Source organism: Gordionus sp. m RMFG-2023, chromosome 2 (assembly GCF_954871325.1).
Source record: "Gordionus sp. m RMFG-2023 chromosome 2, tfGorSpeb1-WG-v2, whole genome shotgun sequence".
NCBI classification, from domain to species: Eukaryota; Metazoa; Nematomorpha; class Gordioida; order Chordodea; family Parachordodidae; genus Gordionus; species Gordionus sp. m RMFG-2023.
The window spans coordinates 59,978,645-60,122,823 of NC_088776.1; the positions used below are offsets into that span (position 1 = coordinate 59,978,645).

At 25.0% G+C, this 144,179-nt stretch overlaps 2 protein-coding genes and 4 long non-coding RNA genes across 8 annotated transcripts; 1 reads left to right on the forward strand and 5 right to left on the reverse strand.

The window, feature by feature from the left end:
• Positions 1–21,575: 21,575 nt before the first annotated feature.
• LOC135923354 (uncharacterized) lies at positions 21,576–45,140 on the reverse strand. Of its 3 annotated transcripts, XM_065458049.1 has the most exons (18): positions 44,977–45,140; positions 44,362–44,373; positions 36,515–36,640; positions 35,950–36,383; positions 34,996–35,070; positions 32,666–32,811; positions 29,475–29,685; positions 28,803–28,874; positions 28,070–28,114; positions 27,890–27,981; positions 27,810–27,844; positions 27,730–27,754; positions 23,618–23,667; positions 22,190–22,212; positions 22,076–22,141; positions 21,949–22,020; positions 21,852–21,901; positions 21,576–21,802 (listed from the first exon to the last, which is right to left on the reverse strand). In XM_065458049.1, the coding sequence occupies exons 1-18, from the start codon at positions 45,032–45,034 to the stop codon at positions 21,670–21,672; spliced, it is 1,725 nt and encodes a 574-aa protein (XP_065314121.1). In that variant the 5' UTR covers positions 45,035–45,140; the 3' UTR covers positions 21,576–21,669. The 3 variants fall into 3 exon arrangements, 2 of the variants coding, with proteins under 2 accessions (XP_065314121.1, XP_065314122.1); XM_065458050.1 differs by lacking the exon at positions 44,362–44,373 and having other exon boundaries at positions 44,977–45,139; XR_010571198.1 differs by lacking the exons at positions 21,576–21,802; positions 22,190–22,212 and having other exon boundaries at positions 44,977–45,139.
• Positions 44,068–73,530, forward strand: LOC135923355 (uncharacterized). The gene is made up of 4 exons (XR_010571199.1): positions 44,068–44,252; positions 67,257–67,349; positions 73,234–73,263; positions 73,308–73,530. It is a non-coding gene; the product is annotated as an uncharacterized LOC135923355 (long non-coding RNA).
• Positions 73,531–84,488: 10,958 nt separating this feature from the next.
• On the reverse strand, positions 84,489–85,874 carry LOC135925308 (uncharacterized). Its single transcript, XR_010571612.1, has 3 exons — positions 85,822–85,874; positions 85,322–85,408; positions 84,489–84,613 (listed from the first exon to the last, which is right to left on the reverse strand). It is a non-coding gene; the product is annotated as an uncharacterized LOC135925308 (long non-coding RNA).
• A 138-nt stretch (positions 85,875–86,012) lies between these two features.
• On the reverse strand, positions 86,013–88,684 carry LOC135925109 (uncharacterized). Its single transcript, XR_010571535.1, has 3 exons — positions 88,535–88,684; positions 86,333–86,461; positions 86,013–86,258 (listed from the first exon to the last, which is right to left on the reverse strand). It is a non-coding gene; the product is annotated as an uncharacterized LOC135925109 (long non-coding RNA).
• A 34,867-nt stretch (positions 88,685–123,551) lies between these two features.
• LOC135924946 (uncharacterized) lies at positions 123,552–124,792 on the reverse strand. The gene is made up of 6 exons (XR_010571457.1): positions 124,335–124,792; positions 124,223–124,288; positions 124,098–124,172; positions 123,996–124,042; positions 123,872–123,951; positions 123,552–123,646 (listed from the first exon to the last, which is right to left on the reverse strand). It is a non-coding gene; the product is annotated as an uncharacterized LOC135924946 (long non-coding RNA).
• Positions 124,793–128,285: 3,493 nt separating this feature from the next.
• LOC135924523 (uncharacterized) lies at positions 128,286–139,170 on the reverse strand. Its single transcript, XM_065459581.1, has 12 exons — positions 139,103–139,170; positions 138,397–138,408; positions 135,264–135,392; positions 134,687–135,120; positions 133,751–133,840; positions 131,910–132,055; positions 130,714–130,906; positions 129,434–129,505; positions 128,635–128,679; positions 128,455–128,549; positions 128,377–128,411; positions 128,286–128,308 (listed from the first exon to the last, which is right to left on the reverse strand). Exons 1-12 carry the CDS (start codon positions 139,158–139,160, stop codon positions 128,286–128,288), a joined length of 1,332 nt encoding a protein of 443 aa, XP_065315653.1. The 5' UTR covers positions 139,161–139,170.
• Between the last annotated feature and the right edge of the window lie 5,009 nt (positions 139,171–144,179).

The following is a 144,179-nucleotide window of genomic DNA, read 5'->3' on the forward strand; positions in this document are numbered from 1 at the left end:
CCTAGGTACAATGTAATCATTTAGATAATCTATAGAATCTGAGTTGGAACCCTCTAGCTTAGCGCTCTGACAAGCAAACCAGACCTGATGTGATGAACATAATCCCCTGGAACCAAGTTGTACTATTAACTTGGGATTTGTAGACCGTTTTCAATATTTTTTGTCAATTAAATCACGAGAGAAGAAAACACAAAGAAAAATAAATATAGCCACCTAAATAATCTTTTGATATTCCAGGTAGTTCAAGACACTTGTGAATCATTAAGACCTTAAGCCATGAAATTATTCAAAATAATAGGGCAAAGGTTACGTTTAATTTTTTTTAAAAGAGGGTTTTTACTTGCGACAAAGAATATCAATAGAAATTGGCTGATCCAAATGTATATCTATACATTGATCATTAAGTCCCATCGATTTAACCTAAATATTATTTTTTAAATAGTTTTCTCTTTAAATTTCTTTTTATAATATATGGTATGTATATTTTTAAATGTTTATAATCACAAATTTATCTTATTGTAGTCATTTTTAATATTAAATTTGATAAATAAAGATTTAAAATCCATATTGGAGGATATTTTTAATTTAAAATTTAGTCAGAAAACCTGCTTACAAATTACCCTTCCTACAAAATCTTGGTGACTTTGGATTCCCTCTCCTTCATCCCTATCAATCATATCATCTTCCATAAGTAACCTTGAACATCAAAATTTTATAAAAGCAGGCGAAGCTTTGTTATCATATTCTATTAGTAGCCGTGTACTCTGAATCTAATGAAACCAGTCGAAAATTTGTTAGTTCATCTTGCTATTCACTAGCTCATCAGTAAAACGTTATATTATCCTTACAACAAGCTCACAAAGGGATTAGGATGCAGCTATCGTGTCACGCTCCGTTGACTATTTACTTTCAAACAATTCCTATTAATGTTATAATCAGCTATAAATGTTTGAGTTGTGGAGCACAAATAGATGAAAAGTCACTTGATCATCTTCAGTGTCTTTTTTTAATAGCAAATACATAAGCCATAAAAAATTTGATAAAATAATTCAAAGCCGAGGTTCCTTCATATCGTGAGATACTTCATTTATCAATAATTCAAATCCTGATGAAATGTTTTAATTTCTCTGGGATATTGGGAAACATATGTATTGGAATGTTTCGTGAATAGTTATTTTTCACAAAAATATTAACATCTATTCGAAAACAGTATATTCATATCAATTGTATTATCAACAAAACTGTTCATTCGGAAACAGTCTAAATATCTAGTCAAACGAACGTCAAAAAAGTATAAAACAACAATTTAGAGGAATTTTTTGTACAAACAACAAATTAGCTTCTAAATTTTACTTTATAATTTTAAAATAAATAAAATATTTTTAATTTAAAAATAAAAACTAATTATTTATTAATATAATACTTCCTATTTAAACTCTGAAATTTTTTTTTAAATTTTGAAATTATATCACCTTACATGGGAGTCGGTTAATTCAACATGTTCGCAAACATTCAAATAATATATCCTGGAATCTGTCTGTATCAAGAAAATAATTTGAACATAAAAAAAAATGAGAATTTTTGCAAAATAAAGTTAAAACATCTATTTTGTTTAATTTGGTAATTTTACCCTATGCCCAAATCATTAAATTCAATAATGTCTTATAATGTAGCCTATTTATCGGATAGTAAAATCTTAATTGGGGATTTTAAAATTTAGGCATTTTTGGAAAAAAAATAACAAAATGAAAATTACTAAAAAATATTACTACAAATCTAACAATAATTTATTACAAGTTTTTTTTTATTATTACCATAGGAGTGGAGTGGTGGGATCTAGGATTTGCCGGTTCTCATTTAAAGGAATTTAAAAAATTTTTTTTTCTTTCGTCTATATTCCTTTTATCAGCTGCTTTTAAAAATTAAGCAATACTTATGATTTTTTAATCGCCAAAAATCATATAGAACCACATATACCAAATTAGAGGTCTGCAGTGAGTTATTTAATCAAAAAGCCCACCCACTAGTTGTTTTAAATTTTGTTTAACCCACTCGCCGGCCTATTGCCTAAAAAATTATTAATTTATTTTAATATATTTTCAATTAAACATATATAATATTCAATATTATGAAATAAAACTATTATTTTTAATAAATGGAAGTCTGTTCTGATTCATTTTGCCTTGAAAATAATTAAAAATTTACCCCCCTCATGTCTGCCCATTACATTACATTACAATTTAATTTAACCCACACACCACCGGCCCGATTTTAAAAATATTTTATAAAAAACCCGACCCCGCCTGTCAAAAATATGAACGGGCGTGGGCGGGCCAGTTAAAAATTTGCCCAATGCATACCTATACCGAGTACACAAATGCGGACAAGATGAATTGAAATCATGAGCAGGACATAGCATATGGTACTCATACAAAGGGAAGAAATACGAGATTTGTGAATTGCACTGGCTGTATAAATCCACAGCCAATTTTATTAGACTTAGATTAACTATAAAGAAATTCACTCAATACAATAAAAAGTGTCAATATAAAAACTTTTAAAAACAATTGTTTCTTTTGTAAAAACATTTTAACTTAGAGCTGTTTGTGGGATAATCCTATGCACTGATTTTTGCCAATTATCAGTTTCTTGGGATATTTGACTAATATATCTGTGGATTAGTGCTGTTAAACGGCTCGTTCTGAGCCGATTTAAAAAAATCTATCAATATTTTCCCAGAAAATTTATTACGCAAGTCTAAAAATTTAGCTCATAGAAGAAACAAAGGTTTAGGTATATATTATCGAAATCTCAAGGCTTAGGCTATATTTTTCTGGCTAAAATATTGAGTTAGCAGTTTATCGGCTCAAAACGACCCGTTTAACAACAGTACTGTGGATGTAAATTGTATTTTCTAAAATACAAGTGTTTCAACAGAATCAACATTTTCCTTAGAACGAATTAGAGTAGTCTACTGACTCCATATGTCTTGTTTGCTGATTTGGTAGCATCAATATCTGCAATCAATCGATTCAATGCTGCGATAGATCAGTTTCTGTTGGCCAATTCTTTCTATGACCTTTGTAGTAATGTTTTCTTTTCTTATAATTATAATTAATCTCAAGTCACCTTTACAGAAAACTATTTTTTTTATAAATTATCGACTATTTTAAATGTAAAGTTTAACAAAAAAAATCTTTTATAGGTTGAAAAGCTCAAATTTTCTTTGTCCGATGAGAGTGATGATTCATAATTTTAACCAACTTTAAATAAGCTTAACTAAGTTTTTTTTTACTACAAAGAAAGACTGTCTTCAATTTGAGATTGAACTAGAGTTATATGTTCAAAATTTTTAGGCTAAAAGTTGGCCTTGCCATATTAATGTGAGACATAATTAGGTGATTTAAACACTCTGGATATTTTTTCTCTAATAATAATTAAATAATTAAATTTTATATATAAGGGAGCATCAGTTACAAGAAAAAACAGAGAAGATGCATAGAAGTATTATTGGAAAATTGCGAAGAATCTAAAGAAATTTGGAAATTTAAAAAATTATTAGAAATTCTAAGTATGTTTTGCTATATATTCGATTATCCTTTATTTTTTTAAAGTCAGGAAAAATTTATTTTCTTTAAAAGAAATTGGTTTTATTAAGTAAAATTAAAATATGTATATATGATATATATATAATTTTATAAGACTTATACTTAATAAAATTTAGCCCAATACATTGGCCTTTATGACTTTTGTTTTGGGATGCTTTATTACATTATTTCATAAACCAAATTTGAGACTAATTATAATATAGTAGAAGCGAATGGTAAGAATATAATATAATATATATATGAAAAAAATTTTTTAATATATATTTAAATATAAAAGAGGTAAAGAATATTAAACCAAGCACATCTTTTGGAGATGATATTTATGTTGAATTAAAATCGCTACAAAAATATTTCGACTCCTGCAACTGCAAGGAATGGAGAGGAAAAAAGAAATGTTCGTTAAATATTTAAAAAATATAGGAAGTTTATTAGCATTTACGGAACTGCCTTCTAAAATAGAAATATTAATGCGGATAACGAGTATTTTACCCATTATGTAGATTAACAATACGATAATATGGAAAAGAAGGAGGTAAACGGTTTATTTTTGGGCGGAAATAAAACTCAAGAAAATAAAAGAGATTACAAAATTTATTAATCAAGTATTGTTATTATTACATTTCAATAAATGAATGCGATTTATTATATTCAAATTTGAGATAGACAGGACTTTTCTTATAATATATAGTGTTGTTAAAAAGGACAATTTTTTTTAACGCGAGTCTGGAGATTTTACTTATAGATGGAAAGTTTGAAAATCTATTATCAAAATTTTTAAGTTTGCACGATATTATTTTGGCTAAAATTTTAATTTAAATCAGAGAAATTCAGCCGTTTATCAACCCCATACTCATATATTTATTAAATTTTTTGAGGAGGTTATATCCAAAGTATATTGTATTTTAAATTAGGATCTTAACATTTTATTTTTATATTTAAAAATATTTAACAATAATGTAAATTTTTTGTGTTTCTTATTTAATTTTAATATAGGGAATAATATCGAATTAACATAAGGATGTAAAAAAAATGCGAAGAAAAAACAAAACACAATATATAAATATTATTTCGAAATTTTAAAACAGGTTAAAATAAAAAAAAAATTAAGAAAAAATTATAAGTTAATTATTTTTTATACAAAATGATAGAAAAATTGTAAAATATTTGTGATAATAAGAAATTTGTAATAAAATATTTGTAGATTATATTTAGAATGGTTAGAATAATTTTTCTTAAAACTATTTCTAGAGATGCATTGTAAAAGAAAAATAGTTTTATACAATTGCTTATTATATTATTATTATTTTAATAGGATAACAGAGGAATCAATGTACCATAACAAGGAGTCACGGTTAAATGATTGGAATGCTTAAAATGGTATGTTTAATATTAATTGCATTTTACAATTAATTTATTTCCAAATTCAATATTAAAAAATGATTACAATAAGATATTAATTATAAATTAAAGAATACAAATTTTAAACGTATTGTGCCATATGCAGCAAGGTGAAAAAGATTATTATTACGTATTCATATCAAATTTTTTTCCCTCAAAATATGACATGGGTAGCTCAAGTAAGAATATGAGGTTTGTGTGTATCACTTTTATCAAAAAAGTATTTTTAAAATATTTTTTTTTTTATTAAATATTAATATAATAATTGTCTCAGTGCTAATCTCTTTCGAGTCTTGTCAAAAATTTTAGAAATTTTCTTATTAATATGGTTTATTTTTATTTACTGTTTACTAGACAGTTTAAGCATTATATATTTGCTTAAGCTTTGGAATTTGTGCTTTCAAAAGTTGTAAAAAATTAATATTTTACTCCTTTATCGATCAAATAAAAACCAAAAATAACAAATAACATCAAAGATCGTAGAATAATATTATTCATATTTTGAATCGAGAAAAAGGTTAAAAACAATTTAAAATTCCCATGTTATATTGTTATCGTTAGCTTATAATTGGATTTTGCTGATATAAAATTATTGATGAATTAGTTATTTATTACTAATCATGCATTAGATTTATTTTGAAAGTTATTTTTAATTAATAGGCAAAGTGAATTTTAGCATCTCTAGACCTCTTTATTCCATTGTATTTGCATACAACCTTTCTTTATTTCGCTATTCTCTACCTCACTAATTATGTGACTTCATTATTTCCTTCCTTCTTCATATTGTATAATATATCTGATTATATAAGTTAGTAAAATTATTACTATTGTTAAATTAAGCCTTTAGATTTATCTCATGATAGTTGCTAAAAATTTATTTAAAAATAAAAAGAATTATTACCTGGACTTTATTTTATTTCTATATGAATATAATTATAAATAATATTTGAGCGGGGCGTCATTATCTAAATATCTATGTTTTAATGTCTTTGTAAAATTACATCAAATTTTTATGTTGTATAGGCAAGAAAAAATAAGACAATTTAGTAATCTCATAGTCGACGGAAGGTTACCACATAATTTAATCGTTCAAGCCTTTGCACGACTAATAGCATAAAAAACCAAATCGGGGAAATTATATATAAAATAATTTGCATATAAAAGATTCCTTATCTGATATTTAGCATTTGGGTTTAAAGATGAATGCCAACCAAGAAGTCATGAGGTCGTAAAAATCTGTCTTCAGATCATATTTAACAAGCTTGATATAGCAAATGCTATAAATCCAATCAAAACATATAACCCAGAGCTTATCCAAATATATTCAGAATTCTTTAATTACATACAATCTATCTGTGGGATACTATCAATATTAGGTTGACAAAAACGAACAATTTTATCAGCGCAAGAAGTCCTGAAGGGTGATTCTCTAGGTCTACTCATGTAATGTTTGGAAATAAATAAAATAATTAAGATTAATCTTGACCTTAACCTGAATGTTTGGTATCTGGATTATGCAATAATCTCAGTTCCTATAACAAAATAAATAATGTACCTCATTAAATTATAAAATATCTGAAATTTATTCAAGAATAAAATACTTTTTTTTCTTCTATAGTCTTATTTTATCTAAGATCAAAGACTAATCCCGTATCTTAGGTCATCAATAAGCTGCTCAGCAAGTATCCAAACATTTATAGAATAGATCCTTTACCATTAAACTTCAAAGCAAAAAATGAAAAATATTACTCCATAAATCATTAAGGATAATGTAAAATCCAACAATAGTTTATTACAGGTTTTATTTATTTTTAACATAGGGCGTAGCAGTGGCTTGGGGGAGGGTTTATAGATTTGTCTTGTTCTCATAAATATCGATTACGGTAAATGAAAAATTTAATTTTCGTCCAGCTGCTTTCAAAAATTAAGCAATACGTCATATATCCCAATCCCATAGCGGAGAGAATTAATTGCAATTCTTGGCTATATATTAAGAAATCATGAGCGATACAAATTTCTAGTAAATTAAAGTAAACTTTCTTATTTGAAAAATTTAGTTTTGAAAAAAAAAAAATTGAAAGAAATGGATTTTAATCCTATTCCAATTTTTTTTTGCAATCATAACTCAAATTTGGTTTTACTTCCTAGTTGGCAGAATTTGAAGAAACTTTCCGAAACAATGATTATTGATCCCTCTAACAATATTTTATTATGCATTTAAGATTTAACGGATATATTGGTACTACAAAATAATATCAGTTCAATTATAACACAGTGTTTATAAATAAATTTTATTATACATTTAGGATTTAACGGATATATTGGTACTACAAAAGAATATCCGTTCAATTTGTTACAGAATATTTATAAATAAATTTTAAAAATAAATCAGGGTGGTAATAAATTTTTTATCAGAATTTTACCTAAAAATGGACCTTCTAATAGGTACCATTTTTGTAATTTTGTACATAAGATATAAAAAAAAAATTTTTTCAAAATGATTATAAAGGTTGCAAAATATAATATTAAAATCAAATTTTTTTTCACAAATAATTAAATTTTTATCATTGAAATTTTTTCAAAGATTAGAATCCGATTCAAAATTATATTGCAACTGGTTCCAATATATCTTGAGTTGTAGTATGTTGTTAAGCAAGGAGGAAAAATGTAGAGATATCAAGGAAGAGAGGGTGGGAATGAGTATTTTTCAAAAATATAATATTTTTTACAAGATTCAAAAATATTTATTTTTTGACTGACTCAAATCTAGTGTTAAGATTAAGATCTGGCCCTAACAAAGTAGTAGGCCTGATTCTGATAAGATCAGATCAGGCAGGCGAAAGAAAATATTGTGATACACACTAATAATATTAGTAATTAAAATTTACATTACATTAATTATTTTATATTTCCTATAAATTGGGAAATTAAAGTTCATATTTTTAAAAATTTGTTTATTTAAATTTTATCTCATGTTTTTGCTATGGAGTTCATCTGGGTTTGTTTTAAGTAAAAAAAATTTAATTAATATTATTCAGAGTATCTAATAAATTTTTATGTTTGTAATAATTAAATATATAACAAAATATACAATTTGCTAATACAAGCATTATTAACACATATTTAAGATGAAAAAAAAATTAAAATATTAAAGAAAAAAAGAATAATATATAGTATATTTAAAAGATTTTTAAAGCCCGGTTGGCCTAGTCCGAAGGCATGGACCGCGGTTTGGGAAAATTAAAAATATATAACGAGTCGGGCCTGGCAATAAATTTAACGTAGGCGTACTTAAATAGTTTTAGGGCTGATGGGGCTGGAAAATTTATTTAAAAAACAGTAACAGGAAGGAACTCACTAAACTCTGTTTTCTTTATGCAAATTTTAATGGGCTAGAAAATAAAATTTGAAGAAAAATAATTGTATGAATTTTATAATTAAAATCTTTGGAAAAAAAGGATATCTATTATTAAAAAACGAAAATATAAATAATAAAGTGCATAACATCTATAGTGATGCAAAATGGCTCCATTTAATCCGATTTTTAAATATGGCTAGTTCGGTACTTATTCGGAAAAACATTAGGCAAACCTGAAGATTTTCCTAAAGGTGAAACAAAGATTTGGACATCTATTAGCGAAATATGCTTAGTCAATATTTTTTTGGTATAAATATTGAGTTAGCCGTTTTTAAAAATCGGCTCAATTGATATATAAATTTTTCTTTAAAAATTAAGCATTTATTTAAAGTTTTCTAGTACAAAACATGGGTTTAGATTATTTCTCTATTCATAAGAAATTCGGATCTAAATTAAATCTACGAAATCCATTTTTTGCAACTCGTTTCAAGACTTCATAAATTTTTAAAATCAATCTTCGTTCTTTTTCTAAGTATCCATAGTTTTTAAATAATATATTATGTCCAGCTTCAGGCCTGCCGGGTTAATATATGGCCTCAAAAAGTTTCACTTTAAAAAACTTTAACACAATAAAATAAAATATTTAAAAATTTCATCCATAATTTTGATTTTATTTTTTAAAAATATAATTTATTTTTTTTTAACTCAGTTCGTATAAATTTTAATAACTTTTTTTAATATTTATATCTCTTAGTTAACGCATATCTAGGAGAGTTGAATATATTCACTAAAAAAATAATAATAAATAAATAAAATATTAATTTAGTTGAAGGATATTATAAATATTGGTTCGTTTTATAAAAATATTTATTAACTAAATTTTCTCTAAATTGTTTTATTTAAAGTTCCCTAAATTTTGTCTTATTTTTTATATTTTATAAAATAAAAATCTATAATTAAAATCAATTTCAAAATGAAATTTTTTTTACTAATTTTCCCTATGCTTGTACTGATTTTCTGCGACTCACATGGTAAATTAAACAATTTTATATTTCCATTATTTAATAAATATATGATTTTATTTAACTTTTTTAAAGGGTAAAAGTTAATATTTAAAATATTGTATGACAAATATAAGAAAAGATACATTTCAATTATATGCATTTTTACTAAAAAAAATTTTTCAAAATAGAAATAAATTCTTAAATTTTTTCAGACCACTCCACCAACTTTATTAATTCATTAACTCTTTTAGTTGATGAAATAAATTCGTTAAAGCATTTTATCACAATTATTTCGACATCCACAGATAGTATATTCATTGCCTTCTTGCAAGAATTATGTTGTATATGGCATATACAGCCAATTGGTATTTGTTCATTATTATGCTGCCTTAATTAGGTAAATACACTTTGGGTTTTGGCAAAATTTGCAGAGGCATCATCAGCGCAGATAGCTGACATGCAATTCACTGATAAAACTCTGAATTAGCTATATTTACATTATGTGATTAGCTACATCGTTGGATTTTTCACTATCCGAGGAAAAATTTTTTAACAGTTTTATTGAAATGTTCATATTCTAGTTGAAATAGCGAAAAATCAAGGGAAATGTTTTAATATTTCCCTTATTAGATGCATCTGTTAGAATTGTATATGAATGCCCATCTTTCAAATCGTTTAGAATTGACCTCTAGCAAACAAGTCCAAGTAAGGTTTGCACTTACATTAAAGTCATCAAATATCATGGAAAAAAGATTCGACCACCATTATGATGATATAGCTCTGTGAATGTTGAACTACATGATTGAATGATAAATAAGATAGTAATTTACAAATAAGCAAATTAAAGAAAAGAATGCTAATTATACTAATTATTTATTAAACAGTAAACGTGTAACATTATAGTACCCTTTGAAAACCTGTAAAACATTATTAGACTCTTGTACCCCTATATATATGAAATATAACTAAATATAGACATTCTAATTAAATATTAACCTATATATTTATTAAAAATAATTGATAATTTTCGTATAAATTATAATTCATATTGTGTAATAATTAAAATTTCTTTAAACAAAATTAATTTTTAATATATGTTTTCAACTTACTGGACTATCAATTATTATATAGGGTCAAGTAAAATTAATTCTTAAGGAACCAAATACAAATTTGATCTTTGGAATTATATTAAATTAACTTTAACATTTTCAGTTAAATAAAATAATCGTTTGTCAAAATTAATGACACAACCAACAGAACTAAAATTAAACAAATAAACTAATTTTCTTTTTCTAAATTTTTTTAGAAGAAATAGGTAATTAATAGTAATTATAGATTTATGAATTTCATTGAAACTCGAAACTCCTGTGAGACATATATAAAAAAAATTACAGTTATTTTTTTAAACTTATTTTTTAAAATTTTAATTGAATTATAATAAAAGATACTGTGAAAATTTAATATTCTCAAGCTTATGTAAATTTTTGAATAATAGCTAATTTATTTATAATGTTTTTAACTTTTTAAATTAGTAATTTATTTAGAGTAAACTAATTGGAAAAAATATTCAAATGTGAAATGCGTCAATCAGTTGGATAGATTGTTTTAAAGCGTATTAGAAAATATATTTTTCAAAATTGGCATCACACACCAGGGTAAAATTATATAAAATTAATTTTAACTTCCAAATTGCTAAAATAAAAATAAATTTTTTATTTAAATGATTGAAATAATTAAAAATATTTTAAATATATAGCACCTTTAACTATATAATAAATTTAATTTTACTATTATAATCAGTCCCAGAATCAAGTGGTGGCGAAGTTATTATACGTAAAATAAACATTTAAACTTAATTGATTCATAATAGAGTACAAAGATATTTTTGTCAATGTTAGAAGAGTCTTATTCTTAAAAAAAAATAAACACGAATCTATTATAAATCTTAGGGAAATTTTGAAGTTTAAATATTTAAGTAATTTCTATTTTTGAATTACAATTAATATCAAAATAAATGAAATTAAGAAAATTTAATTTCAAATTCGGCCTAGTGTTGTTAAACGGCTCGTTTTGAGCCGATTTTTAAAAACGGCTAACTCAATATTTCATCCAGAAAAATATTACGCAAGCCTGATTTTGCTTATAGAAGGAACAAAGGTCTCGACATATATCAACGAAATCTCGAGGCTTAGATAATATTTTTCTGGCTAAAATATTGAGTTAGCCGTTTTATAAAATCGGCTCAAAATGACGTTTAACAACGCTAATTCGGCCCAAGCCAATTAAATTTTTTTTTTCAAAAAACTAGCTACTTCCAGGACCGTTAGAAAATTTTAATATTTGAATAAAATAGAATGAAAATATCCTAACTAACAAATTATTTGAATTAAATATAATATTAATTGTAGAATAATTAGTAGTTTAATAATATATAGGAGTGAAAATATTTTTATCCTCTATCGATAAATTTTTTGTTTTTCTTATAAAATAAATTTTAAATTTTTACCAAGCTTTTAATTTTTGTTATTCTTTTATCATATTTAAGTGCGAAATTTTGGCTAATAAATTCAAATTTTAGAATCATTTTTTAAAAAAAAAATAATTAACACTAAGATAAAATATATGGCTTTAAACAATTTAATTTTTTGAACTTCTTGAAGAAAAGAAAAGTCAAACGGATTAACTTCTTCACATTAATTAATAAGAAGCGACATATAAAACAATCTCCAACTTTATAATACATTTTAATGATACTTTTCTTAATTGTTGATAGCATTGTTAATCTCTACTGTATAACTAATAAATATTTCATATCGAATAATGTTATTTTGTATGTAAATTATATATATATTTACTTATAAATATCTTATGTTATATTTGTAAAATATTAATATGAGGAATATCATTATAACATAATTATGGTTTAGTACAGATTTTAAAAATATTCCTTTTATCCATTATATTACTCTAAAATTGGTTTTAAAAAAGAATAATGGTTTGACGGGTCACTATTTTTCGGAAAAAGACGAGATTAATATTATGCAGAAAAAATATCTTATCATAATTAATTTATATATTTTGACACAATATAAATATTTTATCAGGATATGTTGTTGAGCCCGTTTCCAAGATGGTTATAAAATTGCAATTTACATCATTACATTTATATATACGGTTGCATATTATATTTTCTAATAGCTCAGAAGTCTATGTATATAGGTATAAATTTTGCATAATTTTTTATTCAAAGTTGCTATAAGAATGTTCCTAAATCTATTTTCAATGTTTATTCTTATTTTATTATAGAATCCTAATATTTATTAAAAATTCAAAAATGCTTTATTTTAATAAAATATAACTTATCTAAAAGTAAAAAATTATTATCATCATAATTAATTGATATAAAAATATAATTTTCTTTATATTTTTTTGTATGTCATTTTTAGCAAATAAAAATAAGATGTTAAAATTAATTCTAATAAAAATTAAGTATAATAAATATATAAAGAAAAAAATATGATGTTAAATTGATAAATATAAAATTAAGTTAAAATTTCCAAAAAGGTTTAGAATATCGTTCGTCTCTAATTAGATTCTTAGATCTTTTGTATATTTTAATAACTTCGTAAATTTTACCATATATGATTAATTATTGTCAAAATTGATATTATTGAAGATAACTGAAATGCTCGGAAATAATCCTGTAAACTAGATAGGTAGGGTATTAAGTTATTTAATGCATTAAAATATTTGGCAAAAATGGATGAAGATTAATTTATCCCTACTTCTATTTATATTTAACATATCCCAATTTTCCTTCCCCCCTAACTCTTATATATCACAAGGGGAAAAGGATATTTTTTAGTAGGAAAATTGGTATGCGCTTCCATTTCTGCGCCCGGTAAATTAAATTCATTACCTTTTTAAATGGCCAGTTACTCAACTGATCTTCCTTAAATATGATACAATATATTTGTAAATATTCATAAAATATTTCCTTTTTAATATATGATTTAATTTATTCGAAGACAAGAGAAGAAGTATGTAAAAATATAATACACTAATTAAATGTTAACAAAATTTCTACTTTTGCAGGAATTTATGCAAGTGAGCTTAACAAATTATTATAAATTTTAAATAAACAAATTAATTTATTATTTTAAATGGTTTTTCTTTTTAAAAAATACATTTATTCGCATTGCACATGGTTTTACTAAGTATTTATAAATCAGCAATGTGCGATTATTTATTGAAGCTTCGCTACAAGGTTTTTTGTCTAATATAATTATTTCCAGAATCTATTTTAAATTGCATTTAATTAAAGTAAGTTATTTTAATTAAATGCTGAAATAATGAAAATGAAAGGATATTAAGGTCTAACTCCTTGGAATTTATAACAAAAAAAAAGATGGATTATAATGTTTCAAATTATAATGATAAATCAAAATAATATTAATTGCTATAATATATATTATATTAGGGAATCTTTCCAAAGAATTCGGGAAAATTAAATTTTATTAATAAAACTAATATTTTATTAAAGTTATAGTTGAGGCTTTTAATTTATTTTATAATTATAACCAAATTTTTAAGAATTCGCTTTTTAATTCTTTATTACTATTTTATGTGGCTTGTTTTGATCAAATTTAATCTAAAATATTTTGAAAAGTGTTCAATTATTAAGTGAAAGATTTAATCATGACCTTTTATAAATGCAATATAATATTTTTTTAAATGTTCCAGCTCTTATAAGAATAAATTAATTTTTATATTTATAATCGAAACCGTGTGATTACTATCGTATTCTTGCCTCGGTTGATTTTCACATTTTTGTATAAATTAATCTAGGAATATTTTTTAACACTTTCATGAAATAAATGATAAGGAAGAATATAGGCAAACGTTTCTTAATTTTTGTGGTTATATGGAGCATTTATATACCTATAATTTCTCAAATATTTCAAGGATCAGTCTTCTCCTATAAATAAAAGAATATGCAAGACATATATTTTTTTAATATTAATGAGTATTAATAGCACCTTTTAATTTAAATAATTTATTTTCTTTGTCAGTTTTAAATTTTTTACATTAAAATTTATTAAATTTTAATCAATAGATTTTTTTAAAAATTCATTATTACCATTAAAATTTCTTTTAAATATCAATATTATAATTATTCATGATATCAAAATAATTAGCTATTTATAAAAAAAGAAGAAAAGATAGCTAATTTATTACATTGTGGATGAATAATATGATATTTAATTTTTAATTATATTTTTAAATAAATTTATGGCTTTAAATAATTTAATGTAAATTGATAATTATATTTATTAACAAAAGCATTTATTAGTAAAATTTTTTAAAATATTAACTGTAATACATTGTATAACTGTCAAATACTCGTGTAGTGTCATTTTACCTAATATTTTATAACCAATTATATATAATAGAGGATTATAAACTACATATATACTCACATTTTATAAAAAAATCTTATACTTATTTGAACCTTGAAAATATTTAGAGGCATGGTAATTAAATTTAAATATGAATAAAACAGTTGATTAGTTATTTTGAACTCGGCTAATTGCAATATTAAATTTGTAATTGTCAATTAATAAATTATTATATATATTTATAAAATAATTTAAATAAGCTTCAACTGTTAATTCTAAATTAATATTTAATGAGTGTTATTGAAATTTTTTTTTAATACAGAATTTGATTGCTAGCTGACATAGTAAAAAAATAATTTATGTGTTAATCTAATCTAAGTATTCATTTATCAAAGATTTAGATAGTCTTATTAATTTTTAAATAATAAAATTAAATCTATATATTACTTAGAATTATAAAAGAAATCGTTCAGGGGACAATTAAAAAAATTTATTTTTAGTTCAAAGGGATATTAAGGAGCCATTAAAAAAAATTTTTGCTTTAGGGGGCTATTTAAATTTTTCAGGGGGCTCGAGCCCCTGAGCGCCTTTCCCTAGTGACGTTACTGGTCTCACTTCAGGGAGCATAACTATTCTAGAAGTGATTATTATAAAAAATATTAAAAAATAAATAGATTAAATATTATATAATAAAAAAGTTTATTAATGTCTTCTAATATATAATAAAATTTATAAACCAGTACGTTTGAGATTAATGTAAGTTTTTCTATAAATATAAATTAGCAATTTAATAGATAATTATTTATAAGGTTTTAGTATTTTAAATTTAAATTACATAAAACTAAGGGCTAAAATGGTAGCTTTAAAAGAGTCGAAATCTAGATCCTATTTAGGAATTTACCCTAAGACAATACATGCAAGGTATTATTGAACCCCTCTTCCTGCTATATGGTTTATACCAATTAATATTATGATAAAGTCATTCTATAGTAATCTCTATACTTAACACCAAAAGTTATTTACAAGGAAAAATTAATCTCATTAAGAGATTTTATAAGGGAGAGCAGGAGAATATTGGCAATTTCCAAATTCTCCAAATCAAAGATAATAAAAAGAATTGTAATGTATATAAATTTTTAAGAGTATTGTATGCGAGATATGCCAAGGCGTCAATTCCGCATTCAAATGAGGATTTAATAGAACTTATTTTTAACCTTGTAGTAGTAAATAAAATTTTATATAAATTTAATAACAGTTAAGAGGTTAATAAGTAGAAAGAAATTAAAATGTGGGGCATTTATTTATTATTTTAATGTCTTTCTTATTGGAAATTAGATGATTTAAGATTAGATATAAAGGTAAAATTATTTATTCTTAGATTTTGCTAATTTAATTTAATCTATAATATCTAGTCAAAAAGGGGCTTAGAGATTTTTTTAATTATTATAGAGAATATTTTATTTTTATATAGATTTGATATGATAAATAAATTTAGATAAGGGAAATATCAAAGTAGCCTAATTTTTAGAAAAATACAATGTCTTACACCATCACTTGGAAAGCAATAGGATTAAAAAAAAAATAAGTATTAACAAAAATAAATTATTACTAAGTTTAATAATCTTACTAGCTTAACAATTCTAATATGTAAATACCTTATAAAATATGTCAAATTTTATAAAATTTATTAAAATAAAATAAATTTATTCAATAAGCCAAGAATATATAACTTTTATTTATAATAAATGCATATAAACATTAAATATAATAAAAAAATTAATATAAATATAATATTATATTAAACATTTAAATTAATATTATGAGATGCCCTAGGTAAACTAACATAGACCTTGTTAAGAAATCTTCTACAAATAAACACTCTTTGGGTTTTATCCCAATATTTTTTTCTTAGAGGAGCCAATAGTCCCAATAAATATTGCTTCAATTTAAAATTGAAAGACTACCATCATCTTTGTAAGCTAAAAATTAGATAAGGTTTTTTATAAAAAATTTTAAAGATATATTTCATACTTTTGATAAATTTCCAATGTGGAATGAAAGACCTTGGTGTTAACCTTCATTAATATTTTAGAGCTCTACTTGAATAGTAGTAATTCCATTAGGAAATGCTAAACAATGGGAATATTATGCAGTTTAGAAACAGTACATCATATGAATTGAGACATTTGAAAGAAGCTTCCCGGCTATCAGCCAACGGAAAAGACAGGTTATATAATACAATGCTTTCTCTTACTATTAAAATACTTCTGTATAATATTTTCTCTGTAGACATGAAAGCATTTAAATAACTTTTCACATTCTAAATGGTTGTTTTTTATATTAAATATAAAGGTTGCTGGTGAGATATTGCACATGAATATCTTAGGACGTTTTTCTAAATATAATGTTAAGCGTTATTAATTATGAAATTTAATTTTAAGATGCTGGTTGTGATTATGAGCGACATTCTTAGGTTAAATTTCAAATTTTCAAAATATGATTTGAGAATGTTAAATTAATCATTTCAAATTTGTAAGCAATGTCTCATTTAAAATTTAATTGAAATTTTTATAATTTGATTTATTAATTGATCTTTAAATCCTTTATTTTTTAATATTATTATAATTTTTAAAATTTTATTTATTAATTATTTTTATGATATATCGTATTTAAACAACTATGGAGTTACATCATACGGAATTTTGCATAATAGGATTTATGTTTTGAATAAACTTTAATATATAATATAAAAAATTTATATTTAATTCTTTATTATTAATTTAATAATCGATATTAATAAGAAATAACATGTGAACTATGTCCATATAAAAATATCTTTTTTAAAGAAAAGAGTGTAATCTTTATCTGATGACGACTGCTGAATTTTTAAATTATTTAAAATTTCTCGTGATATTTCAAAGCTGATTATTTATTTAATCAAAAGGGCATTTGTTTATTGGATTTTTTGGTTAATAGTTTAATTAGGGATATAGCCTCTTTCCAAATGAACATGTTTATGTTATATTATTATAAAATATATTTTAATTGGCTAGATTTGAATTTTTTTGGTACACTATATCTAATCGATGGCATTTATTATTTGATGGGGCGAAAAATTCTATACAAGTAAGGACCCATAAACGTATTTCCCTATATTTAAGGGTATTAACGTATACCCATCAGGCTGCGAATTATTAATAATGTATGTATATCGTGGCTTGAGATGTGAAGAAATATCGGCTTTGAATAATGAAATTTTAATTATTTTATTAATTCTTTCGTGCCTTACATAATTGAATCTATTCATGAGTATATATATGCTAAGGTATAACGATAACAAAATTAATAATATATAAATAAATATATTACCTCCTCATATACTTACATATATATTTTCATTACATTAATATTAAAATATTATGATTGATAAATTTTAAGTTTGAAGTAATAATATACGAGATAAAATGTCTTTGCATTATAATTATATATCTCTTAATCAATATTTATAAACTTATCATAAGTTGACTGAAGAGAGACTTAGTATCGCACAGGGAGTTAATGAGATATAAATACAGGTTCAATTTTGAGACATATGTTACATCTTACCCATAATTAGCATCCCAATTCTCATAAGCTCATATATTAATATGAGCAATATTTAATTTAAATTTATTATTATATAAAATAAACCCATCGCCGGGGTGGCCTAATGGGTTAGATGTATGCTTGGAAACAGAAGGACGAAGAAGGACACGGGTTCAATCCTGGTAAGGAGCATAAAAACTTTCAAGTTTTTTTTCGATGATTGATGTATAAAGACATATGGTAGGAGCTTAGAGATGACCGGTCACCTACAGGCCTGGTGCTAAAAATACCTGTCCAATAAACAAAATGAAGGAAACAATGGAAATATTTATGAAAGCTAGGGAGTTCCAAGCGACGCGCAGGATGTAGAACTCCATGCTGTGAAAAGTAAAGTAAAGGTCAAAACAAAGAAGACAAGATTAGCAAGTTTGAATATTAGGACGCTTAAAGGTAAGACGAGAGAGTTGGCATCAATGTTGAACAAGAGAAAAGTTGATAAAGCGTGCATACAAAAGACGAAATGGAAAAAGGTCAGAAGACTTTAATGATTGGAGATGAATATAATGTGTACTAATGGAATTGTTAGCAATACGAACGGTGTCGGCAACTCCTCAGTAGTTGAAGTCAAGTCAACTAATGAAGATTAAACTCTGCATTGGTCAATCAAAACTACACATCCTATGCTAGCAAGGAAGAGGAGAAAGATGACCTTAGAACTATCCTTGATGAAGCTGTAATGTAAATCCTTTAGGATGTCCTAGTCATAATTGGTGGTGACTTAAATGCGTATGTGGGAAAAGCAAGATATAGCTACAAAAGGCATGTTGAGGTTTTGGATATGAGAAAGAAATGATGAAGGAGAGCACATACTGAAATTTGCGCAAGCCTTCGACCTTGCCTCAACACCTACGGAAAAAAGATAGTCATTTAATAACATACGAAAGTGGTACAAGGAAAGCTAATCTCTCGCAGAAGATTAAAAGATGTAATAGACTGCAAAGTCATCTCAGGAGAGGATATCGCCACGCAACACAAGCTAGTCACATCTCAAATAAATCCACTCATAATAAGACAAAACTGGAACCAAGCATCAAATGGGGTAAATTAAAAACAATGACAGATTCTGCAATCAATGCACACATTGAAACAATAGATTCCTCACAAAGCAGTGAAAAAATTTGGAGACCTTTTATCCAGATTAATAGACACTAGGCTTGGTGGCTAGGGCCAAATCTATGGCATACAATGACATGTATTAAGAACTACATACCAAAAAAGGGCAAAATAAAATATACAGATTAGCCAAACAGCGAGAAAAGAACTCTAGGTATATAAACGGAGCTCCGAAGGTAATCAAAAATAAAGATGGGAAATTGATAATAAAGGAAAAAGAAATAATGAATAGATTGAAAGAATATTCACAGGAGCTTCTCAACTTTAATCCCCACATACTACAACTAGACGAACACTCCCCATGTCACAAAAACAAAAAAGCTAAGGGTCCAGACGATATTCCAATAGAAAGCCTTAAAGCTCTAGCTTCTCTTCAAAAATCTGTACAATAAAATACTTGGAAATGAAGAGGCTCCCCAAAAATGAAGGCAGAGCTATTTAGTTCCTATCTTCAAAAATAAAGGGGATCCACACAATTGTTAAAATTATAGGGGCATAAAATTAATGCACACTGTCCAAAACTATACGAAAGAATAATAGAAAAAAGATTAAGAGACATAATCGAAATAGGAGACTCAGTTTGCCTTTATGCCTGGAAGTTCAACAACTGATGCTATCCACGCAATAGGCATGAGTGAAAAATACAGGGAAAAGAAAAAAAGATACACATGGTCTTTCTCGATCTAGAAAAGGCCTTCGAGAGAATCCTAAGAAAACTTATCTGGTGGGCGCTACGCCATAAAAAAGTTCCCGAAAAATATATAAGAATAATACAGGATATTATATGGGCCATACAACAATCCGTAGCACAACAGGTATTTCAGTAAGCTTCACAATAGCCGAAGGGGTTCATCAAGGGTCGGCTCTCAGCCCACTTCTCTTCATTACAATAATAGATGTATTATCACAGTCTATACCTCAAACAGTCTCGTGGAATATAATATTTGCAGATGATATTGTGATATTTGCCGAATCCAAGGATGAAATGAAAGAAAGATTGGTGAGTTGGATAAATATCCTAGAAAAGCACGGACTAAAAGTAAATAGAGAAAAGACGGAGTATATGGTGATAGGAGGAGATGAAACTGAAAGTATTGATATAAATGAATGGCAGATATCGGCAATTTCCACTATACAAACAAACGGCACAATAGAAAAAAGATAAAGAGTAAAATTAATATAGGGTGGTAAAAGCGGAGATTTTTATCTGGAGTGCTATTTGACAAAAGAATTCCACACAAATTAAAGGGAAAAATTTAGAGATCCATAGTACAACCAACTATTCTACACAGTTCGGAAACATGGCCAACCTAGGAATCAGACGAGAGAAGTCTACAAACTATGGAGATGAGAATGCTGAGATTGATTGCTGGCAAGAAAGGATAAAGTGCGCAGTACAAAAATCCTAAATAGTTTAAAGGTAGTGCCCATTAAGACTAAGTTAATCGTAAACAGACTTAGGTGTTATGGGCACACAATGAAAAGGCCTATGAACTACAAATGAAATAAGGTTGAGAGTTTGGAAGTGATGGGCAAACGAAAAAGAGGAAGGCCATAACTTTAATGGGGCCATAAAGTTAGAGCCAATATAAAGAAGTATAAATTAGATAAAAGAGATTGTATGAATAACATAAAGTGGAGAGAGATGTTGAAGGAACATACCACCAGAAAAAGTGAAAGCTAAAAAGAAAAAAAAATATATAAAATAAACCCATTGTTGTAGTTGTTGAAAAAAAGAAGAAATAAATTTAATATAATATACTAAATGTCATAAGAGGGAAGAAGGAGAGATCAGAAGATGCCAGCTGGGAAAGAACATAGAATATTGGGATTTGAACTATTTTTATGAATATGAAACATTTATAAATTATTTTGATGGGAACATAAATGTAAAACATGAAACAATGTGGTTTTCCCTAGTTGGTAATGTCATTGTTGGTATTTATTTAATTATTAGAAAAGGATTGTTTGGGATTGATAAGTTATATTTTTTAAAGGGAAGGGTTTAGAGTAAGGGGCATTCTTCTATACAACTAGAAATTATAAACAATTATTTTTTTAAACATATTTTTAATCAAATTTCTGTGTGATTATTATTGATAAATAAAGTTTTTGAAATAAATTGCCCATTTAAATATAGAAATTTATAATACCCTTGCCCTTTGAGAATATAATTCTGCTTGATTAGGTCTTTCACAATTATTCAAATTCATAGAGCTTTTTATACATTTATATTTTTTCGCAACAGCAAAAGATGCTGATAATACTTCGATTATTCTATCAAATCATAAAAATTAGTATTTTGCTAAAAAAAATGTCTCATTACTTTTTTGCTTCAATATTGAATGGGATAATAGTATTTTTCTTGCAAAAATGCTTTAAAAGATTTTTTTAAGAAGATATTTTTTATAAATATAAATTACTTCAATTAAAATTTTCGCTTTAGAAGGTTCAAGCCAAACTTTATTAGGATCAATATCTTGGGTACTTTCAAACTTAAAATTTAATAGATTTATTAATAAATTTTGATTAATTCAATATCAATTTTACCAAATAGGCTAAGTTAAGAGCGTTTGTAATGCGAGAATAATCTCGAACATCATCACTTTTCTTTGCCTAAATAGATGATTATATTCGATTTTTTTTATTCAAATATTTTTTAACCTCGTTACAATTGGGATAAAGAACTAAATAATGAATTTAAAAATGAAAATATATTAAAAATAAATAAGGCAAAATATTGAAATAAATACATTTAAGAATATAAAATTTAGAATTAAGGATCTTATAATAATCAAGGACCATCTGGGTTATGTATTATAAAAAATTAGTACAAGATGCTATTCAAAGAAATGTATGCTTCAAACATGTAATATTCTGACAAGCTTTCTTATAAATTTAAAGTTATACTATTCAAAAACATAGAGATATTTTAAATTATTGCTTAACTCATTTGTCAACATTTGAATATAATTAAATGCACCCATTTTTCGATACAATGCAGATATTCAAATCATTCTCAAAATTTTAATAAGTGTTAAAAAAAAGTTAACAGCTCATTATAGGAGGACAAATATTAAAAAAAATTGTTAATAATAGCGAGTTATTTACCGCACTGAAAAAGGTAGAAGAGTTAGTGGTCAATTCTTATTCAATAAATAAAATTCATGGGCTAGCATTATTAAAAATTAATTTCACTCCCAGCTGTTAAAATGAGTTAGAAATAATGGCTAAAAACTAAGCACTCTATGAGAAATTATAGAAATTTTTTATTATTTCTATTTATTTTTTTCATTTTTTTTTTGAATTATTTTTATGATTTTTATGCAATACTTTTTTTGGATACAATTCTACAAATTTTGTTTAAATCTTTTAAAAAAAAACTTGACAAAATAATTTGAGAGAAAAAAGTGACTTTGTGGGTAAAAACAACTGCAATAAAGTCTTTTGAAATTAATACAATTATTTTGGTTTAGACTATATATAGATATTTTATGCTTATAGACTAATGTTAAAAGAATTTTCGAAATATTATGAAATTTGATACTCGTAATTTTCATCAAAAGAAAAGAGTCAAAATTTTTAAGCAACTTATTTGATAAACTACAACTACTTTTTCATTAATAATTTTAAACTACTCTCATAGGTTTTGTAATAGTGATTAAACAGCAAAACTAGAAAAATAATTTTTTTTAAAACTCTTTACTCTTGTGGGGTAAAGGAAATCGGCATTATTAGATTATATAACACCTACTAAACTTGTATTCGGTCTAAAAGCAAATTTATAGAAATATTTAGAATCTTAAAGCGCTATAACTGTACAATACATGGATTAATCAAATTTTTTATAAATGGTAATTAGTTATAGATGATATTATAAATTATATTATAGGATTATTTTTATAAAACAATAATTTAAAAAGCAATTTTTTGTAATAATATTTTTCAAATAGAGTGGCAGTCCAATAATTGTGAACGTTGATATTTAATAATTTGTAAAGTATAATATTTTATCACCTTTATAAACTATTTGATATTTTTTAAAAATTTTTCCCATTTAAAAAAAAAATTTGTATATAAATTAAAATTTACTTAAGTCATTTAGCATTGTAATTGCTATCTCTATTATGAATATGATATTGCTAAAATATTTATGATAATAAATTTATTAATATATTATGATGACGACAATATGTGTAATTAGGCATAATCTATCAGTCGATCAAGGCAGTGAAGTATCTATAAATTTGATTACGGTGTAAAGGGGGTGGAGGCAAGAAATAGATTATATAATATTCTTAAAATTCTTAAAATTTGTTTCATTTATAGTTTTAATTTAATTTTTTAATACATATTTTTAAATTAAGCTATTATTGGATATTGATAAGAAAAAATGATAAATTACCATTTTTTAATTGAATTAAATTAAAACTAAAAGGAAATTTTTTGGAATACCAATTCCTCTTCCCTCTAACCCCTATCTAAATAGGCTACTGTATTCATATATATTCCTAAAAAATAGGGTTTTTTAACATAAATTTTATTGGAGTTCTTCCATTGCAGGTCTTTATCTATGTATTTATATACAAGCTTTAGATTTTCACTTTTGTTATAAAAATGCCTTTTCTTAAATAGGCGCTTAGCCATCGGGGGAGGTGAATAACTCACTACCCCATAACAATAATTTTTAAAAAATATATTAATTTGTGGCAAAGTATTATATTTTAAATAATTTATAAACTATTTTAATTTATAGTTTAAATTAATTTAAATATTTATTCCTTGTGTATTGATACCATCCTCCTGCAATAATTAAAGTAGATTTTCTTACATTTTTAAAAATCGTAAGGACTGAATGGATAAATTTATCTTCACTAATACTTATGATTAGTTAAAATTTCTAAAATTATGAAATGTTCAGATATGCGTTGAGAAATAATTTGCTAATTAAAATTATTTCTGAATTTTTTATAGTATACAAGAAGAAAAAAAATCCAAGAAGCATACTAGACAAAATGATTTATTCTATATCAAGCTTTAGAGCTTTTTTTTGATCTAGAAGAACTCATTTTAATGCCCTTTAAAAAATATAGGAATGACCTGAACCATAAACAACAATTTTATGCAATATTTTTCAAAAATATGATTTAGATTTAGTTGAGGTTACGATAATTCTCGAATATTATTATATTATAACTTAAAAATATAAGAGATCATATCGACCAAAAGTTTAATGAGAATAGGTATAAATTATTATAAAAATTTAAATAAATCAAATTTAACATAATAAATTATAATTTTTTATATTATAATTAAAACCAGTACCGTAACTAAGGGAGTGGGGGTGAGGCCCTCAAAAAAGATCTTTTGAAAATAATTTTAAAAAAAATATTCTGAAACCCCTGAGATTAAATCGAATAATATATTGTTCCTTTCATAATTTTTTATCTCGATCAAATTATATGAAATTATTCGCAAATTAGAAATATTTAAAATTATTCAAAAATATTTAAAATTATTTGTAACCTCTTTCTTGGTAAACATTTTATTTTATTTTGTTATTATACTCCTGTTTTGTCAATTCATTCAAAGACTAATTTAAAAATTAAAATTCTACGAAAATAATTTTTGTAAATATTTAATATTTAATTCAAATTTTTAAATGAATAGTTTTTTAACAATTGAACTAGTGCTTGCTCAACTTTTTGAAGAGGTACCAAATTCCTCTACAATTAGTAATGAAGAAGATTTTGACGGAACAAATGACGGAGTTTTGCCTTCAGATACAGCTGGTGAATTAGAGATTCATAATTCAATTGATAACGACATTCTAGAACCATCTTCTACAAGAAGCTATTCACTAATTTCTCGCAATTTAAAATAAGAAAAACAGATGCTTTATATACTACAAGCCCTTTTAATGGAGAAAAGGCAGATATAATAAAACTTGAAAATGATTTGCATTATAAAAGTCCATCAGGTTTCTTTAATTTTCAACGAGGACTTTTATACCCTAATTGTAGATCAAAGTAATATTTATGCAAAACAAATGAATGACCTAATATATTTATAAACATCTCATATATTAAGGGATTTATTGGAATTCTATAATTAACTGGTTATCATTCGCTCTCACAAGAAAAGATGGCCTATATTTCTAGCCAAAAATCCGGAAAACAATAACCCAATTACTATTTTGAAATTTGAAATATAATAATCAATTGGCAAACATTACTAAAATAGATATACATTATAGATTTTATAAAGTCATTATATTAATAAATTGAATAATAAATTTCAACAATTCGAAATTTTTAAACAAAAAATTTATCAAGAGTGAACAGATGATCCGAGGAAAACATTCTTTAAAAATGTTCATAAAAGATAAACCAATTAGAATCGGATATAAATCTTGTATATTGGCTTCTTCCGACAATTTATTCTCATATGATATATATCAAGGAAAAAGCCAAAATAATTATATATATGAATTAGGTGGAAATGTAAATATTAAATTATTAAAGCATTATGTAAAGCAAATTATCATAAATTTTGATAATATCTTTATTTCATTTAAACTTTTGTCATATATTTTACAATTGGAACTGGGATAATAGAATCCGGTATCACCCAGTTGAATCTATAAATGCTGTAGTAGAAAAAGAAAGAGGATATTATGATTATAGTTTCGAAAAATTAAATGAAATATTTATAGTTCTTTAGAATGATAATTCGGGACCGTTGCATCGACATGCCACACCATCTATTTGCTTTCTGATGTTTCTATGTATTAACAGAAAATATCTTCTAAAATAAAATCAGTCAAATATGATCACTGCTTATAACAAACATGATAAATATGTGGAAAATCTGGAAATTCGTGAATTGAAATGACAAAAAGAGATTGCTTAAATTTAGACGAGATGTTACTAACTAGTAACTACCTCGTTTCAACATCAGTAAAAATTGAAAAAAAAATAAAGCACACAGAGTGAAAACCCTACTGATTCATCTGGATATTATTTATATATCCAAAATTATAAATGGGAAAAGACTTAGATGCAGTTATTACCATACACAATCAAGATATATGTGCCAAATATGTCAAATTGCACTTCATATTAAATATTTCATGGATTTTTATAATATATAAACATTTTCTTTTTTATATTATAAATTACAAAAAAAAATAAATAATATTTTTGTTGTTTTTTATCTAATAGTATTATACATAAATTTTATCTTTTTTAAACCTCTTAATGGTTAATGATGCAGGTTTGAACCAGGCTCGATTTTCTATTTAAGATTATTCTTTTGGCTGTTTTTTTAGAATATCATATTTGAGCATTAATCAACATAATTTAAAAAATTGAGATTTTTATCCACTATAAAAATTTTAATCATTAATGGGTGGCTGATAGATGCATTATCCTATTATGCACATTGTCGATCTTTTTAACATATTCTATGATATTTATTCTAAAGAATATTATAATATAATGTAAACTAGTATTGCACTAGAATATATTGCAGCTGCCTTACACTAGGGTCTCAAAGACTCTCATTTTATATAAAATAAAATTATCCTTTCGAATAATTTCTATTATAAACTAGAAAATCATGGAATGCCACTTTAAATAAATAAAATAAGTATTTCTTTATATAATTTTCTGAATATATCCATGAAACGAAACTTTTTATTTTAAACTTGTCATTCAAGTTTTCCATTTTAGATAATACTTAACCCCTAGTATAAATTAAAAATTCCTAAACATTATATTAGGTGAAATTTTTTTGGTTATAATTTAAGGGCTAACCATCAGATAGTTAAATGAGTAACTTAATTAAATTTATGTCAAAGAATTTCTACAATTTCATTAAACTAAATTAATCCTTTGTACATATCTCCCATTTTTCCAACCTCTCTTCAACCCCTAGCTACTTACTCATGGTTGATTTCAAACTCGTTGCCTATCTAATAATTTATATTTTTTACTTCTTTATCTCCATTTTTATAAATAATCAAAAATGGTAACATTATATTACTCATGTGAATAAGTTTAAACAAAATAAATTTATAAAAATAATCTTAAAATGTTATTATTTTCATATTTATAAATGCAATTTCATGATACTGCAAATGCAGAAATGATATCCTATTGCAATACTAGTTTACATTAAATTATAATATGATATTTATTTACTTTTGTTCATTGGTTTCAACTAAATCTGATTAAGCGATAAAAATGAATAATAATAAAACCAATTATGAAAACTAATTAACCTGAATAGTGATGATTCAAAAATAATTCAAACCAGCTAAAAAAAATTTATAGAGATTATAACTCATATTCTAGATTATACATATTAGGTGCAGAATAAAATCCTTCATATCTTTTCAATTTAGTCAACATAACACTATTCTTAATATGGTCTTTTCCTAGTTTATAGAATGCCTTTTATATATATTGTGTATAATGTTTATAAAAAAAAATATAAAACATAAATAATTCAAAGAATACAAGCATAAAAAAAATATTTAACTTCTGGAAATTGTATCGAATCTAAACTAGTCAACTTTAAATCAGCCTAAAAATGATTATTAAAATGTATAGATACTATTAGGATGTATTGACATATTTAAAAAAAATGTATTATATACAACGTTAAGCACTCTAAATGAAATCTAAGGAGCAAATTGTTTTATTAACTTTTTTTAAAAAATATTTTATAAATTGGATTTAATTTTTTATTTTAATCCAAAACTAGATTTAAAAAGGGAAAAGCTTACAAAAATTTACGCTATAATTACAAAAAAAAATTTTTTAATTAAAATTTAATCGTGTTATAATTATGAGGAAACTCTTATTTGGAATGCTAAGCGTGTTAATATTTTATCAGAAAATATATATGCTTAAGAAAATTTTAAAAATATATATGAAGTTGTCTCATATTTTATTCCCCCTTTTTAAAGTGATGCCTTATTTTGCTCCTAAAATTATAAAAACTAAATAAACTTCCAAAATAAAAGAGAAAATTGCATGCCATTATTTTGGTATATTTGATTATCTACTTATTATGAAAACTATATGCTAGTTAGCAAATGCTTAATTATCATTTAGTCCCTGTAACGTCATAATTACGAGGTGATTTAGCATATGAAGGTACTCATTACAAGTTGATAATCATCATTAAGTCTTATCTGCTATTAAATTATAATCAACTTCTTCATTAAATAAGAAAATATTATTTATCATAAATATTATTGTTATTATACTTTGGTATCAATAAAAAGCATATTTTTTAACCATTGTTTTTGCTTTAGCATATCTTTCGCAATTGTCTTAAACTAAAATATAAAGATGTAAAAATAAATTATATATACATTGCTCAGACTTATTATATAAATCTTCTTTAGAATATAAGATTAGGGAAGACCAGAGAAGCTTGATAAAGTTTATTTGATAGATTTATGACATATTTTAGATTTGTGAGCTTAATGGTTATGATATGTAAAAAAACCCACTTCAAAATAAATTTAACTAAAATCCTCTATGAGTCAATTTCTTTTGACGCCACTTTACTCATATAATTAACTTTTAGGATCCATCATTTTAAATTTAAGATGATCGAAATTTTTTAAAAATTAATATTCTTTAAGTTACATTTTTACCATATATTTATTCTCCAGTCCTAGTATTTTTAATTCATAATCTTATGATCTTTTTATATAATATTACTATTGGGTTCCTTAAATTACTTTATTTTGAATATGCTTGGCAATATTAAATATGTTTCAAAGGGAAATTAAATATATGAAGAACAGTAAATTTAATATAATTTATTTGTATATTTTATAGAAAATTATATTTTGCATAACATTTAGGAAAAAAGATTGAGTATGGAAGTTAGCTTAATAAGATATGAATAAATATGTATAATCATGTACCGTATTTATCGTTTTATTGTTTAGCTTTATAAGGAATAAAGGATCCAAGATTCTATCATTAACTGATAATAAATTATTTAGACATTTCCTTTGAATATCATTAGAATCTAGGTGGGAATATCCGTTGAATAATTCTTTTTCTAATTTTACATCTTTTAGTAGCAAATTCAGTTTATGCACAGTTATTATCACAAAAAAATTATGAAGGTCTCTAAAATAGAAAAATTTTAAATGTGAATGGTAAAAACTAATAAAATTGTGTGTACAAATTCTAAGAAATTATTTTTGCATATCCTCAAATTATTATATATATTTTGTAAACATCAACTAGAGTATATTTAAAAAATTCAAATTATTTTTAAAATAATAATAATAAGAAGAAATGGAAATGTATCAACATAAATAAACATAGAAAGATATTTGGCCATATAATATTTTAAAAATATATTTTTCGAAATTATTTAGTTAATATTTTTAGTTATAATTTTAAGGGAAAAAACTTTTTATACAGTTTTTTAAATTTAATTTATAATAATAAATACTTAAAAACTATAGAAGTGAACATTTTAAGGCCGGTCCGGATTTGAAAAAAAAATTATTTTCAGGCTCGATCCGCTATTAAAAATGTTTTTCTATTAAAATTTTTATTCTCCTAAAAATAATTTTCGGGCCAGGAATTTTTAAAAAAAAAAATTTGTTATTTTGTATAAAATTATCTGTATTTTCTTACCGGTTGAATCCAGTGGCGTCGCTAGGGGGGAGGGCGCGCAGGTGCTCGAGCCCCCTGAAAAATTTGAATAGCCCTTTGAAGCAAAAAAAATTTTTTTTAATGGCTCCTTAACATCTCCTTGAGCTAAAAATAAATTTTTTAATTGCCCTTAATTTCTTTTATAATTCTATTGAGTAATATATAGATTTAATTTTATTTATTAATAAGACTATCTTAATTTTATTAAATGAATAGTATTTTAATTAGGTATGGGACTATTCCTGTATTGACCCCTTGGCCCCATCCAACCACGCCATCAACATCCTTGACCAGAAGGAACAACTTAAAATTTCTAAATACACAGAAATAATAAACGATCATTGCTTCATCCCAATCATATCAACCACTCTTGGCACCTTCGGCAAACTCGCCTTAGCATTTTTCAAAAAATTAGGATCACAAATCAGCAAACTCTCAGAAGAACCCCGAGAGGGTTTTTTTCTTCGTCGATTATCCATAGCGATTCACAAAGCTAATTATATCAGTTTCTATGGTAGCCTTCTAGCCAAAGAGCTATCATAGACAACGCTTAAGTCCCTTTTTCATTTTTGTTTCCCTGCGTCACACCATCTCCGTTCTTTTTTTTTAATAGTATTATTATATATTTTTCAAACATTTTTTAAATATATTAAATTTATATTCATATAATTAGATTATGTTTTATATATTTTATATAATCTATAATATATTTTGTATATTATTAGATTAGATTAGATTATTTCATATAAATTATACTATGTCAGCTTGCAATCAAATGTGTTAAAAATATAACAGTATCACTCACTAAATATTAATTTAGCTTTACCAGTTGAAGCTTAATTGACTTTAATTATTTAATATTATATAGCCCTAATAAATATAATCATTTATTAAATGAAAATTAATAATTAAATATTTTAGCCGAGTTCAAAATCACTAATCAACTATATTATTGATTTTTAAATTTAATTATCATGTCTCTTCCTAAAATTATTTTAAGGTCCAAATCCAAATAAGTATAAGAGATTTATTTATAAAAATAGACATATAGTTAATAATCCTCTATTATATATTTTTTACAAAATATTAGATAAAATGCCACTTATACAGACCTGAGTTATATAATATATTAGTTAATATTTTTAAAATTTTACTAATAAATGCTTTTGATAATAAATATAAGTAACAATTTAATTACAAATATTTAACTCCATCTATTTATTTAATATATTAAAATTAAACGTATTAATATTCATCTCACAATAGATGTAATAAATTAGATATCTTTTCTTCTCTTTTTTACGTGTTTTTAGAAAAGCTATATTTTTCTTCTTCGAAAAATAGATTGGTTAAATCTTTAATACAAATATATTTTTGATATTATTACAAACTACCATTATTTTAAGATATACTATACCAACTAGAGATGGTGACAATAATATATAAAATCTTAATTGCTTTCATGATATCACTCTGGTTCTTATTTTGTAGTTACAAAATGTTTCATTTCTAATATGGCATCCTTGCCGTGTAAATAACTCAAGGCCAATATATTTGCATAATTTCTTCTTAAGGTTTAATGTTTTATCAATTTATCTAACAGAATAAATTGTGATGGGTTACCCTCGTGAGTGTCATGGATAGAACTGCAAATTAACCAGCATCTACTATTTGTGTGGCTATGTAATTTAAGATTTTTACTAGAGTTGCTGAGAGCATATGATCGCATATTTTAGATAATAAAACATTGAAAATGGAAGATAATCTTTTAGAAATTTAATATCACACAATAATTTTCTCTTACTTATCTAGCTTCCATCATGTCATCTAAGAGGAAGCTCTAGCCATCATATAGTTTTATGATTTGGATTAATCGTTTATATTCTCTTCTTCAAGAATTGTAGATTTGGTAAGGTCTATCAATTTTTTCATATTAGACCATTCTATAAAACATTGTCTAAAATGGTAATAGGGAGTTATATTAATTTTATGACCTTTTGTCAATGTAAGTTGCTAAGAATTATATTATATTATGTAGTTTTAAATTATTTTTAGAAATGTCTTGTATTATTATTTTTATATGACATTCAGAATAATTATTTAGAGTTAGTAAATTATAAAAATAATATATTAATATAAAACCAGGCCGAAGACCCGCAAATTGGGAGTATGAGGGGCGGGCTAGCTAAGCCCCTGGTTTAATCGATAATTGAATGACCAGTAAGAAAATATTAAACACTTCATTATATTATTTTCCAACTAATTTATCAATGTAAATTTAAATTCATGTATTTAAAAATCGTCCCCCAAGGGATTTTAAAATTATTTAAAAATTTTGAGACTAGACAGGCTCGTATAAAATTTTCTAAATATTTTAAGCCTGGTCCTATAATAGGTGTCACTACATTTGACTGAATAAACGATATTTTTTAAAATTACTTACATAAGATCTTCAATGGAATTAGAGAATTTCTCAGTGAACTTGTTGAAGTTTTCAATAAATGACTTTTGAATCGTTATGTGCGTGTTTTTAGACAATATCATATTAGCGTCTTTGGCAAGATTTTCTATGAGTTGTGTAAGATTAGTCTATTCCATTAAATAATTTGTTTTAATAATAAAAGTGATCGGTCATTTAATCAACTATCCTTGCCCAACAAAAATCATATTCTGATAGTTCTGCATATTTAACTTCAGATGAAAAAAAGTAATATTTAAGAGACCAGAATTATATCATATATAAAAATTTGAGACGTTATAAGATTAACAGATGAGGTTAAATTTTCATAATATTTAAAGTTATTTTTTTGCTTATGTCTCTATAGTAAAAATTAGCATTTAAGAAAATGTCTTATGTTTATTTTACCAATATGAAATTTTAAATCATATGATGGAAGACCTTTTGGAAACACATATTTCGATTATGCCAAAATATTAAGTAGAGCATAATTAGTATATTTTACTGCTTTGATCTGTTTGAGATGGTTTAAATAAGAAAAAGGTTAAATAATAAAATAAAAGAAAAAGTTAATGCCAGAGCTTAGATATAAAAATATTTGAGATCATGTTTGAGTTAATATAAGTGTCTTATAAATAATTCTATCACCAATTTTGTCAAACACAAAATAGTAATCAAATTATATCCAAATATATTGCGAAGCGTGATATCAGCCAAGCTCCTGGAAGCTACAATTATAAAACTTATACTAAAAGGGCATATTTAGTAAATTTTACCATTTAGACCTGTTTGGTCGAAAAAGAAAAACCGATTATAAGAAAAAGAAAAATTTAGAGCTTCAGTAAGAAAACTATAATAGCTATTTAACTCAAAATAAATTCAATCCATCTGCTGAATCACAAGGAAAGTGTATCAAAATGGGTCCAAAGCTTAGGGCAAATATATAATGCTTAACTAGTGTACATTTGTTTCTAATATTTAGTAAACAGTAGTTAAAAAAATATCCGTTAGAATAAGAAAATTTATACCAAGACTCGAGATAAAATGAAAAATATGGAAAGAACTAAGAAAATTATTATATAAATATTTAATATAAGAAATATATAATAAAAAAAAACTACTTTTATGATAAAAGATACGCCACACACTCATATTCTAAAATAAGCTGCCCATTTCATATATTATTTTAAAAAAAGAGATTTTATATGAATACATAAATTATAATAATCTTTATCACCTTGCTATATGTAGCGCAAATGATTTATAATTCATATTCTTAAATTTATATTCTAATTATTTAAAAAAAAGGTTCATATTATCTTATAAAACATAAGTTTTAAATGTTAACAAAATGTAAAAATCAAGAATGGCAAAATATTTATTATAATAAATAATGTATAATATAAGGGAGGGGAGAAGAAACTAACCCTACATTCACAGTTAGGGCGAATTCGCGTCGAAGTATACAAAAATTTATATAAAATTATTATATTTCATATGCTTTGCAGCGAATTCGCGTTATCTATGAATATAGGGTAAGAGGGATCTTTTTCGGATTTTAATTTGAGTTTTTTTAAGAAGGAATTCGTTTTAACCGTCCTTATTAAAGTTTTTTATCCAATTGAAATTTTAGGGATTGGGAACCGGAGTTCGCTAAAAAATAATTAATTTAAGAGGGACCTATATTTATTAATTGTATTTTTTTAATTTCTTGGAGTTCCAATAGATTATAGATTCTATTAGCGGGAAATGAGGTGACACATTATACGTCCTAGTAAAGTCTTTTGCCACTGTGCCTAAATGTTAAAGACATGCCATCGGGACGCTTACCAAACTAAAAACCGAGGCACAAAATTAATAGAGATAACTGTGGAAATCAAAGATTTGCCGATCAACCTATTTTAAACGGTCATTGACTTTGAGGCAAAAGAAAATATGCTTAGAAAATAAATCAAATTGTTGGCAGTACAAATATCAAAAGACGGGATATGATATCATAGCCTATGACTTATGACAATTTGAAACTAATCGTTTGTGAATAACATTTTCTTTTTCCTATTCGGTATCGCGTCCAGGCATTCATGGTCGTTACAATTTTTTGCGTTTCTGAGTAGTTGAAGGTTAGTTTGATCGAGATACAAACAAAGTTTTTCAAATGCACATTGAAACATGGGAAATAGGAAACTAGTTAATGGTTGGAAGGATTATCCTAACCTTGGAGAACTGAAGAAAGCCAAGATTATAAACTCTTTTAATATTGAATTTTAAAAATACAATTTTAATTAATGGTAAAATGCAATTAATATATAATATACGATTTTAAGTGTTCCAGAAGCATTCACATAGAGTATCTGTTCGTCTGTGCTATTCTTGATTATATGACTTCGTAACTTTTAATTATCATTTTTTTAAAAAATATAGGTATAATAACTATTTGTATAATACTATTTTTCTTACAATGCAACGGGTAGAGGTTTTCAAAATTAAATATTATGGTGATTTAAGATAATATAATTGCTTTAAAGAGAAAAAATAAAAAAGAGGTATCAATATCAATTATAATTGACATTTTTTTGTGAAACAAAAGATATTTGTTTAATATTTATTTTTCGGATCGGGTCGGGCTTCGGACAGACCTCTAACGCTAGGAATAGATTTAATAAAAATTTATTAGAACAAATTTATATATAATCTACAAATATTTTACTTTAAATTTTTTCTTAATTTATTTTTATTTTACTCTATTTAGAAATTTCATAATAATATTTAAATTTTGTGTTTTGTTTTTTTTTCGCTCTTTTTTTCCCATTTTTTATGTTCATTTTAATCCTGTTAAATCGATAATATTCTTTTTAACAAAATTTAAAAAAAATACAAACTATTTAACATATTTGAGATTCCAATTTAAAATACAATATCTGAAGGAAAAAACGCAAAACATATATAACTTAATTTGGGATGTACAAGAACTCACTCCAAAAAATTTAATAAATATATGTGCATGAGTTTGTTAAACAGCTATATTTCGCCGATTTTAAATTAGAATTTTAGCCAAAATAATATCTCGCCTAGAGATTTTGTTAATAGATGTCCAAACCTTCCATCTCATAAATATTTTGGCTAAAATATTGGGTTATCCGTTTTTAATGATCGAGCAGTTTAATAACATTTCTTATGAATGACCTAAGTTTTAGGAAAGTCCTGTCTATCTCAATGAATGGAATATATTATAAATCACATTAAATTTATAAAAATATAGTAAAGAATACTTGATCATAATCCCTTGCAATCTTTTTCATATTCTCGCCTCTAGTTTCACTTCCGCCCAATTGAGTATATATCTTATTTAGGTCTTTAATTATTAGGTAGGAAGCATAAGATAAATATTCTAACCAGATTACCTCCTTCTTTCCCATAATATTTTCTTGGAAATAGATTGTAATTGGTAAAATACCCGTAACTGTGAATAGATTCTCTATTCGCTTTAATATTTCCATTTTGGTAAATTCAGAAGAGGACCCCGCTAATAATGTAAGGTTATTCTTTTTCAAATATTTTCTTAAAATTTCTTTTTTGCTCTCATCAGTTTCTTTCTCATAATCCTTGCAATAGCGGAAATAAATTCGTAGTCTTTCTAGCGGATTGCGAATTTTTTTCCCAAAAAGTCTGTTTAGTTTATTATTTTCCTCTACATTATTTGTATCTTAGAAAAAAAAAAATTTTTTTATTTATATATTTGAAAATACAAAATAAAACTAATTTCCTCTAAAGAAAATAAGTTTTTTTCAAACTTTTAAAAAAAGGAAACATAATTTATTATTGAATATAGCATACCTAGAATTTCTATTAATTTTTCATTTTTATATTCTTTCAATTCAAAATTTGTGCTTAATTCGCAATATTTCAGTAGCATATCTATGCATTTTATTTTGATTTTCTTGTTTGATGAACGGATGCTCCCTAAATATAAATTTTAATTAGTTAATATGTTAATTACTATTATAAAAAAACTAAAGTGTTTAAATCACCTAATTCTGTTCCACTCTAAAATGGCAAAGCCAACTCTTAACTTAAAAATTTTGAACATATATCTCTAAGTTTGACCTTAACTGGAAGACAGATGCTATCTTTTAATATAAAAAGTTAGTTAGGCCAATTTGGAGGGAGTTGGTTAAAGCTATGAATCAACACTCTGGTCCAATTTTTAAAGTTATTTTAATTTTATTTATTTTAGAGATTTACGAATTTACAAACTATAAAGAATAAATGACATTGTGAAGAAAATATTAAGCTATTGTTTTTTGTTTTGAAATGAAAATAAAACTTGAATTATTTAGAAAATTTTATTTTGTTAAAAGATAAATTATTCTGAATAAATGGTTAGGCCCCCTTACATTTAACACTGTCGGGATAGGAATATTTAATTTTTTAATATTTAAAAATTATTTCGAATCTCTCTGAACATGGGGATTCGTAAAATATTTTAAAAAAAAATTATATATTTATTCTAAACTATTATGCTTTTGATTAAAATTTAAATTCGAAATAATATTTTGTCTATATTATTGTTTTAATTTTAGTAAATAAAAATATATTAAATTTCGACTCTTATTTTTAGCCCCCTGTTTGAAAACAAATATTTTGTCTAACTTATTAAGCTACCTGTTAGCATCAATACATATATTTATAATGAAGAAATAAAATTACAAAACAATGTAATAAATTATAAATAGGAGAAGGGATTAAATAACCTTCACCCATTATAACCAAATATTATTTTAAATAATCTAATACCCTATCAATAACATTTAGACAATAATTAATGGAAATAAAAAGGAATAATTTGAGTAGCGATCAAAATATACAAAAGACATAATATTTTTAATCAAGGATGAAGGATATTCAAACCTTTATTTTTGACATCTTTTACTCAATATTATATTTATAAATTTAAACCTAATAATATTATCTTAATGTATTTATTATTTCATTATTATTAGAATTAATTTCTATCTATCTTATTTTTATTTGCTAAAGATGATATACAACTAAGTATATATATTTTGTTTATTTTATTTTTTATATAAATCAACTATGATGGATCCTAATTTATTTACTTTTAGATAATTTAATAAATTTAGTTATTTAGATCATATATTTAAATAATAATAAACATTAAAAATATATTTAGGAAAAAAAAATTTTCAAAATATTCTAATGCATACCTGCATCATAAAATTTCCGAACTAAAATTTAGAAAATATATAACGTCACTGTATATATAATTATAATTTTGGAAATTGCAATTTTAAACCCGGTCTCAAACACAAATTTTCATTAATATTCTTATTATGTCAAAAAATTTAAAAAAATATGATATGATTATTTTTGTGATGAATTATATATAAATGTTTATATTTTTACTGTTCTGAGGCGTTAATTTTATATTATATTCAATTGATTTTAAAAGTCTTATATTTTAATTGGTCTGAGGGGATATTTTTGTTGTAGTTTTGTACTATTATGATATATATTTTTACATATATTTTATAAAATGTCAATCAAAAAGAATATATTTTTATCAGTTATTTTCTCAAGAAGATATATTTAATTACTTTGTATTTTTTTTTGACTTTTAACTTTTTATAATTTTTTTGATATTGAAATTTTAATAAAAACCATATCTCACAAAATTTTGTCATATATAAAAATTGATATAATGTACCTTCACACACATTATTCATGACTGTTAGATAAAATAGAAAAAGAAGGTTATTTTTTAGACCATTTTATTGGCGAATAATATTTATTTTGCAAATTAGTTTTTAAAATAACATCTCTATCAACCTGGTTAATTCTATAATATCAAATTGAACCCAATTCTCCCAATTCAAAGATTCACCAATCAATACTACCACATTTCCAAGCTAATTCCCTACAATTATAATGACTTATGTATTGCTTGTTGAGAAATTAAAACGAAATATAAAATATGTACAAAAAGTGCATATTTTTATGAAAATATAAAAAAATCTTTCAACAGTTAAGAATTACTAAAATGTTTTATAAAAGTTTTAGGCATAGTTTTATACTTAGCCTCTGATTATTAAATATGAAGAAGTTAAAACGTTTATATTTTCTTTTCCCCTAGAAAGCTCATAATGTTTGAATTGTTTAAAGTTGAAGATAGAATTCTTTATCGGAGAGAACCATCCAACAAAAAACGTGCTACAGTTACGTCTTAATATTTTATCGTATTCTAAAAATAAAATGTTGCATTTTTAAAGTAATTAAATATCTCGCGTGAGCGACATCAAGCTCCAAAATTTTTAATCAGGGTTTGTAACACCAAAACTAAATTCCTAGTGATTGAGTTCAAGGCAACCGTTTTTAGAAGGGATTGCCTTTAAAATTTAGTGACCTGATGTTAATAGCAGTAAAAGAAGAATGGTCAACAAATTGCAAATTGATGTAAGTTTAATTAACGGTACGGCAATCAATTTTTGCTTTGTTAAAGTGCGAAGAATACTTTCAGATGCATTATGCCATAAGGAGGAAGCCTCATCTATTATATAGTCAAATAGATAAAGAAATTGTAGACCAAATCCTATAATTGGAAATGTGTAGTGGGTTATGAAACTTTAAGAGGTCATTAAAACAAAAATCGACAATTTTTTTCCATTATTTTCTACATTTTTTACTCGTGATTTTTAAACTTCCTAATATAATTAATTGGCAGAGATTACATCATAAAGAATTGGAATGTCGAAAATGTTTTTTTGTATTTGCTGTGAATTAGTGTTGTAAATTCAAAGTTAATCATAACTTTAAAAAAAATATATGGATTTTTTTTGAACAAAAACAGACTGTCCATTTATTCTAATTAAATTAACAAGAAGACACTTTTTTATTAAAGTCTGTTTCTAAAAAAGGATATCAACTAATTTCTAAATTTCAATTTTTCAATTTTAAAGGAAATAGGATTCGACTTAAAGACAAAAAAAATTTATATTTATAAAAAATTTTCCTATTCTCCCTTATTTATCCTCCATTTACAATGTAAAATTATAACATCAAAATAAAATTCTATGTATATATTTCTATCTTATTGTTAATTATTGGGTTAATGATGCTTGGTACTTTAAGGTACCATCTATCAAATTTGAATTTTGTTTATTTTCATTTGGATAGGCACTACCAAATATATTTATAATATATATTTGAAAAATCGTAAATTTTGGAAAGCCTCTATGGCCTAGTCGGTTAGAGTTCGCTTACTCATCCCATGGTTACGGGTTCGAATCCCGATAATAATTATGTTTTTTTTCTTATTCTAACTTGGTGGTTCCATCCTTGGGGGTATGATATATAGGAAGCCGGACTCGACCACGTGATTCCATATTAATATATTAAATAATAAGTCTTATTACATTTTAATAAATTTTGGTCGGTATTTAGCAAATTATATTGGTATTTAGAATATTTCCATACATTCACTTGGTAGTAAGCATCATTAACCTAATTATTGCATGTCTCAGTAAAATGTGATAAAAGAATAAAAAGAATTAAAAACTTTATAAAAATTTTTAAAATTATTTTATTTGAAAAATAAAAAAATATAATATAAAACTAAAATATCGATTTGGTGACGAGAATATTTCCTCTCCTACAGTGGCTTAGCCTTGATCCATGTGAGGGGGGGGGGGGTTTGAAATTTTTTTAGGGCTTCGCCCCCAAACCGCATTTTAAAAATTTGCTAATTTTGTGCTTTATTGGTGTCTAACCACTATAGTAGCCAGTATAAATGAAAAAAATATTAGTAAAAAAATTTGTCAAATATATGATTGCGACTGAAAGCATTATTCTGAAAATTTTATCAATGTTTAGTCAAATGCAAATTAATTCTATCCATTCGGTGTAGAAAGAAGAATAAAATCGCCCCACAAACCTCCCAATTTTTATGATCACTCAATATATCTTATTCTATGTTAAAAATAATTATTTTAATTAAATTTTGCATATAACAAAATTTTGCAGAGAATTTCATTATAGATTTTATTTATTATTTTTATACAATAAAATAAATTTCAAAATGTATATATTATATACAGATTATATTAAAAATTTATTCTAAATAACTATATTTAAAAAAAATAGAATTACAATAAAATGAGCAATTATTGTGCGGTATTTAAAAAAAAATCTAATTTAACAATTATAATATAATTAATACAAGTGAGTATAATAATAAAACCTATATAATTCTTATTAGAGATCAGTAAAAGTAGAAAATCGAGATCGGGCTGGGAAAATTCGGGCCGGGTTGGGTCGGACATTGGATTTTTTTTAAAATATATCTAAATATATCAATTTATGTTAAATTTTTTATGCTAAATAAAAATATTTGATTTTATTTATAAAAACAAGACGCCATATAACATATAACTCTTATTTTGATTAATTATAAAAATTAATTTTATATTTAAATAAATTAGGGCCAGGCAGACAAAACTTTTTTAAAAAAAATTTTGTTTCGGGCCGGCAAAATTTTTTAAAATAATTTCGGGAAGGGCCGGGCTTGAACAATTAGGCCCTGATGCAGATCACTAATTCTTAGTGCAAATGCAATATTTTTATTAAAAATTTAATATATAAATATTATGACTAAAAATTCATTATAATTACGTTATGAATATAAAAATTTGTTGACCAAGATCATATTATAATAATCGATTTGCTCCCTCCTTTAATAACAACTCATTCGTGCGTGCTGAAAACCTTAAAATTAATAAATACACTTCCCTAACTAATTGCAATCTCATACCAATTGTATCCGACACAACTGGTTTTTTGGCAATCATGCCCTAATCTTCTTCAAATCTCTTGGTAAAAAAATCCGCGCCATCACTGGTGACCCACAGGAAGGCTTCTATCTCAGACAGCGCATATCTATTGATATATGCAAATCTAACTGAATTACCATCCACGGCTCTCTTTCTTGACCTCCTCCCACCCAACATGCAATTTACTATACTAATTATTATTATTTTTTTTTTATTATACATTTTTTATATAGATTTTAATTTTCAAATAGTTTATATATTATTTTTAATATATTTTTTTAAATTTAATTATAAATTTATTAAATTTGATTTTGTTTAAACTTTTTTAAATGATTTATATTGCTAGATGCAGTGCATATATGGAATAGTCTTCATGTGATTACCTATTATGGATTATTTTCAAAAAGAATTTGTGTTTTTATTAAAATTATAAGTATTATATTTGAATTGAATTAAAATAATTTTAATATTATACTTAAAATTGTGAAAATTTTAAAAAAAAATAAACCAATTTTATTTAAATTGTATAAGGAGAGGTCTACTTTTCTCTGAGATTTAACTAATTCATCAAGAATCAAATTTTTATATAGAATAATCTCCTTATAAATATTTAATATTGCGAATGCATTTAAATGGCTTTCACCGGTGTTATTTCTAAAATAGGTTTTTAACCTTTTCAAAGTTGAAAAAGACCTATCATTGTGAAGTAGCTAAGAAACAAGCAATGTTTTAATATTAGGCAGGGAATCTAAAGTGCAATTATACATGGAAAGGTCCTGCGAAGCGCACTTTGGTCTCAAAGAATACTCTATTCTGTCAAAATTTTTATACCAAAATTCCACATCAGAAAATTTATCATACGATCCTGAGAATAAATCTCTGAGATTTTCTTAATATCCTTTCGCGTTTCAAGTGTACTTAGACTCAACAGGCAAAGAAAATAGCTGTTTAAAATAAAATTTTGATTAATAAATCTTTCCTTTTATAGAAATAAAAATGTATCAAAAAAGGGAATAAAAATATTTATCTTATGAAAATCCTCAATCGTAGATGCATCAATATTTAAGAGATTGGACTATCTAGAAACTACTCTAGGTTTAAAATTTTTAATCCCAAACAGCGATCATAATTTTCTCATTATATTTACCAAATTAAATGATTTTTCTATTATTTTAAAATTATAAAAAATTAATTAAAATTTTTAAAACTATTTAATTAGTATAAAATTTAATTAGCGTAACAATATAAATTTTATTATTAAATTTATAAATATCTAACTATGCGAGAAAATATATAATTTTTATTGTTAATTAATATTTTACATATAATTTTTAATATATAAAACCATATCATTTAAAATTAAAAATTCTTATTTGTTTTTTAAATTTATATCATTTTCATTTTCATATCGTATATTATTTTATTTATAAATTAAAACCATTTTTTAAATAAAATTATTTGCAATAAGAAAAAAATTTTTAAAAAAATTTTTCGGACCTTTTCTAAGCCACTACTATCCCTCCTACAAGTTATTAAACTACTCATTATTCTATGGCTAATAGTATATTTAATCCAAATAATTTGTAATTATAAATTTTTTATTCTTTCTATTTTATTAAAAAATATTTTTAATCCCTTAAATTTTCTAGCAGATCTGGGAGGAGCCTTGAAAAAGAAAATTTATTGACCTGGACCGAACTTGAGCTTATATTTTTTAAATTTTAAATTTAACTTATTTTAAGACTATTTAATAAGACAAATATAACAATATTAATTTCTTCTACTGCTGTATGTTGAAAGCACACTGGTTCTTTCAATCTAATCATCTGTTTTGTTTGTCCAAAACAGCTACTAACTTAAATAAATTTGTAATTTTATTCTAATAATAATATATTTCAATTTGCAAACAAATAGATTGCTTAATTACACTGAAGTATAGGTTTTCATATAAAATAACTTATTTCTTATTAATATTAGGCAATTACTTATTAGTATATTTCAGCAAAATTTTATATAAAATTATTTGAAGGACTAGGGAAAAATATTTAACTTATGGCGGGTTTGGGAATTCTTTTAATAAGGGTCGGGCCGGATCTAGGCCTACAAACAATTTTTAATGTGACCCTGGTCCTGAATTGATCAAGAAATCAAGGGTCTTGTAGATATCTGGTTCAAAGTTAGAATAAATTCACAAATATATAATTAATATATTCTTTTTTTATCAAAAATATTTTTATATTCGTAAATAAAATAAAATTTTATATTATTTGTTCTGTCGACTTGCCAATTTTGAAAAATAATTTCTTATTTAAGGGTACTATTTATTTAACAAATTATATGTAATTAATATTATTTACTTTTTTTATCCAAAATGTTTTTATTTTTTTGTAAAAAAAAGAAAATTTTTTTATTTTTTATTATGGTGTTTTGCCAATTTTGGAAAAAAATTTTTATTTAACGTTTATGAACTATCATCTATCCAATAAATTTGAATTAAAATTAATTTTATTCTATTCTATATAATAAATGACAAATGATCTTAAAAAGTTGAAAATAAACATTAATTTAAGATATATTCTGATTAAAAATTTTAATTATTGCATTATATTTTATAATTACAAGAAATAGAAATTATATCAAAAAATATTTAAGTTTGAGGAAACCTTATATATTAGTATTTTTATTCAATCGTATATAAAAAGGGGCAGAAACTATTCTAACATTGGCAGGTTAAAATTAAATAATTATTTGGTTTTACATGTTTTACAAATTTTTCTAAGTTTAGAATTGAATTCGTTTACTTTTATAAATTTATATTATAAAATTAATATTATTTACCTCTCCCAGTAGCTAAGATGATTTTATTTTTGTAAAAATAAAAAGATATAATATTTAAAAAATGTTGGTCTATGTGTTTTTATTCGTCATTGTGTTTATTTTTTTTAACTTGTAATCATTTTTTGAGGGCGTTTTTAAATTTTAAAAATCTGATTTTACAGGAATATATTTCAACTTATGCAAAATATTTATGTTTGGAATATTCTGATTAATTCTTGAACTAATAATAATTTACACTAACCATTCTATTGATGTTTATAATATTAAACGACTTTAAGTTTGACGTTTGAAATTAATCATAAAAATTGGAATTTATTTTATGGAACTTTTCTTTTAACCTATTTTTCGCTCATTAATTAACATTTCATAAATTTAATCATTCAATCTTATAAAAAATTTGATGAATTTATTATTACTCTGAAAAGAAAAAAAACCCTATTAAAATAAATTTATCTTCTCTTATATTTGTCATTAAATTTATCTTCTCATATATTTGTCATGTAAAGTTTTAAATATTAATTTAGCATCTAAATAAAAATAAAATAGAATTAAGATAAAAAATATTTATAATATAATAGAGATAAATAATTAAATTGTTATAATTATTATATTTACCATGTGATTCGCAGAAAATCAGAGCAAGCAGGAGGAAAATTATCAAAGATTTATTCATATTGAAATTGATTTTAAGTAAAGATTATTTTAATTTTTAATATAATAAATTAAAACAAATTTAGGAATTTTAAATAAACATAACTCGGGGAAATTTAAAAAAAAAATAATAAAAATTCTACGAATTGAGAATGAAAAATAAACACAATAATTTAATTTTTCATTTTGTAAATAAAATCAAAATTAATAAATTATTTTAATAAATAGATAATATTTTTAAATATTTCATTTTATTGTAATAAAGTTTAATAAAGTGAAACCTTTTAAAAATGACCATAATTTTACCCGGCATTTATTATTGGGAAACAAAACTGGAAGGTTCTAATTTTTATTTTAATAAAATGATAACTTCGATATCATTATTAAGATATAATTTTTCTTCGAAAAAACTATATTTAATATTTGGTATGTAAGGTTTATCTACCCATTTATGGAATGGTTGACTTTCGAAATGATGCTTTCAAATAATATATTATAATCAAGTATGTATAGTATAATAAAAAGTAAGCATTGAACAAAAAAATGACATTTTTGCCTATTAAATACGGGGGGGGGGGGGAGAATTATAATATTTCTATATGAAAAATTAATTTTTTCAACTCTAAATTTTCTAGGGGAAATGAGTCTATAATTGAAAATTTTTATAATTAAATATCTTAAGAAAAGAACGAGGTACCCGTGCGCCGACGAAATTATCGGCAGCTGGCGCAATTTCCAAAAAATTTTATCGACGGCCGGCGGCGCTCCGATTTTTAGCCGATGTCAAAAAAATCGGCGTAAATAGGCGCATTTTATGACATAAATATTTTTAATTGCTTATTATTAAAAAAAATACGTATATACACTACTCTACAGATATCTCGGCATTTTAATATTGATTTTATGTAAAAACATTTTATTTAAACTGAATATAATGTCAAATAAAATAATATTATAATTAACATATCAAATATAGGATAAAATAAAAAAAAAAATTATATAAAAACGGAGGTGGGACTACAAGTTTTCAAAAAACATGTATAATTATATTTAAAAATAATGATTTGTAGGTTTTGTCTTAAAAAATAATATTCTTTTGGTTCTGATGTAAGGGCTATTATCTTATCGCCAATATTTTTTAAGAATTTTAAGGTTCCGCTTGGCATGTGTCCAAAAGAAGATATAACGATCGGTGTAAAAATATAATTTGTGAATTTGGAATATTTCATTGTTTTTTTTTCTCGGCTATATCAACCGGATTCGAATTTAAATTTTTTGGGAAAGAAGATACGCATGTGAAGTCCCAAATTAAGGATTTCCCTAAAGATCAAGGCACGGAAGTTAAGTCATCTGGTCTTAAGCCATCATCTAATGATAAATTTGTAGGTTCCAGGATGTTTGGTATCCGGGCCCTGGTAAGAGAACGGCTAATAGCTAAATTAATTGCTGCATGCCTTTCATGCCTGCCTTGACTATATATACAATTTAGACCATGTCTCCCTTTGGAGTCAACTAATATTTTACATTTGATGCATGTATGTGGTTCAACAATGTTACATCCAAGTCGATGGCCTATGGCTACTCTTAATTGTTCATCTGATAAGAGGTTACCTAGGTTACGACTTGGTTATGCTTCCAACCATTCATAATCACTAGTAGAGTCAGCATTCTGTAATAGTTGAATATACTCCAAAGGGGGGTTTGATGAGATTATTTAAAAAAAATTTTTAATTAAAGGTTTGAAAATAGATTGGTGTGTTAAGATTGTGGGTAAAACAGCTTATGGTGGAGCTAAAGATACCCAAGCTGTCAAGGCTGAGTTTATAAGGTTATTCTTAGAAGAGATAAAAGAAGATATCATGGCTTTATTCATAAAACGCGATGCCAAAAATGAGGAAAAAGATATAAGATTTAAAGGATTTAAATCTAAACCACCCATTTTCGAGGGTAATTGTGAGAAACCCCAATTAAAATCTTCCAGTTTAATATTTAAAATGTTTTCTAATAATCTTCGAAAAAATTCATGAACACGATTAATAATTTCATTATTTAAAAATAGGAAGAAGATCTAAAAATATGTAAAATCTTTGGTAAAAATAAATATTTTAAAAGAAAAAAGCTCTGGTGTGAAAGAATTTCGTTTAAAATAGTTTCAAGTCCTAATAAGCCTTCGAAAAATTTTTCCACGAACACCTCACAGTTGGAAAAACTGCTTAAAGGTGAACCTAGAAGATTAATTTCGCTTTTTTTAACGATTTTAAACCCTTGGATTTCGAGAGTATTAGAATTTAAAAAGCATATTTTAGATTTAGCTTTATTTAGAGTAAGGCCTATGTTTAGAGAATTCTTCTTTATATATTCTATCACTGCAAGAATATTTTTAGAAGGTCAGCAAATGGTACCATCATCTAGATACCATATGTTTAAATCTAGATTAAAAAAGGATTTTAGACAATGAACTAGGTTATGTATACCAAAACTAAAGATCAGAGGGCCCAAAGGGTTTCCTTGTTGAATACCTTCGTCAGATGGAATTGTATATTCCCCGAATTTGAGAGGGGTTCTACAGCCATAATATTGTTCAATAAATCTTGCATAAACTGGGAATTTATCATAAAAAATATTCAAAATACTTTTCAGGATAAAGAATAAAAAGCATTTTTAAAATCAAGCTTACAGACGACGGCGTCTGGAGGAGGATCTTCGATATATATGCGAGGAGAGTGAGCGGCTATTTCGCATCCCCCTTTAGTACCAAAGCCTAATTGATATGTTTGGAACATTTTTGAAGCATCAGGTTTGATGCGCTCAACGATTATCTTAGCTAATGCAATTGGCCGAATCCACCATCAGGTTTAGAAAAGGCAATTAATCTTGCCTCAAAAAGAATTTGGTGAACTTGACTAGGTAAATCATTGTTCAATATATTTTCACTAAGTATTACCAATGAATTTACAAATGAATCTTGATGAGGATTTTTAGGGTTAATTAAAAATTGGAATAAGAGGGGCGAAAACCGTTAATTCCCCCTGAAGAGTTTTTATAAAATAAAACTGTTTTAATTAGTTCTTCCTTGCCTATTTCGATTAAATTAGATTTTATAGGGATGGGAAGATCTTCAGGAAAAGTCTGAGGGTGCAATTCTTTTAATAAAGTGAAAGTATGTTCATCAAATGGAGCTAATTTATCATTAGATGAAGCCAATTTAAGAGCTCCACATACGTCCCCTTGGTCTATTTTTTTTGATATGATTTTGCATTTATGGGCAAAATCAGATGTAGCCCTTACATCAGGAACGTAATTTTCCATTTCTAAGTCATATAAATGGTATTTTATATTTTATATATTCATGCAAAATAGTTTTTTTATTTTTATCTGTAGGTTTAATTAAGACTTTAAAAGGAAAGGTTAAAAGATTCTCCCAAGCCTTAAGGGAATTTAAATTTGAATTAACTTCCATAATAAGTGTTGTTAAAAAATTAGAAATTAAAGACCTTGATATAAGGGGTAGGTGGATTAAGGTGGCTTTTCCCACTTTAAAAAATTATCATAAAAGACAGGATTAAAATTTTGATTTACAATGGGGGTTGTTTCAATTTTGTTGTACAAAATTTCATTTGAAGGGGTTTACTAGAGTTTATACATGGTTTTGACCTGGGCCCATGTTTATAACAAATAGCTTGGGTCAAAGTTATATTTCTATGCCAGGCATTACAAATGCTTGACATACCCATTTAGAAGAAATAAAAAAGGAGAAGAGGGAAGAGGGTATATATGAATGAATGACTTATTTCTATAATTCTAAAATTGTTATTTAAAAAAAAAAATTAAAAATTTGATTTTGGGTTAAATAATTGAATAATGTTTATATAAAAACTTATATTTAGAAAAATATATAATACAAACTAACTTAAAGTCTATATTTATTGAATAATATGTATTAAAATCTGGGGTTTAGATGGTTGTGGATTTTTGGAATGTTTAAAAATAATTAAAAAAAATAATAATAATAATGATCAAGTAGATAAATTAACTTAAACTATATATGATTGAGATAAGTAATTCCATAATTGATTGAATCCAAGAAATCTTGGTGGTTAGTTAGTGTTGAGCAAGCCACAATAATGTTCTTGTAGTAATGATTGTTGTAGGAATATCTATCTGATATGTTTTTATTGATTTGGGTATATTAAGTTTGTCTGAATGGTAGGTTTTGGAAGTATCATTGTGGTATTTGGTTTGTTTTTATTGCTTTGGGTAGATTAAGATTTGTTGGAATGGTAGGCTTTGGTAGTATCAGTTGAATTTAAAACAATATATGATTGAGATAAATATTTTCATCACTGATTGAGTCAAAGAAATCTTGGTGGTCAGCTTTTAGTGTTGAGCAAGCCACAATAATGTTCTTGTACTAATGATTGTTGTCAGGAATTTCTATCCTGTCTAATTTGTTCTTCTTTTTGTTTTTGCTTATCAATTGTAGCTTGAATATTTTTGTAATGTGCCAGTACCTTTTTTGCACAGCTTCAGGAATTTTAGAATATGATGTTTTGAATATTATTGTAATTAGAATTTGATAAGTAATTAAAATTTGATGTTTTGAATATCATTGTAATACTTAGTATATGATGTTTTGAATATCATTGTAATAATTAAAATTTGATGTTTTGAATATCATTGTTTTATTATTGATGTATATAGAACTTACGAAATTTGATAACATATATCAAAGAGATAACCTTTTAGAGGTTGTGTGGGTAAATTACGACAAGTAATACAAAGATATTTCTTTTCATAATATTTATATTTTCATGAATAAATTTTATATAAATTTTTTAAATAAAAGAAGTAACCTGTTTTATTCAATTTTAAATATAAAATCATTATTGTAAATATATAAATACAATATACTTTTAAAAAAAATTAATGGGCTGAAATAATTAATATAACATTATTAGGTTTTTGCTAATATTTATATCATAAACTTTCTTGAATAGAGATGATATTGATTTAATAGAAAACTATAAATCCAAAATCGATTTAGTAATTTTAGAATTATCATGTATAAAAATTATTTTATTTAAATTTTCGGGATATAATGATGATCCCCTTGAATTTAACGTCGATCCAGCGGTAGAGAAAACTCTTTCACTAGGTGTGCTAGTCACCCGAATGCAAAGAATTTTTTGACCAGCTTGGAAATTTTGAAGTTCACTCTTCTTCTCTCCAAAAATTTAGAACGTCCATATCTTGTAAATATTGTTTTCCAAGAAAACTGTGGCATTGTTCTAAGTCACCTAACTTGGAATCATAATATATATTTGTTGAATGTTTATTTGCCAATTTTGTCAAATAACTTAAATTTAATAATTCATCTTGGTCTCCTCATTAGCTATATTTACTACCTGATTACCATTATTCTCTATAAGTTTTAGATGTTTTTTTATAAAAGCTGAGCAATTTTGCTCTATTAAATGCTTTGACACAATTGTCAATTTTTGAAATCTTGGATCTAAAAGAGAAGTCATTACCTAGATATTTTTATATAAAAAATGAAAGAATTTACCTATATATTATTAATTGCAGATTACACACCGAAAATCGTAACGCAAGTTTTTTTAGCATATTTTCCTTAAGTGAAATTATTACAGAACTATCACACACATTTACTACTAAATGTGTTTCAATTTCACTTCTAAAAAGTAACGCCAAGTTTAAAGTAGGCCCTTTTTGTACTAAAAGAAATTAGACAGTTTCTTTAAATTTTGAAAGAAATGCTAATAGTTCTTCTACCAGATCAGATTCATAGTTTGATAATTTGAGAAAGTGCTTCCCAATTCATTTCAAAATATTATTAATTAAATTCTTATGCTTTCTAGGATAATTAATATACTATGCCAACGTGTTGGGACATTTAATTTTAAGGTTTTCATATGCGTGAAATTATTGTTATTATTATCATTGAAATTGCCAATTTTAAGGTTACGTATCCGGGTATGGATCAATGCTGTCGAGATCTAACATATCTGATGTTAAATCTATTGTATTTAAACATTTTTTTGATCTTCCTCGAATTCAAATTCAACCTCTGCACTTTTATATCTTAGAGCAGTAATAATTTCTCTAATTCTTTTGCAAAAAAAATTCCTGTGGATTTTTTATTATCCAGATTTAGGATACTAAAATTATTTATAGAATTATTAAATGTAGATGCATCCATTTTATAAATATGTAAAATTATGGTAACTTTTGGAATTTTAGATTTTCGATTGATTGAATTCTATAATGAGGTCAAATAATTATGATTTTAAAATAGTAGAAAATAAAACATCAAAATCCTGATTGACATTTAAAAAATTTCAACAGTGATGTTGACCAATAGAATAAAAAGGTATGATGAAAGAAATTTCTGCGCCGGCCGTGCGCCGCCCATATGAAAATCTTTCTTAAACGGCGGCGTTTTCGGCGTAACCAAAAAATGACCAGCCGGGGCACAGGTCTAGGTATATGATAAAAAGCAAATTCCTCTTAAAAACATTTTGGGGAAATATTCATTTTCAAAAATTTTTTAAAAACTTTGGCAATTTACTTAGAATGATTATAATATATTTACATTGTATATTATTATTTAATTATTTTGTTTTGATTTTTAAAGTTATAAATTAATTTGAAATAAATGGAATATGGATTGTTCCAGATATCATTTGAACATTTATATTATCAAAGGATTATTTAGCATAATTAAATAGAGCGCTTAACAAGTGGGATCTTGGAACAGACAAAATTTTCAAGGTTTACTTGTTTTTTTAAAAAAAAATATAAATATATAATCTTTCAAATCCTTGCAAGGGATCAAAATATTAATTTATTTTGTAAATCAGCCAGCCAACGACAATTTTTAAGAAAAAAAACAGCTTTTTAATTTTTTAGACCTAATACGAATTTCAAAATTTACCTATCCAAGCCTGAAGATGTCTTGATCCTAGTTGCAAAAAAAAAATATTTTCGGAGTTTAAATTAATTGAGATCCGAATTTCATACGAATTCGGATAAATTTGTCCAAAATCCAGTTTAAATAAAAAAAAATAATTATTTATTATGCTCAATTTTGCCAAGGAAAATTTTTATTTAATAATAAAAAATGTCTTCACTTGAGTAGATTTTTAATAGCGGCAAACTCAATATTTTTGTAAAAAAAATTATTGTTAGTTGCTAGCTAATAGATGTTCAATTCTTTGTTACATCTGAGCGAAATCCTCAGGTTTGCGTAGTATTTTTTCTGAATAAAATACTGAGTTACCAGTTTTTAAGATTAAAATGAGTTATTTTACATTATTATATAAAATGAATATAAACTGTTTAAAAATATTTCTTATAGATACCTTATTTAGATATAACCTTAATCGATTTTATTAACAAATAGTCATCTTAGAAATGTTATCTCCACTCAATTAATTATCTTTTCTTTTTTTATAGTAATAGATCTAATTTTTTTCCCCACATATTTTAATTATTAAAATTCATTTTTTTTCGTGACATTTTTTTTTCTTCAATTTTAATTTTCTCACCCATTAAAATTTACTAAAAAAAACTGAGATTGGCTAGATCTTGCCCGATATTTTTTTGCACAAATATTCAGATCTGTTCAAGCCCTAAAAATAATTATGAACGAACTACATGGTTCCCTTTTGACGGGCCGAGCCGGGTTTAAAGATCTCTTTTTTTACTATACTCTTTTCCTTTCTTTAATATTTTATGTTTTTTTTTTGATTCGAGAAATAATAAATTTATTTCATCAAATATCTGTAAAATTTTTAAGAGGAATTTTTAATGCTTGTATTAGCAATATTTTTAGAAATAAAATTTAAACAAAAAATATGTTAATCTTTATATTTTGTATATAATTTATTAAATTTATACAAATACAAAAAATTTATCATATACTCTTTAAGGCTGCCTCCAAAATTATAAAAAAAAAATAAATAAATAAATTATTTTAAAAAATAATATTAAAAAAATTAAATTCATAAATATTCCCACAGCTGATTTCGCGTTAAAAAAAAGAAAGATGGTGAATACAAACTAGACATTTTTAACATTTATTTTAATTTTATTTTTAACATTTTTTTTTAAAAATATTTATATAATAATTTAGACAATATTAAACTACTATTAGTTTAATTATTTAGAAAAGTAATACATATTAAATTTGTTAATAGTTTTAATATAATTAAACAAATTAAACTGATAATTGATGTATAATTTACTAATATAGAAATAATATTTAATTATATATATATATATAACAATTATAAATAAAATATTTAAATATAATATAACAATTATAAATTTTTATTTATATATATTATAGTAAGAATATTTAAATATATCATAATCCTTTAATATAAATGATTTCAGTAAATAATAGAATAGATAATCTTGCATCTATCATGTTTTGTCAGGTATAAAAGAAAGGTTATTACAAACTGTCAGATGACAGGCATAAAGATTTAATATGACGTAATATAATATAAATTTTATTTATTTTTATCTAAGATCGATTTTAAAAACTTATAGGGGAAAATAGCTTAGCTCCCTACCTATTTTTTCTCTCCCTTTCCTCATACTATACTGTGTGTGTCCGCATTAGACTACAAATATTTTAATTATCATCTTCATATGGCCATTTATGCCACATCAAAAAAGACACCAATTATTGATGATTTTTAAGAAAAAATATTATTGAAAATCTTTTAGACGCATTTTTTAAATCTAAAAATAATGGTATTAAAATTTTTAATGATTTTCTTATATAATATATTAAATTTAATATTGCATTGCCCTCGAGTGCTAGGGTTGATTATTTTGAAGGCTATGTCTCCTACCTACGCCGGCCATGTGACACTGATTATAGGTACTACCAGATGATTTTCCAAAAGTGGATTAAGATAATAATTTGAGATTTGGATGAAAATGATTTTTCAATAATCTAAACTTATTCTCCCCATGTGAAAGGTCTAATAATTAACTAATCAATTGTTTTAAGTTAAAAAAGTGAAATTGATTATTTGAATAAAATAATGATTATTTTTAGATTCTACATTTCTTTTATCAATTATTTCCTTCCATATATTTATTTAGATAGACATGATACAAAAAATATGAATAATAAAGTTTTATTTTAAAATATAATTTTCAAAAATTCTGAATTTAAATGACAATAAAATTTAAAAAGCTACAAATATCCTTTAATAAAATATAATATTTAATTAGTAATTATAGGACATTCAGATTCTATTCTAACAATATTGTTAATATTATTTGTCGAACTATAACATAATGAAAAAAACTACATTTTAGCATATACTATGCAAACAAATTTATGATGAATATATAGATATTTATTTGAATATAATAAATTACATTTTTTGGGGGGAAAGAATAAAATTATATGGTGTAGTAAAGAAGTAATCTGGTCTAATATTTTATTATATTGTTTATTAAAAGAAACTATTTAATTTAAGAAACTATTTAAATTAATTCTTTTTTTAAATCAAAATTTATTATATCTATTATTTCTTTTTAGTATCTATATATATAAAGTTTTTTAACATATTAAACAATCAACGTTAATATATTTTAAAAATAAACAATATTCAAATAAAACTAAAATTAACTATTCAAATTTTAATTTATTTAAATATATAATCAATCAACATTCCCCCTCTTCTACAAAGAACTAAGCTTCTTCTAAGCAGTCATCGAGAGCTTGTTGTCCCAGAAGTTTTTTCCCGTTTCGATTGTACTCGGTTTCATCTTGGTTAGCGCATAAGTCTCAAATGTTCTCGTAGGCTTGATTCTATCACGTAGGTTTGATAAAATCGTTTATTAGAGTTGCGTGAGTTTGTACGTTTTTTTTAGGCTTGATATCCTTATCGTATGTTGTTCACATTTCTCAAAATTGTTATTATCATTAATCCAGTTGAATATTGGAATTTGGAATAAATCGGAATATGTAATTTGGAATAGTTGATCAAATCAAATGCACGAATAAAATTTTGAATTTCGGAAAAATATGTAATAAGGAATGATAATTTATGGAATAAGGAATAAAATTTTAATCCAGAATAAGGAATGATAAATCATAACGATTATTATATTAATCATAGCGTTTTATACTTTTAGCGTTTTATATTTTTAGCGTTTTATTTTTAGCGTTTTATATTTAAATTTTAAGCACGTAATCTTTTAAGTAATCAGGTTTATTTTTAATTCTTATTGGTCTAGTAATTGGTATCTTAATCTCATTCTTCGTGTCCACACTTCCCCCCTTAGAGGAATTTTTAGGGTCACTTTCATAATATTTTAAACTGTTGTAACATTCTCTTTTCCTTAACTGATCAAGATGCCTACTTACTATCCCTTTATCAGTATAAACTTGAAACATGGTGTTACTCTCTTTAAGCTTGATGCTGCCTTTGCACCACGTATCATCACCCTGTTTCTTATACCAAACATAGTCTCCTCTATTAAAAGTTCGATTTCGTGGTAACGACATGAAGACTTCACCAACTTTATCCTCCAAAGGTTTTAATAAATCCCACTTTATTCTAATGTCGCGGTTAAACATTCTCTTGGACGGTGTAACTCCCGTAGTGTCATTCGGCGTGTTTCTATAGTTGAACAAAAATCTGTCCAGCGCAGTTTCTAAGTCAATCTTTATGTTTCTTTTCATATGAGCTTTAAATGTTCTCACCATACGTTCAGCTTGTCCATTAGATTGCTGATGGTAGGCCGACGTAAGTACATGTTTTATACCATAATTGCTACAAAATTTTTCAAAATCTTTGCTCGTGAAATTGGTACCATTATCTGTAACAATGGTTTCAGGTATACCAAATAGTGAAATAGTTTTATAAATTTCCTTTAACGTGAATTCAGTCGTAATACTCTTTACCGGAACTATAACCGGAAATTTACTATAAGCATCAACGATTATCAACCAATTCTTTGTAAAAAACGGACCCGCATAATCTATGTGTATCCTTTCAAATGGTTTAGTTGCTGCTACCCATGGATTTTGTATTTTCTTTGGATTGTCATGATAAATATTACAATCATCGCAACTTTTGACTTCCAAATCAATGTCGTTGACCATACCAGACCACCACATACGATCTTTGGCTAATGATTTAAATTTACCTGCTCCCAAATGACCTTCGTGTAACGCCTTCAGTATGTTCTTTCTCAGACTTGACGGAATTATTATTTTGTGGCTTTTGTACAGACAATCTTTAATGATACTTAGTTCTTGTTCAATATTTTCATAAATTTTATTTTGGATAGGCACATTATTTCTTATGTCATTCATAACTTGAGATAATTTAAAATCTTTGGATGTTTCATCACGTATTCGGTCAAAACTAAGAGGTATATCGCCAAAGTCATTTATAATCGCGATATCATCAATAACGTCATCATCAATTACTTGTGGTAGTCTTGAGAGGCAATCGGGAACAACATTGTATTTACCAGCTTTATATCTGATGTTAAAGTCGTAACCCCCCAAAATTATACTCCACTTCTGTAACCTTAATGACATGGTGCTATTATCTTTGAGCCCTTTGGTGAAAATATGGATTAGCGGCTTATGATCCGTTATAATAGTGAACTTAGTCCCTATCAAGTATTCTTGAAATCTCTTGATAGCAAACATAATGGCCAAAGCTTCACGCTCAATATTGGTATAGTTTGTTTCGGATTTTGCTAAAGTTCTTGATGCAAAAGCTATCGGTTTTTCTTTGCCATCTTTTTCAGTGTGAAACAAAACAGCTCCTAAACCTCTTTTAGATGCATCAGTCGTAATTCCGATAGGTAGTTCAGGATTAAAGTACGTCAAAGCTGGAGGAAGACTAATCAATGTCTTTAGATCATCAAAACTTTTGGAGTGTTCTAAATTCCACTCCCATTTTTCTTTGTTAACAATCTTGTATAAAGGATCAGCTATTTCAGCGAAGTTGTTCAAAAATTTTCTGTAGTACCCGGCCATACCTAGAAACGTTGACAATTCCGCGGCTGATTTTGGTTCCGGCATTTTAACGATCGCCTCGATCTTATCATGGTTGGCGTGGATCCCATTGGCGTCGATGTCGTGTCCTAAGAACCTTAGACTTTTTTTGAAAAATAAGCTTTTTGCAAAATTAGGCACTAAGCCATGAGATAGTATTCTTTCAAAAACCTTCTTTATGTTGTTGAAATGAACTTCGTCACTACTTCCCGTTATTAGTAGATCATCGATATAAAATACGACATCTTTCATGTCACTGAAAATTTGATCCATAATTTGTTGAAAAATCGCAGATGAAGTCTTTAACCCAAAAGGAAGTCTGGTAAACCGGTAGTACCCCCTGTGTGTAGATATAGTTAATATGTCTCTGCAGGTTTCATCGATGGGAATTTGTAGGAACGCATCCTTGAAATCTATCTTGGTAAACTTCTTTCCTTCCTTGAGCTTAGCGATAATCATTTATTCTTGGAAGTGGGTATCTGAAATCCTCAAGGGCTGGGTTGACAGTGTCTTTGAAGTCGGCGCAAACCCTAAAGCTCCCATTATCCTTGTAGACAGCGGTTATTGGACTTGCCCATCGGACATCTGTTACCGGCTCAATGATTCCATCTCCTATCCATCTCATAATTTCTCTAGTAACAGCGTCTATCTTTGAATAAGGTAATCGTCTAGGTGGTATGATTTTCGGTTTGGCGTCATTACGTAGATATATCTTGACATTCCCTTTGTTGATCGGTTTTTTAGTCAGTTTAGATTCGCAATCTTTTATTAATTTCTTTATTTCATCTTCATAGTTGGTATCAATGTTTGCTATAAATTTGTTCAAAATATTACTAAAGGCATTAATCCACATACGTCCCAATAACGCATTTTTATTAGATTTAACGATCACGGCTTGCAAGTGTTTGGTGATACCTTCGTAAGTTACTTTAACTTGAGTGACGCCAATAATTTTGATTAAGTTTCCATCATAAGCTGTGAGTTGTAGAGTGGACTTTTTAAGATCTTTAATACCTCTTTGTTTAGCCATATCATGAGGTATAATTGTAAACTTGGATCCCGTATCAACCTGCATAGTAACAGCAGCATCATTTACTTTTAAAGTAGTCATGAACGCATAATCATTAAGTTTAAACTCAGTTAAATTATTGATATTAAAATCACTACCATTATTATTTTGTGTAGGGTTATTTTTTTCTTCAACAATCTCTTCAATGTTCATGTTACAATTGATGTTACTTTGATTCATGTCATTATATTGTAATGGTTTTCTTTGATTAATATTTTGATTATAATTTTTCCACGTATTATTTTCTCCATTATTGTTGTTATTATAGGATTGATATTGATAACCATATCGATTATTATATTGACTCTGATTTCTTTGATTGTTGTAAGACCAGGAATTGTTTCTCCCATTATAATTATTGTTTTGCCAAGTACCTCTACCATAATTGTTTGAATTGTTATTGTATTGCCAGGCATTGTTTCTATTATAATTGTTTGCATTATTGTTGTTGTGCCACATGGAGTTTCTTCCGTAATAGTTTGAATTGTTATTCGAAGATTGGTTATTACGAAAATATTTAGAGTTACCCTCACTGTCTCGAAAAATATTGTTTTGATAGTTTCGGCTAGCACTATCATTAGGCCTAAAATCAATATAATTCCTCTTCTTAAAATCAAAATTTTCCCTACGAGTGTTACGACCATTATAATTAAAATTATTTTCTTTAAAATTATTATGTTCATAATCATTAGAATTATTCTCATTATTACTAAAAGTACTTTTGCATGGTATTTTATCCATGTTTAAATTGTAAAATTTTTTATTTTTATCCAATTTTTTATCATTGTCTACATAATTTGTATCGCTAACGTCCGGTTTAATATTGCTGCCATCTAACTCCACTCCTAATTTTATCATCTTATCTAAACCTTCGTGCTTATGTTTATTTAACTTCCTTCTGATATTATCATTTAAAGAACAAGTTATTAATTTCTCAATCATTCTTGTATCGTTATCAAAATCGCATTTTTTATGAAGTTTTGAAATTCTAAAATAAAAAGTATGGAAGGACTCCTCGGCACCTTGTACCGCTAAGTTAAAGTTCTTTATATTTACATTAATGTCCTCACTTGGAATTAACAGTTTCAATTTACCAAAAACAATATTAAAATTTTTTAACTGTGCTTTAGAACATATCGACGTAACTTGGTCTACAATCTCAATTGGTAAGCTGCATAGTAGTGTCCTAACTTTAGATGAGTCTGACTCAATATGTCCTTCAAAGTATGTTTCTATTAAGTTAAGATAAGTCTCAGATAATTTTCCTGATAACTTGGGAAATTTAGGAACATATTGAGTGTGTGTAAGAGTTAATTTTTCGTCCATGATAAAATTTTATTTAAGTAAAGTAAACTTTCAATATTTAAAATCGTAAAAGCAAAACATTATAGTTCATTAGAATCAAATTTAAGTTGTCTAAAAATTTTAATATTAATCAAGAGAATATGGTCCACCAAGTTTCAATAGTTTATCTATAAAAAATTCTAATTCAAATTCGTAAAGAAGATTTAATCCACTAAGTTTCAAAATAATTTGTCTGTGAAAAATTTAATACTAATTCGTGACTAAGTTTTTAGAAGGAAAATTAAAAAAATTTTATTGATATTCTATAGGTTAAACATTGCGTAAATTTATATTTAATAACGTAATATAAGGAAAATTTCTTTATCCTATAAATATAGTATGTCAAATATGTAAAGCGTAAAGATATTTAAATTTTAATATTTAAATTTTAATATCTTGTGATTTCACAAGATATGAAAATGAAATTATTGTCATCAAAAATATAGGGCTTCCCATTTAGAGACATATAAGCATCAATCATCTTTCGTAAGGATTTGAAATAAAAAACAATTTCATTCGTTCTATTATCACGGACATAAGAAAATTCTTTACATACTCCCATTTCTTTCAACATTTTATCAATAATAATGCATTGAGGTATATTATATTTTAAAACAAAACATCATAACGTAAAAATTGAAAGATTTTGATGAAAAAATATTTTTTATCATATAACTCTTTTATTTATATATATATATATACTATTTTATTTTTTTTATTTTTTTTTTACCTTTTTATAATTTTGTAAATTTGGATAAAATTTTGACTATCGAAAAGAAAAGTCAAAAAATTTTATTTGTCCTTTATCATCTCCCATATCGAACGACGAATTTAATAAGTAATTCCTTTACCTTTTATTTTTACAAAAGAATTCAAGGTAAGGATATTTTAAACTTTTATTATTTTACTTTGTTTTATTATATTTTTTTTAAAAAAGAGAAAGAAAAACGAAAAACGTACCACCGTAACCGGGCACCATAAAAGAAACTATTTAATTTAAGAAACTATTTAAATTAATTCTTTTTTTAAATCAAAATTTATTATATCTATTATTTCTTTTTAGTATCTATATATATAAAGTTTTTTAACATATTAAACAATCAACGTTAATATATTTTAAAAATAAACAATATTCAAATAAAACTAAAATTAACTATTCAAATTTTAATTTATTTAAATATATAATCAATCAAAATATATTATATTTGCCAATTGGATATGATTATATATATATATTTACGATTAATATAATAGGTGTTGTTTAACTTCCTAATGTATTATGTACACACTTATCCATTATCGTATAATTATAATCGCCATCTTCTAATTATGTTGTTGTATCATATGAATATTGTATAGAAGTATAGAAATAAATAAATGAAAATAATGGTTCTACTTTCGCAAAATTGACGACGAGGAGGATAATATTCTAATTAAAACAAGTAAGAAAATAGTTATTAATTTTATAAATTATGCCTCAGGCCAAAAATACTAGTATAATTGATAAATTAGAAAAATATCAAATTAATTCTTCAATACAACGTTGGTTCCAATTTTGGGACGCAACGTTAAGACTTAAGAACTGGATACCGACCGATCAAGAAAATAAGGACCTGTTCATGGTGAGTTTTGGCGCTGAAGGCATTGACATTCTCGAACAATATTTATTTCCTGAAACCATTCTAACGACTAAATTTAATAAGATAAGGAGTGTCTCGCTACATATTTTTGAGAAGAATAAAACCATTTTCGGTAGTAGATTAGACTTCATAAGGTTAATTAGAAAGAGAATGAACCAATTGGAGAATTTGCTAATAGAATCAAAATAACTGCGAAAGCGTGTTGTTTTACGCCGTCAGAAGTTGACGGCTAGTTAAGAGATCAATTAGTCGCGGGTATAAATCTACCAGGTCTTGAAATTGAACTTAGGACTAAATATCCTCTAGCATTGGATGCGAACAAAAAGCCCCTGACGTTCCAGTTCGTGCTAAATATGGCCACGGCAACAGAAAATGCTCAAAACGAAATGACTTTCAAGAAAGACTTGGTAAATAGTGTCAGACCGCAAGATGGCAAACATAAAATGCCTAATTCACAAGAGTGTGTTAAGAGAGATAATAATTATAGGAAGCCTAATAACAGGTTTTACGATAATAAATGTAAGAATTGTGCCGGCTGGCATGAAAGATATTTATGCCCAGCTAAAGACAAAACATGTTTTAAATGCCAGAGAACCGGACATTTAGCAGCATGTTGCCTTAGTAAGCCTGTATATCGCAATTTAAACTTAGTGAAACCACATTTTCACTCAAGTGATTCAATTAATAATCTCTGGACAAGGGTAAATAAAAGGGCTAAGATCACAGACAAAATAAATGGACTTAGTGTCACTTTTGATTATGATACAGGAGCACAAGCCTCGATTATAGGATTGAATATTTGGGAGAAAATTGGCAAACCATTAACATCTTCCACATACCCATTAGCAGCCTATGGATAAGCCTTTGGATCTTATGGGTGAAGCCATGGTTCGTGTGCAAGTGGGAAAGGAAATTCGCAATTATCAGTTATTATAATAAAGTCAAATGATTTACCTCTGTTTGGGTGCCATGGATTTTAGCATTTTGGTTTGAGTGTAAGCATACAACAGGTTCCCAAAACGAATAGAGAAACAATAACATCAAGTTGCCACCAAACCAACGATGCCCCGATGGGCCTCTCGAATACAATCGCTGCCCCCGCGGGCCAAAGCTTCGATGGGCCGTTCGAATACAATCGATGCTCACACGGATCGAGGATGTCACTAACGGAAGACTCAATGGGGCATTTGTTAGCTAAACAGTTTAAAGCTCTTTTTGACGGCAAACCGGGGTTGATACGTAATTACGCGGTGCGACTTAAATTAAAAGATACGGCTGTTCCAAAATCGTTTCCAGCTCGTCGAGTGCCATTTCCGTTACGCAGAGCGGTTGAACTAGAACTGGGTCGCCTTGTGGCTGCTGAGATTTTGGAGCCCATCGATTCCTCTATAACTAGGGTGCCATGGGCAACCCCAACAGTAAATGTCAGAAAAAACAATGGCGAGATTCGTATTTGCGCAGATTTCAAGGTGAGTCTAAATCCCCATCTATTATATGATCATCACGTTATTCCTGCACTTGATGACTTATTGGTTAAGATTCAGGGGGGGAACCGTTTTACGGTGATAGATTTAAAGGACGCGTATCTACAAATGGCCGTTGAGCCATCCCAAGAATATTTGGTCATCTCAACACATAAAGGATATTTTCGATACCGAAGGATGCCGTTTGGGCTTTCGTGTGCACCCTATTTTCCAGCGTTACATGGACAATGTTTTGAAAGATTGCCCGATGACTGAAGTGTATTTGGACGATGTAATTATCTCCGGCGAAAATGACGCCGAACACCTGGCTAATTTAAAAATAGTACTCGAAAGGCTGCAGGAAGCCGGCCTCAAAGCTAAATTTGAAAAGGTCCAATTTCTACGGAAATCTGTTTCATTTTTAGGTATAGTTATCGACCAAAATGGGGTACATCCAAGCGAAGAGAAAGTTAAAGCAATCCAGGCCGCACCTAACCCCAAGAATGTTCATCAGTTACGTTCATTTCTTGGGCTTGTCACATATCATGAACGGTTCATTCCCAATCTTCATAGTGAAGCAGCTGTGTTACATCGATTGACTAGTGTAAAAGTACCATGGTGTTGGACTAATGTAGAGCAGGAGGCTTTCGATAAGGTTAAGACATTGTTATCAGCGGAAGAAACCTTAACGCCGTATAATGCTAAATTACCGTTGATTATGGAGTGTGACGCGTCAGATACAGGACTGGGGGCTGTTTTACTTCATAAGGTTTCACAAAACGGGGAAAAACCCATAGCATTCGCGTCTCGGACGTTGTTACAGTCGGAGAAACATTATGCGCCTATCGATAAAGAAGCGAGGGCATTGTTATTTGGAATAGAAAAATTCCACAATTTTATCTACGGTCGAAAATTTAAACTTCGGACAGACCATAAACCCTTGGAACGGTTGTTCGGGGAAAAGAGGGATCTGCCAAAGATATCGAACAATCGTCTGACACGTTGGGCCTGGAAGATGGCCGCTTACGACTTTAGCGTGGAATATAGATCTGGTCGGGAGAATGTTATAGCAGACGCCTTATCTAGGCTACCGCTCCACGATAAAATACCTAATCGGGATACCAAGCATGCATTGGCAATTCGGAACGTAAACTTAGAGGATATGCAGGTCTCAGAGGGAAACCTGCGCAAGTATTCAACTAAAGATTCAATATTAAAGCGAGTGGCACAACATATTGAGCAAGGGTGGAGAGGTTTTAATCGGAAAGAAGAACCGGAGTTAGTAATTTTTCACACCCAACGAGAGGAATTAACAGTAGACAGGGGAATAGTTGAACGAAATGGTAGATTGATAATCCCTACGAAACTTAGGAATTCAGTGTTAGAAACACTACATCGGGGACATCCGGGAATGAACGCGATGAAATCTATTTTCCGGTTGTATTGTTGGTGGCCGAAGTGCGAAGAGGACATAGAACAGTGTATAAAGCTGTGTGTTGGATGTCAGAAAAATCGACCAAACGTAATGGAATTACCACTATACTCATGGAATTGTACTAAAGAGCCATGGGAGCGTATACATCTAGATTTTGCGGGACCGGTTGACTCTTTATATTGGCTAGTGGGAGTAGATTCATACTCAAAATGGGTTGAGGTAGACCTAATGAAAAACACATTGGCGAAGGAGATGATAACGAGATTAAAGAAGTGGTTTGCTACCTTTGGGGTACCTAAAAGCATTGTAACGGATAATGGACCTCAATTTATTTCAATAGAATTTAAGCGATTTTGTGAAGAAAACAACATTTGCCACATTCGCTCAACGCCGTACCACCCGAAGACAAATGGGCAGGCGGAACGAACCATTCGAACTTTAAAAGGGAGGTATTATGCCAGTCGAGAATCAATTAATGACCCACAAGAGGCGATGACTCAAACGGTAGCAGCGTATGGCTGGGAGAACATAGTTCGACGGGTAGGTCACCAGCGAAGATTATGTTCGGTCGTCAAATAAGAAGTAATCTCGACTGGGCTAGACCAGAGGTGGGAAAGGAGATTGATAAAGCCAAGGATAAACAAAATCAAGAACGTGATACACATTCCAATTTTAGGGAATTTGATGTTGGCCAGCATGTATGGGTAAGGAATGAAACCACTAAGGGTTGGAGAGAAGGAGTGATTCAGGATAGAAATGGATTATATTCCTATGTAGTCAAGACCCCAGATCGTGTAATACGGAAACATGCTGACCAATTAAGAGACCGTTTGATAGCAGATACGACGGAGCACGTGATCGCTGACAGCGATCAGAGAGAGTGTGCGGCCCCAAGGCGAGATCGGATACATAAGCCCCCGAAACGAATGATTGAAGAGATTTAGACATCTCTCAATTAACGTATGAGGAAATGTAGTAAAGAAGTAATCTAGTCTAATATTTTATTATATTGTATATTATATTTGCCAATTGGATATGATTATATATATATATTTACGATTAATATAATAGGTGTTGTTTATGTACACACTTATCCATTATCTTATAATTATAATCGCCATCTTCTAATTATGTTGTTGTATCATATGAATATTGTATAGAAGTATAGAAATAAATAAATGAAAATAATGGTTCTACTTTCTCAAAATATGGCTGTTTCATTTAAATATGAGAAATAAATGTTATGATATTGGTAAAATTAAATAGCTACCAGCTGCAATGAAGACATCGATTACAATTCTTCATCTATAAAACTTTCATCCAAAAATGGTAAAACAAAAAGATCATCCTCTCGATCTTCTTGTGCATGATTTATTAAATAAGGCACAATCTCTTCATTTCTTCCCAATGATATTAAGAAAAATATATTAAAATATTTTGATAAACTATTTATAATAAAATTTAAATGAAAATATATTAATAAAATTTTGATTAACTATAATAAAATTTAAAAGATAATATATTAACAAAATTTTGATTATCTATTTATAATAAAATGTAAAAGAATATATATTAACAAAATTTTGATTAACTGTTTATAATAAAATTTAAAAGAAAATATATTAACAAAATTTTGATTAACTATTTATAATAAAATTTAAAAGATAATATATTAAAATTTTTAATTAACTATTTATAATAAAATTTAAAATATAATATTATAATAAAATTTAAAATATAATATTATAATAAAATTTAAAAGATAATATTTCATATTATTTTGTAAAATACTTCCTCTTCTTGCAGTCAAATATTTGCAAATATCGAAAATAATAAATAAAATCCTTAAAACCAATTATCTTTGCCTTTAAGGTTCAGAAAAATATTTGCTAATACTAATATAGAAGCTTGCTAATACTAAGTTGAGAATATTGCTTTGTACATTATTTTACAATTTTCTAGAAAAATTATGTTAAATATTTTAATTAAAACAATTACCTTTGCCTTCAAAGTTCAGAAAAATATTTGCTAATATTAATATAGAATCTTGCTAATATTAAGTTAAGAATATTGGTAATATTGTACTTTATTTTACAATTATGTAAAATATTTTAATTAAAACCAATTACCTTTGCCTTTAAGGTTCAGATATTTGCTAATACTAATATAGAATCTTGATAATACTAAGTTGAGAATATTGCTAATATTGTTCTTTATTTTACAATTTTCTAGAAAAATATATATGTAAACAATAATTATGTAATATATTTTAATTAAAACAATTACCTTTGCCTTTAAGGTTCAGAAAAATATTTGATAATAGAATCTCGCTAATACTAAGTTGAGAATATTGCTAATATTGTCTTATTTTACAATTTTCTAGAAAAATATATTAATTAAATTTTAAAAAAAAATTTGCCATTTAACGCTAAATAGTTTGATGACAAAACAAAGATAATCAGACCGATACCAAATTTATTTATTTTTAAAATTTTTATAATAAAATTTTAATTAAAATAATGTTATCATATACAAAGTTTAATAAGTAAAATATAAAATAAATACAATTAAATATTTACATATCTTTGAAATGTGTCTCTTATATTATTAGAGTTATAATTTGAGCGATGGTATTGATCATTAAAATCTGGTAAAGGACATTCTTCATTTCAATATTTTGAATGCCCTCTATATCTATTATTACATTATGTAAAAGGCAATCTGCCTTAACAATTTGAATTGTATTAACTAAGTTAGTTTCAGATAAATTATGAAGATGCCAAAATTTGGCAGTTAAAATCCTAAAGCATCACTGAACTGAGACTCTAACACAAGATAATTTATTACTATAATTTATTTTTTGGGCATCTAAATGGTTTTTATAAGGTTTCGTTATAAAGTCTAATAAAGGGTATTTCTATGTTCAGTCGTATCTTGAAATATTATATAATAAATAACTAATAATTGAATCATATCAAGCATTTTAAATATTTTATTTTAATTTTTAACGAAAATGTGTCCTAAGTGTTTTTTTTATTAATTTTGCGAAAATTTTAAAATTTTAACGATGTTTTAAAAACATTTTGGACGCATCTTAAAAACAAACCCAGGTGAACTTCATAACCAAAAATTAAATTAAATTTTTAATTAAATTTTTTAAAAATATTATATCAAGTTTAGCAATAAACAAATTTTCATTTATATGAATTATTTTCTACCATTAAAGGTGCTTTGACCTGCTTGATTTGACCATAATAGAATCGGGCGTATTACATGGTCAGGGTCAGATCTTGATCTTAACAACAGATTTCAATCGGTGGTAAGTTTTTGAAAGGAAAATTATTTATTTTTGATGCTTTTATAAAATATTAAATAAAACCAATTCCGATTCCCCCTTCCCTATCTTGATATCTCTTCGTTTTTCCTTCTTTTAAAAAATTCTTACCATTTTAACTGAAGCCAATATTAAATAATTGGATCGGATGCTAAAGAATTCGTACGGATTCTGATCTTTGAAAAAAACTCATAAAAATTAAAATATTAGTGAGGAATAATTAATTTTACTATTATATTTGACATCCTTTATAATCAGTTTGAAAAAAATTTTTTTTTTACATCTTGTGCACAAAATTAACAATATAGTTACTAATAGAAGTATTTTTAAAAAAAGATTTTGTCATTTTTTAGGTAAAAATTCTTTTTTTCTAAAGATGGTTTTTTTAAAACTTTGATTATAAAATCTAAATTTGCCTGAACGACAGCGTTTACATGACAGGATTTCCACTGGATGCAAAACCCCCTTCAAAAACATTTGCCTACCCCTCTACAAAATTCCCGGCGTCTTTGCCGGCGGTGTTTCCTTATTATTATTTTTGCCTTTTTAATTTATTGATACTCTTTTCAGAGAATTTATATAGGATAACTTAAAATCTACCTCTACTACCAACTATCGATATTTTGTGAATATAAAGAATTTATTTTTAGATAATAAATTCAATTAAAACCTCCATTATTTACAATGAATTAATTCTTATGACATTATCTAAAAATTACATTTAAAAGGATAGAGTTTTATTTGGAAAACAATGTGTATGATAGTTTGCAATATATAGATTTGGTCGATGAATTGTAATAATATTTCTATAATTAAAGTATTAATTTTTACAGCAACAAATTTTGTCCTATTTTATCTCAAAATTTAATAGATAAACCCCCCCCCCCCCAAAAAAAAAAAATCTTTTATCCTACCCCCATTAAAGCAGCCTGCCTCCTACCCCCCTCAAAAAATAGGATGCTAACTGTTCCTACCCCTCCCGCTCATGTAGACGCTGCTGAACGATAGTATTCTCATTTTATTTTTACTAGTTATTTATACCTGAGTTCCTAGGTCACCTAAACTATTATATTTTTAAGATTTTAGTTTCCTTAACAAATACTGTAGATAGAAATAATTTGACATAAAATTGTGCCAAACCTAAAATTTATTTTGTTTTATTTGGGCAAACGAATTAACCTTGATAAAATATGTATATGATAACGTCGTGTTTAAGTCAATGTTATAAAAATTTAAAGAATTTTTTGATAAGATGTTATACCCTATAAATTTCAAATTTTTGCCTTAGAACTTTGAAGTATTTATAATTTATAGATAAAAATCAATAGAAATAGGATAATTTTACTCTAAATATCTTTGAAATAACCGGTAAAATTTAATTTATAAATTTATAAAAGGCTCGCTCAAATATGATTTAAGATTTAGAAAAATACATTAATGGTAACAGCTAGCATAAAAATTTAAAATAAAACCGAAACGAATAGATTCGGTTCGGGTCGGTTCGATCCTTAAAAACCGGTTTGAACACTTGTATTTAAACCTACATTCGAATTATGTATAGGGAAAATATATTTTTTATTTTATCATTAATTTAAAAAACACATGTATAAAACCTTCATTTATTAATTATTTAATTCATAAATATAGAAATAAATATCAATGATTAATTTTAATATGAAAAATATTTCACTTTTTTATACTTAAATTTTTTTTTATTAAGCCGTACAATTAATATATTTTCAAAATTCGTTTCACTCAAATTACATCTATAAGGAGACAGTATAAATTTAATTGTGAAAAACATCTTTCTACACTAACTTGGGTAGTCGGCACTGCCAATATGATATCAGATTTGATATGTCATTTATAATAATATTTTGGATTTCATTTTTCTCTATGCATTTTAATTTATAAACTTAAAATATTTAAAAAAAGTTGTAAAATGACAATACATTAGTGTTTATAAAAATTAGAACCGACACTTATCAATCAAATGTGATTGATGATAATCTTTAAAATAATTCGAAAATAATTGAAATTTTTTCAGTATGCTAATAATAACTATATATTATTTTATAAGAATAAAATCATGAGGCTCGAACCGGTTCAGAGGCATTTTATCGGTTCGGTTCAGGTCCAGCTAGAAATTTTTTAGCGGTTTAGATTCGGTTCAGGATCGATAAAAAATACCGGTTTTTAGCGGTTTAACGGTTTGATTTAAGTTCGGTTTGGATCCCTGGAATAAATATATTTTTTAAACAGTGGGATAAAAATAAGAGTCAAAATTTGATAATTTTTTTTTTAAAATAATAATGAAGTCAAATTGTTATTTTTTGAATTTAAATTTTAGTCAAAAACATAATAATTAAGATTAAATATATAATATTTTTATATAAAAAATTTATAACGAATTCCCATGTTCAAAGAGATTCGAAATAATTTTTAAATTATTTAACAAAAAAAAGATTCCGAGTGATAAATATTCCAATCAAGACAGCAGTAAATGTAACGAGACCTAACCATTTTTCAAAATAATTTTTTCATTTCTTTTATTAACCGAAGAAAAATGTCTAATAATTCAAGTTTTATTTTCAATTTCTAAACAAAACAACAAATGCTACAAAATTTTTCTGTACTTTATTTTCTTCTTCCAGGGTCATTTTTCTTATGTATTTGTAAATTTGTGAATCTCCAAAATAAATAATAAAATAATCTCTATTAGACCAGAATGTTTATTTATAGAATAACCAACTTCATATCGGTTTAACTAAGAATTTATACTAAAAAATAATATCCGTCTGTATAAGTAAACTTAGAGCCATATGTTCGAAATTTTTAGAGTTGGCTTTGCCATTCTGGGGGACATAATTAGTGATTCTAACACGTTGAATATCAAACAAGAAAAACAGGATAAAATTTATAAATGTATTATTTAATTGCAAATTTAGCTCACATCTTGAATTGAAAAAAAAAATTGTAAATATGGAAAATTAATAGAAATTCTAGGTATGCTATGTTATATATTATTATATTACCCTTCTATTTACTTTTAAATAAATTGCCTATATTTTGTATTTTCTACTATATATATAATTTTTATTTTCTAAGATATAAATAATGTGAAGGAAAATTATAATGTATTGAGACTTTTTGGAAAAAAAACTAGGTTGCGCTAGATAGACTCGGAAATTTTTTCCGCTCCTGCAAGGATTATGAGAAAAAAAATAAGGAAAAGCTTTGGCTACCCCTCTGAATTTATACTAAAATAAAAATATTAAAGAGAATAGCTAATTTATTAAAAGTTACGGATATTTTTTACAATTACTTCTATTTAGAAGAAAATAATATGGGAAAGAAGAAGGTCATGAGATTCGATTTTTCATCTTATTATTCCTAACTATTATGAACTTTAAAAATCAGCCAAAATATTTTACGCAAGATTTTTGTCCCTCTATTTCTTTAGATCCCCTGTCCCCAATCCCTAAAATTTTAAATCAGTGGGATAGAAAAATTCCAATAAGGATGGGGTTTAAAAAGTAGTACCTTTCCCTCAAACAAATAACTTAAATTGAAATCCTAAAAGGGAATTATCTTTGAAACACTCCTTAATCCCTCTTAGTTTATTTAATATATATGGTAAAATTTTCATTAATTAAAGTACTCTTAAGTATTAATTATATTTTTCTATCATTTTTTTACCGTTAAAAAACGATAATATTTTTTTGTAAAATACTCAAGCGGGATTATTTATTTTTCATAAAATAATTTTTTAAATTAATGAATAAAAAGATATTATAACTCCTGTCAGATTTTCGCAATGGGCTACATTAGTTTTGGCTAAATGCTAGTTAGTGCTGATTTTAGAATTATAGTAAATCCTCAGTTAGAAAAATTTTAATATCCCCTACCAAGGATCACTAACATTATTGCTAAGGTTAAAAATGAATTTATTTTCGAATTTAGATTTTTCTTCAGTTTATTACACCTGTTTCTAAAGGAACTTTAAAATTTCTTACGGTGTCTACTAACAAAGGTCTGTATAAAAATCATATAAATTATATGCCAATTTTGAAAAACGATAAACCTGGAATAATAATTCATGAGTCTCAACCAGGATTATAACTGATCCCTATCTTTAGGGTTTAGTTATTATACTAATTTGTTCAATTTTTTCATTGATTGGCTGTATGCCTTTACTACATATTAACCCAAATACTTAATGTTATCTTTACCAAATTCATCTTCTTAATAATTCCTATTAAACCAAATACTACCATTCTTTCAAAAACCTTTTTTATTTGTTAAAGTGATCCTCAGGTATCTTTACCAAAAAAATTATCTAAATAACCCTAGACCCTTTTTAAGTCAGAAAATATTTCATCCATAGTTTTTTGGAAATACGCAGTTGAAACTGTGAGCAGAATATTTCACTTTCTAAAAAAGATATTGTTGTTTTCTGGAATTGGACATAATATTCGGGAAGAAAAAGAATAAGGTATATTTAAAGAATCCCATAATATATTTTAATAAATTCATGAACCAAGTTTATTTTATTAAAGTATCAAATTTATTTTTCACTGAAAATGAAAATAAAATTCGTTGTTTAAATAAAAAAATTTGTAACTTGTATAATGTCATTAACAATTAAAATTTGTATAGTTCAATGTCATTAACAAAATAAATGAAAAACAATTTAAAATTTGAATGTCATTACCAAAACAAAAAAAACAAATAGTTTAAAGGAGAATAAAAAAAAACAATTACAACTACTTAACAGTTAAAAAGTAAAACAAAAGCAAGGTATTCCTAAAGTTTTTTAAATTTATTTTTCATGAATTTATAATAACAAGTTCTTTGACACCTCTAACCCTCACTTTTAAAAAGGGTCTAGGTCCTGTTCAGGATTCGGCAAAAATGTGGGGCAGGGTTCACATCCCAATTGGTTAAGGAAAGGTCAAAGACTTTCTCAAACCTCAATATATGCTATCTTCCTTATTTAATTTCTAGATTCAAAATTATGGTAACTTTTCAAGACTTTCCTTATTATTCATGTACATTTAAATCTACATTAATATGTGCAATAAGGAATTACAACGTAGTCATCAACTAGCATATCTTAAAAATTTTATTTATCTGACTTTGCAAGCATATACTGAGACGATGTTTAGCTAGTAATGATTGATAGATGCAGAGTTTTTTTATCATCAACCAGAGATTTTCCTAACTTTTGCTACAGTCGAGATAGTAACGTGGCAATATACCCAGATCCCTGTAGTAGAGTACAGCTTATAATTTTATCCAAATATTTGTGTCTTTAGATCTTTCCATTACCTTTTTTTATACATGCTATATTATTTTTTTTTGCCCTACAATGAATAACAATTCTTTAGTCTTACTTTTAAAAGTATAAATGTCAAAACAATTTAAATATTTCAAAAGTTGTTAAAATTTAATCTGGAAATTTAAATAATTTTCTTAGATTTCTAAATTTTTCTAAATAGTGAATAAATAATCTAAGACACATATATAGGAAAAAGTTAAATAAACAGTTTGATTTATTTATTTAAACAATTTATTATTTATGATGTAAAAATAAATTTTACTCCTATTTTTATTAAAAATAGAGAATTAATTATCATCCTAAAGAAAAAAAGTATCAAAAAATTTAGATTTTTTGATTTCGATACACAAAATGTAACGGATCAAGACAAAAATATATTAAGATTTTAAGAGTTACTTCCACAATTCAATTAAGATAAAACTAAATTTAACAATGTTTATTTATTTATAAAATATTATTATTTTATTTCTACATAATTTAATTTAATTCTAAATATATTATTTTATATATTCTTTATATTATTTATAGGAGCTGTAGTATCCTGCACAACCGATTAATGTAAATAATATATTATAGTAATAATCTTTATTGTTTCTTTTTAGGCGTAGAAGTACTAGGGGGGACTTGCGATTCTTCTTGTAATGTTTTTTAGGTCAATTGAAAAGAAATTGGTTAAAAATTTCAATGCCAATAATATTATTTACAAGAAAAAAGGCAAAGTTTAAATAAGCAAATGATATTTTTTTTAAAAATGCTATAATATTATTAGAAATTTATATTTGAATTATATTTTTTATTATATAAAGCTAAAAAATATTAATAATGATAATTATAACTATGAATAATTTATTTTACTATTTTAGAAGGTAATTAATGTTAGCGTTTCGTTATATAAATTTCTGGTTTAGTATTAATTTTGAAGTCTCTGTATTTAATTAATTTGCGAATCATTGGACATAAAAGTAATCAATAATCATAGGCGCATAAAGAGTAATCACAATATATAATCTCTAAAATTAACAAAAGAATGTTCTTTATATAATATACAATAAAAAAACAAATAATAATCTATTATTAAGTTATGGAAAATCAAAAAATAAAAAGTTATTCGTTTAATATCGAATTTAACTTAAGTGACAAAATAGTAAAAAATGTAAATTTTACCGGTAAATTAAAACTATAATATGAAATTATTTTTTAAGTTAAGAAATAAAAGTTTTTTTTGTTATTGCCATTAGGTATAAAATAAATATCATCAAAATTAAATGAAAACTTAAAATTAATATATCTATTTCCACCCTCCAAAACAACCCTGCCTAGGTTATTCTTGGGCATTAAAAACTTTCTATGTTCTTGATTTTGTGCGCAATTAAAAATCGTCGCTTAGCCGTTTGCCTGTTGTCCATTTTGTTTAATATTAACGTTATGTCATCAGCTTGATCATCACGTTTTGATTCCTCGTAGTTATCTTTCGAATTGTCATTATCAAGTCCTTTAATAAGCTGCTGTCATACTCAATAAATCATCAGTTTATTATCATTGTGGTTATTATCATAGTCATGTTTTTATAATTTATTGGAATAATAATTAATTAAATTGAACTAATATTAGATTTAATATTAAGAATGTTGGAATAACATTTCATAAAGATATATATATATGAATTTGTTGTATATCTATCTTAACTTTTTTTATATTTATTTGGCGCGTGTTAATAATTAATCTTATATTATTTTTATAATTGCACTGTAACTAAACAACTATGGTGCTACATATTATCCATAAAAGGATTTAAGTTAAAATTTTTATAAATTTAATAATCGATATATAGAAAAAATAACATGTAAACTATGTATATGACATATTTAAAAATAAAATTTAAAATAAAAATAAAAATACTTTATTTTTTTAAAAAAAAGAGTATTACCCCCCTTTGGACGGCCAAAATTTTTTAAATAATTTGAAATTTTACGTAATATTTCAAAGCTGATTTTTTGTTTAATCAAAAGGACCCTCAATATTTTTATAATGGCTTTTTGACTAATATTGATTAGATTTAGTCCCAATTGAATAGATTGTTGAAACAAATTTATTGTATGAATATTTTTGGGATTTACCTTTTTTTCACAATACCTAGTAGATGGTAATTATTATTTTATGGGGCGAAAATTTAACAAATGCCCACAAGGCTGCGAATAATTAATAATGGATATATTTCGTGGTTAGTGATGTGAAGGAACATCGAATTTGAATAATGAATCTTAAATTATTTTATTGATTCTTTCTTGCCTTACATATTTGTATCGGTTGATGAGTATATATATACTAAGTAATAACTATAACAAGATTAAAAATAAATAAATAATATATTATAATATTATAAATATATCCAATTTACTTTATAAATGATAAATTTTAAGTTTGAAATAATAAAATGCGAGATATAATGTGTTAGTATTCGAAATTATATCTCTGAAGCAATATTTATAAACTAATCATACAGCAAACGGGTTTTCATGAAATACATATACAGGCTTAAGTTTGGGGCATATGTTAAATCTGCCCCATCCTTGGCCTTCCAATTTTCATATGCTCATGTGTTAGTATAAGGAATAATTTCATTTAAATTTTTTATGATATAAAATAAACCCATCCCTAAAAATTATAAGCAATCATTTTTTAAATATCAAATTCCTGTGCGATTCCATAGCATTGATTTATAAATAAAGTTTTTGAAATTAATTACCAATTAAAAAAATTATAATACCCTTTTCCTTTAAGATCAGTAATTTTGTTTAATTCGGTGTTTTACATTTTTCCAAATTTATTGAGCTTGGTTTACAATTATATATGTCAGCAACAGCTTTAGTTGTAGCGAGTACTTCAAGTATTCTATCAAACGTAAAAATTATTTATTTTTTTAAAAAAGATTTCATTACTTTCTTGGCTCAATATTGAAAGGGATAATAGTATCATTATTGCAATAATGCTTTAAAAGATGTATATTTTTTTTAATTAGATTTTTATAATAAATATATTGTACTTCAATTATATGTTTCACATTAGAAGATTTAATGTTAACTTTTTTAAGATCGATATATTGGGAGTTATCTTCACACTTATAATTTAATAATTTATTAATAGATTTCGATTAATTGAATATCACTTTTACCAAATAGACTAAGTTAAAAGCATTCATGATGAGAGAATAAACTCGAACATCGTAATCTTTCTTTTCCTATGTAAATTAATATATTAGATTTTATTATTCAATTATATTTTAACCTCCTCACAATCAGGATAAAGAACTAAATAATGAATTTAAGAAAGAAAATATTTTAAACATAAATAAGCAAATCTTTAAAATAAATACATTTGAAAATTATAAAAATTATGATTAACGATTTAATAATTAAAATAAAGTGCAACAAGTAATATCTGTCTTAAATTTGAAAAAAAATAATCATAAATTAGGACAAGATGCTAAATAATAATTTTAAATGTTAAATTCCAACATGAAATATTCTGACAAACTTGCTAATAAATTCAAAGTTATACTTTTCAAAAACTAAGAGTTTTTAATCCTTAATTCGTTTCTAGACATTTGAATATAATTATAATCACAATTTGATGGCCATGTTAAATATCCAAATATATTTATTTATTATCTCGAAGGTCTAGAGAGCAAAATTTAGACATACGATATATTATAATTATTAATATAAAGATGTTATTTCCATATTATTATTTAAAGAGGTATAAACACCCAAATTTAATTTAGATGTTGAAAAATTAAGAACCCCTCTATAAGCCTTAGGAGGATAAATGCTAAAATATATTGCTAATAATATTTGCGAGCTATTTTGAGCATTGAAATTAGTTGAAGAGCTAAAAAGCAACTATTATTTAATTATTTATTCATGGGTTATTATTAAAATTTGACCTCACTCCTATGTATTAAAATGTAAAAGATGATTTAATCTTATTGGTAATTTTTAAAGATTTCTACAATTTTAAATAATATTGTATTTGTGTTATATGTTACTTAAGTCACGAAGCAATGCTACTGCTATATCTGTTTTCAATTTGATATTGCTAAAAAATTTATGATATTAAATTTAGCTAAATATTATGACGACAATATGTATAATTTAGCAATCTAACAGTCTATCAGAAAGATCTATGATTTTAATGGGGTAGTGGAGGAGGAAGGGAGGCAAGAAATAGATTACATAATATTCTTAACATTATTTTTACATTTTTTTAAAATTTGTTTTCATTGTGGTTTAAAATATTTTTTAATACATATTTTTTTTTAAATTTAGCAAATTATTAAATATTGGTAAAAAAAAATTCTATTTTTATTGAATAAAATTATTTAAATATAACTAAAATAAAATTTTCAAAATAAAAATTCTTCTTTCCCCTAGCCTTCTCTAGGCTAGGAAATCCATGTATAATACTAAATTTTTTATTAAAAAATACACAAGTATTTACCAAATTAGCTAGAATTTTAGGATAGTTATTCATATGGATGTAATATAAAGGAGAGAGCATCGAAATTATAAAATCTTGAGATTCGCAATCCTCGATTTACACCTAAGCTAGCATTCCTTCCAATATTAGTGTGGATTCAATTGAGGATTACTATAAAACAATTGTTATCATCCATTCATTTTAAAGCAATCATCTATTTGTAATTTAATAAATGGCTCAATCCGATTTGCAAAAGGATATTGTAAAATTATATGTAATTTTATTCAGATAATATAAATTTATCTTATGGTATGAGAGATTATTATCCTACAAAAACCCGATGGAAACATTGCATACTTTGAAATATATTTTGTTTTTCTCAAATTCATTTCTATACATTTTTACAATAATACCAATTACAAAAAAAATGAGAAAATTTTTTTTTAAATGGAGAATAAAATCTTAACGCAGAAGACATTACTAAATCACTTGAAATAAACTAGCTCTGTTTAATATACATAGAGATTTATTTCCCGATAGAAAACAAACCAATGAAAATTTTGTGAAATCACATTAAAGATTAAATTTCCATTTATGAATGATATTTTTTATTAATATTTTAAATCATGATATAATGTAATTCTTGTGATTTAACTGCTTATATGGCGATATTCTTAACTTTTAATAGTGCTATATGTGGTATATGTTAACGTCAATGTGTTTTTTCGAACAATATACGTGATATAAATTTAAAAAAATTGTAATCTTGTCAGAGGTGTTATTCGGGATTTGATTAATTATCCTAAAATTTTGGACAATTTTGTTTAAGTCACTTTACGCACATTGTCGATCTCTGTAATATATTCTATAATATTTATTGTTAAGGTATCTTATAATGAAGTGTAATGTCCTATTGCATTAGAAATTATTGTAGCTTTTACACTCGGGTTTAGCAAAGTGTCATTTTATATAAAATTTATCTTTTTTTAGAATTTTTAAACTAGGAAATCATGAAATGCACTTTAAATAAATATAAGTATTTCGTTATATAATTTTTTGAAAAATGTTTTACATTATAATTTTTTTTTTTAACAAGATAATATATTTTTATTGAGTAATAAATAATAATTTGTTTTAAAAATAAAATTAAGTAAAAAGTGATACAATTTATATAAGTCAATTTAAAAAATAATCACATATGTTAGTATATCTTTTAAGGATAAATAATAATATGTTTAAATAATATAAATAAATATATAGTAAATTAATATAATAAATTGAGCATATGATTTAAAAGAATTATGAGTTATCATAGTTTGCCCTTCAGTTTTTCTTCTTCCATCTGAATATTCCTCTCTTGTTCTTAATTGCTTTTCTCATCGCCGATTCTGTGATTAGGGTTTGGTTCTTTTGTTGACTTCCATCTGAATATCCCTCTCTTGTTCTTAATTGCTCTTCTCTGTGATTAGGGGGTATCAGTCATTGAGAATATGAAGCTGAGGTAATTGGATTTTATTATATTGAGGGCTAATCTTTGGCGTAGGTAGTAACCCTCGTTGGGATCTTCGGTCCTAGAAGAGATCCGTTTCCCCAGCTCTTTAAAGAAGGCCAGGGCATGAGAGCCGAACGACGTTAGAGTCGTGGCGATTAGTGGTAGAAATGTGTAATTGGCCGGAAGCGATGGCGAATACTTAGCGAGTTTATTCGTCTCGGCGTCTACTAGAGCATCTCTATTTATATTGGAAGGGGCAAGGGGATCGATGCATGAGAAATCCCAGGTTAGGAATTCCCCCCTCTTCCAGGGGATTATGGTAGAGCCATCGGGACGCTTACCATCAGAATTGTAGAGTTCAGTAGGTTCGAGGGTTGATGGGATGCCGGCAGATTTTAGGGCTTTGGCAATAGTATCATTGCATTTTGAATGTCTAATGAATCTGCCTCTACAGCGCTTGCAGTGTAAAGAGTGACGCCCTTTGGAGTTGACCGGCGTTTGACAAAGGATGCAGTGATAGGGTATTACCATATCACAATTAAGTCTTAGACCGATGGCGTGACGTAGCTCATCATTGCTTATGAACTGGTCAAGGTTTCGCGATGGAACTTCGAGAAATTCCTATCCGATGACTACGGAAATGGAGAAGAGTAGAGAATGGTCCTCGGGTTGGCTCCTCGATTTAAGGTATGCAACGGAGTTGCCAACTAGAGGCTTATCCCAGTCCTTCTGCAGTGCCGATGAGGGAGGATCGACTAATGAAAGATATTTCCATAGTTCAATTGCCTGGGGAAGTAAAGGGTCGGGATGTTTTGTGGCGTGTATGATGGGCTCGCAGGACAGGCGAGAGGATATGAACGCACTAACAGAGAGTAGGGAAGGCGATCGTATGCCAATGCCGCCGGATTTGGTTGGCAAGGTAGCTTGTAGCCAAGATAGGTCTCCGAATTTGAGATTGAGTATATCCTCTGTGAGGTGTTTAATCTCTAGCTCGTATGCAGCGAGGTTGACGTCGTATTGGAAGATACGTGACGAACGGAGTGTATATAGAATTTTTGGGATTAGGAGGTAGTTCTTTAATAGAAAGACGCTTGGTGGGCTGGGAGGCGAGATAGTGTACCACGCATAAGGGATATCTCTAGTAGAGTGTCGGCGAAGAACTTGACAAAGGACTCGTCTTAACCCACTGGAGATCCGAGATGTGTTAAGAAGTTCAATGGTGTATGATTGAACATAGGATCATAGTTAAGGTCGATGATTCCAAGAGGACAATATTCGCTCTTGTCTTGATTGATTCGCAGTCCCAAACTGCTCTCGCTGGATTTTATTATTTCGACCGCCTTCATAACCTCGCTGGGTGAGCCGCCTAGTATACCATCGTCGATATACCAGTTATGAAGGTTTAGTTTACATTGGTCATTTATGCCTTGTATTAAGCTATTAATGCCCAGACAGAATAAAAAGGAGCCTAGAGGGTCAACTTGTTGTATACCACTACTAGAAGGAATCAATCTATCCCCAAATTGAAGATGCGATGGACTAGCATAACAATCGAAGATGAATTGCGAGTATTCTGGGTAAAGGGTAAGGATGGGATTAAGAAACGCTGTACGTTTTAGAGAGTTAAAGGCGTTTAAAATTTATCTTAATTAGGATATCGTCACTGGGGTCTGTTTGTAGATACATTCTGGTCATGTGTAGGGATACCTCACATCCCCCTTTTACGTTGACTCCTAATTGATTAGGGCACAGGTGATTGGATACTGTGAACAATATTCTGCTCACTACTAGCTTTGCGGTTAATTGGCGCCAAGTGGTTCCAATAGCGATAGGGCGAATATCTTTATTAGGTTTATGGAGGGCGATGAGTTTAGCTCCATAAAGGAGTGGAATAATGGCGGGTGGTACTCCAGCAAGCATACGGTTGATGAGTTGAGTAATTTTTTCCAAAACGTCGCATTGTTGTGTGATGTAAGGTGCGGTTAGATCCTGTAGGAATATTGGGCGAAACCCATCAACTCCCGGTGAAGAATCGCTTTTGAAGGAGAGAATAGCCTTTCTAACCTCGCTTGAGGTAAAAGTGGTTGCAATTAGAGGTGGTTCGGGGTAAGACGGTATTTCGTCCTTAAGATCGTGTGGGTGGTGTATTTAGGAGAAGAGCTTGATAAGTTGTTTGATCGTAGGGAGCTAGCTTATTGTGAGATGTTGTCAGTCGTATGGCGGATTTAACATTCAGGTTATCCAGCTTTTTAGATATAAGCTTGGCCTTGGTGAGTAGGTCATTTTTGTGATTTTTATTTTTATCAGTGTCATCACCTTTAAAAGATGTGGAAAAGTGATTGATGGGTAAGGGGTAGATAGTAGCATCCTTGATTTGCTGTCAGAGATTTTTTGCTGGCAGGATCAGGAACTTGCAAGGTAGTAAAGGCAAATGATAGGGTGTCTAGCCAGTGTTTTATGGAAGAATAATTATTTATCAAGGAAGTCAAGTTCTTTGAGAGGTGTTTGGCAACTTGAAGTCTTGCTCCCTTAGGTATTCGTGAAATCACAAATGGTTTTGATGTGACTAAAAATAATTATACATCTGTGGAGACAGTTGGATTGAAAGTGAGAGCATTTCCGGCGGTTGAGGTGGGGACTATTGGGCTATTAGGCACATTAGTCAACGTGGGAATGGTAACTATAGGTTGTGCGAGGGCAAGGGCAGAAAAGGCATTTAGGGTTCGAGGGATAGTTGGTGATAAGAAGGAAAGCCCAGATTGAGGACATTTTATCTTCTGGTCATCCGATAGTAAAATGACTAACTTTATTAAAAAAAATATTTGAGGAGTATTGACTTAGTTTTACTAAATCATACAATTAAAATATAAGAATTTTTTATACATATCTTTTGTTTTTCTATCCTCTCTTCAGCCTCTAGGTAATTGCTCAAGAAAGTGGATATTAAACTTGTTGCCTATCAAATAATTTATATTATACTTCTTGCTTTCATTTTTATAAATAATCAAAAATGGTCAACTTATTTTACTACTATGCATTAACAAAATCATTTTATAAAAATGATTTTAAAAGGGGGTATTTTCATAATGATACTCTGAGTGTAAATCTCATAGCTATACAGTATTACACTAATTATAATATTAAAATCATGATATTTTTTTACTTTTCATTGGTTAAAACTAAAAAATGAATAATAATAATATAAACATATTATGTAAACTTGAACTAACCTGAATCGTGATTCAAAATAAAATCAATCTTCCTAAAAAAAATATAAAGATTATTACACATATTCTAGTTTATACATGTTAGGAATAGAATACAATTCTTCATATCTTTTCCATTTAGATAATATAACCATATTATCAATATGGGATCTTCCTAGTTTATAGATTACCTTTTAAATTGTGTATAATGTTAATATAAAAAAATTAAATAAGATAAAATATGATTAACTCAAAGAATATACATATACAAAAAATATTTAACTTCTGGAAATTGTCGTAAGGAATTTAAATTAGGTAACATCAAATCAGCCTAAAAACGATGTATATAAATATATTTAGGATTTGTTGATATATTATTGTAAATTATATTATACATAAAGCTAAACATTCTAAATAAAATCTAAGTTGTTTAATTTTTATAACCAGATTTAAAAAGGGAAAAGCTTAGAAAAATTTATAGATATAATTACAAAAATATATTTATTAAAATTATCACATTATAATATTGAGGGAAACTCTTATTTGAAATAGCGAAGTGTGTTAATATTGTATCAGAAAATATTTAAAAAAATATATATCAATTAGTTTTTTATTTAAATTTGTAATATTTAACTTTTGAAACAGATACCAATTTTTATTATAATATTATAAAAACTTATAGTTAATTAACCAAAAAATTTATAAAAAAGTGGGTAAAAATTGCCTATATTTATAATGACAACTATAAACTAGTTAACAAATGCTTTATTATAAGTATTTAGTCCCTAGAAGGAGGTCAATACAAGTAGAATATTATTATTAGAAGTCTTATCTACTAAAAAAAGATAACCGACCTACTAAATACATATAATATTATTTGTCATAAATATTATTGTATACTTCGGTATTAATAAAAGGCATATTTTTTAAAGATTGTTTTAACTTTAGCATATCTTGAACAGTTGTGTTAATCTAAAATATAAATTTAAAATAAATTAATTATACATTGCTTAGACTTATTTCAAAAATTTTATTTTGGATATAAAATTAAGGAAGACCGGGGAGGTTATAAAGTTTATTATATACTTTTACAACATATTTTTATTTTTATGCTTAATGGTTAGAATAATTTATTATGGAAAATCGCAGTAAAAAATTATAACTAAAATTTTCTGATTCAATTACTTTCGACGCCACTTTACTCGATGAATGCAAACATTTATTTCCTATTAACTCTCATTAATCTTAAATATCATAAACTTGTAGAGACCAAGATTTTTAATTTACTCTAATTTAAAATTTTTTTTAAATTCATATTCTTTAGCCTCATTCTATTTTTAAAAAATATTTATTGTCTCGTCCTTTTTTAATTAATAATCTTCTGATTTTATTTAATATCATTTTACTTCTCTTTAAAATTACATTATTTAGAATATAGCTTTAGAAATATTAATTATGTTCCAAAGGAAAATTAAAAATATAAGCAGTAAATGAATGTTGATAGAATTATAGGTTTGTAGATTAATTTATAATTTTAAATATCTTTAATTTGTTCAAATAAAGAGATCCTTGTAATTTATTTAATAATAGTTAAACATATACAAAACTTCTAAATAAATATAAAAACTTTTACAATTATAGTTACGGATACACTTCGCTGGCGAAGAATTTAAAAATTAAGGGTCTCAATAAGACTTAAATGGATATATATTTAACTTAATTTTTTTTAAATCTCTTAGGAATAAATTTACTACACCCACTACCAAAGAATTTGAAAATGGTAAAATAAGAACATTAATATCATAATACAAAAACAAAAAATTATGTTTAACTTTCAATAAAATAGGAATAAATATGTTTAAAAATGGTTACCTTATCTATCATTCCATTGTTCATCTTTATAAATATTAAAGGATCCATAATTCTATTATCAAATGATAATAATTTTTTTAGACATTTCTTTTGAATATCATCAGAATCTATTTGGGAATATTCTTTGAATAAGACATTTTCCAATTTTACATCTTTTAGTAACAAATTCAATTTTTTGACAGTTACTAGTAGAAAAAAATCATGAAGATCTCTAATAAAAACATTTTAAATATAAATGATAAAAACTAATAAAACTTCGTTTACTAATTCTAAGAAATTATTTAATTTGCATATCCTCAAATTATTAAATAATTTTTGTAAGCATGAGTTATAGTTATATTTACAAAAGTCATAGTATTTTTAGAATTACAATAATAAGAAGAAATGAACTCCCATAATTAAACATAAAAAGATATTTGGCCATATAATATTGAAAAAAAATATTAGCTGTGTTTTGTTAACTTTAAATGTAAATGTGAGAGGACAAGTAAATCTATTTTTAACGATTTATTATATTATTTATAAACTAATTTTATTAATGTAAATTTAAATTCAAAATCGTCTTCTAAGGGTATTATAAATTATTTAAAAATTTTGAGATTAGAGGGGCCCGCCTAGATTTTTAACATCACACTCTGCACTGGGTTCACTATAACAGGAGTCACTGTATTTTATTGAATAATGATATTATACAAATTAAACTACACATTATTTACATAAGATCTTCATTGGAATTAGTGAATTTCTCAGTGAATTTGTTGAAGTTTTCAAAAAATGACTTTTGGATTATTATGTGCGTGTTTTTAGGTAATGTCATATTAGCATTTTTGGCAAGATGTTGAATGAGTAGTGTAAGATTAGTCTGATCCGTTAAATATAAAGTTTATTTCAATAAAAAAAAGATTAGTCAATAATTAATCAAACTATCTTTAAAAAATGATTATAATTTTATTTAACCTCCTAGCAAAATTAATATGTTTTACATATCAAAGTTAATTTTTTGATATGAAAGATAGGTCTTAAATTAAAATAATTTCTACAAGAAGAATGTCATTTGATGCATTCCTTCCCAGATCCGGTAACATTTGGACACATAGACATTCAAAAAAGATCAAAAGACCAAATAATCCATTTTTTGTACAATTTAAATTTATAGACAAATATATAAGGGAAGACCGGGGATATGTTACTCCGTGTTGGATATATTCTTCTCAAATAATTTTAATAGTAAAATTGATTATTTGAAATTTAAATAAATCTATTATACGTAACTTTAATACTGTTAAGAATGTTTTGCAGAAATAGGCCCATAAAAAGTTTCGAATCCAAAATTAAAAACACGTCATTTACTTAAGAAATATATTTAAAAAATGCTTTTATGATATAAAAATACGTCACACACTAGCATTCTTAATATGAGCTCCTGTCATATTTTTTTTAAAAAAAAGAGATTTTAAATGAGTATATATCATAATCTAATGCACCTTGGTGAAGAGTAAGCCAAGATTGTTAAAAATTTGAAATTAAAATTTTGATTATTAGTAAAATTCCAAATAACATTTAATATTACAATTTTAAGTATTCCAGAAGCAGTCTTATAGGGTATATTTTCGTATGCGTTATCCTTGATGTTGTGACGTAACGTTTCATCAATTATCTTTTTAAATAATAATAATTTAGGCATAAGTATTTGTAAGACACTATTCTTTTATAATTCAGAGCTATGCAACGGTTGGCAGAGTAATATTTTCGTAGCCCGAGCCTGACCCGTCCACATATTTTTTAAATCCGATTCTAACCCGACCAAAATTTTTTTATAATTTGGGTTTAAAATGAATCATTTTTTATTTAAAAAATATATATACAGATAATTTGCAGAAGATAAAAAATATTTATAAAAAAGGAACAAATATATTAAAATTAAAAAAAAAACTAATAAAGAAAATTAAAAGGGAGAATGCTAAGTGAATGATTCGGGCAAAGAATTTTTTAATTAATAAATCAATGATGTTGTGTAAGTTTATGAAAAGGATTTCTATCACATTCATTTATTAAAATTTAATAAAATACTTTATGAATATCTATTGCAATCTTTTCTAAATTTTTGCCTCTAGTTTTATTTCCGCCTAGTTGAACATATATCGTATTTATGTCTTTAATTAATAGGTAGGAAGCAAAAGAAGAAAAATCTAAAAAGGTGACCTCCTTCTTTCTCATAATATTCTTTCTGAAATGAACAGTAATTAGTAAAATACCCGAAAATCTGAATAAATTGGCTATTCGCTGTAATATGTCTGCTTTAGTTAATTGAGGAAAGGTCGCCAACGATAATAATGTAAGGTTATTATATTTTAAATATTTCCCAAAAATTCTTTTTTTGCTCTTCTCAGTTTTTTTCTCATAACCCTTGCAGGAGCGGAAAAAATTTCTGAGTTTTCTTAGCGCAGTACTAGTTTTTTTTGTAAAAAGTATGTTTGATTGATTATTTATCTTCCCATTATGTATATCTTTATAAAAAATTAAAAAATATTTGAAAATACAAAATAAAATTAAAGAATAATCAATATAGAGCATAGCGTACCTAGAATTTCTATTAATTTTTCATATTTACAATTTTTTTGCAATTCATAATGTGCTCTGAATTCGCAATTTTCCAATAAAACATCTATGCATCTTGTCAGGTTTTCCTTGTTTATCGAACTGGCGCTCCCTTGAATATAAATTTTAAGTATTAAATTATTATTATAAAAAAAATCCAAAGTGTTTATAAGGCAAATAATTATGTCTCACTCCATTTTAATTTACTAATAAATATGATCGGAATGAGCGTATCAACTGAAGTAAATTGCTAGAAAATAAAAATATTTAACTTTATACCATATAATAGGAAAAATTGGGATGGAGTATTCATTCTTCCAATAATAATATCTAGCTAAAAAAATTAAAATGATATTTTTTTGAGAAAATCAAGAAGTTTTATTTCTTTATTAGGACCTCTTATAAGGGTAAACTATAAATATCAATGGGAAATTGCATTTTTGCAAAATCATGGAAACGTCTTTAAAAAATAATCCTCATATAATATTATTATTTTATCAAAAAATATAAAAGAATTATGATAAGATTAATTTCTGCATAATATCAATTTTAAATATCATTTTCCGAAATTATTAAGTATATATAATATTAATTAAATAAATTTTGATTGAAATCTATAATGATTGCATAATATTAATTGTAATTTATAAAAAAAATAGCTATTACTTAAATATTTAATCTTTAGTAAAAAAAAAATTTCTCAGAGATTAATATTAAATTTTATCATGTTTATTATTTAAAAAAACAATTATCTTCATAAACAGGGTTGTCAAATCAAATTTTCAAACTTCTAGATAGTGAAATATAAAAATGCGATAGAAATATAAAAATTGTTAAAACGGCCGGGATTGTACTTTATATAAATATTAACAAAGTTGGTAATACTTAATATTTTATACTTAGTTTTAATTTATACTTCTTTGTCTTGGAGTTACTTTATTTATATTATATAAAAGAAAAACGTGATACGTGATAATTAATCTTCTAGCAATGTTATATACAAATAAAAATGTTAAAATATGAATGAATTATGTTGATTTATTACTGGATAAAAATAAAACATGATTAAGTTAAGGATATAAAGAAATTTACAAACTAGGCATGTTTTTATTTAAAATTTATTTTAAAAATATAAATCAATTATAAATTATATTTTTCTATATAGAAACGTTAAGATGCTAAAAAGAATTATTCGAAAGATATTTAAAAATTGTCATAGATTTCCAATTGCAATAGTATTGCGGGTGTGAGATGTTTGCGTGTAAACTTAAAATTCGGGAGTCTCAAGCTGATGGTAAAAAAACCTGGTAACCCTCTTCATACATAGATAAAAATCTTTTTATACTCCCTAATAAATCAATTGAGTTTTAATATTTATTCGTTTCTAATACTGAATGTAATAGTAAAAATTAATATAATTTATTATAGAGTTACAACCTATTAGTTATTGTATTATTTTTTTTCCTTGACAGGCCAATTTTGGAAAATAATTTTATCTAATATAAAAATTTTATTAAAACCCCCCAACGGATTAAAGCATTTCAAATTTGAATTTTTTTTCCAATTTGTTTGCTCTAAATAATTTAATAATACAAAAAGTAAATAAAAACATAACATTAATTTAACAAAATTAGCAATTATTTAAAAACTATACAAGTTTGAGGAAATTTTTTAAACATATTAATATTAAATTCTGATAGCTTATCTTTTGATTTAACTCAATTAAATATATTAAAAAATAAGTTTACAAAAAATTTTCAAATAATTTTATTTATCTTTTCAAATGTCTCAGATTAAATAAATTTTAATTATTGAACAACATGAATAATAATTTGTATAAAAAAATATCAATTATTTAAAAAATATTTAAGTTTGAGGAAAATTTCTTATACATTAATATTTTATATATATAAAGGGGATAAGATTTTTTAAATAATGTTTTATACGCTTTTCAAAGTTCAGAGTGGAATTCCTTTAATATTACAAGTTTTTTTGTGATGTGATTATTATCTTATTTATCATTCAATCTTTCAAAAAATATAAGGAATTTATTTTTATTTTATAAACCTAGTAAATATGTCATACAAAGTTTTAAATATTTTTTAGCTTCTAAATGAAAAAATTAATATTAAAACATATATTTAAACATAATAGAAATATTTAATTTATTAACTTATTTTTTTACCATGGGACTTGTGGAAATTTAGAACAAGCAGGATAAGATTTAGTAAAATTTTATTCATTTTAATTGATATTAAGTAAAGATCAATTTTGATTTTTAATATAATAAATCAAACAAAATTTAGGAACTTTAAATATAAATATTTAGATAAAAATTATTTAATGATTGATAAAACGAGCTAGTATTTATAAAATCCTTGAAGTAAATTAATATAACTTTTTAATCTATTGTAATTAAATATTAATTTTACAAATTCGTTATTAAATATTAGAAATAAAAAAATAATTATAAAAAATTATACAAATTGAGAAGAAAAAACAAATAATTAACCTTGATTTGTAAATATAAAAAATTAATGGATTTAAAAAATAATGGATAATATTTTTAAATATTTTATATTATTGTATTAAAGTTTTATAAAGTCAAACCTTTTAAAATTGGCCATATAATCATCCGGTATATAAAATTGGGAAACAAAACTAGAAGGTTCTAAGAAACTGGGTTGTTTAAAAACTATAGGTACTATTATTTTAATAAAATGATAACCTGGATATCATTATTTGATAATATTTTCTTCTTATAAACTATATATTTTTTTGTATGTAAAGCTTATATAACGATATAAGGAATGATTTCCTTTGAAATGATACTTTTAAATAATATATTATTAAAGTATAGTATAATAAAAAAAAATCAGCTTTAAAAAATATAAGAAACATTTTGCTGTTCAAATAAAAGGGGGAGGGGGGTAAGATTATAATTTCACTCTCTGAAAATTTTATTTTCCCAACTATGTCTTAATTTTCTAGGGAAAATGAGTATAATTAAAAAGAAAATTTTAATATTTAAATATGATCTATATAAATTTAATTATATTTCTAAAATAATTGAGGATAATTTATATATTATCAATAAATTATCAAGCTATATTACATAGCACTTATAAGCGTGGGATCTAGGAATAAACTAAATATCTTCGTCTTCTTCGAAGTTTCTAATAATGATTTTTTTTATATTGTATTAAGGTATTTTTTAAGATTAATATATAATTTTTCAGAGCCTGTAAGATATCAAAATAATTTTCTTAAAAATGTATTTGATCGGTTCTGCTTTTATTTTTTCAGATCTGATACGCATTTCCCTATTTTACTAACTGGACTTGTAGGTTGATTTTCAAAAATCAATTCCCAAGTATCAAAAAAAAAATTGGTTTGTAGTTTTAAATTCATATGGATATAAATTACTTATGTGATTGGAGGAATGATCTAAACCCAGGTTCTGTCCAAAACTAATTAAACTTTAAATAAAAAAGATAATTTTAAGCTGAATTTTTACCCATTTTGCTAAACAACTATTAAATTTAATAAGAAGTTCTTTTATTTTAATATATTATATACTAATAGAATCACGTAGTCCCTTCAAATATTCTATATGTCGGACCATCTAGCAAGAACCAGCAAATTAATTTGATAAAAACACCGTTCCTTGCTACATTCAAACCAAGAATTAATAAGTGGGTGTTGTATGAACTTACCTAGGCCCCAGAAACACAATTCATTTGTATATAAGGATAAAATTATGACCTTATTTAATAATCTTAATAAAACAGATTAAAAAAAATTTTAAACTCAACAATATGCATCAAAATCCTTTTTCCTGGTCTTTTTATGTTTGAAATATATTTTCTTATTCTTTTCGTTTTTACGACTATTATAATGAATAGAGTATAAGCTAATCACAAAAAAAACTCATTTATTATAATATAAAAATATACGTGATAATTATTTTTTGAGATCTCTTTTATATTCTTGCCTCTAATTTTCTTTCCGCCCAATTGAAAATAAAATTTTTTAATCCATTCAATTGATGTTACATAATAGCAACTTGTATGCAGAGAAAAATTTACAGGCTGGCATTAGTATACCTAGATCTTACCCTCAACTATTAAAATATATTAAAAGAAATGGCTAAACAGTCCTAAATAATATAAAAATTTTAAATATTATATTTCTAATCATTATTTACTGAGTATAAATGTATAAAATTATGGAAGGCAACTGAAGGAAGAAGATAATCAAACGTTAATTTTTTAAAATGTTTATTTTCTTTAAATTTTTTTATTATCAAAATATTATATATCTTTTTTATTACAATTCGTCGAACATACATACATTTATTTTATTTGTCGATTTATATATGTATAAAAAGTTAACCTTTAAAAATATATCGTGTTTTTTAATTTAATATTCTAAAGTACATAAATTTTTAAACAACTTATTTTAAGGTAAAACATTTTTTGCAAAAATTAAATTATTTTCAAGTAAGAAAAAAATCATAATAATTTGAGTAAAAAATAACCTTTAAATAAAAAATTATTTTAATTTTATTTAACAAAGTGTTTCATTTATTTTTGAATTATTTCATGACATTTCTTTATCAATTAATGTGTTTTTAATTTTAGATCATTTATAGAACACATTTTAAAAATTTATAAAAGTATAATTTTACGGGAAATATATTCCAGCAGAATATATTATAAGTAAAATTTTATATTAAAAATTTAAAAATCTTACTCAAAAATTAATCTAAAGTTTATAAAATAAAATATTGACGAAAAAAAAACACATTGTCGCTAGCATATATACAAATAACTTATTATTTATTATTTTTGTAATTTTTAATAATATATTCATTTTAAGTTATATTATATTTAAGTTAAGATTTACCCATGTTATAAATCATTGCAAATGCTGTTTCTATTTTCATTCGGTATTTCTAAAAAATATATGATACTAAATTTAGGTATATATTATGATATCGACAATAATTATAATTAGACAATGATCTAGGATTTTGAAAGGAAGGGGGGAGGGGGAAGATGAATCACATAAGATTTAACATTATAATATTAAAACTTTATTTACATATAAGTTAAAATTTGGTTTAAAAAAAAATTTTGTGAATATTTTTCGGAGGTGAAACCATTTGTCTTCCCAATTTCCGTTAAACATATTACTAAATCCAGGTATCAACATAATGAATTATCCAAAATTTATTGGATCTGGCCCCCTAGGAAATATTTAGCCTCCTCTAAAGAGATATTGCAGATTTTCTATATTTTGTTAACGTTATTTTAAATTGGAAATTTTAATATGAGCAGTAAATTAATATTAAATGATTTTCCTTCATTTAGCTGATCTATTAGTATAATTTAAATTTTTTTTGCAAAGAGTTTTGGCCAACATTTTTAAGTTTTTTATTTAAAGTAGACTTAGGGATTTTGGCCTGGATTACAGGTCTATTGCAAATATACTATCAATTTTTGTCGTTTCATAAGAAAAATTATCATTGATATATTATCAATAATATTATTATTTTGTACAATAAAAATCATTTTATATTCTTTTTAATTATGTAATTCAGGGGAGGGATGAAATTTAAAAATTTCACAAATTTTGCTACTCTTTTTTCGAGGAGAGTAATACATAATTTCAGAGGATGGGGAGATAATTAGAGTCACTATATCTGATTGAAAAATAATATTATGCATTGACTTAAGTTACTTTTAGAAGATCTTCAGTGGACTTAGAGAAATTCGCTGTGAAATTGTTGAATAGATTAACAAAAACTGCTCTTGGATAGTTACATTCATGTTTCCAGGCAATACTATATCAGCGTCTTTGGCTAGATTTTGGATGAGTTATTTAAGTCTAGTTTATTCCTTTAAATATAAAAATTTTGATCGGTGAATTAATCTATTATCTTTGCAAAATTATTAAAATTATCTCAAAATTTAAAAAAATAATTAGTATGATATAAATATCAGAAATATTTAAATGTGGGGTAGGGGTTTATAAATACTGTATAGATAGTTTTGTCCTATGATTAATATCTTTGATGTATTCATTTTATCCAAAGGTATAGTATCATTGGGAAGCGTAGTATTACAAAAAAATTTATAAACAAATATATAAGGGGAGACCGAGGATATGTTATTCCGAGGCAGGTAATATCTTCTCACATAATTTTAAAACTAGTAAAATTTATTATTTTTAAAATTTTAACCGTAAATATATTATAAGATGTTTCAATAGTTCTAAAAATAGTTTTCACAGAAATATCTAAATTAAGTTATAACTTAAAAATTTTTTATTATTATTAAATTTTTTTTTTATAAAAGTACTCCATTCTTAATGATAAAGTAATCACAATTTTATCATGTACAAAAAGTAAAAATTTATAGTAATTTAATATCTTGAGATTTAATTTTAATTTACTTTTTAAAGTCCAACATTTTTTTAATGAGAAAAATTTTTTTGTTTATATTTTATTTTCTAGTCTATTTATAAAAGAAATAATGATTACATAAGGCATCTGCTAGTAATATAATAAATATTGTAGATTCCATGTGTAATACACAGATAATAGAAGATGCAATGTATATCATAAAAACTAGAAGCTATAGAACCAGTGGCGTAGCTAGGAATTTTCCTTAGAGGGGGTCCATACATAAATTTATTAGATTATTCTCAATGACTTTATATTAATACTATCCAGAAAAATTTCAATAGTAAAATAATATCCTTCCACGAACATCAGAACCAGAAAAATATAAATATTATTGGTATTTCTTTGATATAAAGTCACCACGTATAAGTCTTTTGAACGTATATTCTAAAAATAAATTTTTGCTCTGGGAGGGGTCCACACCCGAAAACCACCCCCGTAGCTACGCCACTGTATAGAACGTATATAATTTGTACAAAATCGGAACATAAAAATTAGTTAAGTTTAAACGTAATTAAATATAAGCAAAAGTATATAGCGTGAGAATTAATAAAATACGATTGAAATTATGATATATTTATATTGTATTCTTAAATTAAATTATTAAGCATTCTTAGTGGTTATAAAATAACACGCAAGTAAATGACAACAAATTAGCCAGGGCTATAAAGGGTTAAATGTGATGACCTGGAGCCGTTTTGATGGGAGGGTATTATTAGCCATTTGTAAATAGAGATCTTTTTAATAAAATCAATCTCTATATTTATAAGAAAACTAGAAGTCACTACTTTGTTTAGAGTCATGAATGATAAAATAAAGATGGTTGACTTATTTTTTTTAACATATGACAGTTTTAATTATATCAAGTTCTGCTGGATGATATATATAAGATTAATGAACTTGATATATTTACATATTAGACAATGTATTTTTATTTATTTATTTAGGGATTTTATTTTTAAAATTAAATGTTTTATTTTGAAATTTAGTTCTTCTAATTAAATTATAAAAAAGTTATAAAATACAAAATTGGAGGTTCACAATTATTAAATGTATTTAAGTCTCAAAAAATAGACAATTGTCTTAAGATAAAAAATTCTTTTGCTTTCCAATGTGTGTATTTGTATTATATTGGCCAAAGTCTTTAAAAAAGGAGGTGTTATAAAATATACCATGTTTTGTATATATTTATTTATTGCTTCTGCTTGAAAAAGGGTGTTGCCTTTGATATTTATGGGTTGAGTGCAGGTATAATCCCAGGTGATAGATTTATCCAAAGCCCTTGGGATAGTTGTGAGGTCATCAAATTTAAGATCATTATCTGATGAAAGGTTGCTAGGTTCTAAAATATTGGAATTTCTATGCCACTGCTAGAAAGTAATTATTGATAAATATTCTGATAAATAATAAACCTATATGACGAAGTCGACAAAAGTTGTCACCAAAAAGGGGTATTATTATAATAATTCTCTTTATTTATATTAAAAAAACAGCATGATATATAAATCTGTAATTTTTTGTGTGATTTTAGAAATAAAAATAAAAGTTGAAAAATTTTTAGAAAAAAATAAAGGTTTCGAAAATATATAAATTGCATAAAAAAATATTATAAGTAAGAAAAGAAAGAGTTGAAAGATTTTTATATAGAATAGTTAATAAAACATTTCGATTTAAAGTGTTGATAAATAAAAAAGTTATGAAATGTGACAGAATAATAGGTATCCTGGATTTTCAAAATTCTTAAATTTTATATTAATAAAAAAAAGTAAAAGAATTATTTTTTTCTATATATTAATTTCTACTGTAAGACATATATGCAAATAAAATATTTTTAAACATTTTGTATAATTTGCTTCATCTATTTTTTATAGCACTCAAATTTTTATGGACAATATAATCCCGGTCTCCCTTACCAACCCAAGTTTATATCTATGTTTAGATGGAATCAAGAAATTGACAAACCATTTTTAAAATATATTTCATGGAGTCCTCATCCCTAATGAAGGCAAACAAGTCCTCGTAATTTTTTCTAAGGGTGGAGGAAATTGAATATATATGATTTATCTGGATATTTTTTTTTAAATGATGAGAATGACATTTAATTTTAATTTTTTTTGTCTCTTTGCTTTTTTTCCAAGATATTCAAACAACCCATTTTGCTAAACAACTATCAAATTTAATGAGAACTTCTTTTATTTTAATATATACTAATAGAATCACGTAGTCGCTTCAAATATTCTATATGTCGGACCATCTAGCAAGAACTAGCTAATTAATTTGATTAAAAAAAACGGTCCTTGCTACATTCAAACCCAGAATCAATAAGTGGGTGTTGTATGCATTTACCTAGGCCCCAGAAACTATTCGATACAACAATTCATTTGTATATTATAAGGATAAAATTTTGACCCTATTTAATAATCTTAATGAAAACTAATTTAAAACGTTCAACACTATCCATCACAACCTTTATTCCTGGTCTTTTTATGTTTAAAATTTTTTCTTCTTCTTTTTTTCGTTTTTTACGACTATCACAATAAAGTGAGTATAAGCTAATCACAAAAAAAAAACTCATTTATTATAATATAAAAATATACATGATAATTTAAGTTATTTTGAAAAATATATTTATTGGTATATCTTTCCTACGTTTAATTAATTCCGTTTTTCGCTTCGATATTTATTCTTTATTAAATATAAATGTATTGGTCTCCAACGCCAAGAATGTGTGGTTATTTTATTTTAAATATTTGACAAACATTCCTTTTTTGGCGTTCTTATTTTTTTTTGTTATACTCAACACAGGTCTCGAAAAAAATTTTGGGGTTTTTTTTTTAACACATGCCTAATATTTTAGTTTGAAAGTCTATTGGACCACTCTTTGTCTCTATTTCATAAAATAAGAAAAATAATTCATTTACATATTTGAAAATACAGTACATATTGTGCCATTAAAGAAAATATTCTTTAACAGAAGTATAATAGAATTTAATATTACCTAAAACTTTGAATATTTTTTCATATTTCCAATTTCCTTTCAATTCAAGATTATTGCTAAAATTGCCATTTTTAAGCAATACATCTCCCGGTTTTTTGAACCTAATTTTAATTTATAACATTCATTTGCTGTTCATATTTTTAATTTCCTGTTAAAAACAGTTCGCAAAATACAGCTAAAATTGTTCAAAATAACGTAAATTTTAAAAATTCAGGGCTGGACTGGATAATGATCAAAAAATAAAAATTGTTGTTCGATATTTATGAGAATGTATTTCTCCCATCAATTTATAATTAAAAGAATAATCTGACATCTTAAATATAACCTTTTGCTTATACTATTTTTTCCCGTCAGTTAAATAATAATTTTAGGATACGTTTTATGTAAAACAATATCATCAGTTTTCAAATTTTAATCCCAAAAATTTTATTTTAGAGACCTCCACGATTATTTTATAGTTATGTACGAACTTGATTTGGCACCATTATTCTTACCAGAGACTCAAAATATAGAAAAAAAATTCTTTCAAAGTATATTCCTACATAGATTCTGATAATAATCATAAGTAACATCTCAATATTTTACTAAAATTTGATCGGAGAATTTTAGATTCTTTACTTCTTTCAAAGCCAAATGATGAATTACTAGATTAAGGTAACCATTTTTATATATAGTTAATAATATCATCATACAAAACTTTTTTAGCTTATGCAAAATTAAACAATCGTTTTATATTAATTTTCAGAGAATGGGGAGATAATTGGAGTTACTATATTTGATTCAATAATAATATTATGCAAATTGACTTAAAATTACTTAAATAAAGATTTTCAATGCACTCAATGAAATTATATATGAAATTTTTGACTAGTTTAACTTATAATATATTCATGTTTTCAGGCAATACTATTCTAGCGTCTTTGGCTAGATGTGTGATGAGTTGTGTACGATTTATCTATACCACTGGTCTAGTAATTCATCATTTGGCTTTGATAGAAGATAAGAATCTAACATTCTCTATCAAATGTTAGTATAATATACAGACATTTCCTTTGATTATTACAGAATCTAAGTGGGAATATCCTTTGAATAACTTCTTTTCTATATTTTGATCCTCATGTAGGAATGATGGTGCCAAGTGAGTACATTACTATGAAATAATCATGGAGGTCTCTAAAATAAAATTTGTGGGATTAAAATATGAAAACTGATAATATTGTTTTACATAAAACGTATCCTAAAATTATTATTTAACTGAAGGGAAAAATGAGTATAAGCAAAAAGTTATATTCATGATGTTAGATTATTCTTAGAATCATTAATAGAAGAAATATATTCTCATAAATATCGAACAACAATTTTTATTTTTTGATCATTATCCGGTCCAGCCCAGAATTTTTAAAATTTACGTTATTTTGAACAATTTTAGATGTATTTTGCTTGCTAACTGTTTTTAACAGGAAATTAAAAATATGAGCAGTAAATGAATATTATAAATTAAAACTAGGTTCAAAAAATGGGAAAAAAAAGAAATAATACATAGATAGTATTGCTTAAAAATGGCGAATTTAGCACAAATCTTGAATTGAAAGAAAATTGGAAATTCGAAAAAATAATCAAAGTTCTAGTTATTATTAAATTCTATTTTACTTCTGTTAAAAAAAATATTTTCTCTCTCTAAAGAAATCCTCTAAGCTCTCTACTGCTATATACTAATTAATTTAGCAATAACAAACTTTTTAGAAAACTAAATACTCAACATAAGTGACGTTTTTATATTTACTTATCTGTTTTATTTTACCGAATGTAATAGGTTTGGTCTCTAATAAAATTAATGTAGTGGGTTTAGTTTCTAATAAAATAATGTATATCTAATAATCTTCTTTTATACTTAGATTAACGTTAGCCTATATCAGACCTTGCAATGAACCTCTTAGTAATACATTTAGAAAACATCGAAACATTTGAACTATACATATGTAGGGGAGACTGGGGCTAATCGAATTCTGTAAAATCGGCATTAACTCCTATGTATTTTTAGACATTATAAAGAATAATATATGAATCGATACTCCATAAAGGTTGTTTATAAATATTTTTTAAAAATTATATTTTAGATTTTGAAAATTAAAATCTTGCCCAACAAGCTCTAATAAAGAAGTTAGGTTAACTACTTCAAGAGACTTCTTAAACTAGTAGTTTATATAGCCTATAATAAATTGAAATGCATTTTTATTTTTTAATAATGATACGAATAGAATAGTTTTACTAATTTATTATTCAAAATATCATAATACTTACAAATTAAAGCTAATTATATATAAAAATTCAAAATTAATTTTGCCTTAATTCAATAAACATTTTGGGCATAATAATGAACTTAAGGAGAGATTATGATTTTTATCAAAAATCCTAAATAATGGTCCTACATAGCCATGAAATTTTCCTTCCAAGATTTTGAAATATTTTTTTTCATATTAACTGCCATAATTGATGTGTATGGTTTAGGAAGCCCTGCCGGCTCTAAATTAACTTATCATGATTGAAATAATATCTCGACAAAATAGATATTTATATAACTTTCTCAAATTATATAAGAGGATTAAACAGCATCCAAAATTTTTGTTGAACCAGCGCCACGAAAAGATAACTCCTGTAAGCTAAGAAATAAAATCAAATTTAATATTGATTTAAGATAATATCTATAGTAAATTAGAAATATTTATTATTGAATATTTTTACATATAAATATATATATGTAAGTTATGATGTAATATTTTATGAACTATTATATTCCTTAATTATATATGTTTTGCAATGATTTTAAATGTATGTAGGATATAATATCGGGTGATGGTTACCTTCCTAACATTCAGATAAGTATTATCCATTTTTTATATTGTTTGTTTCCTAAGGTTTTATGTGAATACGAATAAATGATGTTATGAAATGAATATATGGATTTATTAAAATATTAATTTGTCGGCTTACCTAAATTGTTGTTATCTCAGTATCTCTATTTATATTAAGATGTTAATCATGCCATATTGTTATTAATTTAAATGAGCTTTTGAACTATCATGTTTTACTAGTGTTGAATTTTTTTGTCTCAAATTCATCACTTGGATGAGGAATAAGTGAATGGATATTTTATTTTTCTAAATATTTTGTTATATTTTCTAGATTTGATTGTTAATTGTGAAATATTGATAAACAATAATTTTTTCAATCTTTTATTTTTAAAGTTGAATTTATTAATTATCAATTTTTTATAATAATTTACGCATATTATTTAATTAGTGGGCACGGTTACTAGCATTTATATTTTTACTAAAGCATATTAATTAATAGATAAAATAAAAATAAAATAGTAATTTATGTATTCGAATCTTCCTATCCTTTTTTCCAGAATTTCAACAAGGTTCACTATAATTGTATATAGGCATTATAGTATTTTTCTTATTTTCACTCTTCAAAGTTAAAAAATATGTTGACATAACTTGATTTATTAGTAGTAGAAAGAATTATTATTTTATTGTAGTATATAAGATGGTTTAAAACGTGTAAGTCTGTAAAAAAAATTAATAAACGCCATAAGTCATCATAGTAAGCTCAATCACATTATATCGCTACATAAAATTGCATTTCTTGGAGGATCTCATCCCATCTAATAGGGTTAAAAAAATTTGATACTAAGCTCATCAATTATTGTTGGGCAGGATGCAGTTGCCTTTGTATGCAAGATACAAAGTCCCTTACTTAAATGGCTAAGGAGGTGAAAGAGAGAAAAAATTACGTACCCGATAATAAAATATTAATTATGAGAGAGTATTGATTGATTTTAAGTTAAGTTAAATTTGTTTACCATGAAAGGGTAAAGTATGCTTAGCCAAAACTGGAGAATTTTGATGAGTTGAGATGATTAGATTTAATTTTTAGATGTCTTTAAATCTGGTTTATATCCTTCGTCAGGTTCAAGCTTACAATGTCTTTGAATGTTTAGTTGAGACGGTCTGATTTAAATTTTCCATAATTTTTCCCTTTATGGTTCTACAGCCAAATAATAACCTTGTGTATTTAATTTTGTTTAAAGTTCCATATAGTTAGGCAAATAATAATTGTATTTGTCTTTTTTAAAGGATTGTCTCGATAGATGTGTTTAGAACCAAAGACTTGTATTTGAGATTCGTCTCGAATAGAAGGTACCCTTAAGACGTAGACAGCGGTTAGTAAATACCTGTATCTTCTTGATCTGTGATTTATTTATATCACAAATCTCTATGACATAGAGGGGAACGGTTTTATAATTTTAACAAAATAAATGTTAATCTTTCTTCATAGGTAGTGAAGCCATAGATTAGTGTGGTGGAGAGTAGATAAGAGTTGTAAAATAAAATAGAAAAAGTGCTACTAGTTTGAGAGGAAGGCAAAATTAAATTTTCCTAATAATTGTAAATAAATTTCGAAATAAATATAATATTATATTTTATAAAAAATAACGTTTATAAGAGAATGATTTTATAAAGAATTTATTCTATAGAAAAACTTTTATAAATTTCTCAAATGTGAGTATTTTTAATTTATTTTTTTTGGAAAATAAATTAAATATAACTCATTAAAGAATATAAAAAAAATAAAGTAAAAGGGTTAAGATTTTCGAAACTAAAAATTCTTATTTGAATATTACCTTTTATTTGCCGTTTCGTCTCGAGTTATTTTATAACTAATTTCCTTAAATCTAGATAAAGCTTCAATAAAAAGCTATAGTTTGCAGTAAAAGTTTTCATAGAAAAATAAATAATGGTGTCAATTTAAGAATAGATACAATGCTGAGATTTTGCTAAAATTTAATTTAATCTGAATTATCTAATCAATAAGAGGCTTGGAGAATTTTTTAATTGCAATGTAGATTATTGTACTTATACATTGATTTAAAATGAATAAATTTAGAAAAGAAAAAATTAAAGCCTAAATTTAAAAAAATAAACAAAAAATTAATAATTACTAAGTTAAGTAATACTCCTACTCGCTTAACTATTCTAATGTGTAAATTTTTGATTTAATATACCAAATTTATCAAGTTTTCTGGAATAAAAAAAATAAATTCAAAATTATTTTATAAACTAAAATTATATAATATTTATTTATAATAAATACGTATAAACATTGTATATAATATAAGAATGAAAAATTAATATAATATTAATATAATTGATCAATATAAAATTAAATTAATGAAATGTCCTTTGGTAATTTAACAAGGAGCATGTAATGTAATCTTAATGAATTCAACCCACTCTTTGTGCTCTTTCTCGGAATTGTTTTTTTTTGAGAGCGGAAACAATAGTCTCAAAGAATATAGCTCCTACTATTTATAAGAATTAAGAGACTATTTTTATCTTAGAGAACTAAAAATTAAATAAGGTTTTGTAAAATTTTTAATATAATATATTTCATACTTTTGATAAATTTCCAGATAGTATGTGGATGGGAACTTAAATAAAATGAAAAACTTTGCCAACCTTCTACTGCATTTTAGTGTTTGGACCTTGCATCATATTGGAATCCTAGAAATTCTATAAGGAAATGCTAAACAATGGGGATTTCATCTCCATTGCTATCATTTTATGTATCCATATTGCCTCAAAGTATTTCATAACTAAACAACTATGGTGCTACACTATCAATAGAAACTTTGCATAAAAGGAATTATGTTAATAATAATCTATAATATATATGTATATATACAATATATATTCAATTCTTTTTTATTAATTTAATAATTGATATTAATAAGAAATAACAGGTAAACTATTTATATGATAAAATTTCGAAATAAAATTTAAAATCCAAATGAAAATTATTTTTTTAAAAATAAAAAAAGATTGCCATCCTCTTATGGTGTTGACCATGAATCTTTAAATAATTTAAAATTTTACGTAATATTTCAAAGCTGATTTTTTTGTTTAATCATAAGGAGCCTTAAGATTGTTATTTAATGGCTTCTTTGGTTAAATAAGGGACTAAGCCTCTTTCCCAAATAAAAGGTTTGTTGATAACACTATGGGTAAAAAATATTGTTTTCAACTAGATATGAATATGGTTATACATTTAAGGTACCGATACATGTGTTTGCCTATATTTCAGGTAATTAATATGCCCGTGGATACGAATTATTAATAACTCATGTATCTCGTGACTCAAGGTCTGAAGGAACATCGGCTTTGAACAATCTTGGATTATTTTATTTATTCTTTAGTGCCTTACATTTTTAAATCTATTTATGAGTATATATATAATATTATGTAAAAAATTTTAAATATAATTTCCAATTTACTACAGAAATGATATATTTTAAGTTTTAAATAATAATATATAAGATAAAATATGTTTTCATTCGTAATTATATCTTAGAATAGAATCAGACTAAAGTAAAGGGATTTCATAGACATAAATTTAGGCTGAAGCTTAGGGTATATGTTAAATCTGCCCCAAATTTGGCCTCTCGATTTTCATATGCAGATGTATTAATAAAGGAAAAATTTTATTAAAATTTATTATGACATATAATAAACCTATGCCTAAAATTATAATAAATCATTTTTTTAAACATATTTTAAATCAAATTTTTGTGCGATTATATAGTAATAATTGATAAACAAAATTTTTGAAATTAATTCCAAACAAAATGTAAAAAATTATAATACAATTGCCCTTTAATATTAGTAATTTTGTATAATTTGGTGTTTCACAATTTTTCCATAGAGCTTGATTTACATAAACATTAAGAAATTACTCTGTAACTGCCAAAATCTAAAAAGAATGTCAGAGAATAATTATTTTATGAGAAATAATAAAAACCTAATTTTAAATTAAATATTTTATATGAAAATTTAAGAATATCTATTTTATTTATTCAAATTATATAGATCCTATACAAAAGTATAATATAATTTTCAGAAATTATTTTTATTTTCCAAAGGTTTTGTTAGATAATCCATCATTTGTTATAATTAATTGTTTTGTCAGCAGATATTAATGATCAGAAAAATATTAAATTATATAGCATACTTAGAGTAGTAGTTGGATAAAAGCCCGATTCAGGTCGATTTATAAAAATGGCCGGATAAAGATTATAAACAAAATAACATTATTTTATCAAAAAATTAAAATGAATTATTATACGATTTCTTTAATTTCAAGTGTCTTTTTCCGAAAATTAGTGTCATATAATAATTGATTTTAAATAAGTTGAGAATTATACTGATTTAAATAAATTTTGATTGAAATCTTTAATAATTGGATTGGATAATATTAATTTTTATTTATAAAAAAAATATCAATTACTTAAATAAATATTAGTAAATATTTTCCCAAAGATTAATATTAGATATTCTCGTTTTTTTTGTAAAAATCTCTTTTATACTCAATAATGAATCAATTACGTTTTAATATTTATTTTATATATAATACCTTCGCCACTTGATTTTGATACTAAATATAATGGTAAAAATATATATAATTTATCATAGTTTTAAAAGTACTAGATATTAAAAATTTTTTCGAATACTAGTTTAGTTAATATATCCATTTTAAGATATTTTAAATCTTTAAAATAAACAATTTATTTCAATTTTTTTTAATATTTCCTTTTATTATTTGTACAGTTTTTCTCTGGCGTGTGATGTAAATTTTGGAAAATGATTTACTAATACACTAAAAATGCCATTAAAACAATTTACCCAAAAGATTTACGCATTCAAATTTGAATCATTTTTTCAATTAGTAACCTCTAAATAATTTATTAATTCAAAAATTAAAAAAACTAGCAAAAATTTTAATAAATTATCAATTATTTAAAAAATATATAAACTTGAGGAATTTATTTTTAGGTAGTTTTATATAAAAGTTGGATGGAACGGTCCAATAAAAAAAGGTACAGATACATATTATTCTATTATTGCTTTCGAAATTTATAATATACTTCATTGAGTAATAAAATACCTAGCTAGCTGTTTGTATCCCAATTGAGGATTTTTCTTTATCATTTATATTTATTTATCATGAAGATTTAAATAACGGTCCTGGTAGCTGTCGCGTCTTTATACGAAAACTTAGAAGACAGGATAATTATAATAATATAGAAAATTGGGTAAATATTATTAAAATCATAAAGGTGTCATTAAAAATAAACCATACTAATGTCCAATAATTAAAAAAATTTAGCTTCTATTTTTTTTTGATAAGTTCTTGGATTCCTAAATTGGAGATTGTTGATATTAATGAAACATAATTATTTTTTTGTTGAAATTTAATTCCCGAAAATAATTATACATCCATGATTCAAAAATGAATGGATTTTTAAAAATAAACAATATCGCATTATCAATGAATAATAATTAATATTGATAGAAATAAAAAAAATCTAAAATATTTGTTATGTGGAAGATTTATTAAGAAGTCTAAAAAATAAATAAGAGAACAGATGAAAGATGAGGAATAGTATCTTAATAAACGGAAATGAAGGTACGAACTATTTAATTATATATATATATCTTAGGTGGTATGGATAAAATTCCTAGGGGTATTAGGAGTTAAAATATTTTGAAAAAAGTGGTAAATCAAGACTTTTTTAAAAATAAAAATCCCTCATGAAAATATTAATCTTAATTATTATTAATGTTTTCAAACATAATTTTCTTCAAATTTTAATTTAAAATAGATAATCAATTAATATCGAAATTATATGGTTATTTAAAAAAATAATATTATATTTATATTTAATTTAAAATATTATTATGTAAATGATTAAAGCAAATAAATAAAAAAAATTATATCTATTTGTTTTGATCAATATTTCTTCTAAATTATAAGATTTTATACTATATAGATATTAAAATATACTTTTTGAAACTAGTTTGAAAACTGATAGCGTGTCATTAGTTTATTTTTTTTGATACCCATATAAATGAATATAAGATAAGTTTATGTAGTTTTATATATTAGTAGATAGAATATCCAATGAGAACATCTTACTACATTAATGCTTTAGTATAATATTTTTTATAGTAATAAAATAACTCGCAAGGGCGATATAAAAACTATGCCAATTTTCTTGACCAAAGTTTGCATCCCAATTGGCAATTGCGAAGTGGGTAAATATTTAAAGAAACTCCGAAGGTGACCACACCCGAGAAAGAATTTAATTCAAAATATATCGAATGATCCTAGCCTAATTAGTATAAATTAGAATAGTTCTCAGAAATTGCTGTAAATATAATTACTATTTTATAATTTCTAGAGTTTTAGCAATGCCTTTCCAGGATAATTCATCATTTATTATTATAATTAAAGCTATATCTCTTGATATAAAAATTTTTTGATATCAGATATTAATGACAAGAAAATATACTTTAATTTTATAAATTCTTTTTATATTCTAATATATTATTTTTTAAATAATAAATGTCGATTTTTTAAATAAAACAAAAAAAAAATTAATGCATTTGTAAATATTTTTTTAATCAAGCAATTTGATATGGTAGCTAATAGGCCTGCTATTTATTTATGAGAAAATCCCCAGGGCGCTTCTTATGTAGCAAATAATGAAAACCTTAACGTGTCATTTATAAAAGTAGGGATTAGCAACACAATTTATTTGTCCTAGGTTAAAATAAATTTACCATCTAATTCTCCGTTAATAGGATCTAAAAGGAATATTGAATATTAATAAAATTTAAAGATTATATTTTTCAAATAAAAAGAAAATAGTTAAAAATCCATGATTCAGAATCGAAAGAATTTTAAAATATAAATAATATGTCAATTCTCAAGACATAAATTATAATTAATATGATTTGATAGAAATAAAAATATTCTATCTGAAAAATTATATTATGTTGAAAATATAATTTAATTAAGAAATTATTTTAAATAAAGGTAGGTAATAACGATTCCATTATTAATTAATTTCTTATATTTATTAATAAAATTTTTAATAATTTGTTCATTACCGTGCAAAAATTATTGCAAAAGTATTTAAAATTTTGTTAGAATTAATTTAAATTAGCGACACAGAAATGAAATCGCAAACCAATTTTCCTAGTAAAAAAACAATCCTTAATTTCCCTTTGTGGCATATAAATTTGGAGGATGTAAAATTAGTATCTGTTATACGTCTGCAAGGGCACATTCATCTATTTCTACAATCGATTGAAAAGTCATTTTATAAAAAATACTTTGAAATCAATGAATATAATTTACTATTAAATATGATGGGGATGAGCGTACCAATAGAGGTAGATTACTAGGAAATAAAAGTATTTAACTTTTAACTCAAATATTATGGAAAGAAAGACTGGGATCGACTATTCATCTAATATTAATATCAATCTAAAAAAGAAAAAAATTCATTTTTTTTAAGAAAAATCAAAATTTTTTATTTATTTATTAGCGCTATTCTTCTAAAGGTAATTATAAAAAGCGAGTATAATAGCCATTTTTGAGTAATAATTTCTCAACTGGGACATTTTATAAATCGTATTAAGTAAATGTTGCTAAAATTGGATTTATTTTTGAATTTATAAAAATTCACTAATTAATTAACTTATTTTCTTTTTAAAATATGAAATTATATAGAAAACCAAGTAACCCCTTTAAAATAACATTTAAATTTAATCTTTGGATCCCCTTTTTGTGTAAAAATAAGATGAAAATTATTAATGCACAGTTATATTCATTTAATTTTTTTTAAATTGCATTCGCTTTTAGGTAACAGCCCTAAGAATTTACATTAAATTCGAATGAAGCTGTAAAAAATTATAATTTAAATAAATTATAAATTTGGCCAAATATAAAAAATCTGTTTTTTAGTTTGGAAGATTTATTGTGTTTTATTAGGTTATGCCGCATTGCCCTCCCCCTTCCCACCTTTTAATATAAAGCTTTATATTAGTAGTTCATTATAAATTTCTATAGCTAAAATTTGATATATAAATCTAAATTATATTTTTAAAAGAATTATTAAAAAGGGTTTAGTGTATTAAAAATTGGAGAAAATAAAATATAAAAACATCTAAATTAATATAAAATCCAATTTTCATAAGGATTGAGTTATTTAAGGATTTCATCGTTTGGTGTCACTTCCTATTTATATTAACTAGGGTTAACACCCATTTAATTTAATTTTAGAGGTAGTTTTTCTCTGTAGTGTAGTTAAAATGTTAGATTTAAGTAATTAAAAAAAGCTAACTTAATATTGTATCAAAAAAATATTATCCAAGCCTGTATATATTCCCCATAGTTGGCACAAAGGTTTGATCTGTTGGCTAAATCATGAGAGTTAGGCAATATAAAAATCTGGACTATTAAAATAACACTACTTTTTAGATATGTTTTTATTCTTATTTAAGAAAAAAATGTTCTATCATTTATAAAAATACTTTGCCAAAATATATAATAATTAATATGTTAAACTCAAATGCATCTATAACATCTTTTAGACAATTATCAAGCATATATAATCTTGCATAATGCTACTTTAATATATTCTCAATAAAAATTAAATATTTTATATATCAATATTTGAAATAGATTTGAAAGAATTCTGCGCAATATATTTGCAGAGTGACTGATTAATCAAAACCTATTATTCATTTGAGTTATAAAATTTTACAAGAACCTACCCTAAACCAATATTAGAATAATGAGATTCCCCTGCTGCGAGTTGTAGAAAAACTCATAGAACTCTGCTTTTCATGAATTCGTCATTTACTTTACTCTAACTTCCTTACGTTCAAATAAATGAGCTATACTTATATTCTTATTAAAATCGACGACTTTTTTTGAAATATATTAGTTTAGAATTGCAGTAAAAATGTTACAAATAATTAATTTCAAGATTGTAGAAAAATATAACTCCAAATAAATTTTATATCTACATTAATTCATAGTATAAATTAGTAGCATATATTTCTGTTATGATTGTGACAAATAAATGCAAAAATTGAATATAAATGCTATAAGATGTAGGAATCAATAATAATTTTTAAAAATATTTTAGCCGGCATCTGGATTTTTTGTCTTTGGGTTAGGGGAAATATGTCCCCTTCCATTATCTACGCGACTGGGTTATAGAGGAAAAATCTCTTCTGATTTTGATTTTTTTTAAACGGTAAAATACAAATCTAGTTAAAGTTGTTTAAATTTAATACAAAAAATATAATTAATTATTTTATTAGTTTTTGTAAATGTTCATATATAAATTAAAGAAAGAAAGTTTGTAAAATAAAAAATTCTGCATAAGTATTTATGCTCAGTAGAGTGAGTATAAATAAAACAAATCATAGAGATATAAGAAATTTATTGGTATATAAGATAAATAATATTGTTTTGCTATAACTCTAGTTTTTAAAGATTTCCCAATACATTTTAAATATGCAAACCAACTAACCCAATAAAGTTATAAATAAAGCCTTTTATTTATCTTAAATATCGTATCTAGAAAAGTTATCTATTCTTAAGATACTAAGCCTTTCAAAAGTTTAAGCTAATATTTATGATGAGATAATATTAATATGAATTATATGATTTTTTTTATTTAAAAGTAAAAAAAAATACTATAATTAGACAATTGATAAAAAAAATTAAACGAAATTATATAGCATACTTAGAGTAGTAGTGTGGATAAAAGCCCGATTCAGGTCGATTTAAAAAAATGGCCGGATAAAGATTATATCCAAAATAACATTATTTTATCAAAAAATCAAAATGAATTTAATACGATTTCTTTAATTTCAAGTGTCTTTTTCCGAAAATTAGTGTCATATACTAATTGATTTTAAATAAGTTGAGAATTATACTAATTTAAATAAATTTTGATTGAAATCTTTAATGATTGGATAAAATTAATTGTTATTTATAAAAAAAATATCAATTACTTAGATAAATACTAGTAAATATTTTCCCAAAGATTAATATTAGATATTCTCGTTTTATTTGTAAAAATCTCTTTTTATACTCAATAATGAATCAATTACGTTTTAATATTTATTTTATATATAATACCTTCGCCACTTGATTTTGGTACTAAATATAATGGTAAAAATATATATAATTTATTATAGTTTTAAAAGTACTAGATATTTAAAAATTTTTCGAATACTAATTTAGTTAATATATCCATTTTAAGGTATTTTAAATCTTTAAAATAAACAATTTATTTCAATTTTTTTTAATATTTCCTTTTATTATTTGTACAGTTTTTCTCTGGCGTGTGATGTAAATTTTGGAAAATGATTTACTAATACACTAAAAATGCCATTAAAACAATTTACCCAAAAGATTTACGCATTCAAATTTGAATCATTTTTTCAATTAGTAACCTCTAAATAATTTATTAATTCAAAAATTAAAAAAACTAGCAAAAATTTTAATAAATTATCAATTATTTAAAAAATACATAAACTTGAGGAATTTATTTTTAGGTAGTTTTATATATAAGTTGGATGGAACGGTCCAATAAAAAAAGGTACAGATGCATATTATTCCATTATTGCTTTCTAAATTTATAATATACTTTATAGAGTAATAAAATACCTAGCTAGCTGTTTGTATCCCAAATGAGGATTTTCTTTATCATTGATATTTATTTATCATGAAGATTTAAATAACGGTCCTGGTAGCTGTCGCGTCTTTATACGAAAACTTAGAATACAGGATAATTATACTAATATAGAAAATTGGGTAAATATTATTAGAATCATAAAGGTGTCTAGACCCCTTAAAAATAAATTGGTTCAAACCACATCTTGTAACAGCCTAATTAGTCATTAAGAAATTTTTCCGTAACTGCCAAAATCTAAAAATGAATGTCAGAGAATAACTATTTTATTTTTGAATAATTAAAATGTCAATTTTATTTATTCAAATCATACAGATCAAATACAAAGTATAAAATTTTCAGAAATTATCATTTTTTTCCAAAGGCCTTGCTGGATAATCCATCATTTGTTATTATAATTAATTGTTACATATTTTTGTCAGCAGATATTAATAATCAGAAAAATTTTTTATACTTTAATTTTATTTGTACTCTTATAAAATTTTATCTAAAATTTATCTTTATAATAGTTTTTCATTTAAAAATTTTTCACTGCTGTCCGGGTAGCTTCCACGTTATTTAAAAAAAACATAGAAGACATAATTATGCTATTACAGAAAATTAGGTAAATATTAAAAAAATCCCTAAAGATGACAACAACCATCAATATAATTAAATTTACACCATATCTATCAATCTTAGTCTAATTTGGAAACATTATTTTTTGCAGAAACTGAATATAAAAATAATGGTCTATTTTATAATTGGTAGAGTTTAACCAATGCCTTGTATGATAATCCATCATTTATTATTATAATTAAAACTTTATTAACATGGTACAAAGATTTTTTGTCGACAAATATTAGTGACAAGAAATTTTTTTTATACTTTTATTGATTATTTTTATAATCAACAAATTTATTATTTTTTAAATTAGATAAGTAATTATTAATAAATAAGCAACCCTGGTTATTTGTCCAATAATTAAAAAATTTTACTCTCTATTTCTCTTTGGATACTTTTTTGGATTCCTAAATTAAAGAAAATTAATATTAATGAAACATAATTTTTTTATTTGTTGAAATAAATTCTAGATAATAATTATACATCCATGATATAAAATTGAATGGATTTTTGTTATAAACAATATCAATAATTAATATTAGTTTTGATAGAAATGAAAAATTATCAAATGTTATGTCGAAAATATATTTTTATTAAGAAATCAAAAAAATAAATAAAAGAACAGATGATATATCAGAATAGTAGGGGAGACTGGAGTTAAAATATTTTGAGAAAAGGAATCATACGTGATATCCTTAAAAAAAAATTACTCGTGAAAGAACTCATCTTAATTTATTATTAATGTTTCCAAACATTATTTTCTATAAATTTTAATATAAAATGACATAAAAAAATTTAAAATAGTTCAATTAATAACAATGTATGGTTATTTAAAAAAATAATATTATAAATATTTTTTTTTAAAAACTCCCGCAAATATTCTAAGTTAAGTGTAAATAAGTCTATTTTAAAAAAATATATAATTACAATAAAATATAAGTAATTCTTTTTGCACTTAACGGTATTTAAAAAAATTTATTATTTAACAATTATAATTAATATAATTAATACAAAGGATAATATGAGAAAGAAAAAAAAAGTCTAAATATTTAAGGGAAAAGGAAAAAGATTTAGATTATTACTTATGCTTGGGGATTGAACCCATGAAACATATGAATAATTGATTTTATAATCTGAAGACTTCTTTTGGGTCTATTGATTTAGTTCTTAAGGCTCTGCCAAGCACTTTATAGGTTAAGAGCCTGGCTTCTAAAGAATATTAAGGTTATAGTGAGAACTGGTACGAATTTATATTCATCAGGAATATCCACATATTTGTTAGTTTTTTAAATTTTCTTTGTATTTTAAAATATCTTTAATAATGTTGGAGTGTGAGAGGGAGTCAACGCAGTAGAAATCCCATGCTATAAATCGGCCATTCTCCCAAGCAATTTGTGTAATTTCATCGGGTTGTCTCCCATCAGTAAAGAAACCTGGGGGTTCTAAAGTGGCAGAAAAGCCAGCGTACTGTAAAGCCCGTTTGAGAGCATTGCACCTGTTATGTCGGATTTAACGTTCACACTAAAGATGCATTGGAGGCAATAAAGACCAGTTAAACTTACTGGCTTCTTTCATATAGTGCACTCATATGAGACTAAGGCTGTCACATTTAAGCGAATGGCTATGTAAAGCTCAATTCTTGATTTGACAGCTCAAGGTCACGATTTGTAGAGGGTATGACGTCTAGGTATTCATATCCAGAACCTTAGTTAAGAGAGGCTAATTAGGCATGATCTTCAGCTAGCAGGGTCGAAAAGGGGTATTCAACGTACCTTGCCATCATCGGATTATCTCAATTCTGGTTGACCATTGCCGGACGCTAATAGGTGTATCATCTTTGCGTCAACAAAAAATTGCCGAAATTAAATTTCCACTTATGAAAACTGGTCCATAAGGCAAGAATAAATACTAAATAAATTTACCTTCTTTATTATTATTATTTAATTTTCTTCAACCGATTTATTAGCCACTTATTTTGTTTTTAATGGAAAACTTTGTCATTGCGATTATTCATTTAAAATATAAATATTATTTTCATGAAATTAATACCATTATCAACAAAAAAAAATTATTAATATATTTGTAAATATTTTTTTGATAATAGGCGTGATATTTATTTTTTAGAATTTCGGTATGGCGCTACTTTTGGGGCAAATAGCGATTGCCTTAGCACGTCATTTTTACAAGTTAAGCAAAAATTGGTTATTTGTCTTATATTTAAAAATTATTACCTTTTTTTTTTTTTGGATAATTTTTTCGATTTCTAAAAGGGAGAATGATAATATTAATAAAATATAATTAATTTAATTGTTGAAATAAATTCTCGAAAATAATTATACATCTATGATTCAAAAGCCATTGAATTTTAAAAAAATAATCGATATCGCATTTCGAAAGACCTGAATGATAATTAATATTAATTTCGATAGAAATAAAAAAATTATCTAAAATATGTGTTATATCGAAAATATATATTTATTAAGAAGTCAATAAAATAAATTAGAGTACAGGTGAAAGATCAGGAACAGTATCTAAATAAACTGAAGGAGGTACGAGTTACTTGATTATTTATATACTTTAGGAGATATCGATAAAATTCTTAGGGGTGTTAGGAGTTAAAATATTTTGAGGGTTATATCAAGATGTGATATTTTTAAAAAATTCTATGGTGAAGAAGCTGATATTAATTATTATTAATGTTTTCAAACATTATTTTAGTGATAATTTTTAAAATGACATAAAAAAATTAAAATAGATATTAAATTAATATAGAACATTATATTGTTATTTAAAAAAATTATATCCTATTAATATTTAATCTAAAATAATATTATATTATTTAAATAATTAAAGCAAATATATAAAAAAATTAAATCGATTGTTTAGATCAATATTTCTTTCTAAATTATAAGATTTTTTATTATATAGATTGTAAAATATTATTTTTCACAATTATGTTTCAAAACTGATTCTATATTTCGTAAGCCCTTATGAATTAAGATAAAAAAATTATATATTACTGATTATTTATTTTTTAAAGATTCTCCAAAGGTGGACGAACACTTCAGAAAAAGAATTAAAATCAAAACTCATTGATTTTTCCTAGACTAGTTATGAAACATTAAGATATTTTTCAAAAACTCACTGTAAAAATATTATATATTTTGTATTTCTAAAATTCAGCCAATTGCTTGATAATTTATCAATTTATATTATATTTAAAGTTTTATCTCATGGTATATAGATTTTTATGTCAGTAGATATTATTGACCAGATAAATATTTTAATTTTATAAATTCTTTTAAAAATTAATAAACATATGATTATTTATATATTTATAAGCGTTAATTTTGAAATTATAAAACATATTAATAAAATTAATTTAGTTGTAAATTATTTTTAAAAAAATCCAAGATAATTTTAAAAAATAGTAGCTAATTGCACACTATTTTATTAATGATAGTGCGCTACATTTTTGACAAATAGCCATAATGTTAGCGTGATATTTTTAGAGGTAAAGTTTAACAATAATGGTGATTTGTACTTGTATTTAAAAATACTTACCTATTAATTTATTTTGAAAATAAATTTTGACATCTAAAAATGAAAATGATAATATTTATATATAATGATTATATTTATTGAAATTAAAAGTTGAAAATAGTTTATACAATGTTTTTTGACCAAAGTTCGAATCTCAAAGAATTTTCCTTTGTCACCCGAGAAACTTGTCCCCTGAGCAATATGCAAATCCCTTATTTGGGATTAAATATATGTCTGAGCCTGCAAAAAATAAACAAATACAAAAGCCTAAGAAATTTTATATTCGCACTAATAGCAACCCAACTGTTAGTTTTTTAAAAATTTAGCTTACAACATTAAATTACAAAATTGGAACCTAGGGAATTTCCTTTAATTTTTATTTTTAAAGAAAGATAAGTGGCAAAACTTAAAAACTTTTTTAAATTTAACTATCGTCCCTTTTTAGGAACCCAATTATGCTTTTCTTAAAATTATTTTGTCTCGAAATTATGTTTTATTTATTTTTTATATAGCTTCATATATTATATGAAAATTTATTAAAATTTTAAATAAAAGTAAAAAAAATCCTAAATGATATTGTGAAAATAGAAACCTAAATGTTAATGTAAAAATAAAAATATTTATATAATTTAATATCTTGGAATTAAATTTGAAATCATGGGGTCGTTTTTGAAGGATTCATTTTAGCCATTTGTAAGCAGAGTTTTATTTTTAAGAATGCCCGTATTTATAAGAAAATATAGGCCAAGAGTTTGTCACGAATGTCATGTGAAGATGGTTGACTTATATTTTATAAATATGAGAGCTTTAAGTGACTACAAAACGCTGCAGATTTTACTTCGGGACAAAATAAAGAAATAAGGGAGACCATAATTATATATTATATAAAAATATGAAACGCTATAAGAAAAACAGATGAAGTTAATTTTTAACAATATTTAAACGTTATTTATATTTTTTACATATGGCAATAATTAATATTTAAGAAAATGTTTCGTATTTTTTTTATCAATATTAAATTTTTAAAAAAAAGTAATACAAACTTTTGTAAACACTAATTCCGATTGTACTAATATTAAGCCTAATGGGTTATGATGTGTGCTTGGAAACAGAAGGTCGCAGGTTCGATCCTGGTAAGGAACGTAAAAATTTTCGGATTTTTTTTCGATGACTGATGTGTAAAGACATATGGGATGAATTTCGAAGTTTAGATATGACACCCCAATTCTCCCGACCTAATTTGATTTATTATTAGTAGAGAGAGTTTAATATTATAGTTGTATATAAGATGGTTAACGTATTAGTCTGAAAAATATTAATATACGTTATAGGTCATCATAGTATAAGCGAAATAACCCAATATCTCTATATGAAATAGCTATGCTTGGACTATATCATCCAATCTGATCGGGTTAAGAAATTTGGAGGTGCAATTGACTGAGCACTCAAGATGAAAAGCCACTTATACTTAAACGGGAAGCAAAAAGGGTGAAAAATAGGCCATATCCTATTTAATAAAATATTAATTATAAGAGAGTATTTGTAGATTTTAAGTTTTAATGAGTTGATATGTTGAATTAAATGAGTCATTTAAGTCTCAAAAGAAGCCACTTGATATCATAGAATCTATTATCTAAGAGAGGAATGAAATAGGATATGGTAAGTATTTTGTTGGGTAATTACATAAAATCTTTGATAAATTAGGAATTTTATAATTAAATAATAAAATGAGTTTACCATGATTAAGAGAAAATTTATGCTTAGGGAGGAATGAAGGGCTTAATGGGCAGAGATAGTTAGATTTAATTTTTAGAAGCTTTTTAATTTAGTTTTTATCGTTGTTAGACATATAAATTGATCCATTGTCCGGTAAGTATACAACCTCTTTGGATGTCTTTTACGGCTAGATTAAAATTTTCCATAATTTATCCCTTTATAAGTCTGAAGCCAAATTATAGCTCAATGTATGTCTTATATAAAATCCAATATAGTCAAATAATTGTATTCGTTTCTTTTTAAGGGTTAACTTGATATGCATGTGTTCCAAATATTTGGAGTAGATGATAATGTTAACGAGGAGAAAGGGGATAATTGTTAAGTTGAATATCCGGAGACATGTTTTCACTGAAATCTTCATAACCCCGCTTGACGACCTTTTTAATTCTGAAGTAAGGTGAGAATAGTTGTCTTATGAGAAATAATACGTCGTTTGTAGGCCATATTGCAAATAGCAAAATAATGTTATCTTATTTTCTTGCTCATACGCCATATCGAATCGATGTAATTTTACTGAGATTAAAAAGAACAGATATTTGGATAATAATGTCAATCTCAAATATCATTTACAATAATTTTTTAAATACGGAAAATGAAACATATGTATTAATTCTTTATATTTTTAACATATAATTTTTATTCATTATCATCAGATACTAAAAACAACTGTTAAACTTTAGGCTTAGTTTAATAATTGTAATAATTTTATATATTTTTAACAAAAATGTTAAGCTTTAATCATCATTAAACAATAAGGGGAAAGAAGGAGGTAGTGAAGCACATATTAGTGGAGTAGAAAGTATAGAAAGGTTGTGTACAAATACAATAGAACAAAGATGTGCAGTGAGTTTGATAGGGTTGGTGGATAAAATAATTTTCCTATTAATTATAAATAACTATTAAAATAAATCTATTAATATATTTTCTCATTTATTTAATATTTTATAGAGAATCTGTTTATAGAGAATGATTTTATAGAGATTTATTTTAAAGATGGAGTTTTATAGAGAAAATAATTATAGAGAATCCTCGTTAGAGAATAATATAATTTATAAAATAATAATTATATAGAAAATTATTTTATAGAGAAAGATTTTGTAGAGAATAATTTAATGTTGAAGTATTTTATAGAGAATGATTTTATAAATGAATCAAGTATTATTTTAGAAATAAATTATTTGGAATAAATTCTAAGTCTCAAATATGACGATTAACGGTTTAATTTAATTTTTTTGGACAATAAATTAAATATAATTAATTAAAGTATATATAAAAAATAAAGCTAAGGTATTTTATATTTTTAATATACTAAAAATTCTTATTTGAAAATTACCTTTTATATGCTGTTGAGTCTCCGACATTATATAACTAATTTCCTTAAATCTAGAGAAACTACTCAATCAGAAGCTATAGTCTTTATAGAAAAAGAATTAATGGTGTCTATTGATTAGATATAAGGGTAAAATTATTTATTCTGAGATTTTGCCTTAAATTAATTTAATAAAAGGCTTGGAGATTTTATTAATTACAACAAAAATATTGTACTTTTATATATAATATGATAAATAAACAAAGAACAATAAAGATTTTTTAGAAAAACAAACTATTTCTTACACCATCACTTGGAAAGCAATAAGATTGAAATTAGGTATTTATAAATTTTAATAATTACTAGGTTAAGTAATAATCTCACTAAACGATTCGAATGAATTTTGTTGCGTTATTATAATTATATATTTTTGTAATCTAATTTTATTTTTATATTACATTTTATGAATTCAAATTTATCTTTTCAACTTAACTTTTTATTTTTGTAATTCAACTTATATTACTTATTATTTTGCGTAACCTTATTTATATAACTTTCGGTTTAACTTTACTTTTTTTATATTATTTTATTTTTTATATTTGTTTATATTCTAATTTATATTTTATAAAAACGTATAAATACTTTAAGAAAAGAAAAAGAAATTAGTCAATAAAGTTAATAAAATATATTTTTACTGACTCGAACCTCGCACCATATCGTCACCACCCATATTCTTTGCATGGTGCCCTTTGGGTGGTGGACTAGAAAAAGATGACTACCTATTGTGACGATTGTTTAATCCATTGAGATGACTCTATTTATATGACTACCTATTGTGTTGATTGCTTAACCTATGGAGATGACTACCTATTATGACTCTACCTTGTGCTTAACCTATGGAGATGACTACCTATTATGACTACCTTATCTATTGTGATGTTATGACTACCTTATCTATTGTGACTACCTAAACTACTGAGATTACCAAGAATCAAACCTTAGTACGTTCTTTCATGCAAAAAGCTTCTTTCTTTATGGTGTCCCGGCTCTGGATGTTGGACTGGAATATAATAGCCAGCACCTAACCTAATGTGACAACCTAGGAAGAACTGATATGGAAGTTGAATGATAGGTTATGAATTCTATTTTGTGAGACCAATGATGGTTACTTATTATTCTAATCCACGTAAGAAGTATTATAAATTAAAATTTTATGCCAGGATAAAGGCAAATTTTTAAAATTACTAAAATGTAAAATCATAATGGATAATATTGATATTTTTTGATTTCTTGAATGATGTCCGATGGGCAAGTCCTGTTACTGCTGTCTATAAAGAAGATGGGAGCATTAGGCTTTGCGCTGATTTTAAGGATACTGTAAACCCAGCTCTAGAAGACTTTAGATACCCTCTACCACGAATTAATGATCTAATTGCTAAACTTTCGGAAGGAAAGAAATTTACGAAGATTGACTTTAAAAATGCTTTCTTACAGATTCCAATTGATAAAAGTTGCAGAAATATTTTAACCATATCTACGCATAAGGGATATTACCAATTTACTAGACTTCCTTTTGGGCTTAAGACCTCATCTGCAATTTTTCAACAGATTATGGATCAAATCTTCGGGGACATGGATGACGTTATATTTTATATTGATGATTTACTTATAACTGGAAAAAACGATGAAGCCCACCTAAACAACATAAAAAAAGTGTTCGATAGAATATCATCGTTTGGGCTAATACCTAACTTTAATAAAAGTGTGTTCTTTAAAAACAAAGTGAGGTTCCTGGGTCATGATATTGACGCTAAGGGGATTCATGCTAATCACGACAAAATTGAAGCAATAATTAATATGCCAGAACCAAAATCAGCTGCTGAATTATCAACATTTCTGGGAATGGCTGGCTACTATAGAAAATTTTTGAACAATTTTGCGGAAATTGCCGATCCTCTTTATAAGATTGTCAATAAAGAAAAATGGGCTTGGAATCTAGAACACTCTAAAAGTTTTAATGATCTAAAGAAGTTAATTAGTCTTCCACCTGCTTTGACATATTTTAACCCTGAATTACCTATAGGGATAGCCACTGACGCATCAAAATGTGGTTTAGGAGCTGTACTATTTCATATTGAAAAAGATGGTAAAGAAAAACCTATAGCTTTCGCGTCGAGAACTTTATTAAAATCTGAAATGAATTATACCAATATTGAGCGTGAGGCTCTCGCTATAATGTTTGCCATAAAGAGATTTCAGGAATATTTAATCGGCACAAAATTTACAATTATTACTGACCATAAGCCTCTAGTTCACATCTTCACCAAGGGTCTCAAGGATAATAGCACCATGTCGTTAAGACTCCAGAAGTGGAATATTACATTAGGAGGATATGATTTTTATATAAAGTATAAAGCCGGTAAATATAATGTTGTTCCTGATTGCCTTTCAAGATTACCACAAGTATGTCGTGATGAAACTATTGAAAATGTAACCATTATAAATGAATATGAGGATTTACCTATTAACTTTGATCAAATCCGTGATGAAACTTTGAAAGATACGGAATTAAAACAAGTCATAAATGATATTAATAACAACAGACCTATAATGAATAATATTTATAAAAACATTGAATTGGAATTAAGTATAATTAAAGATTGTCTTTACAAAAGCAATAAAATCATAATTCCGTCTAATATGAGAAAAACTATACTACAGTCATTACATGAAGGTCACTTGGGAGCAGGAAAAATCAAATCCTTAGCCAAAGATTACATGTGGTGGCCTGGCATAAATAATGATATTGTTACGGAAGTGAAAAGTTGTGACGATTGTAATATATATCACGATAATCCTATTAAGATACAAAAACCATGGGTTTCGGCAACTAAACCGTTTGAAAGGATACATATAGATTATGCGGGTCCGTTTTTCGCAAAAAATTGGTTGATAATAGTCGATGCCTATAGCAAATTTCCAATTATTATTCCTGTTAAAAATATTACGACTAATGTTACTTTAAAAGAAATCTTTAAAACTATTTCGCTATACGGAATACCTGAAACTATAGTTACTGATAACGGTACTAACTTTACGAGTAACGATTTTGAAAAATTTTGCAACAATTTTGGTATTAAACATGTGCTTACATCTGCTTATCACCAGCAATCCAATGGCCAGGTTGAACGCATGGTTAGAACGTTCAAAACACACATGAAAAGGAATATTAAAATAGACCCAGATATCGCACTTAGCAAATTTTTACTTAATTACAGAAATACGCGTAATGATACTACAGGAGTTACACCATCACAGAGAATGTTTAATCGAGATATTAGAATTAAATGGGACTTATTAAAACCGATGGAGGAAAAGAAGAATAAAATAAACGTTACCTTACCACGAAATAGAACTTTTAACATAGGAGATTTTGTTTGGTATAAAATACAAGGTGATGATAAATGGTGCAAAGGTATAATCACACATAAGGAAAGTGATATGATGTTCCAAATTAAGACTGAGAAAGGTATTTTGAGGAGACATTTAGATCAAATAAGAATTAGAAACTGTTTTAACACAATTATTAACAATGACTCTAAGGATTCTTTTAAGGAGGGAAGTATGGACAAAAATATAAAAATTACTGATAATAATGATATAACACCTATCTCTAGACCTGTGCGAATTAAAAATAAACCTGCTTATTTAAAAGACTATGTAACTTAAAATATAAAATAAATATTAAATTGCATAAACTAAATTAAATATTAAAACGCTTATATTAAAACGCTAAAAATATAACAATCTTATTGATTTATCATTCTTCATTTATTCTTATGATGAACTATTATTTCTTATTCGCAACTTATTTTGTTGATTTATCATTCTTCATTTATTCTTATGATGAACTATTATTTCTTATTCGCAACTTATTTATGATAATAACAATTTCGGAAAAATGACAATTAACAATTGAGTACTATCAAACAAGCTATGATTAATGGAGACAATTTACGATATGGATATCGAGCTTGCGATTTAAACAAACCAACGTGCAAAATCGATTTATACAAACCAACGATTGGACAAGCCAACGTTATGATGATTTGTGATACAACTTGATTACCAAAACGATAAACCACTTGGACAACAAACTCTCTGTGTCTTCTCCGATGAAATTATCAGAAGAGGGAGAATGTTGCGTTATTATAATTATATATTTTTGTAATCTAATTTTATTTTTATATTACATTTTATGAATTCAAATTTATCTTTTCAACTTAACTTTTTATTTTTGTAATTCAACTTATATTACTTATTATTTTGCGTAACCTTATTTATATAACTTTCGGTTTAACTTTACTTTTTTTATATTATTTTATTTTTTATATTTGTTTATATTCTAATTTATATTTTATAAAAACGTATAAATACTTTAAGAAAAGAAAAAGAAATTAGTCAATAAAGTTAATAAAATATATTTTTACTGACTCGAACCTCGCATCATATCGTCACCACCCATATTCTTTGCAAATTTCATGCCGATTAACACCTCAAATCCATGAATCATATTGACAATATCAAAGCAAAATTGGGTTTTGTGTCTTGTATGATATATAAATTAATGCATTTTTATAATAGTGCACTATATGCCTTATGATATATGGAAAAATAAACGGATGATTCAATGTAAGAACTAATTGTATAAAAAACTCTATAAATACTTTCTCTATAATTATTTACTATTAAAATTCATTTTCTATAATGGTTTCCATAGACATGAAACCATTTTTTTCACTTTTTAAATATATTAAATATATGTTGCTGATTATTTATTGCGTATGACAATCTTGGCACGTCTTTATAAATGGCTAAGTTTTATTTATTAGGCAATTCAATTTTAAGATACTCTTAGTGAATATGAGCTACATTGTTAGGTAAATTTTTAAAATTGCAAATGATTTAAAAATGTAAAATTAATCATTTTAATCATTTTAAACATGTAAGTATGTTGTGTTATTTTAAATTAAAAGTTCGAAATTTTTATAATTCTTATTTACTTTTTTAATATTGGTCTTTAAATCCTTTAGTGTTTTTATTATTATAATTAATCTATACCGTAACTAAACAACTATGGTGCACTTATTATCATATGGAACTTTGCAAAAAATAGATTTATGTTAATAATTAATGTTTAAAGGTAATAACAAAATTTTTTATTTATTTTTATTACAATTTATATTTTTTGTTTAAATCTTTTTTCTTGTTTCTTAACTTAAAAAATCAATTTATATTATAGTTATATTTTCATTAAAATTGTCAATTTATATTTTTTTGTTATTTTATAACTAAGCTTTTTTTTGTAAGGTATTACTTTATTTAAAAAACAAATTTTCATAAATTAATTATAATTAAAAATATATGTATTAAAAAACAAATAAGTATATATTAAAAATGAATTAAAAAATATATAGGAACTGAGGAAAATAAAAAATTTTAAAAAAGAGTACAAATCATCCTAGAGAAGAGTGAATGCTTAAAAAATCGGACCTGAGATCTGCCTCATTTTTTTTCCTATGGTTTTAATGACTTCCGAACATGCCTAGGGTTTTGGTAACGATTGAGATAAACACAGTGTTGGTGAGGCAAGCATATTTGTTTTTATTCGGATTTCGGCCTCGATGGCAGAAACGGAGAGGTTGGACTTGGCGATAAAATCAACACAGGTATAGACCCAAGCAAGTGGGAGACCCTTGGTCCAGGGAATGAGAGATATGCCATCTGGGCGTATGGCGTTTTTGTTTGAGATGACCACTGGTTCGAGGGTGGATGGATATTAACATTTTTAAGAGCAGTTAGGAGAATATTGTTAATAGATTTATGATGCGGTTGTCGTCCATGGGAGAACTTGCAGTGGTTAGATTCAATTTTAAACCAAGAACATTTTATTTTTTATTAAATGGTTGATTATTATTATTTATTTTTTTATGGATATATAAAAAACATTTTTTTGTTAAATAAAAAATAGACATGTTTATATTGTACAAATTTAGTGTGATTATGAATATTGATGATTGATGAAATAAAGAAAATATCTTAGATTTAAAATTTTATACAAAACCAACATGGATATTATTGACCTCAACAAAATAATAATATAATTTCAGCAATAATAATCTATAATTTTTTATATAAAAAAAATATATATCGAATTCATTTTTATTAATTTAATAATCGATATTAATGTGAAATAACATGTAAATGATGTAAATTATAACTTATTTAGAAAATACAATTTAAAATACATATAAAAATTATTTTAAAAAATAGGGTTTCTTTCCCAAATAAGCAGTTTGTCTTCACCACTATGGGTAAAAATCTGTTGTCGGTTGTAAATATTTTTGGGATTTCCTTTCTTCAGCTAAACCTAATGGATAGTAATTATAATTTGATGGGAAAAAATTTCTAAACATAAGGTCCTAATACATGAGTTTCCCTATATTCCTGAGGATTAACATATGCCCATCAGGCTGAAAATATTTATTAATTGATTTATCTCGTGGTTCAAGATGTGAAGGAACATCGGCTTTGAAAATGAATGTTGGAATATTTTATTATTTCATTTGCGCATTACATATTTGTTTCTGTACATGAATATATTGCAAAGTAATAACCATAACAAAATTTATAATATATAAATAATAAATTATCTTATATACATACACATATATTTTCATTATATTAATATTAAAATATTGTGTAAAATTCAGTTATAATCCAACTATAGAAATGATAAATTTTAAGTGTGAAATATTAGTATACTTATAAAATGTGTTTTCATTCACTAATTATATTATGAATCAATATTTATAAACTTATCATTCGCTAACTGAAGCGAGAGTTGTACGGCAATGAGACATTAATACAGTCTAGAGTTTAGGCATATGTCCCATCTACCCTATCCTTGGCCTCGTGCTGATGTGTTTATATGAGCAATAATTTCATTAAAATTTATTATAATGTTAAATAAACCCATGTCTAAAAATTATAATCAATAATTTTTTAAACATATTTATAATCAAATTTCTATGCGATTCCATGGTTGATAAAAAAAGATTTTTAAATTAATTAGCCAAATGTAAAAAATTAAAATACCCTTTCCCTTTAAGATTAGTAATTTTGTTTAATTCGGTGTTTTACATTTTTCTAAATTCGTAGAATTTCGTTTGCATTTATTTTTCTTAGCAACAGCTATATTTGTAGATAATACTTCAACTAATCTATAAAATCATAAAAAAGTTATTATAAAAATATTTTTTATTACCTTTTCGCCTCAATTCCATTGAAAATAGTATCATTCTTGCATGAAAGCTTTAAAGGATGCATATATTTATTTAGAAGATTTTTTTATATAAGTATATTTTACTTCAATTATAGATTTGGCATAAGAAAGTTTAATCCAAACTTTACTAACATCGATATTTTGGGATTTACTTGAACTCTTAAAATTTAAAAATTAATAGATTTCGATTATTTCAATATCAATTTTACTAAATAGATTGAGTTAAGAGCGTTTTTAATGAGAATATATTCTCGAATATCGTCAGTTTCAATTTCCTAAATAAATTAATAAATTTTTTTTTATTCAAACATTTTTTTTAACCTTCTCACAATCCGGAAGATCAACTAAATAATGAATTTAAAAATGAAAATATATTAAACATAAATAAGGCAAATTTTTAAAATAAAATAAATTTAAAAAATTATAAAAATTAGGATAAAAGATTTTATAATTAAAAAATAAAAGGCATGCATCAAGTAGGATCTGGGTTAAATTTGAAATAAAAAGTCATAAATTAGGATAAGATGGTAAAAAAATTATTTAAAAAAAATCTCCCTATATAACACAAATATAAATATAGGCCATAATCGACAACACTTCTAACACATATTTTATTGGGGCACCTAGATTAGGGAGGAGCATGCTGTTACACACAAAAAAATATAACTTCGAAACCATTTTAACTTTAAATTTGGTAATTTTACTATGATATGTATGTTTAAGAAGAATTGTGAGCTCTACACTGGCATCAGTGTAATTACGGGGAGTAATCTGATAAATATACCCCCATAACCCAAAATTTTCTTAATGATTAATTAAACATATTAAAAATATTGCCTAAATTGGTCAAACACAAATATTCCGACAAGCTGGCTATTAAATTCAAAATTTTACTATTCAAAAACCAAAGGCTATTTTAAATTTCTTAACTTGTTTTTCAAGATTTGATTAATTAAATTAAAATAATCACAAAATTTGCTGGCCCCTTTAAATATCTAAATATATTTATTTATGATCCCGAAGGTCTAAAAGAGCAAAAATTAGACATAACCCTTTATAATATAATAATTAATATAAAGAATTATCTTCATTTTATTATAAAGTGGTATAAATATCCACATTTTAGTAAAATGCTCACTTATATATTCAAATCATATTTAAAATATTCATTGGGTGCTTAACAATTTTGAAGAGCTTTTTATTAAGGAGGACAAATGCTAAAAAAAATGTTAATAATATTAGCGAGTTATTTTCCGCATTGAAAAAATTGAAGAGTTAAAGGTAATTCTTATGAAATGAATAATTCATTGACTAGAAATATTAAAATTTAATCGCACTCCTTCCAAATGTATTAGAAGAAATGGCTACAAACTAAGTCTATGAGAAATTATATAAAATTTAAATTAATATTTCTAATCATATTTTTCATTTAATATATTTTTGAATTCTTTTTATGATTTTTATATGCAATACTTTATTTTGGATACAATTCTAATCTTTATATCCAATGAATTTTGTTTGAATCTTTTTAAAAAAAAACACTTGAGCAAATTAATTTGATAAAAATTTAGCCAAGGCGAACCGGTTAAAAATTTTATAATAGTATTTTGCCACGACCTGTATATCCCTGTCAGCAGGCCTGTGAGGTGATAACTTATCATGAAAGGAAAATCATAAATTTGCATTAAATAAGATTACATATAATTGCATAACTGCACAAATAATCTGGCTATATACAAGTAGCCCTACTAGTGTTTTAGCCCTACCAGCTAATTGTGTTTTCGACCGGGCCATATAAATATTATTATATTTTTTTTTACCAAAATGACATTTGTCGAATTATTTAAAAGAGTCTGGATTATTCATTATAGAAAATGGATATATTCACGAATTTTTTGATTAGATGAAATTTAGGTGCTATGGAAAGGATTTTTCCTTTTCGGCAGTTATGAATCAGGTAAAATAATAATATTAAAAATCGCTGATTGCTATTCTAATCATAAATGAATTTTAATTATTATTTTATCTAAAAAACCCGAAAACATCATTTTTTTTTATATTAGTTCATTGATTTTTTTTAAAAATATATTTTGTAATTCCATTCAATAAATAGAATTTTAAAACCCCATTCCTGAAGGTTGGTCATTTATACCCGACCCAACTATGGCTGGAATTCAGGTTGACTCCTACTCTCTGTTGAGCTGACAAGTTACCCCTCCCCCCCCCAAATCTTACTGAGTACACATGCGAAATTAAAAAGATGAGAATAAATTTTGACCTAAAACATTATACCCTTAGTTTATTTTTTAAATAATAATATTTATTTTTTATAGGGTTTTATTTCTAAAAAAAAATTTTTTTAATTTTATTCAAGTATTTTTTTATTGAGAATTTTTTCGCTTTGGTAATACTTTTTTTTCCCTATACCATTTTTTTATAGATATCTCTAGCTTAATTTGGGATATTCCAATATTCGAAATCCCATATACTAATCTCGAATTAATTTGTTTTTTTTTTGAAATCTTTTAAAAACCACGAAATTTGGGATTATTGTTTAAAAAAAGTTTCAAACACCTTAGACTCTTTGTTAGTTAGTTGTTTATGATTCAGTGAAAATATTAAAGAATGAAGAAATGGATAATTATTATAGCAATATAGAACAAAATGCCAATATCTTTTTCCAACTTTTATTTTACATTTTATTAATATATTTTTATAAAGTTAAAACAAGTAAATTTTCGATTGAATATAGATATTTTACATTAATAGATTAATGTTTCAACACTTTCTGAATATTTTGAAAATGATACTGCTAATTTTCATCTAATGAAACTCAGAGTATATTGAAGAATAAACACTACAAACTACTCTCATATGTGTTGTTAAACTGATTAAACACCAAAATTAGTCAAATATTAAGTTGTTTAATTTTTTTAAAACTCTTTTCACGTGGAGTAAAAAGCACAATTAGGTTATTTAACACAGGTCCACTAAATTTGTATTCGGTTCCAAATTTATAAAAACATTTAAAATTTTAAAAGCGCTATAGTGGTAGATTGCTTTGTGGTTAAACTACATTAGTTGACATTTAAATTTGTAAATTATGATATTTAGTCTCTTTTGTAAACTATTTGGTAATTTTAATAGATTTCTGACACTTTAAATAAATATTTTATATAAATTAAGGGTTACCGAGATAATTTGAGATTGCAGCAAGTGCGAATCCAAATTTCAATCCGACATTGCTAAATAAGATATGATAATAAATTTACCTAAATATTATGATATCGATAATATGTGTAATTAAGCTCTATCAATCAAGGAAGTAAAGTTTCTATGATTTTGAGTTTTATAGAATGATAAAAATAGATTGAAATTAGTAATTCCTGATCAAAATTTGCAATTGCCATATTCCGAAACAAAATATTTTTATTAACCTATAATGCACATTGAGCAAATACCTACATTTTATAGCAAAATAAGTATTCAAATTTAAAAATGTTTACAATTTAATTTTTGGAATTCAGATATATTATACACATTGTCGAATCTCTTAAAAACATACTCTATGATATTTATTATAAGGTATATATTATGATGTAGCGTAATCTGGTATTGCATTAAGATACATAACAAAGCGGAGTATCATTTTATATTTAATTATTATCCTTTTTTTAATGGAATACAAACTATGAAATATTAGAATGTCAACTTAAATATAATTAAAAAAATATATTTCTTTATATAATTTCCTAAATATACACCCCATTTTAAAAAATTTTTATTTTAAACTTGTTCCATTAGAGTTTTCCATTTCAGATAATGCTTAACCACTAATGTATAAATTAAAAATTCCCAAGCGTTATATTATTTTTAAAAAAAAAATTCGTTATGAAGAGCTAATCATCCGATAGAAAAATAATTAATTTGATTAAATTTAGTTAAATAATTCCAAAAAATTTTTTTAATAAAAACTCTCAGATTTCTTCCGATCTCCCATTGTAAAATATTCATTGCCTATCAAATAAATCATAGTTTTTACTCTTTGATTCCAGTTTTATAAATAATCAAAATTTGTTAAATTTATATACATACATATATATATAATATAATATAACAATTTATAAAAATAATTTAAAAGGAGGTATTTTTTGTTTATATTTTTATAAATGCGATTTCACTATAATACCCTTGTAAAAGTAAATTTTTTAATATCCTATCGCAATACGGGATTAAACTAAATTATAATATGAAAATTACATTATTATTTTTTTACTTTTTCTCATTGGTATCAACTAATTTTGATTAAGCAAATAAAAATGAATAATAATAATTTCAATATATTATGAAAACTAGAATTAACCTGAATCGATATGATTCAAAAGAAAATCAATCTTCCTAAAAACAATATACAGATTATAGCTTATATTCTAGATTATACATGTTAGGCATGGCATCCGATTTTTCTTCATATTTATTCCATTTAGATAATGTAACAATATTCTTATTATGATTTGGTTCTAGTTTATAGATTACCTTTATTTTAGGTATAGTGTTAATGAAATAAATAATATAAAATATAATTAACTTAAAGAAAACAAGCAAATAAAAAATATTTAACTTCTGAAAATTGTCGTAAGGAATCAAAATAATGCACCAACTCAGCCTAAAAATGATTATTAAAATGTATAGATATATTTAGGATTTGTTGACATATTATTATACATTATATTATATATAACGCTAAACATTCTAAATGAAATCTTAAAAAGCAAATTTATTTATTAACATTTTTTTTTAAATATTTTATAAATAATAATTAATTTTTTTATTATAATCTTATTACTAGATTTATGAAGTAAGGAAAAGCTTATAAAAATTTATAACATTAATTATAAGAAAATAAATTATTTAATAAAATTTAATCGCGTTATAGTATTGGGATAAAATCTTTATTAGAATAATGTAGTCATTTAATAAAAATTATATTATAATTTTAAAAATAATTATTTACGAATAAAAACTTGTAAAAATATTAATCAAGTAGTTTCAGTTTAAATTCGACATGTTTAGTGTTCATTTTTAAACAGATACCTATTTAAAAATAAAATAAAATTCTCTATTGCCATGATTAATTACCCAAAATATCTATGAAAAATGGGTAAATATTGCATGCTGTTATTATGGTATATTTAATTATCAACTAAAAATGACAATCATAAACTAATTAAAATGATATGCCATATATAATGATCATTTGCTCAGTTATAAGTATTTAGTCCCTATAACTTGATCATTATAACGAGGAATTAGCACTAGAAAAAAGTGTAATCATTATTGGAAGTCTCATTTACCAAAGAATAATACACTTTTCTTTATATAAGAAAATATTAAATGTAATAAATATTATTGTTATATACTGAGGTAAAAATAAAAGGCACATTTTTTAACAATTGATTTGAATTTGTCATATCTTTAGCAAATGTGTAGATCTAAAATATAAAGATATTTATATAAATTAAATATATATTGCTTAGACATATTACATAAATCTTTTGTGAATATAAAATTAGAAAAAATTGAAGAAGATTGATGAAGTATATTTTATTAGGACATATTTTTGATATATGGACTTAATGGTTTATGATTATTTTCTATTATGGAAAACCCACTATTAAATAAATAAAACTACAATCATCTATTAGTAAATATCTTTTGAAGTCACTTTACTCATTGAATGCAAACATTTATTTTTCATTATTAGTTAAATATCATTAAACTTAAACTGATCCGAATTTTTTTTAAAATTTACATTATTTAGTCGCATTTATTTTAAAAAAATATTTATTGTTCTATACTAATATTTTTGATTCATAATCATATAATCTTATTATATCATTTTATGACCGGGTTCATTATTTTTGAATATAGCTTTGACAATAATAATTATCTTTCAATGGGAAATTAAATATATGAGCAGTAATTTCTTTCTTATTCATACTCATCGCCTGATCTATTCTCGTCATTTTCGGTAGCAAAGCTCATGATTTTTAAAGAATAAGGTAATAAGCCCGATCAGCTTAAGGAATTCCTTTTTTTACGACAAAGACTTGCTATTTCCATTACGCTCTAACTAACTACGTTTTATCTTTTCCATCGATTAATCTTCCATGTTTTTGTTTTCCATCTTCCCTTCTCTTTCCTAGATTTTAATTCTTTTATCCCCTTACCCTTTTAGCAAATTCATAAATTCTAATTTTATATTTGTCCACTTTAATAATTTATTTATATATTTTTAAATAAAATTTTATTTTGCATGTCAGGCCTCTGGATTTATAAATGTATGGATATTTTTAAATATCTCAAATTTGTTCAAAAAAGGAGTTATGTATTACACATTTTCTTTTAATTTATTTAAACAATAGTTTAAACCTAACAAAATTTTATTGCAATAATAGTATAAAGAATTCTTAAAAAATTTTAGGATCTTAATGAGACTTAAAAATGGATACATATTTTAATAATTTTATTAAAATCTCTAAGGAATAGAATTACACAACCCCCCCCCTCCTGCTCCCAAGAAGGTTAAAAATGGTTAATCATAATAGGAACATTTATATCAATACATTAGGAGTAAAAACATAAAATTAAATTTTGGCGATAGCTAAATAACAAATGAATAAACATGAATCATGGTTACCTCATTTATCGTTCTATTGTTTATCCTTAAAAGGATTAAAGGATACAAGATTCTATCATTGAATGATATTAAATATTCTAGACATTTCTTTTGAATATCATTAGAATTTGGTTGAGAATCTCCTTTGAATAATTTTATTGGTAGCAAATTCAATTCTTTGACAATCATTAGAAGAAAAAAATCATGAAGGTCTCTAAAAATAGATTTAAATGTGAATTTAAAAGAGAAAACTATTAAAATTTGTTTACAAATATTAAGAAATTATTTTATATTATATATCCTCTAATTATTATAATAATTAAGCATGAGCTGGAATAAAAAAATTATATTTACAAAAAGTGAAAGTAATACTAGAATTATAATTATAACCACTAAATAATATTTGACCATATAATATTGAAAAAAATTTTTTTTTTTAGATATTATATTGTAAAAGAATTTTTAATTACATTCATAGATGCTTTTATTTATGCCACAGTTTCATAGATGCCTAAAATATTTAATTAATAATAATAAATATCTAGGAACTAGAGAAGTCAAAATTTTAAGGTTTGGCCCGTATTTGGGTTGATTACTAATCAACTCCCTAACCAACAAGATTTTCAAGAATATTTTTATTTACCAGGCTAAGATTTGTTATTTTCTTAAGAATAATTATCTCCCCTGAAATTTTAAAAAAAAAATCGTGTTATTTTATATAATAATTAGATGTAATTATTAACCTTTTTAACCGAAAATTGACAGCATGACAAGTAAATCAACTTATTAATTATTTTCCAACCTATTCATAAAGGTAAATTTAAATTCGTTTATTTGAAAGTGGTCCCCTAAAGGAATTATTAAAATTATTATTAAAATTTTTAGTAGCCTAAATAGGAAACGAATTTTTCTGAATATTGTCAAGATTTTTAACCAAACATTCTGGGAGGGTGACAGGTTTCTGATAGAACTACCGTAAATTTTTTTGTTTCCTATGAATAATAATTACCAGTGCACTATATTATTTATTTTGGGGGGATAAAGACTCTACTCTGTATTTTATCGTAAATAATTAAGAGGATGGAGCGAAATTAATTTTAGCAATTTTTGCTGCTTTTTTTTAGAAAAGTATTTTTTTTCAGAAGCCTGGGGATAATAGGAGTCACTGTATTTGATTTGAATAACTATATTATGAAAATTTATATGAAATAACTTACATAAGATCTTCAATGGAATTAGAGTATATCTCAGTGAATTCGTTGAATTGTTCAATAAATAACTTTTCGATCATTATGTCCGTGTTTTTGGGCATTATTATATCAGCGTCTTTGGCAAGATTTTTAATGAGTAGTTTAAGATTAGTCTGTTCCATTAAATATAAAATTTATTTCAATTTAAAAAAATGATTAGTAGTCAATTAATAAATTATCCTCGCATATATATTATAATTATATTCTAAACTCCTAGCAAATTTAATATGATTTAAATATCATAAATAATTTATGAGGTCATCTTTAAAATTGTATGAGCAATTATCGTCTAGGTATAGTAACATTTAGGAAGAGTAGTCTTTCAAAAATGATCGAGAAGAAAGGATCAAACTTCTTTTTTTTTAAATTTAAATTTATTAGCAACTTTATAAGGGGAGCCCTGGTATATGTAATTTCGGGACAGGTAATTTATTTTTAGATAATTTTAAAACTTGTAAAAATTTAAAGAGTCAATTTATTATTCGATGCTTCAAAAGTTTTTAAAATATTTCGCATAAAATATTGCCCATGAAAAATTGTTAAATGCAACTATAAAATTTACTATCTCGACTTTAGATTGGAAATTTGTCCAATTGCCTGGAAAATTAAGAGGCATCATTTAAAATGGCTCCATCCCCTGTTTCCTATATCTTTCCTGTTTTCTTCTTTAACAAATAACTCACTAATATCTTTGGTGTGTTGCTATTGTTATTTATGGGTAAAGTGCTAACACAGGTGTAATCCGAGATGAGAGATTTACCCATAGTACATAGGATAATTGTGAGGCCACCATGAAAGGTCACTTTCCAAAATATTGGAAATTTTTATAATAAATGATCTAAAAATGAAAAACGCCTACAACGCCAACTACGAAGTGTTAAGGCACATCAGGTGTAAAAAGAGATTTCTTCCTTAAATAATAATTCCTACCATAGATAATATTTTGAAAACATCTATTTATTTGTAAATAGAACTTCAATTTCTAATAGACAATATAATCTCGGTCTTCATTATATCAAGTAGAATAAATTAAATATCTAATATTGCGTTTAACGTTAACGCGTCATTTTCTAAAATTGATTCCTTATTAAAATTTTCTTATCCAATTGATTCCCCAAAACACTAAGAGGGATAAAAATAAAAGAATTTAAGAAGGACTTATATTTATTTCATATTATATATCTTTGAGTTCCAAGAGGTCAGCGATTCTATTGGAGGGAAATGAGGTAACACATGAGAGGCCCAAATCAAGTATTTGCCGCCCGAGCCAAGATGTTAAAGGCATGCCATCAGGAGAGTTACTATCCTCATTTATAGTGCCTAACGGCTCTAAAATATTGAAACCGGCGGAAATCATAAATTTGACGATCAACCAATTTAGATTTGTAATGTTGCAAAAGACGACCGCTGGAGATAAACGGTACTTATAAGACAAATCAACTTGCTTATTGCAGGCAGCAGAAAAAAATACAGATAGGAAACCTAACCTAAGGCTAATGGCAATTTGAAACTCATCGTTTGAGTAATATTTCCTTTTTCCTACTCGAGATCGCGTCTAGCCATTCATGGTCATTAAAAAAAAATTTTGCGTTTCTGAGTAGTTGAAGGTTAGTTGGATCGGGATAAAAATAAAAGTTTGCCAAATGCACATTAAAATACGAGATTTAGGAAGCTATTTTAATGGATGGAAAAGGGGTGATCCCACCCTTGGAGAACTAGAGCAAGCCAAGATTGTAATTCCATTTTAATATTGAATTTGTAAAAGAAAATTTTAATTAACAATAAAATGCAATTAATATTTAATATACTATTTTAAGTGTTCCAGAAGCATTCACATAGGGTATCTTCTCGTATGAGCTATTCTCGTATTTGGGACTGTTTACCATATTAATAATTATCTTTTTAAAAAATATTAATATAAGTATAAGTATTTTTATGTCAATATTTTTCTTTATTATTCTAGATAGATAGTCAGTAAATTAATATTTTCGTAACTCGAGCCTTACCCGAAATTTTTAGATCCAAACTCCACTCGAGGTCCGAACCAAAAAAAAAATTTTATAATTTGAGTTTTTAATTTTAATAATTATTTTTTATCTTTTTAAAAAAATATATATAATAAAAATTTGCATATAAATCATTTATTAAAATAGAATATGAAAAATATTTTTTATAGATAAAGGAAACAAAATATTAAATTTTTTTTAAAAAAAGCCTTATAAAAATAAATTAAAAAGAAGAATAGTAAGTGAATGATTTAGGCCAAGAATTTTTAGGCATTTAATAATTGTAGTTGAAATTATTGTGAAAGTAATAAAGTAATGGTTTTTAATTTATGAAAAAGAGAGATTATATTTTTATTTTTCCTTATGGATCTCGAAAACGCTCTGAAATTTTTTTTAAATTATAATAATTAATTTTTTTTTTAAAAGGCATATCAATATTAATTATAATTAACATTTTTTTAGGATATTCGTATTTTTTATATTTATTTATCGGGCCGAATCTCGTTCGGGCCGGGTAAGGTCCGGGCTTACTTGATCTCTAGTTCAAACCTTCCATCCAAGAGAAAAACTCGCTTGAAATATTTATGGTTAAGATATTGGATTAGCTGTTTTTAAAAAATGGAGCTGTTTAACAATAACTAATTAGTAGCTACTTGAATATTAAGAAAAGTCCTGTCTATCTTAAATAATAGGATATATGTAAATCACATTCATTTTATTAAAATATAATAACAATACTTGACCATAATCTTCTGCAATCCTTTTTATATTTTCGCTTCGAGTTTCATTTCCGCCCAGTTTAAAATACATATCAATTCCAGACAATTGGTGGCTAATTTGAGATGCATAATATACGCTGGTGACGATCTTCTTTCCCATTTCATTTTTTTTGTAATAGATAGTAATTGGTAAAAAACCAGTAAGTCTAAATAAATTTGCTATTCGCATTTTTATTTCCATTTTTTTAAATTTAGAAGAGGTCGCCAACGCTAATAATGTAAGCCTATTTTTTTTCATATATTTTTTCAAATCTTCTTTTTGTTTCTTCTCAGTTTTTTCCCCATTATCCTTGCAGGAGCGGAAATAATTTGTGAGTCCTTCTAGAGCAATTTTAGCGTCATTTTCAAAAAGTTTATTTGGTTTATTATTATTTTCCCCTACATTATTTATATCTTTGAGAAAAAGAAGAAAAAAATTATATATATATATTTTATTAATACAAAATAAAACAATTTTTATTTTTATAGGAATTAAGTTTAATCTAACTTTAAAAAGATATAAAAAAAAAGAATAATCGTTATAGAGTATTGCATACCTAGAGTTTCGATTAATTTTCCATATTTCTGAATTTTTGTTAATTCAGGGCTTGTATTGAAATTGCAACCTTTCGATAATACGTCTATGCAATTTATCTTGTTTTTTTTGTTTGTCGAATTGATGCTCCCTTGAATATATATTTTAATTAGTTAATTACATTTACAAAAAATATCCAAAATGTTTAAATCACCCACTTTAAACTGGCCAAGCCAACTCTTAGCCCTAAAATTTTTGAAATGTAGCTTTAATTTTAACCTCAAGTGCAAAAAGAGATACTATTTTCTAATATGAAAAATTTAATAAAGCCGATTTAATTGGAATTGATTAAAGTTACGAATCAAATTACTCTGCGTCTAAATAGACATTAGTTTAATTTTGAAAGTTATTTTAATTTTTATTTATTTTAGAGAATTTACAAATTTTACCAACACAGAAGAAAAATGACCTTGGAAGTAGGAAAAACAGTACGGAAACATTTTGGAGTATTTTTGTTTTGAATTGAAAATAAAACTTAAATTTTTATTTTAGAAATAATTCAAATCTCTTTGGATATGGGGATTCGTTATATATTTTTAAAAAAATAACAAAATATTTAATATCTATTATGCTTTTAATTAAAAATCAAATTAATTATTGATTTAATTTTTGTAAAAAATTATCAAATTTCGAATTCATATTTCCATCCCCCTTTTTTTAAAACAATTATATATTCTGAATTATTATGCTAACTGTTAGCATCGATATATAATGAAAAGTAAAATTACAACAAAACAAAGTAATTCAATTATAAATTAGAAGAAGGGATAAAAAATAATCTACACTCATTTTAACCAAGTATTTTAATGCATATTGAATAATTTAATACCCTATAGATATAGTTTATCTTAGCACACGATTATTTGCGCGTATTTCATTTATCTTCAAGTGATATCCATTACAATAATCAAATGGAAATTTTAAGAAAAATAATTATAAAAGCTAGAAAAAAAATATAGAAGAGATATAAGATTTTTAATCATGGTGAATGATATTCAAATCCTCATTTTTAGCAACTTTTACTCAATATTATAATTTATAAATTAAACCTGATATATTTTTCTTTATGTATTTAATCATGCATCATCATCGTTATTAGAATTATTAGAATTTTTCTATTTATCTTATTTTCATTTGCCAAAGATGATATATACAACTAATTATATAGAAAATTTTGTTTTACTAAAAAAAAATTTATCAATTAAGAATGATGGATCTTCCTTTTTTACTTTTAGATAATTTTAATAAAATAAAGCAGGTTTGAATTTTTAATGAATTTAGTTATTTCTCCTTTTTACAAAAAAATAATAATATTTTCGATAAAAAAAAGTAATTAATATTAATTATATATTTATGAATTGACTCTAATTCTGAACCAGATACCTTTAAGGCCCTTGATTATTTGAATATCCCGGCCCAGGACCCGCTGTTTCTATATTACCAGGTCTGGTCCGGCACACATTTAATTTAATTCCCAAGCCCTCAATTAGTCGAATATTTTCCCCAAGCCCGACAAATCCTTTTATTTATAATATAATTATATTGTAATAATACAAATACAAATGTAATATATTATTGACAAACTAATATTAATAAGAAATAAAATTTAAGTTATTTTTATGAAAATAAAAAAAATATTTCAGTGTAATTAAACAATTATTTTGTTTGCAATATTGATATTTATAATTATTAGAATAAAATTGAAAAATTCGACTAATTTGAAAAAAAAATGTGTTAACATGCAGCAAGTAGAATTTAATGAAATTATGATTTGTTATAATTTTCTTAATAAATATCCTTCAAAATAAGTGATGCAATTTAAATTAAAAAAAAAAATTAAGCTCAACCAATTAAATATTTTTCTTTAAAAATTGGCCCCTCCCAGGCCCGCTAGTAAATTTAATGTTTTAAAAATATTTTTGTAATAAAATAGAAAGATTGAAAACATCTTAATTAAAAAATTTATTTGAATTAAATATAATAATAACTATGGAAATAATAAGTAATTTAAAAATTTCCAGGAGAGGGGAATTATCCTTCTCCTCATATCTAATATTTTGTGTACATTGATTTTTTTTTATTTCTCTAATAATAATAAATATTCAAAATTTTTATCAAGTTTTTAAATTCTTGTTATTCTTATATCACATTTTACTTAGACATTTAATATGATCGAGTTCTAAGCATTTTTTCTTCTTTTATTTGCAAAATTTTAATAAGAGGAAAATCATTTTTACTTAATATCCAAAAATTATTTAATAGTTAAAATATTCCTTTTGTCCATTATATTATTTCCTAAAATTGGTTTTGAAAAAGGAAATGGTTTTTATATGTCACTATTTTTAGTAAAGACGAGAATGTATTCTAAGCAAATTAAAGAAATTTTTATCGTGACTTAATTAAAATATTTTTTTGATACAATCAAGAATTTTGTGAGGATTTGTTTATTGAGGCCGTTTCCAATCAGTCAAATAGGCAAGTATATCTTTCTCTCAAATTTTTTATTCAAAGTTACTAAAATAATTTTTTAATATAAAATCCTTGCCAATTTTGAAAAATAATTTTCTATTTAACGGTTTTTAAATTATTTACCCAACAAATTTTGTAATATTATTTAATTATTTTTAAAAAAGATAATTTTATATATTTATTTATTCTGTCGTATTGTCAATTTTTGGGAAAAAATTTTCTATTTATTTAGCGTTTATTGAACTGTCTATCCAATAAATTTAAATTAAAATTAATTTTATATGAACTCTATATTATAAAATTGATAATAATCTTAAAAAGTTTGTAAATAAACATTAAAAATATATTCTGATTACAAATTTTAATCATTGCATAAAATATATTATAATTATGACAAGAAATAGAAATTATATTAAAAAAATATTTAAGCTTTGGGGAAACTTTATTATATATTAATATTTTTCAAAGCATATATAAAAAGGGGAAAGGAACAATGCTAACATTGGAAGGTTAAAACTAAATCAATTTTTTTGTCTTCCAATGTTTCACACGATTTTCTAGGATTAAAATGGAATTCGTTAACTTTTACAAGTTTATTTTTATAACATATAATTTATATTAGTTACCTATTCCAGTAGCTAAAATAAATATAAAAAGTTTATAATATTCAATATTCATGTCATATATTTAAAATAATATTGGTCTATGTGTTGTTATTTTCCGCCATTGTGTTATTTTTTCAAATTTTAATCATTATTTTTTTTTGAAAGCGTTTTATAAATTTAAATATCTGATTTTACGGAGAAATGTATTCCAGCATGTGCAAAAATATTTATTACATGATTTTTTAAAAAAATTCTAATTAATTTTTTTAACTAATAATAATTTACACTCATGATTCTATAGTTATTTTATATTAAACGACTTTAATTTTGACCCTGAAAATACCTGTAATCTATAAATTTACATTGAAGGAAAAAACATGGACCATACAGTATTATATTTAGTCCATACATTTAAGAAACCACAAAAATTGGAATCATTTTTATATAAATTTTCTTTTATCCTGTGTTTTGACTCAATGATGTGAATACTATCATTTATTTTATAAATTAACCATTCAATCTTTTAATAAATTTTAAGGAATTTATTTTTACTTTGAAACCCCCCCCCCCTTAAAAAGCGCACAATTGAAATTTATCTTCTCCTTATATTTTATCATGTAAAGTTTAAAATATTTAAGCTTATAAATAAACAAACAATAAAATTAAAACATAAATTTATAATATAATGTATTATAAATATTTAAATTGATAAGATTATTTTATTTACCATGGGATTCCCAGAAAATTAGAACAAGTGAGAATAAAATTGGTAAAAATTTATTCATTTAAAAAATTGATTTTAAGTAAAGAATTATTTTATAATTTTTTAATAATAATAAATCAAAAGAATTTTTAGGAAGTTTAAATAAAAATTATTTTAGATTTTGAATAAAAAGAGCCAATTTATAATATCTTTCAACTGAATTATTATTTATTTATTTATTATTCTTATTTTATCTAATAATCTTTATTAACGTAATAAAATATTTTGTTTTTAGTGAATATCTATTTTCCGAGAATAATTTGTTAACTAAGAGATAGAAATAATATAAAAATTCTACGAATTAATAAGATAGAAAACAATTTTGTTAATAAAATCAAAATTATTTTCCACGAATTGAGAAGAAAAAAAAACAATTAATTTACGTTTATTACTATGTTATTGTAAATAAAAAGATTTTTTTTTTAAAAAAAAAAAAAGATGGATGAGATTTTTTTAATATTTCATTTTTTTTGTAATAACATTTGTAAAGTGGCCATATGAGATCACCTGGTATTTAAAATTGGGAAAACAAAACTGAAAGGCTTTAATCCCAAAAAGGTACTTTTATTTTAATAAAATGTTAGCTTAAAAATATCTTTATACGATATCTACTATATTTATTTTTTTTTTTTCAATATAAAGTTTATCTGCCGATTAGAGGAATGTTTCCCTTTTCTATATGATGCTTCCAAATTATATATTATATTATAGTAGTATAATATGCCAAAATAAATGAAACACTTTGCATTGGATTAAGAGAAGGGGGGGGGGTAAAAAATAGGCCAGTTTTGGTTTTTTGGACTTGACTCGAATTTTAAAACTTTACGATCCGGAGATGTGTAGGTTGATTTTCAAAAATTTACGAAATCTTGACCCGAGTTGCAACGAAAAAAATGAGTTCGGAGATTTAAATTTATTTAGATTCCAAATTTTTTAATGAATTCGGAAGAATAATCTAAAAACCCATGTTCGATCGTAAACTAAGGAAGCTTTAAAATAAATAAATAAAAATTATTAATGTTTATGCCACCTGGTAAAGAACATAAAAACTTTCAGGTTTATCTTCGATCTGATGTGTAAAGACGTATGGCAAGATGAATTTCGGAGCTTAGAGATGACACCCCGGTCACCGACGACTTGGACAGCCGTGTGCTAAGGATACTTGTCCAATAAACATAATGAATGAAACAAATTTTTAAAGGAAAATTTTTATATAAATATATAATTAGTAAAATGGAAAAATAGCTCCATTTGAAACCTATTTTTAAAAAGGGCTAACTCAATATTATCACCAAATAAAATATTGCCTTAGCTGGGACATTTCGTTGATAGATGTCCAAATCCTTTTTTTCATTTTCTGAAAAAAACATTGAGTTAGCCCATTTTTTAAAAATCGGCTCAAATAGAGCCATTTTGCATCACTATATATAATAAATAAAAAAAGTTATTAAAAAATATTTTTTATTTGTCCGACTTAAAAATTTTAAAACATTTACCTTATTTAAAGACATAACAAATAATATGGATCTTATCAACAAATAAGTCATCTTATAAATATAATCTCCACTTTATTGACTATATTTTCTTTATATCATTTATTTTCGTCATTTTTTAATAAGATTTTTATTTATACATTATTATCTCTTCAATAAAAAAACAGAGATTTACGAGATCTGGTTCTGATAATTTTTGCACAATTTATCTTCGCAAAGATCTAATTAGTATAACTATATTTTCTTCTTTTATTTTCTTTCTTTTATTTTCTTTCTTTTATCATTTCCAACGAAACGATAAATTTCTCCTTTAAAATATATGTAAAATTTTGTTAAAAAAAGATATGATAATTTATTATGCTTGTATTAGCGTAAATTTATATGAATAAGATTTTTAAAAAAAAAGATATTTTAACTATAATATTATGTATTGTAATTTTGTTATATTAAATATTTTTACTTAAAAAAAAATTTTCTTATTAATTCCATAATAAAAACAGGAGATAAATATTTACTTTTATTTTATTATTTCAATATATCTACGCAATAAACAAATTTAAAATATAAACGTGATTTTTACAAATTTAAAATAAATATAAAATCATTAATATATATCTTAAATTTCAATTACTATTAATGCATATCGGATCATTTTCTCGGACCTGCTTGATCTGACCAAATTAGAATCGGTTATATTGCATTCTCTGGGACTTATTAGAGTCATGTCCTTATCATAACACTATATATGAGTCGATCTAATGTTTCATGATTATATGAAACAATATTTAATAAACCACTAATTTGATGTCTCTTCATTTTTATAGAAATCGAATAGGATTATAAATTTAAAAAAAAAATTGTTTAAAAATTAAATGCTCAGTGAAAAAATAAATATATATTTGAATATTTAAATTGGAAAAAGTGCACAAAATTTCAAAATAGTTACTTATAGAAGATATTTTTTTAAAAAAAAAAAAAATTAGCCATATTTTAGGTAGAATTTTATCAAAAATTTTATTCATTTAAGAATAATCATCAGAGATATCAGCTTATAATTTTGATTTATACCTGAGTTCCTATTAAACTCGATCCTTTTTTGTAGTAGCAATAAATCTCATAGATCTGCAGGCCAAGTCCTAATCCAGGGACCGAAATGACAGACTGGCCGTATTTTAATTCTTTTAAATTAAATAATGAACGCTTTCTGCAAGATTTATGAATTTCTAGGGTCATGTAATATGCATGATTAAAGTTTGACAAAAATTTGAACCTTCCAACAAGTATTTTTATTTTATTAAATTTTACATTTAAGCACAATATACTATTTAAATGATAATGGTTTTCAAATATAGTTAAACTTGAGCTTAATTAAAATTTTAAGACAATAAAAACATTATGGAGTTTTAAAATGAATTTATCTTGACAGAAATCGGTCTATCGCATCCCTTGAATCTATTAATGAAAAAAAAAACTATATCAGAACGAACCTAATATTTTACAAATTTCGGTGCATCGGATTATTCACAAAAATCTTTAGCTGAAATATTTAAAAAAGAAACATTCATGATTTAACAGATGCTATTTAGCCGTAGTATGTACCAATGAACCTCTAAAAAAAATACTTTCAGAGATTGGTTTGTTTTATATTGTTAACAGATGTAACACTGTTTACACTAACTCCACTGGTAAATCTGCAAAATGATTAAAGTGTAAAGGGGCAGTTTTTCAATGATAAAAAAACAAGTGGCAAATCATTCTATTTCTAATGCAATTACAATGTCTCTAATTTGTCGAATTGCAAAGTTTGATTTAATAAAAAAAATGAATTTTAACATGTCGAAAAGTTGAGATTTTGTTTATCCAATAAATGTGCAATAACATTGGACCCTGTTGATAGAATTTTGATAAAAATTTGCAGAAAAAAATTGACAATTTATTCCAAATCTATTAAAATTATGTCTATTTTTAGTATGTACCGATTTATTTGCTAAAGTCAAAAAAAGGTATCCAATTGGAACACAGTGCATATTGGCAAGAATTAATGTTCAAATTTTGACGAAATTATCATAATTTGTGGGATTAAAATCCATTTTCGCTTTAAAACTAAATCTTCTGCTCAAATAGGAAGATTTCACTATATGCATATAATTTTTAAAATTTATTAAGTTAGTTAGGTGGGGTGGAGGGGGAGTTAGGGTTATTTTTTTAAAAAAGTCTACATTCGTATATTTTATATTATATTCCAAATTATTAAATAAATAAATAAATATATAGATATGTTTTAAGAATTTTATGAAAATTTTAAATTTTACTATAATGTTTTGTTTGGCAAAATTATTTGCTTCTTTTTTTTTACTTATTAAAAAAATAAAAAACAAAAAAAAAATTATTATGTGTTATTGGCCGGCAGAACCGAACGGAAAAAATATATTATAAAAATCTTGGATTTTGTTACGTTAACAAACTTGATTTTAACACTAGATTTTAGTCTATCTTTTTTGTTTCTGAAAATCAGTTTTTATTAGACACTTTTTACGAAATATTTACATTATTTTCGAGAAAAATATTAATTTTTTTTATCCTCTCCCCTCTTGATGTCTTTTCATTTTTTTTCCTCCTTCTCTTTTTCTTTCTTTCTTTCTTTCTTTCTTTCTTTCTTTCTTTCTTTCTTTCTTTCTTTCTTGATAGATAGATTTTTGCTCAAAATTCTTTTATTCCATCCAGATCATTTTAAAAATTAATAAATATCTTTGATTAAATTGAACTGCTACCCCTTTTTTGTAGTAGCGGTAAATCTGTCAAATTTCAAATATAATTCAATAAAATTGTGTAGATCGATAGATGGATAAATAATCAATGCTTCCTGCATGATTCGTCGGATTCTTTTAACAGGATCTAATGTTATGCACATTCAAGGTTCGGAAATTCGAACTATCCAACATGTAAAAAAAAAAAATTTTTCCATTAAAACTTTACATTTAAGTAGGCGTTAATTTACAAAAAAATGGGTTTTTTTTGTAAAGATGTTTTGAGATTAACTAAGATCTTAAGAGACAAGAAAACATTTCAGAGCCAAAAGATTTTAGGAAGAACTTCGTAACAGAAACTGGTCCATCTCAGTCTTGAATCGATTGAATGCAAAATTGATACTATATCAGGTTAGCAGAAAAGGGGTATATCTAAATTAATACCCAGGTTCTGTCCAGAACTCTGTAAAATTTTAATTTTTAAAAACAATAATTAAAAACTCTTTTGTCCCCTTAATTTTTAAAACATTTGCCTTCTTATACAAATATAAACTCAATTTCGATTTTATCAACAAATAGTCATCTTAAAAATGTTATCTTCATTTTTATTAATAGCTTGGGATGTTGTAATATTAATTGGGAAAGGTTAAAATTTGATAGAATTAAACAAGTTGAACCAGAATTTTATTATTAAAAAAAGAATAAAATATTTGTATCAGTCTAAAAAAAAGAGATTATATAAGTAATTTATATGTTTTTATATGGTAAAAAAAAAATCTCCCTCAGATAGTAAAATATAAA

What these genes read in the sequence shown, in the direction of transcription:
- LOC135924523 (XM_065459581.1), bottom strand. Translation starts at nt 139,160, where the DNA reads ATGAATAAATTTTTACCAATTTTATTCTCACTTGTTCTAATTTTCTGG. An exon ending in AAAATTAATCGAAACTCTAG is followed by an intron (nt 135,121 to 135,263) that starts GTATGCAATACT and finishes TTTTTCTCAAAG; the next exon opens with ATATAAATAATGTAGGGGAA. An exon ending in TTTGAATCATATCGATTCAG is followed by an intron (nt 128,309 to 128,376) that starts GTTAATTCTAGT and finishes AATCAAAATTAG; the next exon opens with TTGATACCAATGAGAAAAAG.
- LOC135923354 (XM_065458049.1), bottom strand. Translation starts at nt 45,034, where the DNA reads ATGAATAAATCTTTGATAATTTTCCTCCTGCTTGCTCTGATTTTCTGC. An exon ending in AATTCCATTGAAGATCTTAT is followed by an intron (nt 29,686 to 32,665) that starts GTAAGTAATTTT and finishes TTTCTATTTTAG; the next exon opens with AGACCTTCATAATTTTTTTG. An exon ending in TGCTTTTTATTGATACCAAA is followed by an intron (nt 28,115 to 28,802) that starts GTATAATAACAA and finishes AATCATTTTTAG; the next exon opens with GCTGATTTAAAGTTGACTAG.